Consider the following 136,766-nt stretch of genomic DNA (forward strand, 5'->3'; position numbering starts at 1 on the left):
TCTTAGTGCCAAGAGGAAGGCATCCAGCGAGGCAAGGCTAGAGGGAAAAAGAAAAAAGGGAGGGAAAACAAAATGGAAAAGAGAAAAAGGAAAAAGAAGGGAGAGAGGGAGAGAAAGAGAGAGATGGGGCGGGATTCGCGGCGCCGACCGCGGCCGGTCGCGCACGCGCGACGTGCGGGACGAGGGCTAAAAGGGAGATGGGACAGCGGAAGATTTAGATAACAGGCTCAGTTCCTCGGGGTATCGGGAGATCAGGCGAGAAATAATTTAGGAAGGGATCGAGCTCAACGATGAAAGGTTTCGACAAAACAAAGATTAGCGCGTGTTTTACTTTTGGTGTATTTTTCGGGATGTCTTGCAATGCTTTTCACGAGTGACAGTAAATTTTAGTAGGCACACTACTCAATTATAGTGTGCTTTTCACAATGCTTGGCACTTCCGAATTTTGGCAAACTTTCGAATTTATGTTCTGGTGGACTGTCTCTGGTCGCATTGGTCCCCAACCGAAGGACTGTCTCTTTGGTGAAAACTTGGAGGAAAGTATGAAAAGGTTTAATTCACTGGTTATGCTGGGAGCTTGGATCCTGTGGAAACACCACAATGCTTGTATCTTTGATGGATCAGCTCCTTGCCTGCAAGTTGCCTTGCAGGCTTACAGGGATGAACTTCACCTCTGGCAAGCTGTAGGTGCTAAGGGGCTAAGGGCCCTCAGCGTAGGCCGGGTGGATTAGCTGTGCCATTAGGGTGTTGAGGTCAGGTCCTACCTTCTACTTTTTTTCTGTAAGTCTTTTTTTTTGTGTTTTGTTCTACCGTCACCCATTATCGCCCAAGGTGGGTGATTGGTTATTGTAATCGGCCAATCCTCTCTTCTTAATACAAAAATACGCAACTCTCCTGCGTGTTTAAGAAAAAAAATGTTTTGGTGGAGCAATTCTTGCCACACTTTTGAACTGTTGGGGTGGCATCATGTAGGAGGCTTACTCTGACTAAATGGATGTTATGATCTCTTCTTCCCCAGGTGAACATAAAAGCAACACTGACTCAATGGATGCTAGAGATGACTGGAGCACATACAATTTACAAGGACCAAGAATGCCCTCGATGAGATAGGTTGCCCTGGTCCTGTTTGTATGAGCATATTTTTGAAAATGATATTATCAGCACTTGCCAAACTTAATATTCCTTTTTTTTATGTGCTATATCTAACCAACTTGTGCTTTGTGGCCTAAACTCTGCTATCTTCAGTAGCATAAACTACAAGTTATTTATGAAGTAATTAGCTCCTGTGTTTGGCATTTTGTTTTCACTAACATCTTAATGGGAAGTTGAGAATCTCTCCTGTAATACTTGACATGGTTCTCAACTCTAGATATTAATCCAAAAAAGCTTTTCTATAACAGGTGAATTAGGTGAAGATGAGCCACTGACAATGTTTGTGAACAGACACAAAAGGCAAAAACAGATGACCAAAGTAACAAGCCAGAACAACCGCCTAACCGCCCACGACGTGGTGAGAGAAAGAACTACATCAACATTCAAAAAGGTGTTTGTGTATATTGTTTTAGGTGATGCTAGTCTGGTGATACATCAAAATGCAATCACGATCAAGAATAAAAACTGTGTTGCTTTTAGTTATAATACACAACTCCCAATATACATTCAGCACAAAATTTGTGTCTGTCCATCAGATCATTTTTTTTATTGTAGATGAAAGCCTCTGTTTGGTCGAGGGGCAAAAAAAAAAAAGACTTGAATCAGGACAAAGGGAACGTGGGAAAAAGTAACCCATCCAAGTAGCTAGAGGGTGGTGTAATAACAGGAAAAGAGAAACTAAGAGTTCTGCCGAAGCTGTCCTAAAGTAAAAGCATCAGAATACCTAGAAACTTTTTGCTCAAACATGCAAGAAAGCTATGTATCCTTATATTAAAGAAGGAATACCTAGTAACTCAAGTTCGTATCAAGGGAGTACGCTGTTACATGCTTAACCCTTGAGTTCCGCACAGAAATTAAATTCACATCATGGTTCTACATAGTCGCATTCTGTAAGATGAAAAATACAGGGTGACATATGAAAAGGTACTTTGGCCGATGTATCAGCGCTCAAGATGCAAATGATAAGGCAAACACTGAGTACCTATCCCCATTCTATGTTATCATACGTGAAGATTCTGAAGCAATCAATTATTTTAAAAATTCTACTGGTTCGAGGTGAATTAAACAAAATGTGAAATTGAAGTGTGGTGGGTGCGATACAAGACCACCTGTATCCTTTTTAACTTGTTTTCTCATGCTCTTTAGTGACTAAGTATACAAAGCCAGCGGCTTGCTGGAAGTAACAACTTTATAATATGATGACTATACTATATAAAAGAGGTTCAAACAGGATGTCAAAAGAGGAAAATAGATAGCAAACTGGGACAAAAGAGCTTTAGTTCGTGAATCGCTATGCAGAGCAACCATTCAAAAAACTGAAAATTAACATACTTAAGACATACATATCTCATATCTGCCCTCATGTTTGTTATAACTTATAACATGTTTCGGGTGTTAATGCAGACACAATGTACCAATGAACAGTTGCAAGGGACTACACATCATGAAATTACGTTCTTTGCATTTTTAACAAAATTCTATAATTTTTAAATTTATTTATGCTTAGGAAGAGAACTTTTCTTAGCTTAAACCTTAAAAGGACGGCACAACATCAATTGCAATTGCTAATCAGAGATTTAGAAGCCAGTCGGCAGTCAGTAGTCAATATATTAAGCTTGTTGGAATTGTTTTTTCCCCTCCATGACATGTCAACCTTTGAATTCAATGTGTGACGTACGGAAATAATGTTTCCCCACAAGGGTAATGAAAGCCAATGTTCATACTAGGGATACCTGTAAGAGTATATGGGGATTATCCTACGGTCTCTGTCTTATCAACCATATCCATGAACTGAGGCAACACGAGCACATGAATAGCATCCTAAACAGAGACCCCAAACCAAGTCATTTAAAGTACTGAATCGTGAATACACAAAAAATCTGAACTAACAGATTATAAGGCAATCCAATGTAAGGAGGAAATGCACCCCCTGCTACAGGCCAAGCATCATAAAACATAACATGAAAATATTATTGAAAAACATACATCACAGATCTGTAGTATCCTAGCTTACCAATATTAGGTGGAACAACCAGTGACAGAAAAATTGACATCATAAGCCAAGAAAGTATTGCAGTCAATGGACATGAGAAATTAGCAAACATTGACTAAACCTTGAGTTTCCAAATTTTATCTGGTTAGGCGAAGTGTCGTGGTGCTGCAAACCACAGCCGGGTGGCGGAAGGCACCCGCCCTAGCCCAGAGGGTGTGTACTCGGGGGTTAGCTAGTCTTAGATCGATCTCACTCAAGAACACGATGAACACAACAAGATTTAGAGTGGTTCGGGCCGCTGGAGCGTAATACCCTACGTCCACTGTGTGTTGTATTGCCTTCCCACGAGAGTGAGAAGGTGCGAGAGCTTGAGTCTGTCTGGATCTGTCCTGTGCATAGCGAGCGCCTCCCTTTTATATCTCAAGGGGGGGGGGGGGGCGTACACAGCCGTTGGATTCCCGACAGGTGGGTCCAACGATGCAGTATAAACTAACGTACTGTTCATACATTATGGCGTCGCAGGCAAAGGAGATCTCTCTCTTGGATTCCCTTGCCTGCTCCCGGAGCCCTTCATCCATCATGTCCTAGCGTCGTCTTGTCAGGTCGGGCCTGTCGTAGCTAGTGGCACCGCCCGTCACATTGCTTAAGCGGGTGGTGTAGCTTGCGGCGTAGGCGGCATGATGGAAAAGTGCCGTGCTGTCGTATCCATTTAACGCGGCAGACGGGCTCTGCGCGGGCGCGGCTCAGGCGGCTGCACTGTGCTCCTTGGTAATACGCGGCGCGCAGCGGGGCCTGACAAAAGGCTGTCTTGTGTACCGCGGCGGCAGAGCACGCCTTGTCCATCGCATTAAATGCGGTAGGTGGGCGAGTCTTCCTGCGGAAGACTCGCGCACGATCCCACGTCTCCGGGACACGTGGCGGCTCCGGACCCCTACACGGTGAGGGGAGTCCGGACGGGTGCAGGAGGTCCCGGACCCCTCTGGGGGTCCGAGGCCTCGGCGGTCAGCTCGGAGCTTCCCTTCCGTGGAGACACGTGGCGTCACCGGACCCATCCTCAGGCGGGGAACGGTCCGGGGCCGTTGGCCTGGTGAGGGAAAAGCCTGGCCTGTGGGGCCTGGCTACTCCGTCTTTCCCGCGCAGCTACGGATAACTACGCGGGTCCTGCCTTGCTGCAGTAAGAGTGGGTATCCCTGTTACAGGGTACCGACAGTGGCCCCCGGGCCCACCTTGGGGGAGGTACGAACCCACAGGTGGGGCCACTTCTGCGATTTGGCTCTATATAGCTTGAAGCTCCTTTCCGCAGGGGTCTTGACCGGCTTTGACCACCCGTCGGGTTGGTTGCTGCCTCATCACGTTGCAACGGATTACTGACTATGGGCCCCATGACCAGTGGTTCACCTAGTCACACGCGCGACGTTCGGCATTGTTGCGACCGGAGTAAACGGATCATTTACCACCGGCGCAGCTCCCGAAAAGCTCGGCCACGCCTGCGATTAATGCGCGCACGTCAGCTCAGCTTCCGCCTTGCTTCACGCGCGCGGGCGACGGTTCGGATCCCGCCTTTTCGCCCCCTCGTTGATTACCCACCCTCCCTGACTGGTGGGCCTGGGCCCCCACGTCATGGACTGGGCGGCTAACTCCGGGTGCGGGCGTCGCTTGAGTTCCGGCGACGATTCCGGGGCGCGCCGGTTGAGTCAGGCTTTATAACGGGGCATACCGCATTCCACGGTTGCTTTCCCGCATTCGTCTTCTTCCTCCAGCCTTTGCGCCCCTTTGCCTTCGAGCCTCCTTTGCCCTTTGTTCCCTCGCGCCGGCTGCCTCTCATCTCCACTGAGCAATGGCATCCCTTGTTCACCCCCGCCGATATCAGACCGAGGGAGAGTTGAACACAGTGCGCCGTCTGCTGGGATGGAGCGCTCAGGAGACCGGCTGGGGGGTGCGAGCAGGCTCGGTTCCCCTTGGCAACCTCCGCGCCGGGGAGTTTGTGCTATTCATCTCGCACATCTCCACTAGCGTGGGACTGCCGATTTCTTCGTTCCTACTGCTGCTGCTGGAAGACTTCGGCCTCCAACTTCAGCATCTGACGCCGCACTCCCTCCTCCTGACGTCCATCTTCGTGCACCTATGCGAGATGTTCGTGGGAGTTCGGCCCTGCTTCTTCATTCTGGTGAGATCCGGAAGGAGCAAGGACGAGGTGGGAGGGTACTACTTCCAGGTGAGGAGTGACCTGGCGACTCCTTACATTCCGGGCCTGGCTGGCGGGAAGTGGGAGGAGTGGCGCAGGGATTGGGTGATCGCCACCACCGAAGCCAATGAGCGCCTCACCCTGCCGACCGAGGGGCCCGCCTCCGACAAGGCATCCTGGAGGGCCAAGCCGTCGCTGCAGCCGGAGTTCGACTCCGTGCTGGACAAGATCAGGTCGCTGGCAGAGAGCGGCCTCACCTCGTGGCACGTGCTCGGAGACTTCGTGAAGCGCCGGATCGCTCCCCTGAAGCAGCGGCCACGTGTAGCGTGGAACTTCACCGGTCTCAACGACTGCAGCAGGACCCAACGCGGAGAGGGGAGCGACCTGACACAGGAGGCCTTGGAGGTCCTGGTGCGGAACGTGACGGGGGACGCCTTCCTCCCGGAGAACCTGATCCTCCCGCAGGGCATAGTCCCCCTCTGCGAGGACTCCGCGAGGGTGGCGGTGCTGGCAACCCTGCCGACTCTGGACGACGGGGGACTGGCCCCACGCCAGACCGGAGGCGACGCGAACCGCAGGCTCCGGATCCCGGGTGCATCCGGGGATCAGGCCACGCTGAGCGCTGCGGGATCCGGCGCCACCACGAAGGGGAAGCAGGCCGCGGCTAGCAGCGCGGCCACAGCCGGCTCCAGCCGGGCACAAGGCAGCTCCGGTGCATCGTCGGGCGACGGAGGCCGGCGCAGGCTACTCCGGGGCGACGGGACCCTGGTCTCGGAGCCCGCCGCGAAGCGCCAGAGGTCTTCTGAGGGCGCGGGCCAGGGTAGCTCCCGGGCTGCCGGCCCCCACGCATCCTCTGGGGCGACTGCACCACCACCATCGCCGCCGCGAAATTCCTCCCGCCGGCAGCAACAGCAGCAGCAGCAGCAGCTGCAGCCGCAAGAGCAGCGGCAGCAGACGCGAGGGTGGCAGCAGCAGCAACAGGTGCGACCCCGGGTTGCGCCCGTGCCGCAGCCACGGGGACAGCAGCAGCAAGAGCAAGCCCAGGTTGCGCCTACATTGCAGCTGCAGGGGCAGCAGCAGCAACAGCAGCAACCGCAAGAGAAGAGGCCGGTGATCCGGGGACGCTGGGTACCCGGTACTTTTGGGTTAGTGTCATCCTGCTCTCTTCCCTTGCGCCGGTGCTCTGTTTGTTTTTTCTTTTAAAAGGCTTCCCTGCTTTGTTGCCAGGACTCCCCGCCCCAGCGGCTCTTCTACCATCGCTGGCACATCGGCAGGTGCCCAGGCGGCGGCGGCCTTGGCGTCGACAGCGACGGCGACAGCAGGTACGGGACCCTCAGGTACGGCGACCTATGCTAGCCCCGTGGAGCATGACGTGATGCTAACTGGCGTGTCATTTTTAGACTCTGCTGCGTTCAACGCGGCGGCGGTGACGGTGGCGCCGGTGCTGGGTGCGGCCGCGCCCGACGCGGCGTCGGTGGAAACGCCGACACTGAACGCAGCCGCACCCGACACAACGGCGGTGGAAACGCCGGCGCTGGGTGCTGCCGCGCCCGATGCCGCGGCGGCTGAAATGCAGGCTCAGGGCGCAGCCGCACCTGGCGCGGCAGCAGCAGGGCGCCGGAGCTGGGCACAGCCGCGCCCGACACGGCAGCTGCAGGGGCGCCGGAACTGGGCACGGCCGCGTCCACCACGGCGGCAGCGGGGGCGCCGGAGCTGGGCCCGGCCGCGCCCGACACGGCAGCTGCAGGGGCGCCGGAGCTGGGCACGGCCGCGTCCACCACGGCGGCAGCGGGGGCGCCGGAGCTGGGCCCGGCCGCGCCCGACACGGCAGCTGCAGGGGCGCCGGAGCTGGGCACGGCCGCGTCCACCACGGCGGCAGCGGGGGCGCCGGAGCTGGGCCCGGCCGCGCCCGACACGGCAGCTGCAGGGGCGCCGGAGCTGGGCACGGCCGCGTCCACCACGGCGGCAGCGGGGGCGCCGGAGCTGGGCCCGGCCGCGCCCGACACGGCAGCTGCAGGGGCGCCAGAGCTGGGCACGGCCGCGTCCACCACGGCGGCAGCGGGGGCGCCGGAGACAGTTGCCGCAGCGGAAGCCCCCACCTCTAGCTCCGGTCCTGTTGCAGAGGAGGAGTTGGAGGTGGTCTTTGGCAGGCGGCTCCTGCAGCTCCAACCCCCGGAGGAGGATGCGGCTCCCCTTCCTCAGGTGCTGTTGCAGGTTCGGCGGTCGATCGAGGAGGCAACCTCCTCCGCCGAGGCGGCCTTCCGGCGGGAGTGGTCTGCACTGGAGAGCGAGCGCCGGCGTCTCTCCGACTGGCACACCCGCCTGGAAGCGCACACGAAGGCAGAAGCCTCCCGCGCTGCGGAAGCTCGGTCGAAGCTCAAGTCGGACCAAGAGGCCTACCGAGCCAGCCTTAAGAAGGTGTTTGACCGAGAGCTCGCAGTGTCGAACCGGGAGAAATCCTTGGCGCAGCGGGAGCAGGACTTCACCCTGGAGGTTGTTGGCTTCGCTGCTCAGCGGTCCGACCTCGAGGCTCACCTCGCAGTTCAACAGTCCGAGCTGGAGACTCGCAGCGAGGACCTCGAGTTCCGGAGGCAGGAGCTCGACGTCTTTTCTGCGACTCTGCAGGGATGGCGCGAGCAACTGCAGGAGAGAGCCAGCCAGCTGGCTGCCGACGAGGCGGATCTGGAGGAGGGCCGGAAGTCCCTCGCCAAGCGGGAGGCCCACGCCACCGGCATAGAGAAGGAGCTCGGGCGCCAGCGAGAGTCGCTCAAGAAGCTGAAGGCATGGGCTGAGCAGAGGGAGACCAAGCTGGAGGAGAGGTCCCGCGAACTCGAGGAGAGGTCCCGTGAGCTCGAGGAGAGGTCCCGCGAGGTGGAGGTGGCCAAGGCGGCCCTGGACACCCGGGTGCAAGAGGCGGTCCAGGAGGCGGTCCAGAAGCACCAGGAAGACCAGCGCGCTGGAGCCCAGCGGATCGCTGACTGGGCGGCCGAAGCGAGCCTCGCACTGGTGCCATTTGGAATGAGCCCAATCCAGGTGGCGGAGCCGCCAGCTTCGATAGCTGACGCCCTCCCAGTGTTGAGCTCTGCTTCGGATAGGCTCCAGCGCCTGGGGCCGGTCCTTACTGGACAGCTCGAAACCGAGGGCCGCGAGCTGATCCGGATGGTGGCGGAGCACATCCTGACCTGCCTCCGGAGCCACGACCCGGCCATCTCGCTGGCGCCCGTGGTCGATGGCCCTGTAGCAGAGACGGAGGTCGCCGCTCGGGACAGCGTGCGGGAGGTCGTTGACTTCGTCGCCGCCTACTTCAAGCGAGAGCCTGCGGACCCTTAGGCTGGGGATTGTATCTTTTTTCCTTTTGCATTATGTAACAAACATTGTATTAGTTGAAAGTTTTTGAAATAGAAGAAACTTCAACTTAGCTGTTTGTCGGTTGTTGATTTGCGGTATGCGGCATCCCGGCGCCCTGGCCCCCTGGCGGATAGGTTCAGTTGTTTGGACCTGTCTGCCACGTGAGCCGTAGAAGATACTCCGGACCTCCTTGGGCATAGGTGTCACATAGTTTGTAAGACGAGCAAGCGTCTTGTTCCCTGCGTAGCATACAGAACTACAGAGAGAAGAATCAAATTTGCTTATATGGTAGCAATGATACTGCAACTTAGCTGTTTGGCGCATGCAGAATCCATTCATGGTGTCTGGGACAAAGTGGATGCTCGGGCCCCCTGGGAGATAGACTCAGTTGTTTTGAGTCTGTCTACCATTGAAACTGGACCTTGGTCTGCATGAAGGCTTTGAAGCGGATGCTAGGACCCCCTGGTAGGTAGGCTCAATGGTTTGAGGCTGGCTACCACCCTAGAGGAGGCTTAACCTGTATACCACTTCAAATTCACAGCTTAGTAGCAGGCCCGCGGGACTCATCCCTGACCAGTGCCAGGCTGGTACAGGGTCCGGGGCTCAAGATGCGCAGGTCCAGGTTGGTCAGTGCTTGTTACAGAGTGGTGGAGTGCGTAGGCTTAGGGTCGGAACCAGGCTAAGGCGCTACGCAGGGCTCCGGACCATTCCAGGAAACAGCACGATCTTTCCGGACCTGGCTTCACCGTCCCAGACCCTTCGCAGCAGTGGGTGAGGTCACTTTGCTGTGCTCGATCCTTTGAGATATAGTGCTGGACATGCCGTGTTGGACTTAGGAAGCCAGCTCTTGAGCTGGGACGAGGTCCGGGCCCCCAATTACCCGGCTCCAGGTACTAGAGCACTCGTTACAGGGTGGTGGAGAGTGCAGGCTTTTGGGTACGGAACCAGCTAAGCGGCTACACTGGGCTCCGAACCACCCCAGGAAACAAGTACCTGCTCCCCAGAGTAGGTCTCTAGGGGTCCGGACCCCTCTCCAGCAGCAAGAGGGTCCGGACCTGTACGGTAGTCCAGCAGCTCAATGCAGATCTTAGTTGCAGCAACAAGAGTAGAGGTCCCGCGGGGGTTAGAAAAAAGCGAAAATTCCGAGAATCGAAATGCGTAATTTAACTTTGACACAAAGATAGAACTAGGAGAAAATCTTTCCTTTGCAATCTCGATGTACATGGCTTGCGCGATGGATGCCAGAGGCCGGGTTTATGAGGTCGGACCTCTACCGCTCTGAGCCGCGCGTTAGCCGTTAGTGCGATGGATGCCAGAGGTCGGGTTTACGAGGGTGGCCCTCAACCGCTCCGGGCCGCACGCTAACTCTATCTTATTACAAAGGAAAAGTTATTTCCCTGCTCTGCCTAGGTGTAAAACTTACGCAGATGCTCTATGTTCCACGGGTTGGGCAGCGGCACTCCGTCTTCTGTGGCGAGGCGAACGCATCCGGGCCGGCATACCTCTGTAACCTTGAAAGGCCCCTCCCAGCTGGGGGAGAGTTTGTGGAGCCCCGCTCGGTTCAGGATCCGCCTGAGGACGAGGTCGCCAGCCCGGAGCTCCCTACTGTGCACGAACCGTTGATGATAGCGCCGGAGCGCCTGGTTGTAGCGTGCATTTCGGATTGTTGCTCGCCACCTTCGCTCGTCAACGAAGTCCACGTCGTCGCACCGCAGCTGCTCCTGCATGGATTCGTCAAAGGCCTGGACCTGTGGTGAGCCCAGGTGAATTTCTGGGGGAAGGCATGCTTCAGCCCCGTAGACCAGGAAGAACGGAGTCTCCCCGGTAGCTCGGCTGGGTGTGGTCCGGTTGCCCCATAGTACACACGGAAGCTCGTCAACCCATTTGGCACCATGCTTTTTCAAGCAGTTGTAGGTGCGGGTCTTGAGTCCCCTGAGGATCTCTGCATTCGCTCTCTCAACCTGTCCATTGCTACGGGGATGTGCCACGGACGCAAAGCATAGCTGGATGCCGATGTCCTCACAGTACTCTTGGAAGAGTCTGCTTTTGAATTGGGTCCCGTTGTCCGCGATGATGCGGTTTGGGACGCCAAATCTGCACACAATGGACCTGAGGAATGCGACTGCTGATTTCTTAGTAATATTCACCACAGGAGTAACTTCAGGCCACTTGGTGAACTTGTCGATGGCGACATAGAGGAACCGGTATCCGCCGACAGCCCGGGGGAAAGGCCCCAGGATATCCACACCCCACACAGCGAATGGCCATGAGGGTGGAATCATCTGCAGAGCTTGAGCTGGGGTGTGTATTTGTTTTGCATGGAACTGGCATGCTTTGCAGGACCTTACCAGCTCAGCCGCATCCTGGAGTGCTGTTGGCCAGTAGAAGCCATGCCGAAAGGCCTTGCCAACAAGCGTGCGAGAGGAGGAATGACTTCCGCACTCGCCTCCATGGATCTCCGCGAGCAGTTCGCGGCCCTCTCCCTGGGAAATGCATCGCATGAGGATTCCGTTGGCGCCACGGCGGTAGAGATCCCCTTCTACCACCGCGTAGCGTTTAGCCAAACGGACTATGCGCTCAGCGGACACATCGTCATCAGGGAGGATGTTATCCTTCAGGTAGTCCCGGATCTCGGAGATCCATGCATCGGGAGCTCCCAAAGCAGGTGGGGGTGGCTCTGTGAGGACACCAGGTTCCTCAACAGAACACACAGCCCCGGTTGGGCACCATAAGTGGAATGCTGCCGGGACCGCTAGCTTCGAGGTGCCAGCTTGATCCCCCTCACCCGGCTTGGGAGGCTGGGCGGTAGGTTTCAGCAGCCGTCTTTCAAAGACACCCTCAGGCACAGATGCCCAGGTAGATGCTCTCGCAGAGAGATCATCTGCTGCTGAGTTGTGCTCGCGGGGAACGTGTTGCAGTTCCAAGGCGTCGAAGTCCTTCTCGAGCTTCCTCACGTGTATGAGGTATGCCGCGAGCTGGGGATTGTTGCAGTTGCAATCCCCTCGGACCTGCTTGATGATTAGCTGGGAGTCCCCCTTCACCAGAAGCTGCCGGACCCCCAATGAGAGGGCTTGCGTCAGGCCGAAGATCAGAGCCTCGTATTCCGCCATGTTGTTGGTGGCCTTGAACTCAAGGTGCACCATGTACTTCAGCTGATCTCCGTTTGGGTCGATGAGGACCACACCAGCCCCGGCCCACTTCTCGCGGGCGGACCCATCAAAGAAGAGTGTCCAGTGAGGCTCGGTGAAGACTGGTGTCCTGATTTCCGGCTCCGGGGGTCCAACATTTATGACCGGACCCCCAGGGTTGCTTGGGGAAGGAGTCCACTCCGCTATGAAATCAGCCAAGATCTGGCTCTTGACCGCATGGCGTGGCTGGAAATCCAGTTGGAACTCTGCCAGCTCTGCTGCCCACTTGGCGATATTGCCTGTGGCGTTGGAGTTGTGTAGGATCGCTCTTAATGGGTAAGAGGTCACTACAACAACTCGGTGTGCTTGAAAGTAGTGGCGCAGTTTCCTGGACGCAATAAGTATTGCATAAATAAGCTTATGCGTCTCAAGATACCTGGCCTTTGCCTCGTGGAGGACTTCACTGACGTAGTAGACTGGCTTTTGGACGGTCCGGACCCTAGTTCCTGGGTCCGGCTCGCCCTTGTCCACCACATCTGTCCCTGGGGCCCCTAGTGGTTCTGGGTTCCCACTGGGATGAGGCTCCTCCGGACCTGCCTGTGTAGGATCCGGACCTTCAAGCCGGGGTGAGGCTGACGGGCCCCCGTGTCCGGGGTCCGGCTCACCATCCTTGGCCAAGAGGACCTTGGTGCTCCCCTGGCAAGTTTGCTCCATCCTTTCGGCGACCAGCACCATGCTGACCGCCTCCGCAGATGCAGCAAGATACAGAAACAACGGCTCACCGGGTTCTGGAGCCACCAATACTGGCAGCGAGGTGAGGTGCTGCTTCAGCTCCTGGAAGGCCTGTTCAGCCTCTTCGGTCCATGAAAATGGACCGGACCTCCTCAACAGCTTGAAGAAGGGAAGGGCCCTCTCAGCCAGCCTCGATATGAAGCGGCTAAGAGCAGCGAGAGATCCAGTAAGCTTCTGGACGTCCTTGATGCGGCCAGGAGGCCTCATTGCTTCGATCGCCTTGATCTTGGCTGGGTTTGCCTCGATGCGAGACCAGGAAACCCAGCAGCTTCCCTGCTGAGACGCCGAAGATGCACTTCTCTGGGTTCAGCTTCGTGCGCGTGGCGCGAAGACGGTCGAAGACGAGGGACAGGTCCTCCACTAGTGTTGACCCTACCTTAGTCTTGACCACAATGTCATCGACATAAACCTCAACAATATCTCTAATTAGATTACAGAAGGTTTTGTTCATAGCTCGTACAAACGTGGGTAAGGCATTCCTTAGACCATACGGCATGACAATGTAGCAATAAAGCCCATCTACTGTTACAAAGGCAGTATGCTTCCTATCCTCTCTAGACATCTGAATCTGGTGGAAACCAGAGTATGCATCTAGGAAAGACAAAAGATCACACCCGGAGGTGGAGTCCACGATCTGATCGATACGCGGAAGAGGATAGGGGTCTCTTGGACATGCCTTGTTGAGGCTGGTGTAGTCGATGCACATCCGGAGCTTCCCGTTGGCCTTTGGGACGACGACCGGATTGGCCAACCACTCGGGATGGTGGACCTCCTCGATGAAGCCGGCGTGTAGGAGCTTGTGGACTTCTTCGCGGATGAAGTTCTGCCGCTCCACGGACTGCTTCCGAGGCTTCTGGCGCACCGGCGTGGCGTCGGGGTAGATCCTCAGATTGTGCTCGATCACTTCCCTGGGGATCCCGGGCATCTGTGACGGTTCCCAGGCGAACACGTCGACATTTGCCCGGAGGAAAGCGATGAGCGCGTCTTCCTATTTCTCCTCCAGGTTCCCCGCGATGCGGGTGGTCCTGGTGGAGTCTGTTCCAATTTGTACCGACTTCACGGGAACTTGGTCCGGGTCAGATGGTTGGACCTTGGGAGCCTTCGCAGGCGCCCTGGGTTGCGAGGTGGACGGATCCTCCTCGGAGCGTGCAGCCTTTGCCGCCAGAGTATGCAGTCTCTCAACTGCAGCGACGGCAGCGGTGCGGTCGCCCTGCACGGTGAGGACTCCGGCAGGGGAAGGCATCTTCAGGACCAAATACCCATAGTGGGCAATGGCCATGAAGCGGTAGAGTGCCGGTCGGCCAATGATGGCGTTCTCCGCAACATCGAACATGACGCTCTCTGTGCGGAAGTTCTCCTCGGTCCCGAACGTGACCGGCAATGTGATGCTCCCCAGGGGGAACACCGGGTGTGGGCCCACTCCGGAGAATGGGCGAGAGGGAGTCAGCTTGGACTCTGGGATCTGCAGCTGCTTAAATGCTGCATAACTGATGACGTTGAGGCCAGCCCCACCGTCAATCAGCACGTGGTAGAGCCTCACGTTGGATATGACAGGGGCGGTGACTAAAGGTAGCACACCAGCTCCGGCCATATTTTCCGGGCAGTCGGATGGCCCGAAAGAGATGGTGGTGTTCATCCACCTCTGGTGCGGCGCCGCCCTCGGGACCCCCGGCTTCACCGAATGGACCTCCCGGCGAAGGGTCTTCACGTCCCGCCGGGAGACAAGCTCCCAGCTCCCGCCATACATTACGTACAGCTTCTTGCGGCGGTCGCCGTTGTCGGAATCGGAGTCGTCGCCGTGATAGACGCCCTTCAGCTCTCGAGCGAGGGATTGGTACCCCAGCTCCTTCTCCCCGGTCGCGGCCCCACTGTCAGAGGCTTTCTCCTTGCCGGCCCGCTGGCGAGGAGGGGGTGAGCCATCCTTAGAGGACTGCTCACGCCGCCCACTGACCCGTTTCGCGAGCTTTTGGATCTCGCGGCAGTCAGCGGCGCTGTGGCGAGCGGTGGGATGCACTGGGCATGAACCTCCGCTTCCACCTTGCGGGCGAGGGCGTTTGCCGTGTGTATTCTGGCCCCCAGCCGCTGCCGCCGCAGCCGGCGCCGCTACTGGCGCTGCTGCTGCAACGACTGGCCCGCCAGATTGCGGCTCCCCGCGACCCCGGTTCTTCTTCTTCTTCTTGCCACCGCCCTGAGCGGTAGCACTGGAGCCACCAGCTTTGGTGTCTCCATCTTGGGGGGCTGAGTGCCATGCACGGCCCTCAGCGGCCCTGGCACACTTGTCTGCCAGGGAGAAAAGCGTAGTGACGCTTTCCACCTCGTGCGTCGCCAGCTTCTCGAGCATCTTCTCATCACGCACCCCCTGGCGGAAAGCAGTAATAATAGATGCATCTGAGATACGAGGAATGGTACCCCGTACCTTGGTGAAGCGCGAGATGAAAGCCCGAAGCGTTTCCCCGGGTTTTTGCCTCACGGCGTGAAGGTGTGCCTCCACACCATGCTGCTGGTAGGCGCTGGCGAAGTTCGCTGTGAACCTCGCACAGAGCTCTTCCCAGGACTGGATTGTCCCAGGTGTGAGGTTCATGAGCCAGGTCCGGGCTGGCCCAGACAAGGCTACATAAAAGTAGCTTGCCATGACGGCGCCGTTGCCACCAGCCGCTGTGATGGCGGTAACGTACACCTGCAGGAATTCCGACGGGTTAGTAGTACCGTCGTACTTTTCCGGCAGGTGGGGGCGGAACTTGGGTGGCCACGCCACGGCGCGGAGGTGCTCCGCAAGCGCAGCACAGCCCACCCCGGCCACCGGTGCACCTGACTGAATCCGGGCGTTCACCGGAGGCCTGGGTGCCCCCGCGTCCAGATCGACATTGAGGTTGCGTCCCTCAACGTTGAGACGGCGCTCTCGCGCCCTCTCGACAGCGATGCGGGCATCCTCCCCCGCGCGCCGGCGGTTGAGCTCCGCCCGCAAGTCTTCTGTTCGTGCACCCCTCACGGTAGGGGAGCGCACAGATGCCGACGCACCGCCCTGACGCTGGTGGTAAGGTACCACCGCGTTGTCAGGCGGAGGTCGTTGCCCAGTCTTTGCAGAACTGGGGGAGGCCTGAGCCAGATGGAGGAGACGATCGACGTCGTCCCGCCACTGCCTCAGGGCGTCTGGCGAGGCTGCCTCAGCCGGGGGGTTGCGAAGCAACTCCCTAGCCGCTGCCAGCGCTCCGCCGCTCGCAGCCTGTGAGGGGGCCCTTGATGGGCGCCCTGACTCTTGCCGGCGGGCGGCGCGCGCCGCCGCCAACGGTAGCTGCTCCACAGGCACAGTTGCCCCTGGAGCAGGAACGCGAGAGGCATGTGGCGTGGAGGACGCCACCCCCTCCGTCATCTCCACGTCGTCCACGCGAACCATGGGGACGAAGAAGATGATGAAATGCGACCAGCTAGCTGCCCCTACCTGGCGCGCCAAATGTCGTGGTGCTGCAAACCACAGCCGGGTGGCGGAAGCACCCGCCCTAGCCCAGAGGGTGTGTACTCGGGGGTTAGCTAGTCTTAGATCGATCTCACTCAAGAACACGATGAACACAGCAAGATTTAGAGTGGTTCGGGCCGCCGGAGCGTAATACCCTACGTCTACTGTATGTTGTATTGCCTTCCCACGAGAGTGAGAAGGTGCGAGAGCTTGAGTCTGTCTGGATCTGTCCTGTGCATAGCGAGCGCCTCCCTTTTATATCTCAAGGGGGGGCGTACACAGCCGTTGGATTCCCGACAGGTGGGTCCAACGATGCAGTATAAACTAACGTACTGTTCATACATTATGGCGTCGCAGACAAAGGAGATCTCTCTCTTGGATTCCCTTGCCTGCTCCCGGAACCCTTCATCCATCATGTCCTAGCGTCGTCTTGTCAGGTCGGGCCTGTCGTAGCTAGTGGCACCGCCCGTCACATTGCTTAAGCGGGTGGTGTAGCTTGCGGCGTAGGCGGCATGATGGAAAAGTGCCGTGCTGTCGTATCCATTTAATGCGGCAGACGGGCTCTGCGCGGGCGCGGCTCAGGCGGCTGCACTGTGCTCCTTGGTAATACGCGGCGCGCAGCGGGGCCTGACAAAAGGCTGTCTTGTGTACCGCGGCGGCAGAGCACGCCTTGTCCATCGCATTAAATGCGGTAGGTGGGCGAGTCTTCCTGCGGAAGACTCGCGCACGATCCCACGTCTCCGGGACACGTGGCGGCTCCGGACCCCTACACGGTGAGGGGAGTCCGGACGGGCGCAGGAGGTCCCGGACCCCTCTGAGGGTCCGAGGCCTCGGCGGTCAGCTCGGAGCTTCCCTTCCGTGGAGACACGTGGCGTCACCGGACCCATCCTCAGGCAGGGAACGGTCCGGGGCCGTTGGCCTGGTGAGGGAAAAGCCTGGCCTGTGGGGCCTGGCTACTCCGTCTTTCCCGCGCAGCTACGGATAACTACGCGGGTCCTGCCTTGCTGCAGTAAGAGTGGGTATCCCTGTTACAGGGTACCGACACGAAGATTAGCTATCTTTTGAATAACAAAAAGCTTCAAACTTTAAGAACCCAATAGGGTTCTTCTATCACCCCTTTTATCAAGAACTTGGCATCGAATAACAGATAAGCATGAACTAATTAAAGAAAAACATGGTACATAACATTACATAGTAAGCAATAACTTATTGAGACATAAAAGATGTGGAAACAAAAAAGGACGACAAAAAAAGGGGGGAAATGAGGTTGACCAGAAGCGAACACAAAAAATCTTGGTTATTTGAGTGTATTTTACAAGCAAATTTTTATGGAAAAAATATAGCAGTTTTGTGTAGCTTACATTGAAATTATGCGTATGCAACCTGCCAAGTCAATACCAAAATTCATGAATGCAGTTAAACTAACTTTACACTTTGCATTTGAGGCAAATAAGAATGAAAACATGACATGTGAGAGCAATTTTGAGATAGGATTGAGAAACTGATACCACTCCAACATTTCAACACAAGTAATAGTACTATAGTGTCTGAGTGAATGAATCCTTAGAATTTACCATTAAGAAATTTAAGACAATCTTTTTTTCATTAATCTTATTGGAAGTTATATGTGCCAACATCCATTGGAGAGCTGCAGCAATTATCAAAACAGAGAAAGAAATGCTCCACCTGGGTGCTGAACAAACATTTCAGTCGCACAACAGGAAGTCTTGGCCTGAGTACATCTCCTAAAACCAATGAAACCCTGAAAGAAGTTATAAATGGACAAATTCAACGCCAAGAATATCAACTTCAATTTCAGAACTTGGATAGATACATGGCAATTTAATCAGTATAACTGAATTTTTCAGATATTATTTAGGCATATATGAAAGTTACTGTGAAGGCCCAAATATATAAAAACACAACAGCCTACCATGACGTCGGAATGGGATATACTCATACACTGGCCGTTCTTCACCTTCAAGATAGCCCAGCCACCGCAAACATACAAAAGTAAATGTTATTCTCATTTGCCACAATTTGGAATATCTCTAAAGAGATAGCTTTGGATAGGAGCGCTTGGAGACTAGCTATCAATGTGCCTGAACCTTGAACTTATTTCTTTCGGGTTTCATCTCTAGCCTACCCCAACTTGCTTGGGGAAAAAGGCTATGTTGTTGTTGTTGTAGTATTTGCCACAATTTGACTTTTAAACAGAGTATATGGGTATAAATCGGCAGAAAAACAAGCTGGCTGACACTGCTCAGCACACTTGGTTGGGCTCTTGAAAAGGTGCATGAATCCTTCATTTTGTGGCTTAAACATTTCAGAATGACTATCGTTTCCAGATTTATAATCAGAATTACAAAGATATTTTCCCTTCTCCATTTAGCCCTCGTTATCCATCTATTTTACATTTCAAGGCGAACAAACGAGTATAATAAAGCAGGGAGGTGTGCCTGACATACCACCTAATGGAAAACTTGATGTCATCCTGACTAATTTGAAACTAGAGCACATAGTCGATTAAGAAGCCAGCCCCAACAGCATGAGACACGAACCACGTCACAATTGGCAGACAAACATACCGGCGAAGACGTCACGGTAAGGCGGCGGAGGCGTCGCGCGTCGGCGTCGTCGTGGGTCCTCCAGCCGCGCCGCGGCCACGCGGAGAGGCGTAACGCGTAGCCTCCGCGGTCCTATTGTTGTGCCTCCACCACGCAGCATCCCTCCGCGGAGAGGCCGCCGCCGCCGCCTTCCTTCCCCCATCTGTCGAGCCCCTTCGTTAGGGTTTGGATACTCGAGGAGGGAAGACCGGGGAGGCGAAGGTGGCGACTGGCAACGCCCTGTCGTACGGGGCCCGTCTGCGACGACGGAGGCATCGCCGCGGCGCGGAACCCTTGGCGACGGCTCACTCCAATCGAATTTGGGAGAATAGGGACAGAGGCGGTGGCCGGAAGATGGGGAGGGAGGCGGCCCAGCGGCTGCGTACGAAGCAAGCTTAGATTCGATTTTGAGGTGTGGGCGTGTGGCGGCGTGGGGCTAATGGGCCCATCGTCTCGGCTTCGTTTGGCCCGCTAATAGAATGGGCCTTAGCCTTCTCAGATAGATGCTTGCTCAATGGGCCGGGAAACAGAGCAACGGTGAAAGAAAGCCCACCTGCCACAGGTAGAGGGGATAGAGCCGGGGCCTTATCCATCTTCCTCATCCACGGCCTAAAGCCGCGCCCGCCACGCTCGGCTCCGCCTCCGCGCACCCGCTCCAATGGCCGCTACGGCTGTGACCGTGCCCTCCTCGGGCGTCCCCTTCCCCGTCTCCAACACCGCCGCACGGCGCTGCCTGCTTCTCCCTTCCCCGATTCCCCGCCGAGCTCTCCGCGTCGTCGCCTCCGCGGCCGCCGAGGCGCCGCCCAAGCCGACGCAGCCGCCGACCTCGCCCTCCGGCATCGTGCTCGTAGACCCCGCCGAGGCCCAGAGGGTGCACCGTCTCAAGGCCGTCTACGACCAGAAGGTCGTCCCGCTCATCACCGAGGAGTTCGGCTACACCAATGTCCACCAGGTGCTCGACCCTACTCCTCACAGCAGAAAGGGCATCCATTTCTCACTTATGGTGGCCAATTCGTTGGCGTGGTTAAGTTTTGAGGCGTTGGGTGGGTGTTTGGTTCGGCTAGGTGCCCAAGGTTGAGAAGATTGTGGTGAACTGCGGCCTGGGCGCCGAGGCGGGGAACTCCAAGGGGCTGGAGGCCGCCATGAAGGACCTCGCCAATATCACCGGCCAATGGCCCGTCAAGACCAAGGCCAAGAAGTCAGTGGCCAGCTTCAAGATCCGTGAGGGAAACACCATCGGTATCGCAGTTACCCTCCGCGGCAAGGTGTGAGCCCCATTATTATTCCTTTGACATCCTTGAAATTCATACGTTCACAGTTGACAGGTTTGCATATGAAATTAGAAACTCGTGGTAATTACAAACCTTGCATCTCAGTATACTATAATCTGCTGTGTTAGTGCAAATTGATAAGCATAGGCTTAATTTGGTGTCCTTGGCTGTAGATAATGTACAACTTCCTGGATAGGCTCCTCAACCTTGGGCTTCCTAGGACCATGGACTTTCTCGGCGTCAACCCCAACAGCTTCGACGGGCACGGCAACTACAGTCTTGGCCTCCGTGATCAGGGCGTGTTCCCTGAGATCCCCTACGAGGTGGGTGGGAAGAAGAACGGCATGGACGTGTGCATTGTCACCACCGCCAAGACGGACAACGAGGCCTTCAGGCTGCTCGCCCTCCTTGGCATGCCGTTCTCGGAGAACATCAAGCCTGACGTGGTGATCCGGAAGAAGAGGTTGAAGCGCCACCACTTCTTGAGCAAGGGCAAGGGCAAGGGAGGAAGAAAGTGAGGAGAGGAACCCATGGTATGGAACAGTGAGCTAGCTGCTCAGCTTGTTGATTGTGATCTTTTTTTTTTTGCAGGGTTTGGTTTAGAAATATGATGTTGTTGTTGTTGTTGTCCCTCAATTCTGTAACTGTTGTACTTAAAAAAGGTCAGAATTTGGAATGCAAATGCTTTGCTTTGGTCATGTACGTTCCAGAAATTTCTGATACCATGATTTCGAGTCACTGGTGGCATAAGAAATGGAAACGTTGTGTAAATGGATATTATTTTGGGGATAGAATAGAACTATATTATTTCAGCTGCATTTCTCACACTTGTTTGTCTAGACTATCGCTGAGCTTGTATATGACCTCATTCGGCAAACTACCATTAGTTAGTAGGTACACTTGGGCAATTTGTGCGGGCCGATGATGAGCTCTTCCTCCGGGAAGGCGCAGGGCTTGCCCTCCGCCCCGAGCTCCGGGCACGGCTTGGGCGTCACGGCGGAGGTGACCCCCTTGATGTTGGTGCAGTTCCATTGCAGCTCCTTGGCGTCCGGGGCGAGCTGCGCGGTGACGTTGGATATGCAGATGCCGGTGTAGGGGTCGTTGGGGATGCCCTCCATCCTGCCGGCCATGGTCACGTTCTCGGCGAACACGTCGCTGTAGTTGATGCCGGTGACCTCGGGCATGGCGTTGGGGTCGGACGAGTTGTCCGGGTGCTGGCCGTAGTTGCCCGTCATCCAGAACACCCACTTCATGGTGTGGAGGCTGAGGCGGCGCACGAAGATGTCCTTGACGAAGCCGCCCCTCCCCACGCCGGACTTGACCCTGACGGCGGACTCCGTGCTGATGGCGACGTTGTCCTCGGCGCGCACGTCGCGGATGCCGCCGGACATCTCGCTGCCCAGCGCGATCATGGCGCTCGTGGGGGAGATGCAGGTGAGCCTCCTGATCACGATGTGCTGGCTCGGCATGTTGAACTTGATGCCGTACTGGTCCCAGCCGCTCTTCACGGCGATGCAGTCGTCGCCGGAGACGATGTAGCAGTCCTCGATCTTGACATGCGAGGAAGAATCTGCACAGGCACCGCCGCAAGATCACATGCAACATGTCATGTTTACAGGCCGGATGTATCATGCTCTCCTCTCAGAGCAACATTATATTATATTCAAGAGAATGCAAACTGACGGATAGATCTACTACCAGGGTCAATGCCATCGGTGTTTGGTGAATGCACCGGCGCGAGAATGGTGACGCCACTGATGGTCACATTGCTGTGCACAGAAAAGACAGATAAGGAAATTAACCAACGAATTACCATGTCAGAGCTAGGTTTTGGGGTGCGACTTCAGAGTTTAGATCCATACGTGCAGTAGGTAGGGTGGAGGTTCCATGACGGCGAGTCGACGAAGGTGACATTGGAGATGATGATGTTGTCAGAGTAGAGGAGCTCGAGGAGGTAGCCACGGGTGAACTGGAGCTCCTTGGCATGGTACTTGTCCCACCAGACTTGCCCCTGCCCGTTGATAGTCCCATTTTTACCTGAAATGTCGTGCGTGTCATCAGAGATCTCATCTCTGAAGCTACTACCTAATCCTGACATGGCGTAGCAGATAGTATGTACCAGTGATTATGACGTCAGTAAGATTGGATCCTGCAATGAAATTGCTGTATCTTGGGCCAGGCTCGTCCCTTCCTCTCCCGTAAGACGGCAGGGGAGCTATGAGGGGCCAATCTTTCATGTCCTGAAGAATATAGATGAACATCTTCAATAAGAGGAGTGAAAATGGTAGAAGCAAGATACAACTGACAATAGCGGAAACAAATTGAACCATCATTTCTACGACTAATAACTATTGAAAACATCCAAGTGAACGAATAACTTTCAGTAAACTACCATTATATCTTTTTTATAGAAAAAAAACTGGAAACATTGTACTAGCTACATAAAGCGTAGAAAACTGTGTGCTCTTGCTTTCAGTTTCACCGAGTCAAAATTGTCCGGCCACGAAAACAGATCAATACCAAAACAGCTCGACCTTTTTCTATCAACGGTCAACAAACTGCTTGATCAAAAGCTGCATTACTAGTATTCAATAGCTGCCTACTTTTCCTCTCGGTACAGCAACCACTGCCAAGTACATGGTGGGGTTACAATCAAAGCCCAACCGAGTCCGTGGTACATATTTACGCGCTACCTTGAGAGAGAGAGAGAGAGAGAGTACTGCCCCCCTTCTTTTCTGATATTTACTGTATTATTGATCAATAATACTCATCCATTGCCCTTCTTAAGTTCCATTGCCCTTCTTGAGCAGACTGCAGTATGACAGCACTAGATCTTTCATAGGTCTTGTTCGGAAAAGAGAGGATGCACGTACGTTCAGACCGCCTTCTTCTCTGAAACGTCTTGGATACACTACAAACAATTCGCAAGCGTTCTATGGCTGTGTTTAGTTTCAAAATTTCTCTCTCCAAACTTCACTATTCATCCATCACATCAAATCTTTTGTTTCATGTATGGAGTATTAAATATAGGTAAATAAAAAAACTAATTGCATAGTTTTGATGTACACGACGAGATGAATCTTTTGAGCCTAGTTAGGTTATGATAGGACAACAATTATCACAAACAAACAAAAAGTGCTACAATATGCTACAGTGTCTGATATGACCTTTTTTACCACCATTTTACAGATCTAAACAAAGGCTATGCAGATTTGAAGCCCATCACATGGAACCATGGCAGTGATAAAAGGAAATTACACTCGAATCTATCCGAAGATTCATCAAGAGCATAACGACACTAGGCATTGCACAGATGTTGGCAGTGGCTTGCTTAGAAAAGAAGGGATCAGGGCCCCCAAGCCAAAAGGCCATTGTCCCTAGCGCCAAGGGACCCGACGGACCGACCCAATGGACTTGGCTCGTGAATCCACGTGAGTGGTGTTTCGGGGCCCCACATGTCATTCTATTAATTGCTGCGCGATCACGAGCCCTAACGCGCCATTACACGGGCGGTTCCTCGTCTAAGCACGGCGTAACCACGGTAGGGGAAGGGAAGCCGAGAAAATGGCGGCCGAGCAGGAGGATGGATTCTCACCTGGGACGCGAGGATCTCGGCGCCCTCGTCGAGGTAGAGGGTGAAGTGGCTGGTGAGGTTGAAGGGCCCCGTGAGCCATTTCCCCGGGGGCACCACCAGCGCCGCGCCGCCGCGCCGCGCGCGCGCCGACAGGTCCGCCACCGCCTTGGCGAACGCCGCCGTGTTGAGCGTCTTCCCGTCCCCGACGGCGCCGTAATCCGTGATCTTCGCCACGTGCTTCCGGCACCCCGCCCGGGACGCGCCGGCGCACGCCGCCAGCAGCGCCGCCGCGCACAGCGCCACCGCCACGGCCGCCTGCGTATAAGAATGCCGCCGCATGGATCAGCGACGACCAACCGGACGAACGAACCCCCAAAACATCACAATGATCAATCGAATCGAATTGAATTGAAGGAAACAAAAGGGGGGAGAGGATTACAGGACGCGGAATTCTTCTCGTCGCCATTGTGGGCTCGCGAGCGTAGGATGCGTTTCTCCTCCGGAGTGAATTAGGTGGCCACTGCGGAAATGGTGGAGTTTATATCGAGCAAGGAGGAAAACGACCGGCGGGCTAGAATTACGGATGTGCCCTTGCTCCTCCTGCCTTTAACGCTCCCGCGGCGCCGAGAACTCGCACAGCCGCTAGACGTGGCGAGTGTTGATGAACGCGAGCGCCGGCGCAGCAGTGGGTGCGCGCGTGGGCCTGGTTCATGCCGTGGGCGCTTCCGCGTGGCCCCCGCCGCTGCATGGTGGCTCTCAACAAGGCAGTGGACCCGTTCCACCCAAGATTTTTTTTCCTTTTCTTTTTTTATGGATAACATCCAACCAAGATTTTTTTTTTTTGTAGAAAATGAATTCCATTCCATCCGAAGATTCTTGGGCATGTTGGGATTTGGGAAGGGAAGAAGGAGATCGCGGTGGATTGGGGCCAGGTGATGAGTTGCCTTGCAAGGCGAAGCGAGGAGAGCATCGACGGGCGCCGCAGGGTGGCGCCGTGGGGAAGGTGAGGAGTGCAAGCCATCTACCGTCTTAACTTGCGAAATGTTTCTGGCTGCTTTCGATATGATGATGATGATATCTTGCCATTCTTTTTGCCTGAGCAATAAGTGAGAATTCAAGCACTTGTCATCTATAGCAAATGGACCAGGATTCGTTCCACGCAGCTATCGTGTGTGTGTGTGTGTGTTTGAGTGAATCTTATCTTATTATTAGGATACGAAAAAGGGATTAATTTGGTAGTCTTAATTCGATCCCTTTTTCTGTGTTTGTTGATGAGCTAATACTAAACCTAAAAGTAAATACTCGATATAAATAAAACTCCTAAAAATGAACATTAAATTAAGCATGCATACCACTTCTCCAAGCTGATTTATTTGCGTCCTAATTTGGAAGAAACGGTCGAGACTTGTAAGTTGTGACGGATCATAAAAGCACTGATCCTGCATGAGGTACGTGACGGCCATCATTAGTGTTTCTCCTTGACGTTTCTTTTAGACGTTATGACACAGTTCCAGAAGTGTGCAAAATGCGCCCAGATCTTGGGCCAAATGGGCTTTCTCCTGAGTCGCACGTACTCTGTCGAAGGCCCAAGCCGGCTGCGACCGAGCGCGTGACGCCTTGACTGCCCTTGAAGAGATCATCGGGGAAGAAGAAACCTTACCAGACCGCAGCAGCAGGAGTGACGGGATCGGGCGAGCGGGAGGACGCCGGCGAGATGAGCTCCGGCTCCACCTGCAGGGAGGTGGTGCTCCACGTGTACGACGTGACCAAAACCGTCCGCAAGATCAACCGCTTCTTCAAGGACGGCGTCGGCGTCGGCGGCATCTTCCACAGCGCCGTCCAGGTGAGTCCAGAGGCTGCTGCTCCGCCTTCCCTGCTAGATCGAGAAAGCCCTGATCGATCGCCATTAGATGCAATGCGAGGAGCGGTCTGCTTCGAATCGATTAGCTGGTGGTTACACTGTTAGATTGATTTGGTACTAATAAGGGGGTTTACTAATTTAGGATTGCACTTCCCTGCTAAACTTTGGCCGTAAATTTATTTTTATTACTATATACAAACTAAACTTTGGCCCTGAGTTCCTTTCTTTTATCACAAACTATCCATTTGGATTAATCTTTGATAAAAGTTTTTCATAAATACCTGAATATTGAAAGTAGTGCAATAGCAATCAAGGTCCCTGAAGTTTCATCAGGGGCTCAATGTGGTTCCACTACTCAGTACCAACAATATGAAAAATGCCCTTATACCATTGTGAATTCTACTTGTCATGATGTGGGACTAGCTAGAGAGTTTAAGGGCCAAGATGGACAGACTTTTCTTTTAGGACAATAGCAAGTGTTCTGCCTTTTCATTATAGGACATAATAGTGGCGTAGCTGAGGGGGGGGCTGGCAGGGACCATGGCCCCCCTAACAATATAATTTTTGTTAAGTACTCCTTAATCTCAACCTAATTATAGCTCAAGTTTTTAAGTATTTTTTAATCTCAATGTAATTTTAGCTTAAGTTTTTAAGTACCTCTTAATCTTAACTCATTTCAGTCTACAATAAAAACCCACAATGACATTTGGTTCCTCGGAAATCCACAATCCACCCTGAGCTCTAGCTCCGAGAGTTCTGTCCGTTCTCAGTGTACGGTGGCTCGCTAGTCACAGCTCATCAGCGCCTCAGTGGAGGGTGCCAGACAGACTCACATCTTATGATCGCCATCACGTGAATACACGACAAAGCACCGATGGCAAGCAGGCAGTGAGGCAGGCGGCCACAGCCGAGATGGACGGCAGCAACAAACCCGGCAACAACAAAGCCACCTGCTCCACTAATGCGATCGCATTAGCCATCACAACCATGGCTTCTGTCTATACTTCTCCAATTTAAAAAGTATATAAATATATTATTGTTGATACAGTATGCTCATTTGTTGCTTTCGTACCATATATAATAGAATATATTTTTTAAAACTAGCCCTAATTTTTGTAGAAAACTAAGGTAAAACTAAAATGAACAAGATATATAAACTCCCGCTTCTATTGTCCTTTGTGAATTGTCATTGCATGATTAAATAATACATACCATGACTAGCTAGTGCATACTTGTGCGGTCAATAAAAAATTAGTGTAAATTGCAAAAAATTTGTACCTACAAATATTATCAGAGTTTGTTCGGTACCGGCCCCCCTTTAAATTTCTTTTCAGTTCCGCCACTGGGACATAACAGCAAGGATGAATTACAAGAAAAACATAGTGCCAAGTTGCTAGGGAAAAAGAAAGAAAACTGACAGCCCAAAACCACAGCGTCGCGTGAGTTTCTGAGTGAGCTCGCCGGCGTTTGGAACTCCGGCCGAGTGGCAGCAGCCGTCCAATAAATAAACGCCCGAAGGCCGAACGCCACACCCCGCCGAGCGCGTCGCACGGGCTGTTTCAAAATGCTGGCCGCGATAATGATAACCGCGATTAGGGCATCGGAGGAAGCGGGCCGTGGGCCCAAGGCCTGGCCAGCTTGATGGGCCGCGCTTCCTCCGATCATGCCAAATTCACTCAAAACATATTTGAATAGAAATTGAAAGATACTTGAATTAGTTAGTATTTAGTGACCTATTCCCTTGATAGTCGGCGTGGTTCATATTAGTACGTTCAGGTTCACGGAATAGCACATTCTACATACAAGAATAGGACGCAGTGGGGCACGATTTGCCTACAATATTTTTCCCTGTTCGAGTTAATATTGAGCCCGAAGGAAGACATTGGTTTCTATTGGTTGCAAACCCCAGAGATGAAGTGTTTCAGGTCTTCAATTCTCAGGTCATAGTGTTCAGGTCTTCAATTCTCAGGTCATAGTGTTCACTTACTTCCTCCAAGTCATCTTGATTTTGGATGTGGTCATTTGGAGTTTTGGACAAGGAAACCTTACGGCCTCGCCTGCTGGTCTTGTTATACTTCCTACGACGACGAATCTGCTTCTTAGAGTAAGTCAACCTCTTGAGGGGGCGAACCACTCTGCGGGGTCTGACCGGAGCGACGGGTGTCTCCAGATCCTCCTCCTGAATCTGCTGCGTCGGATGGAGTGAGGCATCCTCCTGAGTCGTCTCCGGTGGATGGAGCAGATCATTCGACACATCAGGTGTGTCGACCGAGGCCCTGGGAGATGTTGGTGTACCTGATCCATATATGTGCAGGGATTACTCCAAAGGTAAGTGGATTTGTAAATAAGCGAATGAAATTTGCAATAGATGATTACCAGCAGCAGCAGCCTTCTCGCTGCCAGCAGCAGCAGCCTTCTCACTGCCGCGATCTATGTTATAAGGACTGCTGAAATCTGAGTTGTCATCCAAATCTTTGGCTTCATCATTGTCAAGAGCAGCTTCAAAAGCATAAGTGCTGAAATCTGAGGCATCCTCCTGAGTCGTCTCCGGTGGATGGAGCAGATCATTCGACACATCAGGTGTGTCGACCGAGGCCCTGGGAGATGTTGGTGTACCTGATCCATATATGTGCAGGGATTACTCAAAAGGTAAGTGGATTTGTAAATAAGCGAATGAAATTTGCAATAGATGATTACCAGCAGCAGCAGCCTTCTCACTGCCGCGATCTATGTTATAAGGACTGCTGAAATCTGAGTTGTCATCCAAATCTTTGGCTTCATCGTTGTCAAGAGCAGCTTCAAAAGCATTCTTGTTATATGAGAAACCACCTTCCAAGCAAATGACCACATCATCTTCAATAGATTGAGTTATGATTGTTTGTCTTTTGTTGAGAGGGTTCAGGATGAGATCCGTGGACATTTTGATGCGATATTCATCCACCATTTCCTGCAATTTTAATTCATAATGAATTCTATGGGTTACGCAATTAGGAATATTACTGTTAAAGTTGTTGAATTACCTTGTTTATGTTACATATTTGGTATCTCCTCTCAAAGTTTTCTATGAAGAGCAACACGTGGAAACCACAGTCATACCTGAAAAAATCAACCATAAAAATGAGGAGGAAGAAGCAGCAGCAGCAGCAGCAAAGAAAATTTTAGTAAAGCTGAAAAATACGTGTTGCTTTGTTTCTGAACTGGCACTACGTCGATCTTGTACTTAGATCCAGCATTTGATTGTGGCAAATGCTCCTTTAGTGTTTTTATAATTTGACAAATCAGTGACTCTCTGGATTCGCCAGGCAATGAATCAAGAACATGGATGATCCTGTCCTTGACAGAGATCGCGATCAAGAACCAATGATAATCATGAACAATTGGGATAAATATCTGCAGGGGGAAATATCCTATTGTAAAACTCAGCAATATAAAAGAACTATGTAATAAAAAGAAAATAGAAGAAAATCAGTAACATACCAGAGCTTCCTCACCATAATGCAATCCAAGCTCCTGATCTAACCTTTTTGTTCCATGTCGCGGTCGCAACAACTCGCCCTAGAAGAAAATAAAAGAGATGTAAATCATGGATAAGAAAAAAAACAAAATAAGAGTACTTACAGATGCCTGTTCAGATAAAATATATTTGCCCTTCCACACTCTATTCCACAATAGAGATTGTAAGAAGAAAATGTTTGAGTGCATATATCCGCCGGGCTTGAAGCATTCTACAAAAACTTCTTCTACCACTACATGGTCCAGTATATCTAATTTTACTGTGTCCCTGGTTCTATCCAAAACATGCTCTTGGTAGAGTTGAGCTCGATCCCTGGAGGTTAGATCAGCAAGCAAGCGATCATGATGGCAGTCTCTCGAATCCTGATCATCATACCAATATAGAGGGAATCACAACATTGCACAAAATCCCCCTGGTCTCAAATTGAAAAGGGGCATGCCATCTTACCTTGGACCCTCTAGCCACATCTACCTTGGACTTTTTGTCCGCTTTTTTCATGTGTGCTGCCTTTTCCTGTCCTTGTCCTATTGCCGGGGGTGCTTCTTTCCTCTTTTTGCCTGCTTTCTTTGCCTGAACAATTGCATATATTTGCTTGAATTGAGTGAGCGAAAAACATAGGTATAAGAGAAATCAAACACAAGGCGTGGTCTTAAATTGAAAAGGGGCATGCCAACTTACCGTGGGCTCTGTGTACTCTTCTACACTTCCTCTGTTTGCATAGCAGGTGTCTTCCCAACTCTTAAACTGAAATGGGACAAGGATCAATCCCAATGCTTAAACTGAAATTTTACAAATTTACAAAGTTCATATGTTACAGTTGATCTTACTTACATTTATTTTTTCATAATCATCTCCTAGCAGATCAGTTATTCGTTTAAACGTGTATCGACTGAGTCTTGGGATCAGAAAGGGCTTGGGATCCTGGTGCAATTCATTCTTGATGTTGTCCAAAAAAAACACCTGTGCATGATTCTACAGTTAGATAACTTGCTGTCTACACAAAAAGAGAAGAGAAACTAAGATACTTACTATCAGTAGGTAAATACAACCCGTGAGATTCCTACTGCCCGTTTTCCAGTCAACAATGCTTTCCTTCAGTTTGTTGAAGACTAAAGTGGACCAGTCCACTTTCTTCAACTCATCAAGATTTAGGACGGCATCTAAAAGGGATTTAGGTACAGTACTGAAGCCCGGTGAAATCAGCAACTTGTCTAACACTACAAAGCAAAATAACTTGGCAGCCATTTCATCGTCAAAGTGTTTTTTGATTTCATCGTCGCCTGCATTCTGAAGCACCTCCTTAATACACTGTTTGGTGAATAAAACTCTTGATTTGTTGGCGGCCTTTCTTGATTTCTTGGCGCCCTTCTCTGCCAGCTTCCTACTAGCATAACTCAAAATCTCATGCAGTTTTTTTAGTACAGCTGGGTATTCTTGATTCCCTGATGGAAGATCAGTTCTTTCACCAGGCGTCTTGCCAATTCCAAGAATAAGATATACATCTTCCTTTGTTAGGGTTCGTGTCATTCCCTCTTTTAGGGTCAGTGCAATGTTACCACTCTCATCAAATTGGACTCTGTCCATAAGCCACATAACAAATGTTAATTTTGGAATCTTCGATGGAAATTCCCTCAGCATATTATGAAACCCAGCACTTTTGACAAATTCCCTTGCAGTTTCTGACAGAAGTATGCCTAATTCAGAGATTGCATGTGGTGCGCAACGCGGTGGCCTTCCCAGATTGTCTTGCTGATTCTATGAATTCATGGTTCCTTCTTGCAAATTCACGCTTTCTTTGTCTTGCAGATTCTGTGAATTCATGGTTTCTTCATGCGAATCTATGCTTTCTTCCGGTTCCAAAGTCTCCATGGTTTCTTGCTGCAAATCGAATACGCTTGACGTGAGCAAAATTGAATTGAATTAGTAGCTATACTAACAGAGGAAGAAAAAAGTTTGCCCACACAATTCATGACAGAATAGACTCTTTCAAACTTGCAGTTGCTACTAGAAGCACAAGCACCGCAAATCAGTGAACTCTATGTCTCTAAACCAATATTTGCAACCAAGATCCAAGAACTGGAGTATCAACAAAGATGCACTAAATGATCAACATAGCACTACTACCCTTCTTCCTCTTCATGATTTGAACCTAAAAATTGCATTAAAAAATATTATCCTCACTGTATTGCTCTACAGATTATAATTAACAAATTAACAAGCAATCCCCTTTGACAATATTCATTATTCATGAATTGATCACAACAATTGGAGAAATGGAGAGTCAGCTCACTACTCACTGTTTTAGAAACAGTCTGTGCATTTGCTCTAGCCTCTAGGCTCTAGAATTCACAAATTAATAAGAAATTGCTAACCAAAATTGCATTTGCGCACTGCACATTGCTCAAAATCATGCTCATCAAGTCACAAATTAATAAGAATTCATCAGTGTTCAGTCTTCAGCGGTGCTCACGTAGCCTGATGTCTGCCGGACTGCCGTCTGCCGGTGCCTGATGCAGTGATGCCCTGATAGCCGGAGTGCCGGCCGCCGGGTCGCGCGGCCCGCACACAGGCAGCCGCCGCTCCGCCGGAGAGCTTGCCGCCGCCTGGTCGCCGCCTGGAGACGCGAGACGTTGAGATGGCGTGTCCTTTTGCCCTAGCAAATGGCGTGCTCCTTTTACTAGAAGACCGTTCGTTTCTCGGCCCATTCAACCAATTTAGGCCCATTCAACCAATTCAGACCTGTCAAATGGACACCTGTGCTCCATTTGGGACCTGTACTCCATTTGGCACGTGTGCTCCATTTGACACCTGTGCTCCATTTGGAACCTGTGCTCCATTTCACATGTGCGCTCCATTTGGGACCTGTACTCCATTTGGCACGTGTGCTCCATTTGACACCTGTGCTCCATTTGGAACCTGTGCTCCATTTCACATGTGCGCTCCATTTGACCGGTCTGCTCCATTTGCCCGCTATGCTCCATTTAACAGGTCTGCTCCATTTGACACATGTGCTCCATTTGGCACCTATGCTCCATTTCACATGTGCGCTCCATTTGACCGGTCTGCTCCATTTGCCCGCTATGCTCCATTTGACAGGTCTGCTCCATTTACCATGTATGCTCCATTTGGCACCTGTGCTCCATTTGACACGTGTGCTTCATTTGACACCTGTGCTCCATTGGGCAGCTGCGCTCCATTTGACATCTGTGCTCCATTTGAGAAGGGGCACCTCTGCTCCATTTGACACGTGTGCTCCATTTGACAGATGTGCTCCATTTCGCACATGTGCTCCATTTGACCGGTCTGCTCCATTTGACCTCTGCTGCAGTTGACACGTGTCCTCCATTTGCCACCTGTGCTCCATTTGGAACACGTTTGCTCCACTTGACACGTGTGCTCCATTTGGAACACGTTTGCTCCATTTGGCACATCTGCTCCATTTGCAACTTATGCTCCATTTGACACCTGTGCTCCAGTTGCCTCGTGTGCTCCATTTGGCACATGTGCTCCATTTGCAGCATCTGCTCCAGTTGCCTCGTGTGCTCCATTTGGCACATGTGCTCCATTTGCAACATCTGCTCCATTTGGCACCTGTGCTCCAGTTATGCTCCATTTGGCACATCTGCTCCATTTGCAACGTGTGCTCCATTTGCCTCGTGTGCTCCATTTGCCTCGTGTGCTCCATTTGCAATGTGTGCTCCATTTGACACCAGTGCTCCATTTGGCACCTATGCTCCATTTCCCATGTGCGCTCCATTTGACCGGTCTGCTCCATTTGCCCGCTATGCTCCATTTGACAAGTCTGCTCCATTTGGCACCTGTGCTCCATTTGCCACATGTGCTCCATTTGACACGTGTGCTTCATTTGACACCTGTGCTCCATTGGGCAGCTGCGCTCCATTTGACATCTGTGCTCCATTTGAGAAGGGGCACCTCTGCTCCATTTGACACGTGTGCTCCATTTCGCACCTGTGCTCCATTTGGCACCTCTGCTCCATTTGCCACCTGTGCTCCAGTTGCCTCGTGTGCTCCATTTGGCACATGTGCTCCATTTGCAACATCTGCTCCATTTGGCACCTATGCTCCAGTTGCCTCGTGTGCTCCATTTGCCACCTGTGCTCCATTTGCAACATATGCTCCATTTGGCACATGTGCTCCAGTTGCCTCGTTTGCTCCATTTGGCACGTGTGCTCCATTTGCAATAGCGGGCAAATGGAGCAGACCGGTCAAATGGAGCGCACATGTGAAATGGAGCACAGGTTCCAAATGGAGCACAGGTGTCAAATGGAGCACACGTGCCAAATGGAGTACAGGTCCCAAATGGAGCGCACATGTGAAATGGAGCACAGGTTCCAAATGGAGCACAGGTGTCAAATGGAGCACACGTGCCAAATGGAGTACAGGTCCCAAATGGAGCACAGGTGTCCATTTGACAGGTCTGAATTGGTTGAATGGGCCTAAATTGGTTGAATGGGCCGAGAAACGAACGGTCTTCTAGTAAAAGGAGCACGCCATTTGCTAGGGCAAAAGGAGCATGCCATCTCAACGTCTCGCGTCTCCAGGCGGCGACCAGGCGGCGGCAAGCTCTCCGGCGGAGCGGCGGCTGCCTGCGTGCGGGCCGCGCGACCCGGCGGCCGGCACTCCGGCTATCAGGGCATCACTGCATCAGGCACCGGCAGACGGCAGCCCGGCAGACATCAGGCTACGTGAGCACCGCTGAAGACTGAACACTGATGAATTCTTATTAATTTGTGACTTGATGAGCATGATTTTGAGCAATGTGCAGTGCGCAAATGCAATTTTGGTTAGCAATTTCTTATTAATTTGTGAATTCTAGAGCCTAGAGGCTAGAGCAAATGCACAGACTGTTTCTAAAACAGTGAGTAGTGAGCTGACTCTCCATTTCTCCAATTGTTGTGATCAATTCATGAATAATGAATATTGTCAAAGGGGATTGCTTGTTAATTTGTTAATTATAATCTGTAGAGCAATGCAGTGAGGATAATATTTTTTAATGCAATTTTTAGGTTCAAATCATGAAGAGGAAGAAGGGTAGTAGTGCTATGTTGATCATTTAGTGCATCTTTGTTGATACTCCAGTTCTTGGATCTTGGTTGCAAATATTGGTTTAGAGACATAGAGTTCACTGATTTGCGGTGCTTGTGCTTCTAGTAGCAACTGCAAGTTTGAAAGAGTCTATTCTGTCATGAATTGTGTGGGCAAACTTTTTTCTTCCTCTGTTAGTATAGCTACTAATTCAATTCAATTTTGCTCACGTCAAGCGTATTCGATTTGCAGCAAGAAACCATGGAGACTTTGGAACCGGAAGAAAGCATAGATTCGCATGAAGAAACCATGAATTCACAGAATCTGCAAGACAAAGAAAGTGTGAATTTGCAAGAAGGAACCATGAATTCACAGAATCAGCAAGACAATATGGGAAGGCCACCGCGTTGCGCACCACATGCAATCTCTGAATTAGGCATACTTCTGTCAGAAACTGCAAGGGAATTTGTCAAAAGTGCTGGGTTTCATAATATGCTGAGGGAATTTCCATCGAAGATTCCAAAATTAACATTTGTTATGTGGCTTATGGACAGAGTCCAATTTGATGAGAGTGGTAACATTGCACTGACCCTAAAAGAGGGAATGACACGAACCCTAACAAAGGAAGATGTATATCTTATTCTTGGAATTGGCAAGACGCCTGGTGAAAGAACTGATCTTCCATCAGGGAATCAAGAATACCCAGCTGTACTAAAAAAACTGCATGAGATTTTGAGTTATGCTAGTAGGAAGCTGGCAGAGAAGGGCGCCAAGAAATCAAGAAAGGCCGCCAACAAATCAAGAGTTTTATTCACCAAACAGTGTATTAAGGAGGTGCTTCAGAATGCAGGCGACGATGAAATCAAAAAACACTTTGACGATGAAATGGCTGCCAAGTTATTTTGCTTTGTAGTGTTAGACAAGTTGCTGATTTCACCGGGCTTCAGTACTGTACCTAAATCCCTTTTAGATGCCGTCCTAAATCTTGATGAGTTGAAGAAAGTGGACTGGTCCACTTTAGTCTTCAACAAACTGAAGGAAAGCATTGTTGACTGGAAAACGGGCAGTAGGAATCTCACGGGTTGTATTTACCTACTGATAGTAAGTATCTTAGTTTCTCTTCTCTTTTTGTGTAGACAGCAAGTTATCTAACTGTAGAATCATGCACAGGTGTTTTTTTTGGACAACATCAAGAATGAATTGCACCAGGATCCCAAGCCCTTTCTGATCCCAAGACTCAGTCGATACACGTTTAAACGAATAACTGATCTGCTAGGAGATGATTATGAAAAAATAAATGTAAGTAAGATCAACTGTAACATATGAACTTTGTAAATTTGTAAAATTTCAGTTTAAGCATTGGGATTGATCCTTGTCCCATTTCAGTTTAAGAGTTGGGAAGACACCTGCTATGCAAACAGAGGAAGTGTAGAAGAGTACACAGAGCCCACGGTAAGTTGGCATGCCCCTTTTCAATTTAAGACCACGCCTTGTGTTTGATTTCTCTTATACCTATGTTTTTCGCTCACTCAATTCAAGCAAATATATGCAATTGTTCAGGCAAAGAAAGCAGGCAAAAAGAGGAAAGAAGCACCCCCGGCAATAGGACAAGGACAGGAAAAGGCAGCACACATGAAAAAAGCGGACAAAAAGTCCAAGGTAGATGTGGCTAGAGGGTCCAAGGTAAGATGGCATGCCCCTTTTCAATTTGAGACCAGGGGGATTTTGTGCAATGTTGTGATTCCCTCTATATTGGTATGATGATCAGGATTCGAGAGACTGCCATCATGATCGCTTGCTTGCTGATCTAACCTCCAGGGATCGAGCTCAACTCTACCAAGAGCATGTTTTGGATAGAACCAGGGACACAGTAAAATTAGATATACTGGACCATGTAGTGGTAGAAGAAGTTTTTGTAGAATGCTTCAAGCCCGGCGGATATATGCACTCAAACATTTTCTTCTTACAATCTCTATTGTGGAATAGAGTGTGGAAGGGCAAATATATTTTATCTGAACAGGCATCTGTAAGTACTCTTATTTTGTTTTTTTTCTTATCCATGATTTACATCTCTTTTATTTTCTTCTAGGGCGAGTTGTTGCGACCGCGACATGGAACAAAAAGGTTAGATCAGGAGCTTGGATTGCATTATGGTGAGGAAGCTCTGGTATGTTACTGATTTTCTTCTATTTTCTTTTTATTACATAGTTCTTTTATATTGCTGAGTTTTACAATAGGATATTTCCCCCTGCAGATATTTATCCCAATTGTTCATGATTATCATTGGTTCTTGATCGCGATCTCTGTCAAGGACAGGATCATCCATGTTCTTGATTCATTGCCTGGCGAATCCAGAGAGTCACTGATTTGTCAAATTATAAAAACACTAAAGGAGCATTTGCCACAATCAAATGCTGGATCTAAGTACAAGATCGACGTAGTGCCAGTTCAGAAACAAAGCAACACGTATTTTTCAGCTTTACTAAAATTTTCTTTGCTGCTGCTGCTGCTTCTTCCTCCTCATTTTTATGGTTGATTTTTTCAGGTATGACTGTGGTTTCCACGTGTTGCTCTTCATAGAAAACTTTGAGAGGAGATACCAAATATGTAACATAAACAAGGTAATTCAACAACTTTAACAGTAATATTCCTAATTGCGTAACCCATAGAATTCATTATGAATTAAAATTGCAGGAAATGGTGGATGAATATCGCATCAAAATGTCCACGGATCTCATCCTGAACCCTCTCAACAAAAGACAAACAATCATAACTCAATCTATTGAAGATGATGTGGTCATTTGCTTGGAAGGTGGTTTCTCATATAACAAGAATGCTTTTGAAGCTGCTCTTGACAACGATGAAGCCAAAGATTTGGATGACAACTCAGATTTCAGCAGTCCTTATAACATAGATCGCGGCAGTGAGAAGGCTGCTGCTGCTGGCAGCGAGAAGGCTGCTGCTGCTGGTAATCATCTATTGCAAATTTCATTCGCTTATTTACAAATCCACTTACCTTTTGAGTAATCCCTGCACATATATGGATCAGGTACACCAACATCTCCCAGGGCCTCGGTCGACACACCTGATGTGTCGAATGATCTGCTCCATCCACCGGAGACGACTCAGGAGGATGCCTCAGATTTCAGCACTTATGCTTTTGAAGCTGCTCTTGACAACGATGAAGCCAAAGATTTGGATGACAACTCAGATTTCAGCAGTCCTTATAACATAGATCGCGGCAGTGAGAAGGCTGCTGCTGCTGGCAGCGAGAAGGCTGCTGCTGCTGGTAATCATCTATTGCAAATTTCATTCGCTTATTTACAAATCCACTTACCTTTGGAGTAATCCCTGCACATATATGGATCAGGTACACCAACATCTCCCAGGGCCTCGGTCGACACACCTGATGTGTCGAATGATCTGCTCCATCCACCGGAGACGACTCAGGAGGATGCCTCACTCCATCCGACGCAGCAGATTCAGGAGGAGGATCTGGAGACACCCGTCGCTCCGGTCAGACCCCGCAGAGTGGTTCGCCCCCTCAAGAGGTTGACTTACTCTAAGAAGCAGATTCGTCGTCGTAGGAAGTATAACAAGACCAGCAGGCGAGGCCGTAAGGTTTCCTTGTCCAAAACTCCAAATGACCACATCCAAAATCAAGATGACTTGGAGGAAGTAAGTGAACACTATGACCTGAGAATTGAAGACCTGAACACTATGACCTGAGAATTGAAGACCTGAAACACTTCATCTCTGGGGTTTGCAACCAATAGAAACCAATGTCTTCCTTCGGGCTCAATATTAACTCGAACAGGGAAAAATATTGTAGGCAAATCGTGCCCCACTGCGTCCTATTCTTGTATGTAGAATGTGCTATTCCGTGAACCTGAACGTACTAATATGAACCACGCCGACTATCAAGGGAATAGGTCACTAAATACTAACTAATTCAAGTATCTTTCAATTTCTATTCAAATATGTTTTGAGTGAATTTGGCATGATCGGAGGAAGCGCGGCCCATCAAGCTGGCCAGGCCTTGGGCCCACGGCTCGCTTCCTCCGATGCCCTAATCGCGGTTATCATTATCGCGGCCAGCATTTTGAAACAGCCCGTGCGACGCGCTCGGCGGGGTGTGGCGTTCGGCCTTCGGGCGTTTATTTATTGGACGGCTGCTGCCACTCGGCCGGAGTTCCAAACGCCGGCGAGCTCACTCAGAAACTCACGCGACGCTGTGGTTTTTGTTGAGGATCAAAATATCCAATTAGCAAACTATCCATGACATTAATCTAACTAATGACTTTATTAGTGGATAATCACAGATCCATGTCCACGAGGACTCTGCCCTCTAATTGGACGATTTCACACAGATGTGGATCGTACCCGCTCGGGAGACAAACATTCTCCCCGAGCGGACGCCACGACCCTTCAATCCCTATATATGTAGAACTCTCGGTGCACGTGAGGATTAGGGTTGTACACAGGAAGATAAACATCAATACAGATTGCCGGCGAGAGATCTCGCCGGACTTCTAGTTCGATTGTCTACTCTGTGTTCTAATACGTTATCAGCCACGTTTGTTCTCCAAAGGGCTAATTGGCCACAAGGACTTGCCTTGGAAGAACAGTTCTAAGGCCATTTCAAACGGGGCCAGCCAAACTCAACACCAGGCCAAACAGCAAGGCCAAAACAACAACAATGAAGCCATGCACTAATCTTCCTTGGCATTGCTTGCTGAATGGCATCCGCATCCCTCTCCAGAAGAGAACATCACTACATCGGGCAGCATACTAGTAAGTAGTTCATAGTTACATCCATAGAACATTGCCACAAAGAAAATAAATGCCAAGTAGCTTGTTTGAGAAACCACATCGCTCCAGGGTAAACCTTTCAGAAAGCAATAACAGGCTGTTCAGAAAGCAATATACAGTCATCAGTACTTTCAGAAGGTAGAAAGAAAGCAATATACAGTCATCAGTACTTTCAGAAGGTAGAAAAACATGTAAACAGAAAGAAACCAAGGCTGAACGCAGTCTCCATGACATGTTATTACTAGATGGTAGGCAAATCGTGCCCCCACCGCGTGCTATTCCTTCAGACAGAATGTGATATTCGGTAAACCTGGACGTGCTAGCCGTATAAACAAGATGGTATTACTGGCCAGACTAGACTAGCAAAAAAACACAGGAACAGGATATATTTGCAGGCTTACCAGCAGGCGGGCACTCAGGAGTTCAGGCTCCTCTCATCACACTAGACTAGCAAAAAGGTGAGTGCAATAAGTATAAATAACTGACATGACTACAGAAGACCTAAACAAACTGGCTTACCTTTAAGGAAGAGGGATCAGATTCTAATTTCCAGGTTACTGCCAGGAAACTGATCCATCAGATTCTAATTTCCAGGTTCCTTCCAGGAAACTGATCCTTTCCTCAAGGGATTCCAGACGGGAGAACGTACTCAGATTTTGATAGTCTTTAAGTAACTTATTGGCTATACAAAATTTTAAAGTACCACCTAAGATGCCATGGTCTTTAAGATATTGCATTGCATCCTCGTGGGTCATGCCATTTTGTAATGACTGAGCCACATGAACTTTCGAGCTCTTCTGCCGAACATGGCTGGAAGAGGTCTCATCAATGCTGCGCTTCCTAGTACTTGCACTACTTAAGTTCCCACATCTAATATTGGCACGATACGCATGTAGAATGTGCTATTCCGTGAACCTGAACGTACTAATATGAACCACGCCGACTATCAAGGGAATAGGTCACTAAATACTAACTAATTCAAGTATCTTTCAATTTCTATTCAAATATGTTTTGAGTGAATTTGGCATCCTGGTACATATAATGAGTAGAAAGTAGCTGTGCGTATATAGTTGCATTGAGTAAATAGAATTTATCGCCCAGACATGATTCTTCAAAGTTTTCTAATATTAGTACAAGCTTGCAATTTTGAACCCCCCATAGTTTAGGATTTTGGCTCCGAGGTAGACGCCGGACTCTCACTCCGCCGGCCGCCGGCCAGCTCATCCACACCTGCATGTCGCATTCACCGACTTCGAGAGGCTCATCGGCGATGCCGCCAAGAACTAGGTTGCCATGAACCCATCAACACCTATCGCCTAGACATGATTCTTCAAAGTTTTCTAATATTAGTACAAGCTTGCAATTTTGAACCCCCCATAGTTTAGGATTTTGGCTCCGAGGTAGACGCCGGACTCTCACTCCGCCGGCCGCCGCCCAGCTCATCCACACCTGCATGTCGCATTCACCGACTTCGAGAGGCTCATCGGCGATGCCGCCAAGAACTAGGTTGCCATGAACCCATCAACACCGTCTTCGCTAAGACCACGATACGCTATTCCAAGATACTGGATGTGCTATTCCAGGATACAGGATGTTCTATTCCACGATACAGGATGTGCTATTACAAGATACAGGATATGCTTTTCCAAGATACAGGATGTGCTATTCCAGGACAGAATCAAAACAAAAAATATATAAAGGGGAAACCAGCTGCAAGCTAGGTATTCTTGTTGTGTATCATCAGCTGGCATGATGATACAAGAGTCAGCTGGCATTGTTGGATGCTCCAAGAGTAACAATACATTACATCTCACATCTCACAATACAAATCATCTCACAATACATTACAATCGCCTTGGATGCCTACAGATCAGTTCATCCCATCTCACAATACATTACGATGTCTACGATTACCGGTCCTTTCTAGCTAAATCCAGCAATTATTATTACATCGATATTAATTACATTTTTAGACCTTTTTCTTACGCTTCATCCTCTTTTTGATAGGGGGTGGTGAGTACATCTTTACTGGTTTTGTAGCACGCAAACTCCGGCGAGGTCCACCTAAAATAAGCAATTAATAGAAAATCATTTCAGATAGCAATGTGAAAGTAGAAGCAATCAGAATTGACAAAAACAATAGCTTCAAACTCCTCCCTCAGACCTTTAGGATCACCTTCATGTACATCATCCAGTATTGCCTTTGCTATTCGCCTCCTATAAAGATGTGTATCCTGTAAATTGAATATGCCTTTGTCAAATTTAGAATGTGCAAATAGAGTCGTGTGAAAAATCAATATGGAATCAAGCACTCACGTGACAAAAAGTTGGTTCGACGCCTCTGCTGAGGAAATCAATGTACATTAGCACATACACACCACAGTCACTATGGTTTTGCTGCAATGAAGCTCTTTTTATTTCTGTATTCCAGGTGCTGGCATCCTCCATTGTAGGTTTGAGAATCTTGTACTGCTTAAAGAAAAAGAAAATAATCTAATCAAGAACAGTACTAGTTTCAGAAATCTCAGTTATTTACCAGGCCTACCATCAATTTCAATGCATGGTTGTACTCATGACCCAGGGAATCATATCCTTGAATAACTTTATCCTTAACGTCTATCACTATTAGGGTCCAATGTTTATTGTTTTGATTCACTGGAATGAATACCTGTAACATAAATTGAATGTGAAAATTTTACTTGTAGGAACATAAGTCATATGACAAGAACATAAGTGAGATGACAATAAAAAAAGGACCTTACTTTATCAAAATTGGCAAGTTCTTTCACTAAAACTTTGTAGAACAGATATCTTTTAATTCTGTCATTATCTTGCTCAACCTGCACAGGAGAGAAAACTAGCAGTTAGCTTTGACCATTTGAACTTGATACCTACAAGCATAGTCATCCAAATCAACTAACCATGGGGAAAAAATGTATCAGCAAAGAGGCATTTTAAAAACTTATCCGGATGTCTTGTTTGCCTCTCCTCAAACAAGATAAGGTACAGATTGATTATTTCGCCATTTAACCACTTTTCATCATTCAACGACGCTGCAATCTCTTTTGTAATGATTATGCCCGATGGATGAAATATTGGAAGCTTTTTACTGCAAAAGGGAAGGGGATTTTGGTGCTTAATTGTGATAATAAGTTAAAGAAAAAAGTAGCACTTAGCTTTGACCATTTGAACTTGATACCTTTGACCATTTAAAAATTCATCTACTTCTTCTTCTTCCTCCGGCGTGAGAGAAGCATAGATCTCTTGTAATGTGTAGTCACCTTTTGGCTTCTCTTGCCTTTTCCTTCCCTCAAATGTGGCGCCATCACCATCTTCATCAGTAGGAGGAGGAGGAACAGAGCTACCGTCTTCAGCACTGCTCGGTTCCTTGCTCTTCGGCACCCTAGAATACACGAATCTAATCACCCGCTTGGCATCAGGCTGAGTCATACTACTTGGTTCCTTGCTCTTCGGCACCCTAGAATACACGAATCTAATCACCCGCTTGGCATCAGGCTGAGTCATACTACTTGGTTCCTTCCTCTTCTGCTCCCTAGAATACACGAATCGTACATGTTATCATGATTTTAAGAAAAACTAAAGTTTTAAGAAACCTTACCTGGTAGACATAGCTTCTGCTAGCTCGGCATACCTGGGATTAGTGTCATCAGAAGGAAGAGCATCATCAGCAGCAGGAGAAGGATAAGCTTCAGAATGCTCGTTCCGGGGATCATCTTGGATCCCTGAGTCACCGCCCTGAGGCTCAGCTGCTCTGCTGCTGTTCTGGGCATCTTGCGCGCCCATGGAGATCATAAACTGATTCCTCTCCTTCAAAATTTGTTCCATCAAAATGTCAACTGTGTTGACATATGATGTGGCAATTTCCCTCTTTCGTGGGCTTAAATCTTGAAAAAAATTGGAATGCAACGGTTCAATTCTGATGTTCGGAACAAGTTGCCTACTACCCATTGAATAGCATGTACCCACCATGCTCCTGAACTGAAAAGGAACAGTTTTGATAAGCTTCAAAATGCAGATAATGTAAAAAATAAAATAAAATTGGAGACGGAAGCTCTTAGGGTTTATTACATCTAGGAGGCCATAAATGTGACCACTGCGACTCCTCTTGTCTGCTTTTATGATTTTTTTGATAATATCCGTGGTGTAGACGGAAGTCCTCGGGGTGATAATGCAAGGTATACTGTGAGGACTCCGTAGATGGTCTAGATAGTACAACTGTGGGGAAACAAAATACAACTGTGGTAAACAAATAATTGTAGAAGAACAATAGATATGCCTAAACAAAAAGCACAAACCACATACCAGTAAGAATGTCACAGAACCAGAGAGTGTCCTTTTCTTCTTTGAAACCGCCAACTTATCAGAGTGCCACTTGCGGGCTGCCGAACGGAGGTTATCGACAACAGCCTTTGCCCAGTTCACCTCCGCAATGTCCTTGGGTGAATGGGTCAGGGCAACCTCCCGCTCGGTAACATGGTTTTGTGAACCAGGGAACAGAAGTTTGTAGCACAACAGAATAAAAAAGCAACGGATGGTCAAATAGTCTATGCCACCACCATTGATCTTGGCTATGAGGTCAGAGCTTTTAATTTTGTCAGTTTTGACACCAAGCTCTGTTCTCAGATTGTTAAGTTCAGATTCCATGTAGGGGGAATCTGGTGTGTCTCTTCCCTTTCCAGTTGGCACGCCAAGAACGCATTGTACTACGTGTTCATTGATGGGCAGGTTCTTATCTCCTCCCCCCACTCGAATTTCCATATTTTCTGGGTCTGTGTGGTCCATGAGGAATTCTAGCATGTAGCGGTCTCCAAAGCCATCTAAACTAAACTTTAGAAGCTCCCCAAAGCCCAACTCTTTGATCTTATTCTTTTGGTCCTGTGAGAGGGCCGCTATTGCATCTACTACACACTTTGGTGATGATATCATATTTATTTCAGATCTCTGCTTTAGAAAAAAAAGGTTAATGTAACATGTTAAAAGAAAGAATCACATCTCTGCTTTACAAAAAAAACAAGGTTAATGTAACATGTTAAATGAAACAATAGAAAGTGCTATTCCTAGATACAGGATGTGCTATTCCTAGATAAAGGATGTGCTTTTCCAAGATACAGGATGTGCTATTCCAAGGTAATGGATGTCCTTTACTGTCAAGGATGTGCTATTCCAAGATACAGCATGTGCTACTTCTAGATAAAGGATATGCTATTCCTAGATACAGGATGTGCTTTTCCAAGATACAGGACGTGCTATTGCAAGATACAGGATGTGCTATTCCAAGATACTGGATGTGCTATTCCAATATACTGGATCTACTATTCCAAGATACAGGATGTGCTATTCCAAGATAGTGGATGTGCTATTGCAAGATACAGGATGTGCTATTCCAAAAGGTTAATGTAACATGTTAAAAGAAAGAATCACATCTCTGCTTTAGAAAAAAAACAAGGTTAATGTAACATGTTAAATGAAACAATAGAAAGTGGTTATCACCTTCTGGGAACGCTTTTTTCCTTGCTCTTCATGTGACTCTTGAGAATGATCAAGATCTGCAGTGCTGATCGTAGCAGGAGGAGCCATCTACAGTTGAATTTGATTCGCACAGAATCCAATTACATGTTAGCACAGTGTGGAACCCATAAATCTAGAAATCCAAAGGGGACGGGGAGGGGGAGGGGGAGGGGAACCACATCTCCCAAAATAATAGAAACCAAACATGTATATCAGTATCACGGGAAGAAAACATGCTAACCACATTCTGCTAAGGACGAATCAGGGAGAAAACCCTAAGAGGAGGAAAAATTAGGGATATGCACTCATACATGCCTGCATGGATGGCTGCGGCTGCCGCGCGACGGCTGCGTAGGACTCGCGTCACCGGCCGACGAGCTTCGCTCCCGCGCCGCGGACTGGTACTGAAGGTACCGCGCCGCCGCGTGCTAATTCGCGAGACAGAATGTGCTCTAGATTTCGTTTTGGGTGAGTTCGAATGGGTTGGGTAGGGGGCTCTCAGTTTTGAGATAAAAACGGTTTGGGCCTCAACGGCTCCGCCTCCGCCTCCGCGCGTCCCCAATCAACGAACGGCCCACGGCCCATTTGCCAACCAGTTCAGATCGGACCGGTCGGAACTTCTCCTCGGCAAGATCGGACCAGAACGAAGATCCCTCTCACGCGTCGTATGACTAGCACCTCCAGCGCTATTACTTAGATACATATGTGCTATTTCATAAACCCGGACGTGCTACTGCATACTTTACTGTCAAGGATGTGCTATTCCAAGATACAGGATGTGCTATTTCTAGATAAAGGATGTGCTTTTCCAAGATACAGGATGTGCTATTCCAAGATAAGATACAGGATGTGCTATTCCTAGATACAGGATGTGCTTTTCCAAGATACAGGATGTACTATTCCATGGTACTGGATGTGCTATTACAAGAAAATAGATTGGTTGTTTTTTTTCAAATTAAATAAGGTTGTTCTTTTGGGAATGCCTAAAATAATCTTTTCTCCAGAATCCCACAGAGCTGGTCCGTTTTGGCTGGTGAGGAGCTGGTCCGTTTTGAAACAGTGAGCCCGTGGTGGCCCTTTTCTATTTTCCTTTTGTGATATATACATATATTTTCCTTTACTGAACGCCTCGTCGCTGCACCAAGTAATTTTGTTATTACATACATACACAAAAGGAACGGAAACGCGATGGATATTATGTCTAGCTTTTTCACTGGAAGATGACGTCTGGGCAAAATCTCATGGCTCCATCAAAATCTCATGCGTTTTAACAAAACGAAACAAGACACATACACAATCGCGAAATTAAGACAGCAGACCTATATAGCCAGTTCATTAGAATGAATTACGAAATTCGGATACATAGGATTCGAAATTACATATCACATAAAAAAACTAGATAAATAAAAATAAAGAGGAGCTGTCCATTTCCACCATATTTGCAGATTAAATTTTCACATCTTCTCTAGCTTCGCCCTCGAAGTTATAACCGTGCTTGATCTGAAGTTGATTCGCTATCTCATATGACAAAAAAGCATCTATGGTGGCATACCTTATTTGCTCGTCTGTCAAGAACTGTGAATGCCACCAATTGTGGTCCATCTTGTGCTTCCGGATTTTTATTTCTAGCACCTCTGATGCAATGTGCTCCAGTGATGATCTCCACTGCTTGCCAGAACGCTTGAGATGTCTATATTTTTCATTAACTTGTGGTACGATGACCTGATGGTCATCCCACTTTTGTAATAGTGATGCCACAGTCCTCCTCTAGGCGGACAACATCATTCTTGATATGTGCTCCGACGAAAATATGGCCCTCCTTTGTAAGAAAACTCTTCAGGACATCAGGAAGTTTGCCCCCGGCGTTATGTACCTGGAACACAAGGCAGCGCGGGCCAACGCACAGTTGCAACAGGGCGAGTTTGTAGGCCTCGGTTCCGATCTTGTGCCACTCGGTGTCCAGTCCAACTACCATAGGACATGGAGGTCTGTTACCTTTGATATCTTGGATGAACTGCTCTACGACGACCGTATCAACTGTGATCGTTGTCTTGATTGTCGTGTTGTAGAAGGCAACGTCGTGCTTCGACGTCGGCGGCCACGGACTGATGAGGTTCATCTTGTCGTGGTTCGACGTCCCCTCACCCCACAGCGGCTCGTCGGTGGGAGACCACTCACTCCACAGCGGCTTCGGTTCAGCGTTGGCGATGTCGCTCTCCGTGTCGTATTGGGCTTGCGTCGGGCTCGGAGGGAAGCCGCCGGTGTCGCCGATCGTGGCGCCACCGTCGTGCATGGGGCCGTGGCACCCCCGCCGTCGTGCATGGGGCGTGGCGCCGCCGACCGTGGCGCCGCCGCTGTGCATGGGACGGTGGCGCCGCCGCCGTCGTGCATGGGGCGTGGCGCCGCCGTCGTGCATGGGGCGGGAGCGGAAGCGAGATGAACTGTCCATGGGGCGGGAGATGAACTGGTGCGAATGGATTCCCGGCGAATGGAGACTCCTGTTTGTAAGGGCGGGATATGAACTGTTCATGGGGCGGGAGATGAATCGAAAGGATGGCGCTGAAGGCAAAGAGCCGGCCGGTTGCCATAACTTCCCATCAGCACTCATGCGGCCAATTGAATATAAATAGAATTCAGAATCAATGAAGTTTAGATAAATTATCAGATGTGAATTAGTTCTCTTTGTGTGTGAAACTGCGTATTCCGATTTGGCGTAATCTAATGTGAATTAGTTTTATAACCTTATTAATATTTACAAGATTTATTTTTAAACTGAAAATGACAAAACTACCTGTAGGGAGGTAATTGAATGGTTTTAAAAGCTAAAGGAGGCAGTTCACCCGGTTTCGAGTGATAGGGAGGAAACATGGACACCCTTTGTGTCCAGGGAGGTAAAACAGACTTTTTCCTTTATGGAACAAAATGCGCCGCAGCCAGTTCGGACCAGGAGGTTCTGGACCCGATCAGTTCGGACCAGGAGGAAATGGACGAGATTTTACCACCCCTAACTTGACATTTATCTGCCTCGAACACAAGATTTTACCACCTACGATTTTACCACCAAGTGCCTAGATTTTACCACATCGAGCCCAGATTTTACCACCGACTGCCTACGATTTTACCACCGAGTGCCCAGCAACAAACAACTTGAAATACCACATCAGTTCATAACTTCTGACCACCACTACTACAGACCGACCAGTTCAAACATTTTGCTAACACCAATTCATTCATGGAGTACATTCTTTCCAAGTTAAGGCTAGATACAGATGTGCTATTTCATAAACCCGGACGTGCTACTGCATACTTTAGTGTCAAGGATGTGCTATTCCAAGATACAGGATGTGCTATTGCAATACTTTAGTGTCAAGGATGTGCTATTCCTAGATACAGGATGTGCTTTTCCAAGATACAGGATGTGCTATTGCAATACTTTAGTGTCAAGGATGTGCTTTTCCAAGATACAGGATGTGCTATTTCTAGATAAAGGATATGCTATTCCTAGATACAGGATGTGCTTTTCCAAGATACAGGACGTGCTATTGCAAGATACAGGATGTGCTATTCCTAGATACAGGATGTGCTTTTCCAAGATACAGGATGTGCTATTCCTAGATACAGGATGTGCTATTCCTAGCTTCGCCCCCGAAGTTATATTTGCAGATTAAATTTTCACATCTTCTCTAGCTTCGCCCCCGAAGTTATAACCGTGCTTGATCTGAAGTTGATTCGCTATCTCATATGACAAAAAAGCATCTATGGTGGCATACCTTATTTGCTCGTCTGTCAAGAACTGTGAATGCCACCAATTGTGGTCCATCTTGTGCTTCCGGATTTTTATTTCTAGCACCTCTGATGCAATGTGCTCCAGTGATGATCTCCACTGCTTGCCAGAACGCTTGAGATGTCTATATTTTTCATTAACTTGTGGTACGATGACCTGATGGTCATCCCACTTTTGTAATAGTGATGCCACAGTCCTCCTCTAGGCGGACAACATCATTCTTGATATGTGCTCCGACGAAAATATGGCCCTCCTTTGTAAGAAAACTCTTCAGGACATCAGGAAGTTTGCCCCCGGCGTTATGTACCTGGAACACAAGGCAGCGCGGGCCAACGCACAGTTGCAACAGGGCGAGTTTGTAGGCCTCGGTTCCGATCTTGTGCCACTCGGTGTCCAGTCCAACTACCATAGGACATGGAGGTCTGTTACCTTTGATATCTTGGATGAACTGCTCTACGACGACCGTATCAACTGTGATCGTTGTCTTGATTGTCGTGTTGTAGAAGGCAACGTCGTGCTTCGACGTCGGCGGCCACGGACTGATGAGGTTCATCTTGTCGTGGTTCGACGTCCCCTCACCCCACAGCGGCTCGTCGGTGGGAGACCACTCACTCCACAGCGGCTTCGGTTCAGCGTTGGCGATGTCGCTCTCCGTGTCGTATTGGGCTTGCGTCGGGCTCGGAGGGAAGCCGCCGGTGTCGCCGATCGTGGCGCCGCCGTCGTGCATGGGGCCGTGGCACCCCCGCCGTCGTGCATGGGGCGTGGCGCCGCCGACCGTGGCGCCGCCGCCGTGCATGGGACGGTGGCGCCGCCGCCGTCGTGCATGGGGCGTGGCGCCGCCGTCGTGCATGGGGCGGGAGCGGAAGCGAGATGAACTGTCCATGGGGCGGGAGATGAACTGGTGCGAATGGATTCCCGGCGAATGGAGACTCCTGTTTGTAAGGGCGGGATATGAACTGTTCATGGGGCGGGAGATGAATCGAAAGGACGGCGCTGAAGGCAAAGAGCCGGCCGGTTGCCATAACTTCCCATCAGCACTCATGCGGCCAGTTGAATATAAATAGAATTCAGAACCAATGAAGTTTAGATAAATTATCAGATGTGAATTAGTTCTCTTTGTGTGTGAAACTGCGTATTCCGATTTGGCGTAATCTAATGTGAATTAGTTTTATAACCTTATTAATATTTACAAGATTTATTTTTAAACTGAAAATGACAAAACTACCTGTAGGGAGGTAATTGAATGGTTTTAAAAGCTAAAGGAGGCAGTTCACCCGGTTTCGAGTGATAGGGAGGAAACATGGACACCCTTTGTGTCCAGGGAGGTAAAACAGACTTTTTCCTTTATGGAACAAAATGCGCCGCAGCCAGTTCGGACCAGGAGGTTCTGGACCCGATCAGTTCGGACCAGGAGGAAATGGACGAGATTTTACCACCCCTAACTTGACATTTATCTGCCTCGAACACAAGATTTTACCACCTACGATTTTACCACCAAGTGCCTAGATTTTACCACATCGAGCCCAGATTTTACCACCGACTGCCTACGATTTTACCACCGAGTGCCCAGCAACAAACAACTTGAAATACCACATCAGTTCATAACTTCTGACCACCACTACTACAGACCGACCAGTTCAAACATTTTGCTAACACCAATTCATTCATGGAGTACATTCTTTCCAAGTTAAGGCTAGATACAGATGTGCTATTTCATAAACCCGGACGTGCTACTGCATACTTTAGTGTCAAGGATGTGCTATTCCAAGATACAGGATGTGCTATTGCAATACTTTAGTGTCAAGGATGTGCTATTCCTAGATACAGGATGTGCTTTTCCAAGATACAGGATGTGCTATTGCAATACTTTAGTGTCAAGGATGTGCTTTTCCAAGATACAGGATGTGCTATTTCTAGATAAAGGATATGCTATTCCTAGATACAGGATGTGCTTTTCCAAGATACAGGACGTGCTATTGCAAGATACAGGATGTGCTATTCCTAGATACAGGATGTGCTTTTCCAAGATACAGGATGTGCTATTCCTAGATACAGGATGTGCTATTCCTAGCTTCGCCCCCGAAGTTATATTTGCAGATTAAATTTTCACATCTTCTCTAGCTTCGCCCCCGAAGTTATAACCGTGCTTGATCTGAAGTTGATTCGCTATCTCATATGACAAAAAAGCATCTATGGTGGCATACCTTATTTGCTCGTCTGTCAAGAACTGTGAATGCCACCAATTGTGGTCCATCTTGTGCTTCCGGATTTTTATTTCTAGCACCTCTGATGCAATGTGCTCCAGTGATGATCTCCACTGCTTGCCAGAACGCTTGAGATGTCTATATTTTTCATTAACTTGTGGTACGATGACCTGATGGTCATCCCACTTTTGTAATAGTGATGCCACAGTCCTCCTCTAGGCGGACAACATCATTCTTGATATGTGCTCCGACGAAAATATGGCCCTCCTTTGTAAGAAAACTCTTCAGGACATCAGGAAGTTTGCCCCCGGCGTTATGTACCTGGAACACAAGGCAGCGCGGGCCAACGCACAGTTGCAACAGGGCGAGTTTGTAGGCCTCGGTTCCGATCTTGTGCCACTCGGTGTCCAGTCCAACTACCATAGGACATGGAGGTCTGTTACCTTTGATATCTTGGATGAACTGCTCTACGACGACCGTATCAACTGTGATCGTTGTCTTGATTGTCGTGTTGTAGAAGGCAACGTCGTGCTTCGACGTCGGCGGCCACGGACTGATGAGGTTCATCTTGTCGTGGTTCGACGTCCCCTCACCCCACAGCGGCTCGTCGGTGGGAGACCACTCACTCCACAGCGGCTTCGGTTCAGCGTTGGCGATGTCGCTCTCCGTGTCGTATTGGGCTTGCGTCGGGCTCGGAGGGAAGCCGCCGGTGTCGCCGATCGTGGCGCCGCCGTCGTGCATGGGGCCGTGGCACCCCCGCCGTCGTGCATGGGGCGTGGCGCCGCCGACCGTGGCGCCGCCGCCGTGCATGGGACGGTGGCGCCGCCGCCGTCGTGCATGGGGCGTGGCGCCGCCGTCGTGCATGGGGCGGGAGCGGAAGCGAGATGAACTGTCCATGGGGCGGGAGATGAACTGGTGCGAATGGATTCCCGGCGAATGGAGACTCCTGTTTGTAAGGGCGGGATATGAACTGTTCATGGGGCGGGAGATGAATCGAAAGGACGGCGCTGAAGGCAAAGAGCCGGCCGGTTGCCATAACTTCCCATCAGCACTCATGCGGCCAGTTGAATATAAATAGAATTCAGAACCAATGAAGTTTAGATAAATTATCAGATGTGAATTAGTTCTCTTTGTGTGTGAAACTGCGTATTCCGATTTGGCGTAATCTAATGTGAATTAGTTTTATAACCTTATTAATATTTACAAGATTTATTTTTAAACTGAAAATGACAAAACTACCTGTAGGGAGGTAATTGAATGGTTTTAAAAGCTAAAGGAGGCAGTTCACCCGGTTTCGAGTGATAGGGAGGAAACATGGACACCCTTTGTGTCCAGGGAGGTAAAACAGACTTTTTCCTTTATGGAACAAAATGCGCCGCAGCCAGTTCGGACCAGGAGGTTCTGGACCCGATCAGTTCGGACCAGGAGGAAATGGACGAGATTTTACCACCCCTAACTTGACATTTATCTGCCTCGAACACAAGATTTTACCACCTACGATTTTACCACCAAGTGCCTAGATTTTACCACATCGAGCCCAGATTTTACCACCGACTGCCTACGATTTTACCACCGAGTGCCCAGCAACAAACAACTTGAAATACCACATCAGTTCATAACTTCTGACCACCACTACTACAGACCGACCAGTTCAAACATTTTGCTAACACCAATTCATTCATGGAGTACATTCTTTCCAAGTTAAGGCTAGATACAGATGTGCTATTTCATAAACCCGGACGTGCTACTGCATACTTTAGTGTCAAGGATGTGCTATTCCAAGATACAGGATGTGCTATTGCAATACTTTAGTGTCAAGGATGTGCTATTCCTAGATACAGGATGTGCTTTTCCAAGATACAGGATGTGCTATTGCAATACTTTAGTGTCAAGGATGTGCTTTTCCAAGATACAGGATGTGCTATTTCTAGATAAAGGATATGCTATTCCTAGATACAGGATGTGCTTTTCCAAGATACAGGACGTGCTATTGCAAGATACAGGATGTGCTATTCCTAGATACAGGATGTGCTTTTCCAAGATACAGGATGTGCTATTCCTAGATACAGGATGTGCTATTCCTAGACACAGGATGTGCTTTTCCAAGATACAGGATGTGCTATTCCAAGGTAATGGATGTCCTTTAGTGTCAAGGATGTGCTATTCCAAGATACAGGATGTGCTATTTCTAGATAAAGGATATGCTATTCCTAGATACAGGATGTGCTTTTCCAAGATACAGGACGTGCTATTGCAAGATACAGGATGTGTTATTCCTAGATACAGGATGTGCTTTTCCAAGATACTAGATGTGCTATTCCAAGGTACTGGATGTCCTATTCCAAGGCACAGGATGTGCTATTCCTAGATACAGGATGTGCTATTCCTAGGTACAGGATGTGCTTTTCCAAGATACAGGATGTGCTATTCCAAGGTAGTGGATGTCCTTTACTGTCAAGGATGTGCTATTCCAAGATACAGCATGTGCTACTTCTAGATAAAGGATATGCTATTCCTAGATACAGAGTTCAGGAGCATGGTGGGTACATGCTATTCAATGGGTAGTAGGCAACTTGTTCCGAACATCAGAATTGAATCGTTGCATTCCAATTTTTTTCAAGATTTAAGCCCACGAAAGAGGGAAATTGCCACATCATATTTCAACACAGTTGACAATTTGATGGGACAAATTTTGAAGGAGAGGAATCAGTTTATGATCTCCATGGGCGTGCAAGATGCCCAGAACAGCAGCAGAGCAGCTGATCCTCAGGGCGGTGACCCAGGAATCCAAGATGATCCCCGGAACGAGCATTTTGAAGCTTATCATGAGGTTGCTGCTGATCAACAGATTAGAATTGTTGATGGTTCTCCTACTGCTCCTCCTCCTGCTCCTGCTGCTGAAGATGGTAGCTCTGTTCCTCCTCCTCCTGCTGCTGATGGTTCTCTTACTGCTCTTGCTGCTGCTGCTGCTGTTGAAGTGTTTGTTGCCTATTGGGAGAGGCTCATACCTTGAAAGGGTCATATTTCCGCTTCAAAATATCGTCAACTGAAAATGATAGCACCTCTTTGTACAAAGCTTGTGCAGTTGCCATTTCAAGATTAAGCTGTTCACAATTCCCTGTGATTAATTAATCAAAACATGATTCCATTTCTACAGATAATTTGCTCTACAGATAATTTGCTCTAGTGCTCTCTAGTGAGATGATGTAAATGTTGCCATGTAGACAATCTAGATGCCTAAAAATGGCTAATCTTCAGTTGCTTGATTCCAGCCATGGATCATTTCCACAGTTCAAGAATCATATTCAACCTACAGCAGGCCTGAGATATGGAGAAAAAAAGAGAGGAAGGGTTCACAGGGGAGAAATTGACCGAGAACCCTCCGGAGAGGAGAGGCTAGGGCGCGGTGGAGCTTCAACCCGCCGGAGAGGAGATGCCTGGGCGGCTCACACGACGGCGGCGCTGGCCGCTGGTCTCGATGGCGACGGCGGCGACGGCGGCCGGCTTGACAGATCGGAGGAAGCAGGCTTGACAGATCGGAGGAAGCAGGCTTGACAGATCGGAGGAAGCGCGGCCCATCAAGCTGGCCAGGCCTTGGGCCCACGGCCCGCTTCCTCCGATGCCCTAATCGCGGTTATCATTATCGCGGCCAGCATTTTGAAACAGCCCGTGCGACGCGCTCGGCGGGGTGTGGCGTTCGGCCTTCGGGCGTTTATTTATTGGACGGCTGCTGCCACTCGGCCGGAGTTCCAAACGCCGGCGAGTTCACTCAGAAACTCACGCGACGCTGTGGTTTTTGTTGAGGATCAAAATATCCAATTAGCAAACTATCCATGACAGCAAAGGCCGCATGGACACCGTACGCGGAATTAAGTTACCACATGGGCAGCTGAAGAGATGGACAGACTGAAACTTCATGTACTAAGTTGTGCCTGGTTAAACTTGAGGGACTTTAAGGTTGTTCCTCCGTTGAAATTCATGAATTTTACCAAAGAAGAGGTAAGGAGGAGCATTGTACAAAACTAGACCCGGGGAGTGGAATAGTTTACATAGCATGACATATGTACCCTTTTAAGATGTATATATACAGAAAGTGTGGAGTCGAGTCGAGTTGCATGCGCAACCGTGTTGAATTATTGATGTCCCTAGAGGAGTTCAAAAGTTGTGCGGTTGTGTTGGCTAGTGGTGGTGTCATTGTTGGTTGTTGTGGTGCCCAGTCTGGGCGTTGTTTCTTCCTTTTAATATAATCAGCAGCTCTCCTGCCTGGTTCATTTGAAAAAAAAAATATGCTGATCTAATAAGATTGAAGAAAAGTAGACGTGACCTATGAGTTCTTTGCTATGCAACGTTTTTTAATTTCAGTTGAAACCCAATGCAATAGCCCCTCCACCAACGAGGAACAGTTGTCTTGCTGGTTACATTGATAATTTAGTGGGAATTTTTGCCTGCAGGTCTATGGAGAAGAAGAGTGGTCATTTGGGTTGACCTATGGTGGTACTGGAGTGTCCTGTTGCCCAGTCCGCCAAAATCCTGAGTACACATTCCGTGAGAGCATTGTTCTGGGAGTAACAAGCTTCTCAAACTCGGAAGTAAACCAAATCTTGATCCAGTTAAGTCATGAATGGCCTGGATCCTCGTATGATCCCCTGTCAAGAAACTGCAATCACTTCACTAACGCATTCTGTCAAAAGCTTGGCGCTCTAAAAATTCCAGGTACAACTTCTTTACAGGAGTAGTTTATTTGAAACAACAATCTCCTCAACTTCCATTCGTATATTAAACTAAGATAGATTATTACTTGCATAACCTTCATACATCCTTGTAATTTGATTTAATAAATAAATAAGCCCATATCATGGTATTTCCCCTGGGGCACTATGCAGTGGCGTTACTGGAGCTTTGCTAATTTCAAAGTGTCAATTTCCATTTGTAAACATGTATCTTTTTCACTTGGGTTAACTTTTAGTTTTCCAAAAAAAAATTATGGGAAGTTTTGCAATTTTGAAGGTTGGGTCAATCGTTTTGCAAATGCTGGTTATACAGTTAAGGCTGTTGCTGAGACTAGGGCACTGCAGGTAAATTAGATATATCGTTGCTGCTTGGCATTCATTTTCTGTTCAACCAATAGAAAAAACTGAATCCATAGTGTTATCTTTTTTCTTATCGAACTTTAAATTAGCCCTTAAGTCAGGATTGAACTCCTGACATCATTTGTACCGGTACAAAAATCATAATCACTTTAACTAGTCAAGACAAGGAGTGATTCTGCTAACCGATTTCACTCATGCAATTTCTGGATGATCAGTTATGATGTGATGTTCTACCTGATTCACATGTTTCTCCTATATTATTTGTTTTGCAGTTCAGACAGGTTAAATCAGATATTGCCAAAGCCAGCAGAGCAGCATGCGAATATATGACAGGCTTGGGTAAAAATAATAAGCTAAAGCGGAATCCTCAGCTGTTAATCAGAACAGAAGCAGCCCTAGGTGGCAGGGCAATTGGTTCAAGAACATTATCTCAGCAAGTGCGAATATTCCATCGACGAACTTTTCACGAGAGGCAGGGGATGATTCCCCGCTGCATGGCCAAGATGACAGAGAAGTGTCAGAACGGGTGTAGACTGTAGTGAAGCCACCACTAGCCGTCTTAGGAACCCAGTAACCGCTGAATGTAATAATTGGGTGGTGACGCATGTGGACGATATTGATATGTTTACAAACACGAATGTTATGCCTGAATTTTTTTTTCTTGTCATATACAGAAAATAAGGAGAGTTACATCTTGATTGACTAGTATTCTCTGAATGACTCTCACAGTGTGATCAAAAGGTGGTCATGCTGGAAAACTGTTACTAGCATGGCATGTTTCCTAGTAGGCCATATATAGATAGCTCCATCAGAAAGGGTTCCTGACCAGGATGTGGCTGCTGTGGATGGCTTTCAGAAGCACCGATGCGACGGAATGCACAGCAGCTGACGCTATCCTCGCCTTGATCTGGCCACGCCTCGGCATGTGCCTTGCGCTTCCTCCACCGCTTCTCCATGGAACTGCAGAGGCGGCGGCGGCGGCGGCTTGGTTGGTCATCTTCCTTGTGTCAGGGGAGGAGGAGAAGGGTAACCCAACTCTGCAGACTGCAGCTTTCGGTTTGTGTGTGTGTGTGTGTGTGTGCGCTTGTTCGTGGCGTAGAAGACGCTGGCTAGTATAGTGCCACTTTTATAGCGGTGACATACACTGCAAAGTGGTGGTGGTGTTAGTTGCTCACATAGTTTAGTTGGGGTGTTTGATTAGGCATCCTTTTCGTTTTTGAACTCTGACCATGTTATTCATTGGATCGAGGAGAACATCTTTTGGAGGTCCTGCGCTGTGTGTGGCTGTGGTAGGAGGGGGTCACAACGCTTTATGAATTGATTGATGCTACTGGATTAGTGTCAGATTATGTTCACTCTTTGCTGAGCTGTGAGCATCCCTCCCTCCCTCCATGCAGCTTCGTCCCCGGGAAGGTTTCGCTGTGCCGTGGTTTCTGTTGGGAGGGGGATCGAGGAGCATGCTGCCGTTTTTAGTTTTTAAAAATGTCAGTGGCGATCACATGCTCCCGTGCCTTTTGGCGGCGCTCTCATACTTGGGATTTGATTTGATAGTTCCCTTCTAGAAGCCATCCGAGTGGATAAATGTTCATGTTGAGGAGCCCCTGATTTTGAGCCCTCTTTGGGTCTTGCATCATCCAGCGGTAGCGCGGTTGGATGCCTGGACTGAATCAGATCAAACGTTGCCTGGTTTGCGGCTCGCAGCCTTGATTTCTTGTAGGGAGGGAGCTGGAGCTGGCATCCACCGAGGGGCAGCGAATCAGCGGTGCCGGCTGCCGGCATGTGCACAGTACACGCTTTGACTCGTGCGTGGTTGGAGTGGGCATTGACGGACGGGCTGCGTCTGCGTGCGTGGGCTGGCATATGTAAAAATGCTCAGCTGCGTGATTTCAGTCCAGCCCAACGAGATTGAGTTCTGGCCCGTTAGCTAGAGCCTCTTGGCCCATTACTTCAACCACCCACTTTGAACTTATTCTGCAGAACATTTAAATTATGTTTTATGTAATATCCACTACGCAATGTAAAGAAACAATAATTATAACATCGATACTTGTCTCTTGCAATATGCGTCTAGGTGGAGAACATCATTAAGCCGTAGTATCCGGAAACACCTTTACATGCTAAAGCTGATGAATAAACTAGTCTGTAATAGCTGTTTGGCTTTCAAAAAACCCATCAATGAAAATTCAGGTGGGGGATGCTCTCCCCCCGTGACCCTCAAAAAAAAGCTGATGAACAAACTGCCTCTCGTTTGAAGGATCTATCGTTGCTGGCGCCTGGCGGGGCGGATCCGGGATGGCGAGATGGACGTGGGCGGGCGACGCCAAGGCGGCATTTAAAGCCCGGCTTGTCGGCGCGCAGCTATCAAACGGCGGCCGCGCGCGCATGCAGCTGCAGCGACGGCGGCCGCGCGCGCCCTCCGCCGCACGAAGAAATCTCGCCTCTGTCCTGTGACAGGCCCGTATCTAGGCACGTGCGGGCCGTGCGACCGCACAGGGCCCTCGAATTTGAAGGGCCCCCAAAATATTAGATATATATTAGATATAGTCATGTAAATATTTTAATTTAGTTGATTGTTGATCCAATTTGTGGTAAAATATGGCCCAAATTGCTCCTAAAATATAAATCATTGTAGGCATATCACTTATCACTTTCTTTTACATGGGTGCTACTCGGGGTCACGTGTGTGATCTCGAGTGGACCTATCACAGCACCACAACCTCTCCAGGATTCCATATTTTGAACCTAAAATCGGCCTAATAAACCAGGCCCCTCAATGCTTTGTTGCTAGAACAAACTTTTTTTTAGAAAAAAATTTTGTTGCTCAAACAATAACAATTGTTCCAGCAATAAAAGAAATTATTCTGGAACAAAAAATAGTTATTAGACCTTTTGTGATGATTTAACTACCAGTCACACGTGTGACTTCTAACATTTGTGCTTTTACACAGCATATCGCGCTTGCCGGCTGCTATCGCTTGGTATTCGCGATCCTGCACTAGGCCACTAGAGCCCAGTCCATTGTTTCGCACAGGGCCCTCGAATTTGCCGGTACAGGCCTGTCCTGTGATCCCCTACCCCTTGCATGCGCCGTCAACGTAACGTCTCTGAGGACGGCGTCGCCCTTCCTGCCAATGTGGGCTTCACGTGGGACTGACGGCGACCACCGCGCGCCGTGTCCAGCGACAGCGAGCGGAGGCCATGATGCATGGGATGGGATATGAGCTCGAACGCGGGCGGAGCGCGCGGTAGAGGAGAGGAGGATACGAGAGAGAGAGGTAGGACGTCTAGCTCAGCTCGTTTATTTTAGCCCGACAGCTGTGTGGCTTGGCTGCAAATGTGAGCTAGCTCAAGGTCTCCGCGTCCGTCGCACAACAGGGCACGCGCCGCGCCATCTCAGATCATGTGTAGTAAGTAAATCTTCGCACTGCTTGCCAGCATGGCATGGACCGACGACGATTGCCCGTAAGAGCTAGCACCTGTCGCTCTGCCAGTGACAACTGAAAATAGAGGGAGTGCCAGGCTGCCAGCCAGCAGCTAGCTATTAGCTAGAAGCACTTGCGTGGGCTCCTCCTCTGCTACAACTACTACTCCTACGTACGGCTTGAGAGAGAGATGTTCTTGATGAGTTTCTAGGAAACCGCATGCAGCAGGTAGCCATGACACTTAGCTTACCACCGGCAGGTGCCTTGAGGACGTCCACGGTCCATCAGAGTCGGCGGTTTGGTTCCGGCAGGGCATCGCTGCCTGCCCGCCCGCCCGGTGGTGGCTGCTGCCTTGCGACACGAGCAAGGCACGACGCGACGGGCGGGGCCGCGCAGGGGTGGGCCGGGCGTCCCCGTACATGTCGGCGCCAGCGACGACACGGCCTGGTCCCGGCGCTGCCCCGACGCCCGCACATGTAGGCCCCCGCGCGCGCACGCGGCAGATTTCCTCCCGTCCAAGCCCCCGCCGCGCCGGTCAGATTCGCTGATGAGCCGCGGCCGCTGCCCGGCCGGCCTGCACGATCGCCAAGCATGCACGCATTATTGGCTGCTGGTCCCGACCGATCGCATGAGTCCAGGAACAGGCGTACCGACCCAGCCGACGATCGCAATTCGCATGCATCTCATTTCGAATTCGAACGAGAGAGAGAGAGAGAGAGAGAGAGAGAGAGAGAGAGAGAGAGAGAGAGAGAGAGAGAGAGAGAGAGAGAGAGAGAGAGAGAGAGAGAGAGAGAGAGAGAGAGACTGTAGGGCCGGCATGTGCTACAGGATGCAGGTCAGCTGGTGGATCATCGGATCACAGCACAATGATTTGGCACGCATGGCATGCGATCGATAGTCCACGATCTGACCTGCGGTGTTCATTCATAATCCTGAATCAGAGTCCCTTTCGTCGACTCATCTTCTCTGCTTAATTAAGGGGGAGATTACATGCGATGCGAGCCAGCCGATTGTTTATGCCGTCATTCCATTTGACAGGGTACATCGGTCGAGGAGGTGATGGTGGGATGGAGATGGCGTCCGTGCCGTTGCTTTCGTGTGCTGCTGCCGCGGCTCCCGTGCGTAGATCCTAGTCTCCTCCTCTCCCCCCTTTGAGACATTCTCGTGTAATTCGACAGGGACAAGACCTAAATAACTGTATTCATCGCTTCTGTTTTCCTCTCCGGTACGGTTGGTGGGAAAATGAGCAACCCCCAACACCGTACCGGCTTGCAGCTAGAGGCAATAGCAAGCAAATCGCCCGTATCCCAATGGCGCCCCCTAGGCGATCGAATTTGAAGACCTCAATGCCTGCTGTGCTATAGTTTGCGTTGCGTACGGAAGCTCAATTGATTTGATTTCTTTTTTCTTTTTATATTTATAAAAAAATGCCTTCCTTCAGACCAAGTCTCTCGAGGATTTGGTTAAGCGGCGTATTATTTGTGTTTCCCTGGTCAAATTTGAGCTTAATTGATATATAGTACTAATACTAGCCACGATGGATCGAGACGCATTTCAGCACTATTTTACTGTCCAGATCTGTACGTGTTTCCGGATCATGCATGTTCAGACGGACCCGTGCAGTCTTTGTTCAACACGATTTTTTTTTGACCGACAAATTAATTTGAGCTTAATTGATCGATTTTGTTTCCGGACTGATCACTGGCGACAAACACAACGGGCTAAACGAGTGCTAGGTCAACTGATGATTTCTTCGCCGGGAGATGCTTCAACGTATTAGGTTACAAGAATAGGATACTAGCGATTATGCCCCCCTCCCCACACACACCCAATCCTTAAAAAAACGCATGCATAGTTTGAGGCAGCAAAATGAGATGCTTTCAGTCGCCGTAATCTGTGTTACAAATTAATCAATGGCCCCACCAGCAGTACGTACGAGGCAACAAAAAGTTCAACTCACATGGACGAACCAATAGCCGATCAAAGACCTTAAAAGGGTGGAGTCGTGAAAGGGGTCGAGCGAACGTCTATTGATTATACTGTACACACGATCAAGCCATTCGCACAACGGTTAAATACATCCCTGTAGTAATACTGTCTGGGTATAGGTGCCAAAACATCATGTCAGGGGATACAAACAAAGAACTTGAGCTGAGATGACACAGCGCAGCAGACACTCTCGTGGATTCACATCAAGTTCGTCATGGATACCATGTGTCCCTGCGGTGCTATGCTATGCATCTTGTCCCTGAAAATTTGTGCAGAAATGGCATCAGTCCGAGAGCGCAGTGGCTGTGTCTGTGCAGTGTCAGATTAGTGCGTGCGGATCTGGTTCGATCAGTGGAGTCTACTAGGACGTACGCTGGACTTCTTGCAGTAGAGGATGGCGTCGCGGACGGCCGTGTCGGCATTGCCGTGGCACCACTCCATGCTCGACGTGGACGCGCGCGCGGGGCTCGCCGGCGCGACCCTGGGCCTCGGCGCCGAGAACCGCCGGAGCGCCCTGACCTTCCGGTACAGCGGCATCAGGAACCGGAGGTCCTGCACCAGTATCTTCCACGACGACGACGCCCGGCCGCGCCTTCCGGCGGCGAAGAGCGGGGGCGGCCTGGCGGCGGCGTTCTTGCTGCCGGCGACGCCGCTCCTCCCGCTGGAGGCCGGCGTGCTCTGGGCCGAGCGGTACAGCGGCGACGAGGGCGGCGACGACCGCGGCGCGCCGGGCAGGTCGGCGACGCGGTCCCCGTGTTGTTCTTGGGCCCCCTGGCGGCAGACGGGCTCGCTGGGGAGGAGGCGGCTGTTGCGGATGACCTGGCTGGCGCTGACCAGCACCGGGGACGGCGGGTCACTGCCCCCGCCGCCGCCGGGCAAGCCGAACTCGAAGTCGCTCTCCGTCGCGGTGGTCTTCGTGGTCCACCGCATGGAGAAGAGCTCGGCGGGGTCCATGTCGATGAAGGACCTGGAGCTGCCGAAGGAATTGCCGAGGTCGGCGTCAGCGAGGCGCTCGAACGACGGCGCCGGCGCGCCGCTCTTGAGCCACCCGCGGGAGAAGCTGTCGCCGAGGTGCTGCAGCGAGGCGACCTCCATGAGCGCCGGGCGGCGAGATACCAGAGCACGGGCGGGGGTGATGTGGTGAGCAGTGGGCGCGCGCTGAGGACAAGCACGGCTTCTCGGCACGCACAGATATAGGCGCCTCGCCGTCCCTTTGGCGGCGTCTGGCGCAATGTCCATGTTGCCCCCAGTGGCGCCTTTCGGTATGATTTTATTTTTATCTTAATTTTATCCCGTTTTGGCTCATCGCTGTCATAGCAACATGGATTCAAAGTCTTGTTCCGTGAGGAACGTATCGGGTTTTGATGTTCAGGTCGCTGTGCACGGACGAAATTTCGACAAATACAAGCTTACAAAGTACAGTGTGTATTAATATTCATTCAGGATTATCCCCATTCATGTCATTGGATCATAGAGTACTCCTATTAACCTGGATGCGGTTCAGACGGGCACAAATGAAAAAGGAAGAATGAACGATAGAAAAAAAAAAGTTGAGAAGGCTCAGCTATCTGCATTCGTGATGGCAAATCCTGCAAGCAGGCATCAGACGTACAAGGCCCCAACGCTGGCAAGTCATTTCGTAGCAGATTAGGCAAAACGACAAACATCGCAACACCTAATCCAATCTGGGCACCCTAAATTACTTGTCAAGGACAAACTTATGTTGCCAAGGGAAGAAGATCAAACAAAGAGGAAACCCAAAAAAAAATTCATGAGGCCAGGGTTCAGTCCGGTTGTTGAGATAATCCTGACAAAAACGCTCGACAACGTTGCCGCAGCACGGGCACCTCCGCAGCCCAGCCCCGACGACGTCGTGTCCCCCTGCTGCGTGCTCCGGCCGGATCGACGGCTCAACGCGTCCTATGATGCCCAATCCTCACCTGCTACGGTTCATCTTGGATTCGGCTCCGCTGCGAGGAGAGATCAGAGGACAGGACACGAGCAGCTTTGCCTGCTACGCGTGAACAGGAGCGCTGGATCCTCTCCTCACGTTGCACATCCGCACAAGTTGCTGGCAAAGTTTGGGCATCTATCCATGAACAGTGCTCTCTCATACTGAAAAAAAAGATGCTCTCTCATCATGTCGCCTTGCCCAATCTCGGATTGGGGCCGAGCATGCGGCATCAAGCAGGGGACGTGTGTCCACAGTCACAAAGATTCGGGGTCGATGGGGTCGAGGGACGAGATACGGTTCTCGTGAGAGGTTTTTACAAGGTGAGAACGAAAACGACCCCGTGTTTCCGAGACGAGATCTGTGTTTCCGGATCGAGGAACGGTACCCTCGACCCAGAATCCTGTGACTATGCATGTGTCAGGCGATGAGGGAGGGAACCAGCCTTGGGATTATGAAATGATGGGTTATGGGTAATAGAATACGGTTCAAGGATCAAGATCACGCATCGCATGGGCATGGTCCAGGCAAAAAAGGTTTTGAGACCCTTGAACAAGGGAGACTGTCTGTGTAACCATCTCACGGTAACGACACCCAGACACACGAGCTCTCTGTTTGAGGCTCAGGTTCCACTCGTGCGGTTGTCTCAGCTTGGGTTCTGCTGCCAGCGACAGGCTCAGCATCGATGATGCTTCTTAGACAGCATTAGTATTTCACCAATGTTAAGCGTTGAGGTTTAGTTTAGATCCATGTGGAGGAAGAACTGTGGGAGTAGGAGAGCTGCTGCAACCGTCCAAAGTACAGTTTTGTAGAAATGAACATGAATACTGAAAGATTACAGTACTAAAAAAACTTACTAGAATGAACTATGTTCATGAATTCATAACTGACCAAATGAATTCATAACTGACCATGATGGGAAAACTTAAATAGATGAAAATTAGACGGAAAATTGTGTCTGGTGTATATTACACCCAAAAGCCGTAGATGACCCACTTGACGCTTCAAGTTTGGCAATTAAAACTGCCATGGTGGTAGTATACATGGCTCAGATTCTTGACAGCACCATCACTGATCATGGGCACAAACGAGGTCAAGCAGCAATTTAGTTGCATACGGGGCTATGGGAGGGGGTGTGGATGCAGCTGGGAGTGAGGGTTGGAGAACTGCTGCCATCCAATTATGAGGAAAAGAACTTCCAGGAGGTCAGGATATAAAGAGTATACACAATAATGTCCACAAGACATCAGCAGATGGGAGGAGAAAGAGAAAAAAATAAAGCAGACGAAAGGCATTCAAAATGTCAAAAAGACATAAAAGTATACATGATGTAGTTCGGTCATGTACGTTACCTCTTGAAGCTATTGACGTACACGCCTGACTTTTCATGCTTGGGAAAGAAAATTGCCGTGTTGATTTTATTCTGCCTGATCACGGAATTGGCAGCTCAGCTGTTACAAAGGAAGGGTAACAATTCTATGGGCCACAGCCACTTGGAAAAGAACCTCAACTGTGGCGCGCAAGTGAAAAAGAACCGTTCAGAACTTTTTGGGTGCCACACTTTCTCTTTTTACAAATGGTCGGGGCATAGTGACCACAAATAGAAAAAGGTATAATGAAAGTGTATTCTTCTTCTGATTTTCAGAACAAAGAGATATCCTCTGAAATTTTTCTGGAGCACTTTCTGTTGCAAAAAGCATCTAACAAGGCCAAAGTGTACCATGATTCAACAATGATGCCATTTTGTGCTCCAACATAATAGAGCCTTTTGTATAAGAACATGAACACTGGAAAACATTGAGAGGCTCAGAACATAGGTAGAGCCATTACGTTAAAAAGAAAAGACCCAAAAAAAGGAGGAACAGCTGTGCCAGTATTGTGGGAGCACAAGTGGTAAAATAGTGGAGCAAGGTGGCCAAGAAATGTGCTCACTGCCCTACACTGGATTTTACCACAGATCTTGTTCCCAGCACTTGATATCAACATTAGGCAGCAGCTGCACATAAGAGCCGACCATACCTTTGAAAGTTGCTCATTCCGGTAATCCTTTTGTGGAACACTGGGGTACAGGTTGCCCCCACAAGGTTATAGCTTTCTAGGAGTTGTGATATTCCCGTCTCTTTACTCAAAGCACTTTTCATCATAATATCAACAAGTATATATGGCCCCAAGAATGCACATACAATGAACTGATGCTGGCATCTCTTTTTTATATAAAGCCTAAATCATTACAGACATATCATCTCCAATTAAGAAACTAATTATTACTTATTTATCTAGGCAGGAAAAGGAGTATTTTAGTATGGTTCTCGACATGTAAAGTAGGAATTGCATTGTTTTGACAAATAGTTGCAAACCCAAACATCTTGTGTGCTAGAAAAATCACGAGTTGAATAGGAAATAAAAATCAGGTCAACTTAACTTTCACCAAATAAATGTCTATGTATAAAACCAGACTGGCCAAGTCAAAGCCAGAACAAAAACCAGTTCTGTCTCTAGCAGGTTACCAGAAGGTAACTGAAAGGTCTTGACCGTTTCTGGATTTCTAGTTAAAAATAATTAGGTGTTTGAAAATGTTATGGCATGGTTCCTGCTCCATTTCCATATCTTCTCCAAATACAAAGGCTAGAAGTTGACATTAGTAATCAGCGTGCTTTGTCATCTACTGGTTGTTAACTGGTACAACTACACACTCCTAAGGATGATGCAAGTTTAGCATGCTGTAAGTGTTCCTTTGAACGTCGGTCATATGCTGGCTGACCTAGTTGCTTGTAAAATCAACAGGATAGCAATTAAACTATTAAGATTTGCATGTCTAAGCAAAACTGCAATCCTACCATTCAATATCATCTTGCACGATGGATGAGAATAAAATAAACTCTTCCAAAAGCCTTTGCCTTTTTAAAAAGGTATGATCAGAATTCAAATTAGAATAAATTTCAGGCTGGGTATATTAGTACCCATACAGAGAGAGATTTCATGTTCATGCAAGAAACTAATATTCCAGTTCGGTTTAACCTTGGTCTGTAGAACCCTCCAAATAAACATGTTACATGAGCTCAGCTCAGATGTGACATAGACAGTATATTCTCAACAATGTTCTCGTAGCATATGCCATAAAAAATCTCTTCCCCAAAGCAGGTTAGGTTCCTTACAACATTAAAACTGCAACATGTACACCACTATCACACGATCATGACAATGGGTCATGGCTAAGGGGTCAGGCTAGTTGAGCATGATAGGCCCAGTCATGTTTGCTTGGGCTGATTCGATTTGTATTTGGGCTTGCTACTATATGGATTAGGTATGAGGGATGAGGGCAACAGGCAAAAACAGGCAACACATAGTACCCAGCATATATTTCAAAGATGTATTGCCTATCAAATGGAGGGAAGAACAACAACAATCAACAAGAGAATGCTCCAATTAATCAGATATATGATTTTTTGGATTTAACAAATATGTTAACAACTGTGTGAACAAGACAATAATACAAATTCATAATCAAGAGAATCAGTAAAAAAAGATGAAACTGAATGATTAAGAACTCTATAACTGTTGGTTAATGAGAGTTTTGATTTTCTAGAATTTCAAAAATGCAAATAATATACATGCTGTCTAGTTTAACGTTAAAGAAATGCTATAAGAGCCAAAACAAAACAAAACAAAACAATTGAGCAGCACAGAACCACAGACATATTTCTGACGGAAAACTAATAACCAACTGATCCACATGGGTAATAGGAACAGAAAGCTCTACTAACACAGTTTCACTATATCAATGGACGCTGAAACGATTAAGATTCTTATTGGCCAGCCAGTTAAACATTACATCACCAACCCAAAAAAGAATTAAATCTTCAGGGGCATATTGGAAAGCATTCCAGAACTTCAAAGAAAAGGGCATGCAATGTAAATGTTAAACTCAGGAAAAAAAAGCAATGATAAGGCTGCCTAAAAATTCCCTTCCCTACACCCCACAATGCATGTGTCCTACAATCATATCAAGTATCTTCCATACAGTCATGTGATTATTTCCATGGTTATTAAAACGTCGTGAAAACGTCGTTTAAACGACGTTTAAACGAAAAAACGTCCCTAAGTCTTGAAACGCTTGAACGTTTTGCCGAAATCGCGTAAAACGTTCGTTTTACACGTTTAAACGTTCGTTTTCCACGTTTTCTCGTGAAAACCTTTGAAACGAGGAAGGGTTGGCGTTTTAGGGGGCTTCCCATTCATAGAACAAGGACCCCTAGTCGCCCCCATGGCCCACCCCTGTCCAGATCGAGATCGAAGCCGCCTCCCTGCCGCGTCCTCCCTGGCTCCCTGTCCGCCGGCCGCCTTCTCCCTCTTTGCTGGCCGCGGCCTCCCTCTCCGCCAGGCGCGTCCTGCCATCCTCCCTCTCCGCCGGGCGCCTCTTCCCTGACCGTCGCCCGCCGCCTCCCTGTCCGCTGGCGCTGGAAGGCGAAGGTCGCCGTCGCCCGGGGCGCCACTGTCCGCCCGCCGTCGCTCGGGGCGCCACTGTTCGCCCGCCACTGTCCAGATCGAGATCGAGATGAGCTCCTACCTGTCCGCCCTCCGCCGGCCGCCTCCTCCCTGTCCGCCGGCCGCCTCGTCCCTGTCTGCCGCCGCCGGCGGGAACGAGGGGCGGAGGGGTGCGTCGGCGGCGCGAGCGACGAGCGGAGAGGAGCGGCGGCAGCTTGAGTGAGGGGCGGAGGGGAGAGTCGGCGGCGGGGTGGGTTCGATCTGAGAGAAGGAGCATCCGTCGTCCGCGGCAGCGTCGGCGCGAGCGAGCGGCGGCAGCGCGACTCGCGGGCGACCTGAGGGGCGGAGCGGAGGGGAGAGAGTCAGAGGGGTGAGTGCCTGAGTGGGCTGGGGCCTGGGTGGGACTATGGGAGCGGGCTGGGGAGCAGCGAGGGGCTTAGTGGGCTGGGCCGTTCCCCTCTTCTACCTTTCCTCCTTCTCTTTCTTCCTTTTTGCCTTTTCTCCCTTCATCGATTCATACTTCTGCCATTTTCAAATATGTTTAAAACGACGTTTAAACGTTCGTTTAAACGCCAAAATTTTCCCTCCATCGTTTCAACGTTTCTATTAGAGTATACATATGGCAGTTTACGATACGTATATCTACAACTACCAAATATACTCTAATAGTTTCATCGTGTTAATAACCTTGATTATTTCACATCGTGTTGATGATCTTCAGTCAAGTGTGTGTTCAAAACTAGTTGCAAACCAAGAGAGTAGCATGACAAATGACACACATCTACAATACATATAGTAAAGCTGGCAGGATCAAATCCATGAAGCAGCCAGATATACAAGTCATCAGATGAATTTTGCAAGAGAAGATTGTACAAGTGCATCCAGAATTCAGGGTTTGTTAGAGTCGATCATGATCCATGGAGTACCAAACCAATCAAAAGAGAATATCCTTAAGGGCCTCAGAGTAAAGTGATTCGCAACCCATAGAAGCAGAAAACGGTAACAGCTAAATCATGCTATAATGGTATGGTGGCTTTTGCTTTTGCAGTTATTTGGCTTATTTTTATTGACCTATGTCCTCACTGAAAGCCAGAAACTAATTATATCCCTGAGTAATTCTCCTAAGAGCATAACAGGTATGGTATTAGACTACACCATCGTGAATCCACCACAGCAAATTTGCTATGGATATCACAAGCATTCATTCAAGTGTATTTCAGAAAATGAACTGAATAAGTGAAGTAGTAGCAATACAGACACATCTGGGGTAAAATACTTTACTTTCACAATATAATGAGCATGTCCCTCCATTATCAGAGCTTAGACAACCCAAAGTTCAAGCATGAAAGGAGTAAAAAGAAGTAAAACTACAACTATAATACTTACAACTGAATACAAATATTACGAGATTAGATACATACAACAGCTGTAGTTTGCCGCTCCTCAAAGATGCTAAGCTCATATCATTCAATAGTCTGCCTTACTGGGTACAAGCTGATATGCTTTAGCCAATTTCCCTTCACCAGAGTCCATTGGTTTCCAAGACCAAGCTGTACCATTGTTCCTCAGCTCAGTCCTCAACCTCAGCACCAGCATGACCAAAGCCACAAACAACCCAGCAAAGATGAAACCACACAGCAGGGAGCGAGCGAATTCCCCGATCCCCTTACTCACCCCATACTCCATGTCTAGCGCAATTGGGAAGTTCCCATCCATACCGCCACTCGTCTTGTTCATCCTCATAATCTCCAGCGCATTAAGGATACCGCTTACTTCATCAGATCGGCTCTGCTTCAAGCCACCAATGGCCAATTTCAGCATCCCCTCACCCTCCACGTCAACAATAAAGTCAATGTAATAAGGATAGGCCAAGAATCCGGTGCTGCTAGAGAGATCGAAATCCTTGACTGCAAGATTGCCATTGATGTAGATATTGAAGTAGAGCTCATACAACGCCTTGCTAACAATGTCACAGAAGTGCATACGCACGAGGTACCGGCTGCCAGCAGGCACGGGGAAACCCCAAGTCACATTGGCCCCTGGCTTCACTGATCTCGCAGAGCTGTAGACATTGTCAGGAGCCACCTCCCGGGTCATCTGCCTGCTGCCCTTGGGATAAGCGATCCGGCCACTGAACGACCATACCTTGTAGTTGGCCGAGTCCGTGCCAACGAGGAAGTCCGCATCGTTAACCCATGTCCGCCACAGCGTGTCATTGAACGGTGTGACCTTACGACCGGCGATGGTGATCCTGTAGAGAGTCTCAAACACCTGGGATGAAAGCCCGTCGATCTGAGCGGCGCCGCCGGATGTGACGAGGGTGCCAATGTCGCCAACGATCTCCTCGGGTGCAGAGAGGAGCTCGATGGCGTTGATGAAGGCGGTGGAGCCCGAGTCAGGGACGAAGGTGAGGACGACGACGTCGGAATCCACGGGGAGGATGAACTCCTTGACGACGGGGGACGAGGCGGTGAAGTTGTGGAGGAGGAGCAAACCCCCGGCGCCCACGTGGAAGCGGGAGGCGGAGAGGGCGGGGCCGAAGGGGTAGAAGTGGAGGCGGAGGATGTGGTGCCCGCGGCGGCGGACGGCGAGGTCGTAGGACGCGCGGCAGGAGAAGACCCGCGCGGAGGCGTGGAGAGGGGAAGGCGGCGGCGTGGAGCCCGGGGGCGCGGCGGAGGAGAGGGTCGGGGCGGGGGAGCGGAGGCGGGTGGAGGCGCAGCCGGAGTCCGGGACGAAGCGGCGGCCGTCGGGGAGGACGGCCGGGGCCTCCGCGCCGCACGCGAGGAGGTGGTTGTCCGCCGGGGCGTACCGCGCGGCGGCGACGGCGGTGGCGGAGCAGAGGACGCCGAGGAGGAGGACGGCGAGGCGGCAAGCGGTTGGTGGGGAAGCCATGGCGGTGGGGAACGGGGAGGTGGTGGATTTGGGTGGCGATTTGTTGTGTCGTAGGAGGGGGGAAATGGAGTTTGATTAATTAATTCAGCGCGTCGAGCTGGGGGAGACGAGACGACTCGGGTGGCGTGGCGGGGCCCGACGCGTCGTGGCGGTGCAGGTGGTTTTTGCCTCTCTCTTTTTTGAGAAAACGGTGGTTTTTGCCTTTTGGTTTGGTCTGGTCTTCGACACTCGACGCGCTAGTTCTTGGGCCCTAGGATTTTCTCATGGGTGTCCAGGTTTGTGAATTGTGATGGGTCAGATGGGAAGATCTATGTTTGTACACGGTCAGCCCAAACAGCTCATTTCCATCTTTATACTCGATCTCGCTTTTGTACACTAAAAAAATTATCTACTTTTCTTTTTCTTTTTAGACGAAAACAGGGGGCAAGCTCACTTTTTTTTTGCGAAACACTGCTCGCATTGCTTTTCAGTGTTAACTTTTTCTTTTGTGGAATGTGGCATTGGCCACTATTGGCCCTAGCATGTACCTATATCATAAACTTAGGTTGAGTTACTTCGGAAATAATTTCATCCTCACTCGGTTCTTGAATATATGTGGTTTAGAACGGATGTAGTAACATGCTTTTTGTGTTTTGCGAGCTCAAAAAGAAAGTAGTTCCTCTATAGTAACTGGAGAGGGACTACCCTCATAGGTCCCATGCCCGCTGGACCAGCACGTAAGTGGAAGAGTTCCCTGCAGTTACCGCAGAGAAGACTCGCCCGCTCAAAACAAGCACCGGAAAATGCCCCGTGCCATCGGATTTTTTTTTTTGAAAAGATCATCGGAAAAATAAAGACCATCGGATATTAATTAGCCAAGAGCACAGCGAGCCAAGACGATTCTCAAGTCTGAAGATATTATTGCTCTGATTAGTCCATCGTGCTTGTCATGATCACACGAAGTTTCTTTTTTCCCAACCCTGAACCGTGTTCTTATTTCCCCCCTCTTTTTCCCCGGTCTCCACGGCACCATTAATCCGGTTGAGAGAGTGACAATTGTTTATGAGCCAGCTGTGTAGTATGTCCCCCTTTAGCTAGTCTTACGACCCAGCTGACCAATGTTCAGCTCAATAAACGATATCTAAATGAGGCCCTGTTTAGTTCCCAAAAAATTTCATACAGTACTCGTTACATCGAATTTTTGGACACATGCATGGAGTATTAAATACAGTTAAAAAAATATCTAGTTACACAATCTAACTGATTAGCAACAGATGAATCTTTTAAGTCTAATTAATCCATGATTAGATATTATTTGTCAAGTAACAACGAAATGTGCTACAGTACCAAAACCCAAACATTTTCGCGAACTAAACACAACCTGAATGAACCTGGCAAGTGGCAATGGCCCTGTTTGTTTCAATCTAGAGATCCTAGATCACGCAATCCGAAAAAAGAATTTTGCATATATGGAGTGCTAAATGAAGTCTATTTGCAAAACCTTTTTAGGGATGGGTATAACTTTTTCGCGATGAATCTAATGACGGTAATTAACCGATGATTGACTACAGTGATGCTACAGTAACTTGATGCTACAGTAACTGCCCTCTAATCACGCGATCAAAGGTCTCATTAGATTCTTCAGGGTTCCTAGGGCGGGGTTCTGGAGTTGGTTTTGTAAACTGGCTTTGTTTAACATCGTAATTAGCAGTCGAAATTTTCTAGTACACTCTAATAGAACAAATCAAACAGGGCCAATGCATAACAGGGAACCGTCGGCGAATACTAGAATCCGGCGAGCATCAGGCTGACGTTGAGCACACGTTGACAGGCACTGAGCGACATTTCCCCACTGAGAATTGTTCAGGCCAAACTTCTTTGGCTCGGTATTGCAGTTGGCCCTACCATACTAGTATCTGGTTGTGCCGCTGCGGTTGCGTGTGGTGTGTGTGACCGCTTCCACTTGAGAGCTGAGGAGAAGAAAATGGCCGCAAAGTTTTGTTTGTTCCTATGCGAACGGTCTTACAGACCGACGATCATCTAATAAATTATACAAAATAAATTATATAAACAGCTCAATCAATCAATGACTAGTCAATTTGTTTTGGCCGCATGCATGCATTACAAATTACAATTAGTACAACGAGCATATTTAGATGATATGATGATATACAACCTTGTAAAATATTTTGTCCAAACTTGACTTCCTTTGTGGGATATGAAAATATCAAATTTCAAGTCAGAAAGCTGTCCAGATGATTTGTTAGAAATTTGTTATTTTCATATCTCACTAACGAAGTCGAGTTTGGAGATATTTTACAATGTTGTGTATCATCATATCATCTATATGAGTGATTTTTTTGGTGAATTTAAACGATTTTTTTGCCATGGTTTACACGGGTTTTCATGAAGATTGCCCTTTAATTTTGTACAGATTAGCGAATTCTGCAGCAGCTTAATTAGCTTCTGAATTTCTTGCATTGGCTGTGTCCTATACTATCTGAAGTCTGAATGTGACTCGGATTGCACGACCGGCGGCACAGGATCATCAGTCATCAAATCATCGCCCCTCGCCGCTGCTCAGCTGGGAGAACACCTTGCTGTTGACGCCGCCCACGTCGGTGACGCTGACGGCCGTCTCGTCGGTGTCGCCGGTGGTGAGGAAGCTGGTCGACGACGACGGCACCCAGCGCGGCACCACGACGTCGTCGGGGAACTGCGCGCCGACGGCGCCGCTGTCCTCGAAGGCGTCCCGGCGCACGTGCGTCTCCTGCAGCTGCAGGCAGTACTCGAGGTTCCAGAGCACGTCGCCCATGGACGGCCGCTCCTGCCCGTAGTCCGCCAGGCACCTCACCGCCGTCTCCGCGAACTTGCGCAGCGAGTTGTCGTTCACCTGGGCGAGGACGATGCGCGGGTCGGCGGCCTTGGCCAGCTGCCCCCGCCGGTGGCACGCCACGGCCCACTCCGCCAGGTTGATCTGGTCGCGGTCCGGCGCCTGCTGGTCGATCACCGGGCGCGCGCACAGCACCTCGAGCAGCACCACCCCGAAGGAGTAGACGTCGGAGCGGTCCGTGAGCTGCTGCGTCCTGAAGTACTCCGGGTCCAGGTACCCGAAGCTGCCCTTCACCGCCGTGCTCACGTGCGTCTCCCCGAAGGACGGGCCCACGCGGGAGAGCCCGAAGTCGGCCACCTTGGCGATGAAGCCGTCGCCGAGGAGGATGTTGGTGGACTTGACGTCGCGGTGGATGATGTTGTCGGAGTAGCCCGTGTGCAGGTAGTGCAGGCCCCTCGCCGCGCCGATGCAGATCTCCAGCCGCTGCTTCCACGACAGCGCCGGCGGCGGCGAGGAGGAGTCGGAGTCGCCGGAGCCGGACCCCCCGTAGTACAGGTGGCTCCGCAGCGTGCCCATCTCCATGTACTCGTACACCAGGATCATCTCCGCCTGCTCGTTGCAGTAGCCGATCAGGGACACCAGGTGGCGGTGCCGGATGCGGGACAGCACCACGATCTCCGTCTGGAACTCGGGGAGGCCCTGCTTGGAGGCGCGCGTCGCGCGCTTCACCGCCACGCGGGTGCCGTCGCGGAGCACGCCGCGGTACACGTTGCCGAACCCGCCCACGCCGATCAGGTTGCGCTCGTGGAAGTTGTCCGTGGCCGCCTTGAGCTCCTCCAGCGGGATGTGGAGCTGCTGCGTGCCCACCCTCTGCTGCACCGCGCCCGTCGTACCCTCGCCGACAGACCGGCTCGACGGCTCCACGGGCCACCCGCCCGAGGAGCTGTCCTGTGTGTACGGCGACCAGGGCAGGGTGCTGGTGGCCTCCTTCTCCACCTCCGGCGCATGGGCATGGCTTCTCCTCCGCCGCCGCAGCACCATCAAGCACAGCGCGGCGCACGCGAGGACAGATGCGCCCAGCAGGGCCGAGAGGGTGATGATCAAGACCGTCTTCTTACTGCTGGCACCACGCGACCCTGTCTTCAACAAGCTCGAGTCCGAAGGTCTCAGCCGCATGATCTCCACCCCATTCAGAAAGCCACCTTCGTCGGCGCTGCTCTTGACCGACTTGCCGATGCTGACGGTGAGGTTCCCGCCGGTAATCGGCGCCGTGGCCGCGTAGTCTAGGTAGAAGGCACGGTTCGCCAGCGTCGCAATTGTTTTCGTCGGCATCAGGTCCGGGGTACCCATGTCTGGCCCGATGAAGACGTTGAACATGATGCCCACTCCGACGACGCTGCTCACCAGCTCGTAGTCGCAGAAGTGGAGACGGACGAGGTAGCCGGACCCCGGTTCCGCCGGGAAGCTCCACGTCACGTTGAAAAGCGGCGGCTGCAGCCATAGCCTCCCCGCCGACGCGTTCGTCGCGCGCTGCGTCTTGTAGATGATGTCCGGCGCCACCTCGCGGGTGTAGGGGGCGTCGTACACGATTGGGGTGTTGGTCGTGTTCACCATCGAGATCCCCGAGGGGCCGAAGAGGAAGGGGTCGTCGGGGAGCCAAGTCCGCCAGAGCGTGCCGTTCTCCTTGCTCACCAGGGGGCCGCCCACGTTGAGGCGGTACACCGTCTCCAGCGCCTGCTGCTGCCACTGGGCCATGTCGGCGTGCACCGCCGCGCCCACCGGCGTCACCGAGCTGTTCCACAGCAGCTCCGGTGGAGCCGGGAACATCTCGACAGCGTTGACGAACGCTGCCGAGCCGGTGTCCGGCGTGAACGTGATGCGGAAGTCGCCGGAGCCGCCTGCCGGGATGAAGAACTCCTTGACGACGCGGGCGCTCGGCGGCGAGAAGGAGGACAGTAGGGTGTACGCGTCCCGAACGGAGACCGAGAAGCTCGCGGAGTCGATGCTGACGCCGGATTGCAAGGCGGCGAAAGGGAAGAAGTGGAGGCGGAGGACGAGGAACACGGCGGCCTGCCCGGCGGAGTCGTCGGGGATGTGGAGCTTGTAGGAGAAGGCCGAACTTGAGGCGCGCGCGGCGGCATAGAGCGGAGAGGCGGCGCTGTTGGCGTTGGCGTTCGTCAGCGCCTGGGCGCGCGAGGAGGTCAGGAACGGGTCGTCCTTGGTGAAGGTGCGGGCAGGGCTGTCCCGCGGGAAGGAGACGCTCGAGTCCGCGCCGCAGGCGAGGAAGAAGGTGAAGGCCGGGGAGAAGGCGGCGAGGGCGGTGTACGGGAGGAAGGTGACCAGGAGGAGGATGACGAGGACAGCCATGGACGGAGGTGGTGGCCTGCAGGGCCTGGTAGTGGAGGCTGCGGGGGTGGCGGGAGATCGACGAAGGGGATAAGCAAGCAAGTGCGGCGAGGACGACCGAGCTGAGTGGTGTGTGGAGTCGGGCACGGGGAAGGTGGACTTGGAATTTGGATGGTGGGACTGGGACGTGGGAAATGGACGTACAGCACGGTGGAAACAGCGCGTGCTGGTCGAGTGTCGAATGGAGTGGACCGACGGAGAGCTAGCAGGAGACTTGGCTGGTTGCGTGTTGGGGGGTCAGCAATCCAAATTCCTTTGTGCGTCCACTGGTCACCCATGTGTTCCGTTCGGCTCAAAAGGCGGCTTGTATAGTCTTGTTTTCTTCTTCTTTGGAGAGAGAGAAGAGGATGGTCTCCATGATTGCTTGTATGTGACAAGACATGATTGCTTAACTGAGATTTGTACGGGTGTCTTTGTGTGTGTGTGTGCGCGCAGCAAAGTGAACAGGAGCTTGACGGACGCCCAAGATAACATCAAGCATCTGCGTAGGTATTCATACTCATGTACATCAATAAATTTTGTGTGTGTTGCAGCTTCCAAACAACAAAATCCGTACAGCACCAAGATAGAAAACTTGAAAATTTCCTGAATAATGACTCCATTTGGTTGGAGACAGTCCATGCAAGTCATTGTGCATTCAGTTTAGTCACTAGTCTAACCTTGGTTAGACTCCACATTCCATTTTTGCGTGGTTGGTGTGCCAAGTTTTCAATATTTGGCCACTCCCCCCACCAGGCAGTTCGTTCAATTTCCCTTCCCAGAGTAGCGAACTTTACGGCAACCCAACCTCGTACAGTCGTACTACTGTACTAGTAGCCCTTAATAGGCCTAAATCTGCAAAGGCCCAAATTAAATCTTGTTTGTGACAAAACGGACAAGCAGGTCTCGGCCTGGTTGGCCCCACACGATCGATGCGGAAATTTTAGCAAGAACGTTGTCACATTGCTGTCCGTCTATGGAAGAAACCAATATGGGCTAGAAAGGCCCATAATTTCACCTTACGTACCTCTTTTTTTTGAACGAAACACCTTATACATACCTCTAATTCTAAAGTTGACATCTACGTTACGTACACTTGATGATCATCAGTAAAAGTGACAGCCACGTTGCTGGCCGAACGCACCGAGCAAGCGATCAGTCCCTCTACAGATAAAACCCCGCCTCAACGAGTCGCTGCTGCTCCCTCCTCATGCCCTGATCCCAAAAGGTTTCGGTTCCGCGCCATGGTCCCTGGATCTCAAACCGGCCATTCCTTCCTTGCGCCACTAGCTACTTGCTCTCGCCGTCCATTCTGGCTCCTACTTCCCCTGCGCAAACTGCGGACGCGGAGAATACGAGCTCCATCAGGAGTTCAATGCTACAAGCACTTCTCTAGTTTTGAAAAAGAAATTGATGAAAAGAGAGAAGAGACCTCGACGATCGATCTGGCTGCCTGCCTCCAATTCGATCTAATTAAACCCTGGCGAACTCGCCCTCTCTGCAGACACCGACGTCGATGGTCATCCTCCGGTCCTTCCCCTTGGTCGGCGACGACACCACCCTGCAGCAGTTCCTCCTCGGAGCCTGCCATCAGCAAGTTTATTCAGAATTCAGATCGATGGATCGCTTTAATTTCCGAACTAAGCGAAGAATCGAAGCCACAACTGCATGCGAACTCCGTTAGTTACCCGTTTCCAGAGCCCCGGGTCGAGCTTCTTGAGCACGACGACGCGGTCCAGCAGCGCGGCGGGGTCCGGGATGCGCCAGCGGCAGGGCGTGGGCGGCACGCGGTGGCGCTCGTACTCGGTGACGGTGGTGTTGCTGCGGCGGCGGTCGAGGCGCGCCTGGCGCATGTAGTAGACCTGCGGGCGCTGGCACGGCTGGCGCGCCACGGGGCGCGTGTTGAAGGCGTAGGCCGTGTAGTCGGCGCGGCGGTACCAGTTGAGGAAGGTCCGCATGGGCGTCTCCATCTCCCGCGGCGACAGCACCCCGCGCACCACCACCACCGCGAACCCCCACGCCACCGACACCGTCCACTCGTTAGCGGCGTCGTAGCACACGGCCTGCTGCGCCACGGCTGCCGGGTCCAGAGCCACGGGGCCCTCGAACAGCCGCCGCAGCGCCCGCGTCCGCGACCGCACCGTCGGGAACACCGGCTGCAGGAAGTCGAGGTGGTGCAGCGTCACCAGCGGCGTCACCGGGTGCGCGCCAAGGAGCCCCAGCACGTCGCCCCACAGGTCGCACTGGTGGAACCCGAGGTGGCGCGTCAGGGGCACCCCCAGCTCCGACATGCACGCGTGCACGCGGTCGTCGCTGCCGTACAGCGCGGGGTACCGCTGGATGCACCCGTCCTGCATGCGCGCCAGCTGCTCCGCCGCCGCGCGGCTGATGGCGAACCCGCCGCCGCCGAACGCCATGCCGTACGAGAAGATGAGGTTCTGGATGTGGCTCTCCGACGGGTTCCCCACGTAGTAGGGCTGCCTGTGGTCCAGCCGCGACAGCACCTCCGCCAGGTTGTCCGGGAAGAAGACCGTGTCGTCGTCGCCCATCACGAACCACCGGGCGCCGGGGAGCCCCAGCCGGAAGCTCTCCGACACGATGCGCGTGATGCGCAGCGCCGACCGGCTGCCGGCGCCGTGCGTGTAGGGGAACCCGGACGTGTTGGCGCTAATCTTGATGCCGGGAAGCCCCCCCGTGGCCGTGGAGGAGGAGGCGTTCCGGCTGCTGGAGTCGTAGTCCGCCACCGGCTTGTCCAGCCACACGAAGCCGCGCATCTCCCCCGGCCGCCACCACACCCTGATGTACTCCCGCCGGCTCGCCCACAGCGACGACGACGCGCCGATGCCGAACACAATGTGGCGCAGCCCGGTGGGCTCGGCGTCGTCCGAGTCCGAGGCCTTGCTTCTGGGCGGCGGAAGCGCCGCAGACTGCGGCGGCGTGCCATCATCGTCATTCTGCCGCCTGCTATTCGTCGGCCTCTTGCCATCCGCAGCAGCCGCGGCCGCGAGACGAGCCACGACGGTGCTGTCGTCCGGCGGGCACGGGTGGGAGTAGTACAACGGGGAGACGGCGAGCGCGACGACGTAGAGCACCAGCACCGGCAGGAGGATGTAGAGGAGGAGGATGTAGAGGAAGAGGGAGGAGGCCTTGGGCTTGGGCGCCTGCTGCTGCTTGCCGGCGGCGGGCTGCATATTGACAAGCAGGGCGCCTCCTCCGCCTCCTCCTTTCATGCCAGAGCAAGGGCGCCTGCGGGCGATGATGGGTGATGGCCAGGATCATCAGTGGCAAAAGGATCGGAGGAGCAGCGATAGCTAGATCGCCAATCATGGCATGGTATGCAGTACGGTTTAATATAGCGCGCATGCAGTTTTGGCAGTCTTGTGGCCAAGCAGAAGGAAGAAGCAGGTCGGAGGACAGGTGTTGCGCGGCGACGGCAGCCGCCGTAGATCCCCAATTCTGGCCCTTACCATGCATGCAAGCATAACCTACCTGAATTTCTTCTAGTCTACTATAAATAGCCTGCCTGGTCAATGGCCAAATCGCCTTTGTAGGAGGAAAAAGCTATCCATTGTTCCTTCTTCACTCTCCATGCCCTGCTTTAATTTATTCAAGTCAACCTCGCTATATATCAGGGTCAGGTTCGAGATGCATATCTAGTACCAATCTATATATATATATATATATATATATATATATATATATATATATATATCGACCTTTGGGTTAATTTACTACTAAATTTTGCTGAATGCTGATGGTCGGGTCGCCCTGCTGTTTATTACTACTGCAGACTGCAGCAAGGCTTCTTCAACAAGGTGATTTGCACTACTTCCAGTACAAGCTGATTTGCACTACTTCCAGTACAAGATCAATTACCACGGCCTTCTCAATTGTCACCATCACGTTGTGTTTGTTGATTAACCTGCCCTGCCTCTTGTTGGAGTTAATGTGCGAACAACTTCAAATTGGGACCGGGTTGAACCAGAGCAAACTCTTCAAAGATCCAGGAATACTTGTTAGAGTTGCCATTATAAATCCCACAAAAGTTTGGGCCCTGTTTGGCTGGGATGAAAAAGGCTGGGCTGATAAGCCCAGCCGTTCGGCTCCCCAACACCAGCCAAACGGCTGGGAATAAGCCCAGCATCTATCGCCACCCCCCTTGCACAGCCTTCCCTCGGCGCCGCCCCTCCCCCGCCGCAGTCCCCACCCGCGGACTGTCGCCGCGCCTCCCCTCGCCGACCTCCACGCCCCTCCACCCACCGCAGCCTCCCCTCGCCGACCTCCACGCCCCTCCAACCACCGCAGCCTCCCCTCGCCGACCGCGCGTCGCCTCCCGCCGTCCGCCGCGCCTCCCCTCCCCAACAGCCGCTGCACCTCCCCGACGTCAGGAACCCTCGACGCCGTGCCTCCCCTCCCCGACCCCACCGCACCGGCGCTCCCCTCGCCTGCGAGCCGAGGTGCGACGGCGGCGCCTGCGAGCCGAGGTGCGACGGCGGCGGCCGCGTCGTCTCCCTCCCTCCATCCATCCATCCACTGCAGGTGAGTCCCGACGCCGCAGCTCTCCCCTTGCTGTGATTGCAGCTTCGATCTATGGGTACAACTTCAGATGTAGAAAAAAAATTGGTGTAAATGAGGGATAATCAGGTGTTCTTAGACTAGCTGTGCAACAGATGGCATTGCGGGATCTAGTATTTGGTTGAACACATAAGCAATTCGTTTCCTTTATTACTGATTAATAAGGAACCAGATATCAAATAAGTGGAAAAAGGGATCAAATTGTTAAGTTTCATGGGGAAATAATCATCTGACGTACACAAGCACCGTGTTCAACATTGTTGCATTGCCGAGTAGTATCAGCTAGAGTGCTATAGATGGCACTCACATACCGGTTGAGGTGAATCAAGAAGCCAGAGTGGACTTCATTAATAGGGATGGAGAAGTTTCGATAAATGTTTGCGCCATAGTGGACATGCATGGCAGATTCACCTATGTGGGAGCCGGGAAGACGGATGCATGTCATGACATGGCGGTTCTACAAGATTGTCAGGCGGATCAAAGGTTTCCCGCATCCACCACCAGGTTTGTGCTTATTTTTGAAACTTATGATGCAGCAATTGCCGCCCCAGTTTGTTGCAACAATTGTTTTGGTACTAAGGTTGGAAATTGTTACATTGTTGTAGGACGGTACTACATGGCGGACTCGGGATACATGGAGCAACAAGGATACATGACTCCTTTCCGGGATACTAGGTATCATAAGACACATTTTAGGGGCATTGATGTTCGCACATTAGATCGTCAGGAGAAAATAAACTACATTCACTCGAAGCTACGCAATGTCATTGAGCGGAGGTTTGGGCATCTGAAAGAGTGGTGGCATATCTTGGAAGGGGTTCTATTTTTCAGGAGGGAAAAGCAAGCATGGGTTATCATATCCTGTTTTGCAATGGCCAATTATTTGTGGCTGCGTAAGTATGGAGATGGTTCGACATACGATCCATCAGATTGGGTGGCGATGAATACTGCAACGAATATCTCAGTTCTGAGGGAGTTGGTATCTATTGCTGTGTGGCCTTCATCATGAGTATTAATTCGTTTCTAGTTTGCAAGTTTGAAACCATTTGTAATGTAATGAACTACTATTACATTAAGTGATGGGGATAACTGATGCGGGTCATGGACATGGATACATTCCCTCGAAGCTACGCAATATCATTGAAGTGGCTGCTATTTTCTAGCTTTCATGTGATGTATTGGCGCCAAAATTTGATTTTGAAGGGAGGTGTTAATGGGGGATTTCAATTTAAAAGGAGCTTTGGCGAGCCGAATGTTGCAGCTAGCTGCCTCCAGCAGTCCGGACGATTTTCCAGCCAGCCAGCCATTTTTCCAGCATGCCCAGCGGCTCCCAGCACGCCCAGCCAGCAGTCCAGTATGTACTCTGCGCCCAGCCCGCAGCCCAGCCCAGCCAGCACTTTTAAGTGCAACCGAACAGGGCCTTGATCAATATGTTTCCTACAATAGTCAAGGCGCTAGAAATTATGAAAATAATTAAAAGGAATGAAAAAAGATGACCAAACATCAAATATTTTAAAGTACTTTGGATCTTTTGACTTTAACATATATTTGCATCTCATGTTGACAATATTAGGAATCACAAACAGCTTGTCTTTAGCATTGCAAGGGAAGGATGCTATTAAATGTGTGAAAGCAAGTAGATGCCACTAGGATGAGCTTTGAAGAGAAAAATAGGGAAAAAATATTAGATGATGTGCATGAGTTTTGTGACAAGAATGATATTTGCAAATTGGAAATGGAAGATAATTACATTGATTCCAAGAAGCGGAGACATAAATATGAAATGACAAAAAGGCATTACTATCAAGTAGGTTGTTTTACTAATGTTATTGATTTCCTACTTCAAGAGCGCGATAGCCGTTTCAATGAAACAATATCTGGACCGTTTCTTTGCTCGGCTGCTTTTAGTCCAAGAGACTCATTTCAGGGTTTTAATATACAAAAAATGATGAGCTTAGCAAATCTTTATCGGCATGATTTTGATTATGGGGATTTGAGGGACCTTAGCCATGAGCTTGGTCTCTACGTATCTGACGTGAGAGATGACGTGATAGGTTCAATTACAAACTATTGCTGAGCTTTCTAAAAAATGGTAGATACTAAAAAACATGATCGTTATCCAATCATCAGTACAATACATGTTATCCTCTCGTTCCGGTATGAATGGTAGCTACTTGCTCTTCCACTGGGATAGAGTTTGATTGGACTTTTATAACGTTCCATTTATATCATTGAAAGTGATATTTTTATTATATTTTATAATATATGACACTTGAGTGACAAAAATTTCTAGATTTCACTTTAAATTCTACTATAAGGTAATTAACTCGTAGAACCGAAAAGTTGCTGATCATATTTATTGATATTTTCAATTGTGGACCTGATTGATTAAGTATTGTATAATAGGATGGTCTATCTAGCTAGTTAATTAACCGTAGGAAAAACTAATTAACTGAAATATACCCAAGAGAAGCAAGTGCAAAAGTGAAATAAATGGTGAAACTAGTTTCTTGAGTTGGGCATATTGTGGAGGCATTGATGCAAAAGAACCACTAGGTCCAAATAAATCTCAAATCCAACCTATTATATATTGTTTTCTTTTTTTTCGATGCAGCGGTGATTGAATAGGACAAATTCAGTTCAAATTTTGAACTAAGTGGTGAAAATCCCTAGAGCTATCTTTTGGGATTCATAGTTGTTTTTTTTAAAAAAAAAGAAAAAGAGGATGGCACAAATTTATTACTACTGCAGTAATGTTTCTTCGAAAAAGGTGATTTGCACTACTACTTCCTGTATATATATACAAGGACGAATCTTGAATATGTAAAGCACGCGATGCTACTGACGAAGTGTTGTGAGATATATAACAGCATTTGTGATTGACAACTTTTGTTCTTGTGCCTGGTGTGATGACGACGCCCAAATAAGTTGGCAGATCACGAAAGTGACATCCTACCTGACCAAATCTCCGGAGCTTTACACAAATCCGTCATTGTGGTCTCGACAGACATAATTTAAGTTTCTGCTTAAGCATGCCTAATGATTGCCGGTTGCAGTGTCGCGGCAAGCAAGCAACCGGAGATTAACTATTGGACATGCACGGCTGGGCTACGACGACTGCGATCGGCCTCTTTAATTTATATATGTATTTGCTATATAGCTTGACAGAAACTCCTCGTGTTCGATCATGTTTGATATGTATTTGACACCTGCAGTTTGTTTTCTAAAAAAACTGTTGATATTTATTCACTCGATCATTGCACATACTCCGTATTTGATTCTTCAAGCGGTTGCATGCATATACTTGTTTATACATTTTTTTTTGTTATTACCGATTCTAGCTAGTGTACATATATCAGTATATAGTCAGTATGATCACTCATTATGTGCTTGAGAGTGTCATAAAGGTTACTGAGCATGCATCTTGCATGTTTTTTTTTTGTAAACTGCAGGAGTACTATTGTACTAAACTCCTGGGTGCATGAAGGAGCCAACAGCAGCTAGTAACCGTACGTGTGGAACGAAGACTTTTCTGCAGAGCCAATGTGGCAATACTAGCAATTATTAATCACAAGATGCATATACAGTATAGGTTAATATATAAACAATTCATGGTCATGCATGCATCAACTGATGTGATCGAGCAACATGTATCGCCTGGCATAAATTGAGTTTTTGAATGCCTTCAGCCCTTCACCAATTTGATCGACAAACAATTAAACTAGCTGCATGCATGCGTGTGTCGTCCACTAGCTACCTCCGGCCGGCCGGTTAGCTGCGCCTGCGCGCGTCCAAACTGCTACTGCTCCATCATTCTCCCATGCTACTACATAATAACACAGCACAGCAGGCGGCAGTAGGCCAACTCGGCGCGCGCGCGCGGTGGCGATCGATCGATGGAGACCTCGATCATCACCTGCCGCGCGCCGGCCGGCCGGGGGATCGATCGGAGTCGGAGCCCAACAATTGCGGCACTGGACCGGACGCACGCTAGGCGCCGGTACGACATCCCCATCGGTCACAACTCATCATCCGCCCGCAGCGAGCTCGCTCGCTCTCGATCTCTATCACCCGGCCAGGTCACGCAGAAGGTGGAACCCGGCGCCGAGGCTCCGGTAGTGCTCCTGCGCCTCGCCGCTTTCGATGCCGGCCGCCGCGCCGAACTGGGCGTGGTGGCCGTGCGGCCCCGGGTGCACGCCGCTGTCCATCTGCTGCTGACCGCCCACCGTCGCGAACAGATACCCCGCGGCGCCGCCGTGGTGGTGCGCGGACGGCGGCGTCGGCGCGCCGAACGCGATGTTCACGCCGCCGTCGTGAGAGTCGTGCTGCTGCAGGCCCAGCGTCAGGGACACGCCGCCGAAGCCGCCCGCGGCCTGCTGCTGCTGCTGCTGGTCCCCGCCGTACGAGTCGAAGTCCAGGTGGTCCACCATGATGCCCAAGTTGTCCAGCCTCGAGACGCCGGCGCCGCCCGCGCCGCCGATGTTCACGACCGAGGCGAGCGAGCCCGCGTCGTGCATCATGAGCTGCTCCCGCGTCGGCTTCCGGTCCACACCTCCTCTGTCCGCGGCATCAGCCGCCTCGCTGCTGCTAGGGTTATAATTAGGGTTTGTGCTCTGCTGCCCCCCGCAGCTGGCACCGCCGCCGTCATCGTCCTGCTGCTGGGCGTCCGCCTTCATCTCCTCCGCGTACATCTCCTCCACCATGGGCTTCCACAGCCTCACCCGCGCATTGATGAACCAGTTGGACACCTGCGGCACATGCAGTGTCGATCATATCGCGTCGTTGTTGTAGTGAGTGAGAGGTGCACGGATCATGTCATGGATGTTGCCTATGTAATAAAAGAAGGAATCTTTTCTGGGAACGTTTGCAGGCACAAGAGGACATGGCGGCACGACCATGACATGGCAACCAATCATGAATTGATGTGCCATCTACGCGACGCGGATCGAATCAGCGGGCCGGGGCGCAACACGCAATTGCATACAGATCATTTATATTATTCTGATCAGACGCCTGCCCGGTCGATGCAAACAACACGTAGGCCAATGTTGACAATTCAACCTTCCTTTTTTTTTCTTAATTTTGTATGAAATGCATGCATGCATGTGTGGATCTAAAATTTAGTTCAGCTGATGGAGAGCTAGAGTTTATTTATTTATATGCAAAAATAATAGTACCTGGCTCCGTGAGAGGCCCGTTTGGCGAGCCAGAATGTGCTTATCCACGTCGCTTGGATACCTGGTGATCGAGATGATTTGAACATGCATGACAATAATATATAGGAACGAAAATAAAGTTAGTTTGGGCATGCATTGTTATGAAATGGTACATACATATATAAACCCATTATTTAGTTTATGCGAAAAGATGTTCCTGACTGGCCAAACGCATATGCATTTAATTGAATTGAATTTTTAGTAATAAAACAAACTTAAGCATGACATAGAAGGATCGGAGAGTATATTCGTGACACGTATGTACAGTAGCTATATGTAGCTGGCATCACTTAATTAGTAAGTACTCCCTCCATTCTCAAATATATGACGTTTAGGACAACAAAATTAGTTCGTTTTGAACTAAACAACTTGTCCTAAGCGTCATATATTTGAGAATGGAGGGAGTATATATATTGCAAATTAAATGGCGGTCATCATATATATATATATATATACCAAGCATTATATATATTTGATGCGTGTGAAATTAAAGCAGCAAGCTAATATAATGCAAGCTTACGGGTGCAGGAAGTGTTCGAATAGCCAGGCCCGGAGGATGGTGACGGCGCGCTCGGGTAGGCCGCGCTGCGGTCGCCACGGGTGGGTCTCCGGCATGCCGAGCGCCTTGTGCTGGCGGATGCACTGGTCGAGCACCCGCAGGCGTGGCGTGTCCCCGCGCGTCATCCCGGGCACGGACACGTCCGCCTTCTCCCCGAGCGCCTTGCGCGCCGCCTGCAGCTGCGCCACCATCCCGTCCCGCAGGCTCCGGAAGTGCCGCGAGATGGTGCGCGACGCCAGCGCCGTGTACGCCGCCGCCGCGCGCTCCCCGGCCACCGCCTCGAACCCGCCAGCCAGCGAACGCATCTGCTCGCAGTACCTCCTGTATCTCCGGTCCACCTGCATTGGAGTACAAAGTTATACTCTTAAATAAATAAATAATAATGCACGTACACGCACGCATCGCATCGCATATATTTCCCATTATATTTTGGGTCAGAAAATAGATAGACGACGCGTCGTAGAAATTAAAATTAATACATGCATGCATCTATACTAGTATATATACCCAACAGTAGTAATAACTAACGAAACAAACTCGAATACATACATATATAATTGACATTTTTTACATTTTGACAGACAGCGCAGACTTTTCCACTCCTATATATGCATGGTTCTACGGAGTACATACTAGTTTAGCTGCTAGCTGCTCCTAACCACTAGCAAGATTATATTCGTACGCAATGCAAGTTCAACTAGGGCCCCGTTTGGGAGGGTTTCGGGAGCAGCTTCACGAGTGGCTCCAGGCGAAGCCCTCCCAAACGTTTGTTTTTGTAACCGGCTTCACGTGTGAAGCCACTTCTGAAGCCATCGGCGGCTTACACAGGCAAGGTGAAGCCATGAAATCGTGGCTTCACACGGTTTACACATCAATCTAACAAGTGAAGCTGTTTTGCCAAACATTTTCTAAAACGGCTCCAGCTCTACCAGAAAAGCCGCTCCATCTGAGGAGCCGGAGCCGAAACTGTTTTTGGAGGAACCGGAGCCCTGCCAAACAGACCCTAGAGTGTGCAGAGCACGGATACGTACGTAGACGGACGCAGTAACAAGTGATGGCCAATAATTGAAACGGTAACAACTGCTAGTGCAGTAACTTGTATAGAAGACTTGGGCAGTCCTCTCTGCCCCTGGTGGCCAGCCACCCTAGAACTCTGCAAGGTCCAATTCACATGCACGAGCTCAAGAGTTGCAGCTGCAGCTCCTCAGCCTGCTTGCAACTTCTCAGCAGCAGCACTACAGTAGTACCAGCAGTAGTAAAAATTTTCCTGTACGTGTGACTGCCTGTGCGAGCTAGCCGAGCCGGGGCATTGAATGGCAAGGGATGGGCACGCACAAGAGAGATAGAGGCCGTGGAGCTGCTAGTACTTCTTGCACTCGCAGAGTCATGGCGCTGTGCAGAGACTACTGTGTGTGAGAGTCCGCTGCAGCCTGCTGCACCAGCACAGCCGCATGTATGACCGGCCGGCCGGCTAGGGAGGGGACCTGGCCAGTAGATAGACCGTGGAAGATACCTAAGCGAAAGGAATAGAGGTTTCCAAAAGCCAAGGGTGAGGCCCCGGAATAGTGCCCCTTCCCTGCCCTAGTCGCAGGTGCACCCTTCCGGCAACCATAATTGATGAACTCCAAGTACTTTCCTGCTGTTACCTTTTCCTCCCCCGGCCCCTCAGATTCGTCGTGCGTCTTGGACCAGGGCCCGCCCGGCATAGATAGCTAGCTAATCAGGATTATATTAGCTACCCTACACTACAGATATGATATGATCGAGCTGCCATGCCCTGCCTGCCTGCCTCTCATCTATCGCTCCATGATCGATCGATCGCTCACCGTACCTCTTCCAGCATGATGTAGAGCTTGTCCTTGAGCCGCTGCAGCTCCAGCGCCTCCATGGCCTGGATCTGCGGCGACGGGGCCCAGCAGGCCGACGACGACGAACCCTCGCCGCCGTCTTCTTGCTGCTGCGGCGGCGGCGGCGGCTTTGCCGTTGATGATGCCTGCTTGGCGCGCTGCTTGTTTTTCGCGGCGCTGTCGACGGGGAGGCTGCAGAACTCGTGCAGGAGCTGCTGCGCCGGGAGGAGGAACCTCGAGCTGCGCAGGTGCCACGCCGCCGCCGCGTGCTGCGTCCCCTGCGTGGCCGCCGAGTAGTCGTGCTCCATCCACGCCGCGGGGGGCGGCTGCTGCTGATGGTGCCGGGAGGAGCCGCCGAGGTGCTCGTGCAAAGTCACGCCCACGCCGCCGGCGCCATCGGGCCGGCACAGCGACAGCGACAGCGGCGCCTGGCTCGGCTGCTGCTGCTGGTGGCCGCCGGAGCTCAGGAACTGCATGGTGGCCGCGTCCGTGGCGGAGCCGCCGTCTGGCCCCGCGTCGTCGTCGAGCACGGCCTTGTTGTGACCGTGACCGTGGCCGTGCGTCGCGGCCGGCATGGCGGCCAGGCCTCCTCGCATGGCCAGGAACTCCATGTCGGCGTGCAAGCCGTACAGCTCGGGCGCCCCCTCCTCCATCGCCGTGGCGTCCGCCGCCGCCGAGAAGTAATCCGCGAAGCCCAGGCTGGGATCGTGCGCCATCTCCGTCAGGCTCGATCGGCGGCACACCGAAAGCAAGGCTTCCTCCCTTAAAAAGCACAGGCGCACACAATTAAGGCGGCAATCAGCAAAGCACGGGTAGCTAGCTGAGGGCCGCCAAAGCACGACATACAGGAAAACAAAGAGTAGGAACAACGAAAGGCAGAACTCACTTTTGTCGTGCAAATTAAAGTGGCTAGCGTCTCAGTCCTTCAGAGGGAGAGCCTGGCCGACCAAATCTTTCCCGACATAACTAGAAGATAGAGAAGCAGAAGAAGAGGAGGAGGAGGGAGGCAGTTAGTACTGAGCTCAAGTACCAGCAGCAGCAGAGAGCAGCTAGCAGTGATCCATGGCGCTACTAGCCTGCTACTGGTAATAAGGCTACTCATCGATCAGCACCGGCGATACGATGGATCGAGAGTAACAGACACAGAAAACATATGCAATAATCAAGTCAAAATAAGATGCGTTGCAAGTAGCTAGCGTGCAAATATATGCAAATCCGGGCAAGAGCGGCTAGGCAATAGTAGGAGCTATAGGGAGGCCCTTTACCTCGCACAAGCAAGAATCTTGCTTTGTGTTGGGAGGGCAGGGAAAAGGAGGAAATTGGGATCAAAAGGCAGGGTGATTTGGACGCCTGGGTCTCAAAGAAACCAACCAAACCAAAGATCTCATCGCCGCAAAAAGCAAGCGAGCGAGCAGGAAACGGGAAAAAGGTGGGGGCGACGGCTCGGCAGGCAGGAAAAGCAGCATACATACATGGCGAGCTGCTCGCTCATCGGCCCATGACTGATGAGATGAGCTCCCTGAGTCCCTCGCCCTGGTGGTCAGCTCGCCGGCCGGGGCGTGTTGGTGTTGGTGGTGGTGGTTGCCGCGTCAAGCTCTCGCCACGCCCTGCCGCTGCCTGCCTGCCTGCACTGCGTGTGCTCTACTTCCTCTATGCACTCTGCCCGTGCCACTGCTAGCACTCGTCCGCTGCATACATCCCATCCAAATATCTTCTGGTCTCGATCGACTCACGAGTGGTAGCGCCAGTATTTGTATGTATCTGGAGAGGGTAATTGCGTCACCCCAGCAGATTAATTCATAATTGGACTACTGATCACTTTATTTGAGTCCCTCTTTCCTTTTTGCTAAATAATATACTACCCCCCATCTAGGGCTTATTAATTTGCTACATGTACCTCTTGGCGCAAAGGCTGGAACATTATTTTGTTCATCTAAGGTCCCGCTTGGGAGGGCTCCTCCAAGGGCTGGAGCTGGTGAAACCACGTTTTGTGGCTCAGCCGGCTCCACTGGAGCACCCCAAAAAGTGCTTCAGCTCTCTCAATTTGGTGCTGGTGGAGCTGCTGATGGAGCATCTTGTTTGACAGGGCTCTAGCTAGAGCTGGTTTTGGAGCCGGAACTGGAGCCCTACCAAGGAGGCCATAAAGAAAAGAACTGGACGGCCCAACTGCTAGTAATGTTTCTTACTGGCTAGCTTCATTTGAGCGAGTCAAAATATTTTTGGGGGTTACCATTTTGAGTGCTGCAAGAGGAAATTATATAAATCACAAACTTAAATTGTAATTCTTCCTATATAGGCTATTGTTGCAATTGAATGAACAGATGTAGCTTACGTATATGTGAACATAAAAAGCATGCATTGACCTTTCAAAAAATGGGTATTACTATGAGAAGTAATCTATCCTCCTGTTAACAATTGAAGAGACACTACTGTGTTGACGGTAGGACACAAATCAAGATGATGCAAGTGCACACTTGCACAATGTCTACCTCAGTTTTTTCGTTGGTTACCGAGGTCCATTTGTATTATTATATATTTGCTGATGCTGATAAACACTACTCATGCTTGAGAAAGCATACATATTAAATTGGCTTAATGGGATAAATGTCGGCTATCGTTGAGGATCGGACATGATATTGACCTTGGACAAGAAACCAAATAACTTATTATGTCAGCGGTCCATGTACAACGTCAATAAATATAGCATACCCATGGCTAAACTATTTAGGGCAGTCTCAATGCAGACTCCACTCGTAGAGTCTTAAGTCTCAAAGACTCCATCACAAGAAATTATACTTCCCAATGCAAAATGTGTAATAGTAGTTTCTATACATAAAATCATTTATTATTTTTCTTCCATCACAAGATCCATGGACTCCACGCCCCTTCCACAACGCGAGTCTCCCTGACTTCTTGGGCATCGAAGGACGCGTAGACTTGAGGTCTTATCTAGAAATCAAGTTTTTTTTCCCCTTCTTTCTTCAATAATTAGGGTGTCACATTAGCAAAAAAAAACTATAAATAGAGGACTATAAATATACTTAGACTCCATGGTAGAGTCTGGGTTGGGACTGCCCTTATGCAACCATTACAACATTAAAAAGCTACAGTTAATTTCAGTTTCTACCGCGGGTCTAGTGAGTTGTTTATTCTGTTTTGTCTCATGGGATATGTTCTGTGTAGGTTTGCTATTCAAAATTTCATGAGATGTGTTTATTTTCCAATGTACGACGATCGAACTCAGCCATTAATTCAGAACACGGATTAGATTCACAAAGGACAAACAAAATAACACTGATTCAGTCATATAACTTATATGAAAAGTCTGGTCGCATGTATAGCTATTTCCATACTAGAAATTGGCGAATCTTTTCTTAAAAAAAATAAACCAGCACGGAAAAAGAATTTGGTTAAAAAGAAAACGGACTTTAGAAGGCATATATGTGTGCACCAATAGCTTGCTCTCCCCACAAAATATTACGGAAGTAGGGCCTGGCACCAACTGGGGCAAGAGTGGTCCACCGTTTCCAACTAATTGCAATTAAAACAGTAGATGAAAAAGACCGGTGGGGCCATGCATATTTGTGGGCCGGGGCCATCAACATCTCTATTGCTTTTCCTTATTTTGTTACCATTCTTCAGTTACATGTTTTTTTTTTGCTGAATTATTCATGGGAGTCAACATTACCATTTTTTTAGAGGAGAGAACAGCATTGTCACATTAAAGCTTACATTAGTCTTGCAGCTAACGACCTTACTAGTTACATTAAAATTGTTTGTATGAAGAGAATAAAAAGACATCTGAAAATAAGCTATAATCTTTACGCACGTATATATGTTCATCGGTGAGATGATATATGTCCCGATTATTATTGATCGTAGCACTAACTAATATAATAAGTAAATAAAGAATGATCACAAAGATCGGACCTTTGTTCTTTCCTCAATTTGGCATCTAGTTTGTAAATTAATCGATCGACCAGTGTTCATCCCGGCCTACTCCCAAGTCTTTTCAATCCATCAGTTGAATCCCTCATCCCTGCTTCCCCCGCATCACTTTCTTCAAAGCTTTTCGCCTGTTTTCGTGTCATCAAATCCTATCACTCGCATAATCCAAACGACTCAGCATTCCTTTGTAGAAAACAAGAGAGAGGCTGGGCTCACACGTGAGCTAGCTACCTATCTACTAGCTCCTGTGGCTAGTTCTTCCATCCGATGCACGTCATGGTTGCGTCGCCCATGACAGCATACATCCACACATGCAAAGGAAGAAAGAACGAACAGTAAGCAGGCGACGAAACCAGTTTGCTACGACAAGCAGGTTCATGAGGCAAATAGGCCAAGAGAATAATCCGTCAAGATAATAGTAGCCAGAATATCGATCTATCTTTGCTTGCTTTGAACTGGATGCATATTGCATGGCGGTGTTTAATTATTTGGTCTGAGGAATCGCATGCATCTGCATGCTTGGTGTATGCACAGTTTGAAGAGAACTGCAAATGAGCTCCGCATTACCAAACTTGCATCGCTTTCACATTTTCAAACTCAACCGAAGAAATTTTATTTATAATCAAAATTTAAAATATTTGACTTAAGACATTCAAAACGACTTCCTGCTTTACCAACACGGCCGAGGGAGTACAAGGATCGCCATTAGTCCAGCTGACGGTAAAAATCTGCAGCAGCAGCAGCAGCAGCAGCTTGAAATTAAAGCTTAATCCCCCAGCCGGCCCTTAATCCCTGATCGTTTCAACTTTGTGTCCTGCCAGCCTGGAAGAATTACTGACGCCGCTGGATTTAATTTTTCACGCGGCCGCGGCCCCAGATTACAAGACGCGAGCGAGGATCTATCGGAGGCAGCAAAGCAAAGGCATCCATCTCCGCTTCGATGGATCGGATGACGGAGGCTGGCCTGCCGCTGCCGGTTAAGTCGATCGGGGCGGGGCCCGCGACGGACACCGCAGCGCGCGCCGGAGTCGCGCGTTTCGCCGACGACGAAGACGCCCTCTCGATCGCTCACGCCAACTGGCCTGATGGATGGCCTGGCGTGGTTGGTGAAGAATCCGCAACGGATTACAATTCGCGCGCGGACCTTGACTCCCTGGTCCGGCCGGGAGTTGATCTGCCACTGCCGCCAGTTTCGGCTGAAATGTCTGCGCGAATGAATGAGGTCATGTTTATTTTCCACCCCATAAACTCCGTAAACGTAAAAAAAATGTCACGTCGACATATGTATGGAGTACTAAATGAAGTCTATTTACAAAACTTTTTGCATGGATGGACTGTAAATCGCGAGACGAATCTAATGAGCCTACTTAATTCATGATTTGCAACAGTGATGCTACAGTAACCATCCGCTAATTATTAATTAATTATGAATTAATTAGCATCATTAGATTCGTCTCGCGATTTACAACCCATCAATGCAAAAAGCTTTGTAAATAGATTTCATTTAGTACTTCAAATTAATAAGATTTTATCGCAAACTTTTTTTTACGAAACATCTAAACGCGGCCTGAATATAATCCTCCTCACAGACGGAGGCGGAGTGCGCGGACCGCCGGCCGCTGCTTGACGCGACGACCTCCGATCCGATCCGCTCACCTGCGCCGGCCGCGCAAGTCAGCAATCAGCTCATCACACGTACCGTCGTCTACCGAGGCTACACACACACCCCACCCTAATATCTAGCTAGTAGCTAGTAGCTAGTAGCAGTAGGCAGTAGCCCATGCTGTACTAGTGCACGTACGCGCGCATGCACTCGCTCGAGTATCATTATCCAGCTACAGAACCTATAGCTCTCCTACTCCCTCCCTCCGTCCCAATATGTAAGCATTTGGGACATTCAAATCCAAAAAATAGTGGAGAGATAAAATTACGCATGTGCCCCCAAATTGTTCTGACATATCCAGAGCTCCAGACAGCGGCGCATGCAAGGAGGACTAAAATATTGCTACATTCCCGCACCTTCCAAAAGAAAAGTACAACAGCACTATTTTCCTACTGGCGCCAAAAATGCAGGTGCCAACTTCAAACAACCAAAAAGTGTCAGCAGTACATAAAGCTGTGGACCACCAGCATTCCACCACCAACACTCCAGAATCCCACAGCCACACCACGCCCCCCCCATGGCCCTGGACCTCAACGTTCCACCAGAAGAAGCAGAGGAAGAAGATGATCCTCTAGGAGATTTAGCTCATGGCCATGACCTCCCACCACCTGTTGGAGCCCACCCCCTGGGAGATAGACATGGAGCACCTTCTTTTGACCTCAACATGGCAGCATACGAATTAGGTTAGAGAATTTGTTGGACAAAAGCACGCAGTTTTCATGCATGCATACACTTGATTTGCTTTGGTTATGGGTTTCACCTGAGTCTTCTCACTCTTCCATGTAGATGTGCTGGATGGGTTCAATGCACCTGCAGTAGCAACTAACTTGTCGTGCCGCAACATGGCTGTCGTGCCGCTTGTCAACGCCGCAGGTGCCGGTGCCGCAAGTGCAAGTGCCGGTGCCGCCGTGGCCGCCGCAGCTTCTTTTGACCTCCACATGGCTGTGTATGACCCAGGTTAGTGAATTTGTTGGACCACAACACACAGCATTGATGCTACTAAACACTTGGTTTGCTTTGGTTCTGGGTTTTACCTCAGACTTTATTTGAGCATCTAAACACTTGGACAAGCTTTGGTTATGGGTTTCACTTCATACTTTTCTTACTCTGCTGTGTAGATGAAGTGGATGGCTTCAATGCCCCTGCAGCACCAGCAACCTTGGTTTCAAACATGGATTTCGAGCAAGAGGAGGCAGGTACAGTACATGTAAAGTTAAAAGCAGTCGGCAACTAATTGATGCCTTTCATTTTATTGTCTTACCGTTCTTCTTACTGCCACCGTGTAGATGAGGACGCCGATGTGTATGCGGTCGATTTTCATGTCAGCTTCGCCGAAGACGAGCTCCAATGGTCCACTGAACATGGCAATCAAGGTATTTTCAATTACTCAAATTTTTTACATCCATCAACTTCACGATTCAAGGCTTCGTGTAAAGGTTGTACATCTGATTTTTCTTTGATTTGTACATCTAGCTTCTGCGTTCAATGACGCCGATGAAACAACCACCTTTGATCTCAACTTTGCCTTGGACGAAGAGGCGCTCGACGGGTCCAGTGATGCAGAAAATGTTGATCAAGGTTAAAACAACATTAAAAAATATATTAGTTTCATAATAATCACATAATGACTTTGGAATGATAATGATGTCATAGGCAGCCAAACTGAACATGCCGCCATGGTGAACAAAAGGAAGAATTTGTCAGACAACAAAAGACAAGCAATTTATGAAGCTTTACTTCTCCGAAGCGTGAATGGCAAATTGAAAAGGACCACCACGATAGTAGCCCATTTGTTCAATATTAATAGGTGCTATGTGCAAGCTATATGGAGGACAGCGAAGCAGTGCCTTGCTGCAGGTGTACCAGTCTATGTATCATGCAAAAGGAAAAAGAATTGTGGTCGCAAGAAGGTTGCCATTGATATGTCTAGAATTGCAACAATACCTTTGAATAAAAGGACCACTCTTAGGGCTTTAGCTCATGAACTAGGTGTGAACAGGTCAACGCTGCACTGCTTGTTCAAACAAGGCAAGATACGTCGACACTCTAACACTCTCAAGCCATATTTGCGAGACGACAACAAGAAGACACGGCTGCAATATTGTCTAGGTATGCTAGATGCAGGTACATTGCAGTTTATTGATATGAGAAATATTATTCACACAGATGAGAAATGGTTCAACACCACCAAAAAAGCAAAGAGATTCTACATGCTGCCTGAGGAAGAGGATCCATTAAGAACAATTCATAACAAGAATTCTATTCCTAAATGTATGCTCCTATGTGCTGTATGTCCACCATGATATAATGCTGAAGGGTAATGCTACTTTGATGGCAAACTAGGCATATGGCCCTTTGTGAGACAGGTGTATTTCTAATGACCAATGCAGATGTTTTTTTGTTTGTGTTTGACCAAGGTAGTCAATTTAATTCTGTTGTCCCATATTTCAGGAACCAACGCAAAGAGGAGGCAAATATAGAGACAAGGGTACTCCAATCACAAAACCAATCAATGCGACAAGGGATGTTAGTAGAAGCTACCTTATCACAAAGGTTCTTCCAGCTATTGTTGCAAAGTAGCCCCGCGAAGCTAGAGGAGAGACAATCTGGATCCAACAAGATAACGCACGCACACATATAGAACCAAATGATGAGGCATTTTGTCACGCAGTTCGCCAAACAGGGATAAACATTCGTATCTTCAACCAGCCAGCTAACTCACCGGATTTGAATGTTCTAGACCTGGGTTTCTTCGCATCCCTACAATCCAAGACCTTTTTTACAAGCTCCAAGAACATGAATGATTTAATTCAGAATGTACAAAAAGAGTTCAGTAATTATGATGAATCCAAAATTAGAAATGTCTTCTTGACTCTACAAGGCTGCATGATAGAAGTCATGAAAAAAGGAGGAGGAAACGGTTATAAGATCGCCCATATGAACAAGGAAGCGCTCGAGGCTGCAGGAATGCTTCCCAACAGCCTTAGCATTGATCGTGAGCTTTATCATGCTGTCCTACAATAATTGTATGCTGCATAATGGGGGAAGAAAGAAGGATATGTCTTTTGGTGTACATATTGCTGGTTCATGAGAGGGGACGAGAGGAGGTTATGTCTTTTGGTGTAGATATCGCTGGTTCATGAGAGGGGAAGAGAGAAGGATATGTCTTTTGCTGTAGATATCACTTGGACAAGGTGGACTAGGACTAGGACTTTTGCTGGATATATTTTGTATATTGCAGCCTAGGCATTTGGAAGTGGCTGCACAACTCGTTTGCATGTATATACAATCATATTTTGTAAATGATTAAACTGTCCCGGCACAATGACCATGAATTATGTTAGACCTGTTACAACATCCAGTTTATTTCTTTGGACTTTGGAACAATAGTAGTATTAGTATATGGCCATTCCATCACGCATTTGCAAGGATTGAAATAAGTCACAGTTGTTTGCATTAAAATACACACAGTATTTTGTAAATGACCGGTTCTAGCAGCACAATATTTCTTTGGACTTTGGAAACATAACACTAGTAGTATCTGGCTGTGGCTTATGACCAAACAAAGAACATTATTCATAAGGATATGGCATCCATAAGTCACAAAAGCATGTCAACATAACGCCCAAAAGCATCATCCAATCGACAACCCAGTCAACACTTCTAATCTACTGGTACTACCATCATCCTTTCTATATGTAGTAGCTTGACACAAAAGATGCCACATTACTTTGCAAGCTATGTTCATGAAGGAGAGATGTAGTCCATTACCCATTTGATGACGGGCCACAGGCAGAACCATCATTGCTGCTTGGCTGGTTGGACACCAAGTCAGTGGAGGTCCTATTCGTAGGCACAAGGTCCAGCCAGTGGCGTCCTCCAAGATGGAACTCCATGGCCTCATGCTCAGCGACTCGGTCCTCATCAGGAATGACCCTGAGGCCGCCATCTGAGGCCAGAGACGGCAGAGCTCCACCACGCCCTGCGAAGGATGCCGCCGCTGCTGCCGGCCACGGCATAGCCACCGCATGGCCTGCGCACGCCGCTGCCGTGCCGCCCGTCAATGCCGCAGGAGCCGGTGCCGCAAGTGCAGGTGCCGGTGCCGCCGTGGCCGCCGCAGCCGCGGCACGGCCCACCAACGCCGTCGCAGCGCTTCCAGCAAACGCGGCCGTGCCTCCCGCCCTTGTCGCAGCAGCCGCGAACGCCGCAGCTCTTCCCGCCCCCGTCCCAGTTGCCGCCGACGCCGCAGCATCCGCGCGTGCCGCGAACGCGGCCGCCGCGTCTCCCGCCGCCGCCGCTTCTCCCGCCTGCAACGCGTGAGGAAGTCCCACCTGTGCCTCCGCACTAGATCCAGCGAGCGTCCTCCTCAGGGAGCCACGCCAACGCCGCAATAGCACGACGCATTGCCACCTCGTGACCTCCCCTCCGTCGCGCCATAGCTCTATTTTGCCACGCCAAGGCCTGGTTCTGCAGCCGCCGCCGCCGCTCGTGGATCTGACGCCAGTGACGCTGTGTTCGCCAGCGCCGACGCTCCCAGTCACTGGTCTCGTCCGTGGGGGAAGGAGGGTCGTCCATAGGGGAGGGAGGAGGCTGAGGATGGGGCGACGAAGGGTGTAGAGGTGGTGGCGACTGGGCCGATTTGGGACTGGTGGAGCAGGGGTCGGAGAGTTCTAGGAGGAGCCGTGTGCAGCTGGGGAAGAGGATAGAGTTTGGGGATTTTTTCCTTCTTGTTTTCTCTGTGCACGACAGTGGGAGGCAGAGGAATCCAAGGAATGGTGGGTTCCATGAATCTCCACAAATGCTTATATTTTGGTAAAAAAATTGAATGTTACGAATGCTTACATATAGAGGGAGTAGCTAGTAGTAGAATCCAACAAACCAATCATCAATTGGCTCACGCTGTGTGTTCTCCCGACACACACGTATGGCCGACGTTTCGCACGTGTGTGCGGTCTTCTTGTTGCTACAGTAACAGTGCCGTGTCGCCGGCTGCAGCATGATGCAATGCAGCAGATCCTTGTCCTTCGGATCGAGTGTTTCTCTGTCAGCTTCTGTGGTTCAGTTCCATTTCCAGGTCGACCTCACGAGGGACAAATACGTACATCCCCTTTTGTAAAGTTGAAGGCTTCAAGCTATTGTATCCACGTCGGCACCGACGGGAGGGACGATCCCCACGGCTTTACTGCTTGCTAGTTTACTGCATGCTGACACTTGGTTTGCTTTGCAAGCTGCTGCATGCATGCCAACTATAATTGTAAACTACTTGAAGGTGGTGGATTGCGTCAAGTCCAAGGTTCAACTTTGGATTCCAGCCGGCATGGTACAATTAGGTTGTCTAAAATCTATATGTAATTTCCCTAAACTGTAATTTCGTTGGCCGTTGTTTGTCGGAACCAAGGGTTCCGGTGTTGGCTTATGCCAGGATGGACGTTTTTGTAAGATTTCTTGTACACTTCTTCTTCTTAATATAAAGATGTGCAGTTTTTCTGCGCATTTGAGAAATAAAACTACTCTAAGCTGTTTTTTTTTTGTCTCGACGTGCCGGTGTGTGCATGCTAATCTCAGGTTTATATACAGCGTCACGTACAGTACGTACGATGACACGAACGGCTAGCTGCATCGTGCATATGCAATGCAAGAACCCATAAGTACTCTCCACGAGAGTATATATAGTAATAATTAAATTGATCGAGTCGGCACCGCACAACTATAGGCAGAGGCTAGGCACGCTGCGTGCGGACCACCACGCCCACGCCGGCGTCGCCATCTATGGGATGGTGATGGAGAGGCGAGTGAGCCGGGGCCGAGAGAGAGACGACGCACGCACAGTGCGGCAGCTCGATGGACAGCGGCCTCTCACATGCCCCCGCCCCGGCGTATGTGATCGATGCGCCATCCCCGGGGGCTCGCCGGCACCGCCCCTTTCGCGCTACACTACATACTCCGACCTACACCCCTAGCTAGCTAGCCTATCTGCAGGGCTGGAGCTGGAGACGAGACGACACCGCACGCGCGCCTGGTCTGTCCATCAACTCCTCCTCGTTCTCCTACCTCCAACCATTCCGCAGGCCGCCTCGCCCCTCCCTGCTGATCGATAGACGGTACGGTCAGCCAGTGCAGCTTCATTGTTGTCTAGCGGCTGTTGGAGCTAGCGCCGCGCTTGACGACCCGACGACCCATCATCCTCGGCTACATGGTCGATCACGCATTCCCGCCGCTCGCCATGGCTACAGGGCTGCCGACGGATAGATGCTCTCCAGCGCGCTACTGCTCATCAGAACGGTACGAAGGGGACATTTTTGGAGCCATCGGGCCTCGTCAATTCAAACCATGATTGCGACTAAAGCCACTTTAATCTGTTGCATTGACAGATTGGCATACGCATGCGTTGCGACCTCATGGATTCTATTCATTCATCCAACACAGCTTGCTTATTAATCATATCGTAAGTCAACCACCACTAGCTCGATCGACCGCATGCAGCACCTAATGCCGATTCAGACTGTCAATATAATGCTCCCTACTACTAGTCCCTATTACAGTACCTGCGGTTCTACTGTAGATCGATCAGAACCAGAATGTGAGCTCTGATGTCCTCCGAGCTATAGACAACGACGACGATACGGGACGTGTGAGATGACTGCGTAGGAATCGGAGAAGAGACGAAATTGGTCGCGTGGTTTTAGACAAGCCATCAAACCGGTGTATCTTTCAAAGACGATAGATACAACTTTTGATGTGTATGACGTTAAGTTGGTGATTTCACAAGGTTCCTGTGTATATCCAGATCCACTTATTCATTTTCCTTCTGAAGGTACTCTGATTGTTTTTTTTTTCAGAGGAGTTAGCCACTATGATTTTTTTGGCCCAGGGCCGCACTGGTCTTGTTGGGCTGAGTAGGATAACTGGTATTGAGCCGGAAGTTATGGGCTTACTATTTTGGGGACCTGGGCCGGCCACTTGGTCTTTTCTCAAGTGCTGACGCAAAACGACGTCACTGGCAGGCGCCTGAACTCTGACTTTTGACCACGTCACGAAAGCCCGCAATTCCAGTCTTCTAGAAGAAACGCGTCAAAAGTCATCCTTTCTCTTTGGTCAACAATCTGGATCATAAGATTATTGGGCTGCTGGAAAACTTACTCCTTTCTGTTGACCCTTCCGAAAACTTGCTTTCACTCTGTTCTGCTGGCTGCGGTTGGTGGCTGGTGCTGGTTTGTTGTGAGAGAAAATTACTGCTGGCTGGTGCTGGTGCTGGTGCTGGTTTGGTGTGAGAGAAAAATACTGTTAGTTGGCTGGAAAAACAGCCAGCAGAACAGAGTAAAATTTTTATGTTTACTCATCAGGGAAATCTACGAGGAGTTCACAAATCACAGTATGGATCTCTAACACTAGGCCACATGGGCGTTCAAAAGCTATTCCTCGTACATACATCCCAGTGATGAACTATTGAATAGCCTTGCCTTTGATTTTTTTTCTGAGATTTGTTTTCAAAATTTTAGAAATATGATTTTTTTAGTTTTCTTAATTTAGTGAACAGAATTATTGTTCACGCGCCGCTTTCAGGAACTGGCGACACGACTACGATAACATCTTTTTTTTTTAGAATCATAACATCTAAATATTTTGACGACAGCTGAAAACCGATTGAGGTTTACATCCTTCTTTCTGAAACAGAAACCAATAAATATTCAGGCGTGTTCGATCAGGAGATGCCCCCACCGTACGGAGAACTGCCGAAGCGTTTCAAAATCTGATCTGAAGTTCCAACCAACCATGAAACCAAATTTAAATTCGCCCATTGTCACATCTGCCTGCACGTGACAGGTAGTATTCACAATTCCAGGCCAACAAGCATCTGCTGCACGGCTCATCCTGTGTTTGCATTAGCTGCAGGAGGCCGAAGCACAAATGTTCCAGACGTACTGTATCTACAGATTTATACTACTAGTACTAAGTTTTCACTTTGGCGCCGTGAGGGATTACATGGACGTGGCGATCGGATCGGGCTATACACAGCTTCTCGAACCAAAATTTGGGACCGCACGGAACAGCCCTGTACCTGAATCTGAATGCAGGGCCCGCTCCGTGTGTTGTCTGAACTGAAGCCTGCCGGTTGCTGCCGCGCCGTGCGTTCAGATTCCACCCAGCTGCGAGGAGCAGACGTCGTCAGACCAGGCATTGCTTCAGGGCCTTGGGTGTCTGGCCTCCCTTTAGTCTTACCTGCATAGATCAAATCAAATCAGGGTTTAGCAAACCAGTGTATTGGAGTTCCACATGCATGTGTTAAGAATTATGTGGAAACGTCCGAATTTTCAGTTCACTTTCATGACAGCTAAAAATCTGACGAAGTCTCCGTGGTTCTCCAGCCTCGACGGCCACGCCAAAACAAAACCAGCAAGGCGCTACCTCTCGACAGTGATGGATATAGGCCGGAACCGGAACGCTCAGTTGTGAACTTGTGATGTCAATTGTGCTCCCTGGTCACGGATGGATGCTGTTTTCTTGATATTTCTAGAAGGCGGCTGGGGATCTTTGCTCTAAGAGACCTGTCCTGATCGACATGCTCCTAACCTGCTGCTGTGACGTCCAACGCGTGGAAATTATTGTTTTCAGGTTAGGATAGTGGACCGTGTCTTCACGCAGTTGGCCTGCAACTTCTAAGAAGGTGGTTGGGATTTGACTGTGAATGTTCTGGCCTTCTGGGAGGAGAGGGCTACTGGCAGTGACAATAACTGTAATGCAAGGCAAATGCAACGAAATACTATCTATTAAGCTATGTGAACAATATGAACGCGCCTACAGGGTAGTTCTAGCCGTCCTGGAAACTGCACAAACTGTATTTTCAGTTGGGGCGTCCGGGCCGGCAAAAGCAGATTCCATGGCGGAATGAACTCGGTTTATCCTACAGGCCTTTTGGCCGAAAGCTGGTGGTGGTCATATACTCACTCGTAATCCCCGGCATGTTCTGGAACGGATTACACAGCAAAATCTTTTGCCTTTTTTTTGCCACTCACACAACAATTGCAAAAATCTTTTTTTGAACGAATTGCAAAGCTCGATCGTTGGTGATGTTAAGATTTTATTTCTTTTTATGTTGTGAAGTTTTTTTTTTGAGCAATTAATGTTGTGATGAAGTTTAAGGCGAGACGAATTGGAAGTATGAACGAAGGAAGGAAGGAGGGCACTCACAGCTTCGACGTCGATTCTGTAGACGAGCAGGCGGCGGCGCTCCCGGCAGCTGGCGCGGTACGCCATGGCAAGGTGCGCTACGGCGAGCGCGAGAGACATGAGGAACATGGCCTCGACGGCAACGAGCTGTCCCTTCCCCTGCAGGCCGAGCCCGGGGGCGGCGGCGACGCCGAACACGGCGACGGCCTTGGCGAGGACGTAGCAGAGAGATCCGACGCTGCAGGTGACGGCCACCCACATGTAGGCCGCGCCGCCGCCGCACGCGGTGTAGGCGCAGAGGATGAGGAGGGAGCGCGCGGCGGAGACGGCGGGGAGGTCGACGAGCGAGGAGGCGAAGCGGAAGGCCCTGGCCTGGTCGGCGAGCGAGGCGGCGAAGGAGACGGTGGCGGCGGGTGAGTGTGCCTGCGCGCGGAGGAAGTTGGAGAGGAGCGCGGGCGGGAGGAGGAGGTCGAGCAGCACGACGAGGAGCGGCGGCGCGCAGACGAGGAGCAGCGAGGCGAGCATGGCGACGATGAAGAAGGCGGTCTTGGCCCAGCGCCACGGGCGCGCCCAGAGGCGGTCGCTGTGCACCAGCGGGAGCGGGAGCTTGGTCTTCTCCATGGCCAGCCGATCAACGCCGCCTCGTCAGTGCGCCGCTGAACGAAGACCAGTGTGGAGGAAGGAATCCGGCCGGGCGGAGCGGGCGGTATGATGATACGGGCACGCAGTGGTCTGGTTTGGTGGCGGCGGCCGCGGGTTGGGGAGGAGAGTGGATTCGGTCGGGTCGGGGGGCGGAGCTTTTAAGCGAAGAAGAAGAAGGCGAGGCGGAGGGGGAGGAGGTGGGGGAGTTGGGGGCCAAGGGGAAGGGAAGAGAGGCCTGGTCAGACTGGATGGTTTGACCGGCTGGCCCCACGGCCACGGCAGCGCAACGGGCTGCGGCGCTGCGTCAGCGGCTGCGTGGGAGAGGGTGGAGAAGCTTCCGCCCCGGCTGGCGGCTACTTGCGCGGGCTCGAGGGAGGAGGGGCCAAGGGCGGGGCCGCCGGGGAACCCGGGTGGTGGGCGGGCGGTCGTGGAACTCGTGGGAAGGGGAAACGGACGGGCCGATTTGTCACGGGGTTTTGGCGCTGATCGCTCGTACTAACCACCTGCGTTTGTTTACGACTGCCTCGGCGGCGAGGCGACCATGATAAATCTGTGCGACTGGTAGTGTGCAGGTAAAACTCGTACCGGAACTCTATGCCGTAACGGGTTCAATTCTCGTGTCACAAAAAAAAAAACGGGTCCAGAGACAATCGGAGAGGCGTACGAGCGTGTCTTAAAGAGTTACGGTTGAATTGTGAGTAGGAAACGGAATAACTCTAGAAGGTCGTTTGTCCAGACACGTACGTACTCCTCCACCTGTCACTTCCGAACGTTCTACGCTGACTCTCACTCGGATAAACGTCAAAATCAGGGTCAGCAAATAATTAAACGAGCTGCAGGAAGGAGGAAGGGTCGATGCACGAGAACAAGAGCTAAAAAAACCCCGTGCTTTAATTCGGGATGGGGGAGGAAGACACAATGGAAGCCATGTTGTGGTTGCGCTCGACATCCATTCTCCCGGTCCCAGGCCCCGGACACCTCCCCGGCTAGATTCTTGGCCGGCGGGCGGCACATGCGGTCTCCCTCCCGCGCGCCTGGTCGCCATGTGGAGCCGCCGGCCGCGGCACGCGCGCGGCAACCGTTACCGGCCGCCCCACTCGTGCCTTGTGGTGTTGTGCCGGCCGGGGGGTCCCAACCCAAAGGGAATCCCACTGAAGACACGGTCCGGTCCGGTCGTCCCTGGCCGCCCGCATCGAGCGACCGGCCTTGGCCCTGGGGGCCTGACGAGACGAGCATCCCGGGCGACGAGTCGAACCGGCGTGCCAGTTCGCCAGATGCATGCTGCAAAAGCCTTGGAAGGCTGCAAAAGCCTGGAAGGCTGGAAGAAATATTCACGCGCAGCTGGATTGGTTGTTTAGTTACAGGCCGTAAAGTTTTTTAAATTTTTTTTTTTATTTTTGAAGTACTAAACATAGACTAATCATAAAAGTAATTACAAAACTCGTCTGTAAATCGCGAGACGAATTTAATGAGCCTAATTAATCCGTCATTAGAAGTTGTTTATTGTAGCATTACTGTAACAATTTAGCGTCTAGTTACGATCTAATAAACTCGCGATTTACAAATAAACTGTGCAATACGTTTTTTATTTCGTTTAGATTTAAGTCTCCATATATATGCCATAAAAAAATTTAGAATTTAGAATTACGTAACTAAACATGGGCTGGGTTCAGGGCCGGCCGGCGGCGGATCGGAGGGTGGCACTTGCTCACATGCCGATCGATGCCTGCCGCGCGCGATCTGCGGTCTCCCTCCCGCCATGTGCAGCCGCGGCAACCGTCGACAGTCGTTACCGGCCGCCGCCCCTTTCCTTAATAATTGTGCGTCTTGTGCCTGCCGGGCTCCGGTGGTACGGCGGAGGAAAGCTAGGGAATCCTTTTGAAAACCCGGCCGTCGTCCCATCCCTGGCCGGCCTTGGGTTGGTTTGGTTGGTTCTTGATTCCATCTCTGACAGGTATTCGCCTCAGGAAAAAAAAAAAGGCTTGGAAACATCACAGGTATTCGGACGCACCACGCTTGTCTATTCCTAGCAGTTTATTACACACGTGCCATTGATTAACCTGATGGGTGATCGCGTGTACTACTAGCTAGGACATGTTTTCTGAAAACAATAGTCAAGGCGGAGGTATTCTCTGCTGAAACTTCATTTTAGGTACCGTTTGATGATGGAAATGCGCGCGCGCGTACGTAATCGCGCAAGGTATTAGTATTAGGATTATATAATAATATAAGGTTCGGCTGAGTACAAAACACACACACACTCGTTGGTTTAAGTTAAGAGAATCTCGATGACGACGTCATCGCTGATCCGTTTCGTGTTTGACAAACATCATGGCGCAAGTTGGAAGCGGGAGCAGGACATTTGTTTTTTTTATTTTTGGAGATTTCCTGCTCACAAGCTGCTCGATCTAGAGCTGATCATGAGCCAAGATAGATGTTTCTGCTGATGGCACCCCGGTATTAGAATTTTCCTCGAGACTATTATTGCTGTTTTCTGACTCGAGAAACCACACAGTTGGCTAGCTGTTGCTCGTTTCTTCACGCATCAGTAGTCCTCCTTTCCATCGGTCAGAATACCATACGAGGCCTGGTTCACATACTAGTATAGCCTTTTCCATTCCCATAGATAGGTGTGTTTAGTTACCAAAAATTTTCATCCAAAATTTTTTAGCTCATCTTTGAACACATGCATGGAATATTAAATGTAGTTAAAAAACAAAACCAATTGCACAGTTTGGATGTACACGACGAGACGAATCTTTTGAGCCTAATTAGTGCATGATTAGTCATAAATACTACAGTAACCCACATGTGCTAATGATGCGGTCAAAGGTCTCAAAAGATTCGTCTCGCGGTTTCCTTATGAGTTATGAAATTAGTTTTTTAATTAGTGTCCGAAAAACCCTCCCGACATCTGGTCAAACAGTCGATTTGACATTCAAAAATTTTTATTTTGGGAACTAAACGGCCCGAAATTACCTTGCGAGTGCAACTCTTTACTTTTAGAACGCGTTTCCTTGTTGAGAAATCCGCGTCTCCCGGCAGAGCAACAAATTAACAGGTCCCGAAACAGAGGCCGGCCCTGAATCTCTGAGATGATGGACCGCCATGTTGCAAAATAAATAAATAATGCTCCAAATCTAAGGCCGCAGGCAGCGTGGGCTTCCTCCATGCTACTGCTGGAATGCTCATCCTGTCTGCAGATGGATCTGGATGGATATGCGTCGGGCCACGCCGCGACGACAGACAAATTGCATTGGACGCTCCATGTGCCGACGATGTTTGTTGCAGCTTACGCAGGCCAACACACAGCACTGCTAACTACTACTAGTAGTTCACAATCACAGCTGAAAAAAAGTAAAAGGGATAGGGAAAGAAAACTGAACTGTTGCGTATGACAGGGTAGATATTTCACGTTTGACACGGCAAATGGAGGGTGGTAAGAGGATAAGACAAGCCCACGTCAGCCCCACCTGAATTTGTAATAACCCAAAGCAAGCAAGTGCGCCTTGTGTCACATCTTTATCCGCTTCAGCTAGCTCTCTCCTTTTTCACATGCATCCCAATCAGCCAGTCAGTCGGCAGGTACCTCACGGGCAGCTGAGCTAGCTCCACCACTATCTTCATCCTCGTTTCTCTCTTTACACCATCTGCAAGAGTTAAGAAGCTTCTTTTTCAAGAAAGCGTTAGCACCCCTCGGGCTTCTAGATCGCGATTACGACTTATCCGATCCGAATCAGGTTCTTATCCCACTTCCATGTTTCTTAATTTTCTGGCAGGGAGGAGTGAAAGGAGCACCGAGCACATCCGTTCTTTTTTTCTTCTTCTCTAGGCTCTACTAGCTACTTGCTCCACCCAATCGGCCACTTCCCTCGGGGGCGCTAGCTGACGCGGCACCAACCGAATTAACGGCCCGGATTCGCTCACCGGTGTCACTCCAACGCATTGTCGTCCAGCTCCAGCGGAGATGGCATGGCAGCCAGCCTCTCTCTCAGTTCCTTATCTCGACAGCAATATGAAATGAACCCAGAAGTAGACGCCAACAATCAGGCAGAGGCACGATTGGCGGTGTGTGTGGGCAACGTCACTGTTTTCCCCTAGCTCGGTCTCGGTGGTAGCAGGCAAGGCAAGAGGGCGGGTCAACCGCGTCAGGTTAGATCACATGCCGCCGCACGGTGATCTCACGCGCGATGGAGACCTCGGGTCGCATGCAATGGATCAGAGATCTTCTCCTCGTCTCCCGACGACTTCTGACCTCCTCAAGCAAGGAAGGAGTCTCTTATTTCGCCTTGGCGAGTAAGGAATGAATTCCCCTGCCTGTCCTCCTCACTCGTTTTCTACTCCAGCTGGCGTGCCAAATGCACTCAACAAACGTGCCGCCTCAGCCTCACCATGGAAGAAGAGAAACCAGTGGCCAGACCCCATGTCCATGTGGTGCAGCAGCTGCTCGTACGATTGGTGATCGGAATCGGAGAGGACGGAGCAGGCAGCGCCGGCGGACCTCGGCTTGCGCTCATCCGGAGCTCCTGCACGGCCACACGGCTGCTGCTTCCTTGGTGTTGATTTTTTAGGTTAGGATTATCTTCCTCCTTCCTTGACCTTGCTTACTCTGGTGCATGAAGAAACGAGAACTACAAAAGGAAATGCATCTTCTCAATGCCCAACGAAAACCAGGCTCGGCCCAATCTCTCGGCGGCCAGCCCAATTCCTCACCACTGGGCCACCCTGTCATTTCCCGGTGTCGTAGGTTTAGATAGAAAAAAGGAGCTGAGCTTTGCTCTTTGGAACCGGATGATTTAACTAGCAAGCTCTCTGATGCGGCTGGGAGAATGCAAAGCTTGGGGCTATATACCTTTGGGCAGGTTCGCCTGGAGTTGAAAAAGTTCAAGGAGGAGTTGGAGAAACTGCAGGCAGATCCTCACCGCTCGGGGCCATCCCATGTCGAAATCAAGATCACGGATAGGATCGTGGAGCTGCAACATAGAGAGGAGGTCATGTGGCAGCAGCGTTCGAGAATAAGGTGGTTGACAGCAGGGGACAAAAATACCCGCTTTTTCCACCTACGAGCCAGCCAACGTAGGAAAAAGAACAAAATCACAAGCCTGAAGCGGCCTGATGATCAAGTAACTGAGGATGCCCAGGAGATGGGCAGTTTAGCGACAAACTTTTACAAAAGTTTGTTCAGTTCAGAGGGGGTTAGTGACATGGAGAGATTGCTACAAAATGTCCCAATAAAAGTCACACCCGAGATGAACGACATACTCCTTACACCTTTTGACAGTAAGGAGGTGAAAGAAGTCCTTTTTCAGATGTTTCCAACAAAAGCTCCTAGGCCCGACGGATTCCCGACGCACTTCTTCCAGCGCCATTGGGAACTGTGTGGGGAAGAACTTACTTCGGTGGTGCTACGAATTTTACAAGGTGAAGATGATGTGGCAAGCATTGACGAGATCTTGTTGGTTCTGATTCCGAAGGTGGAAAAGGCTGATGATCTGGGCCAATATAGACCAATAAGTCTATGCAATGTAATCTATAAAATTGCGTCGAAGGTGGTTGCTAATCGCCTCAAGCATATCCTTCCCCAGATCATTGCTGAAGAGCAATCTGCTTTCGTCCTTGGCCGGCTTATTACTGATAACATAATTATTGCTTACGAGTGTATGCATTCTATGAAGCAGAAAAAAGCTCGGGACTTAAGCTGTTGTGCACTGAAGCTTGACATGCGGAAGGCATATGACCGGGTTGAATGGTGCTATCTTCAGGCGATTATGCTTCGACTCGGCTTCCATCAACTTTGGGTACAGATGGTAATGCGATTGGTTTCCTCAGTCTCTTTCTCGGTTCTATTTAATGGTGAATGCCTTAACAAGTTTAGACCGTCGAGAGGAATCCGCCAGGGGATCCTATCTCTCCATATTTATTTCTATTAGCAGTAGAGGGCCTCTCGTGCCTAATAAAATCAAGAATTCAGTCATCGCACTTAAGTGGAATCATGGTGGCGCCGTCGGCTCCGGTGGTCAGTCACCTACTATTCGCAGATGATAGCCTATTGTTTTTCAGAGCTAATGTGGCGAGTGCACAGGAGATTAAGGAGATATTGCAAATATATTGTAAGGTGTCGGGCCAGCTGGTGAATATGGACAAATCATCTATTCATTGTGCCAAAGGTGTTCCTCATAGCACTAAGGGAGAAATAATGAATCTACTGGAAGTTCACAATATGTCCTTGAGCGACAAATACCTTGGCATGCCATCAGATGTGGGGGTCTCGGTAAGTGGCGCTTTCAAGTACTTGAAAGACAGAGTTTGGAAGTGGGTTCAGGGGTGGATGGAGCAGTCGCTGTTAGCAAGAGGCAAGGAAATTTTGATCAAAGCTGTGGCTCAAGCGATTCCTACATATTCCATGTCCTGCTTTAAATTACCACGGGGATTGTGTCAACATATTAACAGTGTTCTTCGTAAATTCTGGTGGGGAAGCAAAGAAGGAAAAAGAAAGACTTGTTGGGTTGCCTGGGATGATATGACAAAGCCGAAATTTTGTGGAGGATTAGACTTTCGTGACATAGAGTTATTTAATCTTGCCCTGTTGGCTAGACAAGCATGGATAATTCTGCATGGTCCTGACTCGCTTAGTGCACGTGTTCTGAGGGCTGTGTACTATTCTCATGGGGATTTCTTGGGAGCAGGTCTGGGAGTGCATCCTTCGCGAATGTGGAGGGTAATTATGGAGGGCAAAGAAGTTTTGTCACAGGGAATCATACGGAGGATAGGCACTGGTGACTCAACTAAAATCTGGTCCATGAATTGGCTACCCAGGGATGGCCTTCTCCGGCCTGTGCCGACAGATAAGCCGGATCCTCCGATCATGGTAAGCAAGCTAATTGACCAATCTGAAGCACGATGGGATCAGCACAAGTTGGAGCACTACTTCAACCCAATGGATGTCGAGGTGATCAGTGGAATTCCTCTCAGCATGAGACACCAGAATGATTTCTGGACATAGCATTATGAAAGAAAAGGGGTGTTCTCGGTGAGATCAGCCTATCGTATGCTGGTGATGAATAGAGAAAAGATGACGGCATGGTTAGATGGCCGGCCAGGAAAGTCTGACTATAAGTCTGAAGAAAGAGAGTGGAAGTCGCTATGACAAGTTCAGGTTCCTTCCAAAATTAGATTATTTCTGTGGCGCTTGGCGCGACAGTCTATTCCTTTTGGCGATGTTCTTCATCATCGAAATATGGCTGCAAGCAGCTCCTGTGCTATCTGTGGGCTAGAGGATTCTTGGAAGCACTCACTTGTGGAGTGCAACATGGCGAAATGCATGTGGGCTCTAGAGAAGGATGAGATCACCGACCTCATTGGAGAATTGCAGGAGCAGGGCGCGAGGGCGTGGCTGGCGCATGTATTCTCCGAACTGGCCAGTGATGATCTAGTACGGGTAGTAGTCACGATGTGGGCTATTTGGTATGCAAGGAGAAAAGCAATCCATGAAGCTATTTTTCAATCCGCGCTATCAACGCACAACTTCATCAGCCATTATATTGCTGACTTGGAGCTGACGAAACCCACGCCAAGGGAAGATAAGCAAGTGCAGTACCAGGGCGCCAGATGGATTCCCCCTCCACTAGACTTTGTTAAGATTAACGTGGATGCTGCAACATCAAAGAATTCCAACCAAGCATCTGTTGCAGCTGTTGCCCGTGATAGCTCAGACTCCTTTCTTGGTGCATCAACACTTGTGTTTCCTGGTGTATTTGATCCAAAAACTTTGAAGGTATTGGCGTGCAGGGAAGACTTGGCTTTGGCGAGCGACCTCCTTTTTCAAAAGGTCAGAGTTGCTAGCGACTACTTGAACACAGTAAGAAGTCTTCAGGAAGATGGGATGGGTCGGTATGGCCACATCACCCGAGAAATCAAGGAGTCAATGACAAGTTTCCTGAAGATTGATTTTATCAACGAGCGGAAAGAATTCAATCAAGAAGCATACAAGCTGACAAGGAGTGCCATCTACAATTCGGTTGGCCGCCATGTGTGGTTTTGTTATCGACTGAGGGGTGTTTGTATCCGGACTATTTCTGTTCATCGTTGAGTTGTTTTCTACCCCCTTAAAAAATCTAAATAAATAAAAAATAAAAATATCTCTGAGAAATAAAAAAAGGGAGAGGCGAATAGGCGACTCCGGGCACTCCGCGACATTGACCTGATCACCTGACCCCACTGCCAGTCAGGTCCTTTCAAAGCCGTCGCCCCCAACCCCGTCCCGTCGCCCCCAACCCTACGCCCCCTTCCCCAGTTGAAGCAAAGCAGAGCCCTACCGGGTCTCCTCTCCCACCTCCCCAGATCGGCGATCCCCGGAGGCAGCGGCGATGGCGTCGTCGCAGGCCAACCTCGAGAAGATGCATCTCCGCCAGAGCTACCGCAACCTCTGGCACACCGACATCATGGGCACCATGAAGGCCGACTTCCCCTGTATGCAATCGCCCCTGCTCTTAGCCCTCTTCATTTCCTCCTTTTTGTTCCCCATCTCTCCCGGTGCGTGATCTGGCCTCCCGCAGGGGAATTCGTGTCCTGATGTATTTTCCGCTCCTTTTGGTGTTGCAGACTGCTGCCTCGCGCTGTGGTGGTGAGCGATCGACCCTCCCCGATCCCCGTTTCTGCGGTCTTTGGGTATCGAAGACCCTTTGCTTTTCGTAGATCTGAGGAAATTTGCCTGCTCTGTTTCCCAGTGTAGTTAGGGTTTTAGGGGATTTTAGTTTTGAGGGTTCTGTGTGGATTCTGCGTTGTGCATTGGCAGATTGGCACTTCCCTCTTCTGGGGATTTGGCATATTCGCATCAATTATTCCTTGCGCATTTAAGTTTGGCCTGCAGCTGCACGACATTGGGACAGCTAGCGTGTCTCTATAAATTCCTATCATTGTGACAGGTTCCCATAGCCTATTTTTATCTGCTGCAAACCCAGAAGAGGATAGCTGCCTGCTTTTATCTAACCCTGAAGCCTGTTACTGTAGAAATGATCAACAGGAATTGGGGAAATGATCCTTTACTAGCTTCACCAGATGAACTGGGCCAAAGGGCATTGAAAGCGTCTATTACCTTTTGTTTCTGATGGGTCTTGGACCAATAATGCTTGTTCTCTGCCTTCAGCTTCGTTCCGGAATATGCACTCACTCTCAATCAACCATGAAAGGGCTTTATTTTGTTTGGCACTCAGCATTTCCAAACCATTGCTAAGGTCTAGTATGTCTACCATTTTGTACTGTGCTGTTATGGCATGTTGTGCTCATCTAGCATGTCAAGGCTGTATACATTTGCATTTGGTAGCCACGGTTATAGCACTTGGAAATGTGAAGATTTCTACCCATCTGTTAATCCGCTGCATTTTCCTGTTTCTGTTCAGTGGACCATGCGTGTCATACATGCTTCGCAAAAGGGCTCTCTATAATGACATGTCAAGGTAGCATACACTCGATTTTGTTTTGTTAGGATTGTCACATGAACTTTTTGTTTAGAGTCTCCCTCATCACTTATTCCCATTGCGCTTTTGTGATGCAGATATGTCTGTTGTGCTGGATATATGCCATGCAGTGGAAGGTGTGGTGAAAGTCGGTGCCCAGAGTTTTGTCTTGCAACTGAGGTACAACAATGCTCATTCAATTTTCTTTTTACCTTACTGTTTCTTCTCAGTGTAGTGCTTAGTTTATGAGTTGCACATGCTTGAATTCCATATGGGATATGTCTAATGCTTGAATTCCATATGGGATATGTCTAATAGCTATTATGCGGATGTTTTAAACTGATGGCTCCTATTACATGGCAGTAGTTCGAACTTATTCAAATTTCATATTTCATGTCCCTTCCTTGTCTGTGTCTCTTCGGTTTATAGAAACATTAATCCGATAGAATATCAAGAGATAGGAAGGGAGGCCAGCGGGTGTTACCATGATGGAATGGTAACGTACGCATGTAGTCTAACAGCTAACCTCAGTGTACATTATGTATTCATGGTATCCGGGGAACACAGTGTATTTAGCTTGAATGATCACAAAGGATCAGTTATACTTGAGACAGGCTTCTGCGGCTAGCTTTTTCTTTTTGGTATTTAATCAATATACTAGCTACCATTGTACAATTGAAGGCTTGTGGGGCGGTGCTGATGTAAAGCCCCATTTGTCACATTAAAACCTCTGATGCCGTCTTCTCGATAACTTGAAGTCTAGGTAAAACTTGATCTAACTTGAACCTGCTCTTTGCCGCTTTCTTTTCAGGTGTTTCTTTGCTTTGGCAATTCAGTTGCGTCAACCCGTTTCTTGCTGCAAGATGAATTCAACATACAGACAACTCAGTGCGATAACTGCATCATTGTAACCCCACTTCCCTCTTATATCTCTTCTGTCTAAAGCTGCTTAAATTTAAGGTCCTATGCCGGGCTTCCTGCAATGTCAGCTCAACTGAATATCACATTATACTGTAGGGCTTCATGGTCTGCCTTCAACAAGTTGCTTGCATCTTCTCTATAGTTGCAGCTATTGTTGGGAGTGAGGAGCTTTCAGAGGCTTCCCAGATCCTTAACTGCATGTCTGATTTGGTCTACTGGACGTAAGGCTCCCTTAACCCTCCTTACTCATCTCCATAGTAGTGTTCCCAGTTCTGATAATTGTATTCCCCTTCTTTGCAGGGTATGCGCATGTATGCAGGTAAATAACATCCTTTTTTGCTTGTAACCTTACTGGTCATCACTCTCCAAACCCTTGCATCTCCATCTTATGCCATTGAAATGCAAATGCAGACACAACACAAAATCGAAATGGACAAGAGGGATGGGAAGTTCGGCCCACAGCCCATGGCAGTGCCTCCAGTGCAACAAATGTCACGCATCGATCAGCCTACCCCGCCTCCTGCCGGATACGCACCACAACCAGCCTACGGTCAGCCTTATGGTAGCTATCCACCTCCAGGTCAAGGTTATCCGCCAGCTGGTTACCCCCAGGGTGGTGCATACCCTCCTGCTCAAGGTTACCCCCAGGGTGGTGCATACCCTCCGCCTGCCCAAGGTTATCCCCAGGGTGGTGCCTACCCACCGCCTGGTTACCCGCAGCAAGGTTCCTACCCCCCGGCGCAAGGTTCCTACCCCCCAGAGGGTTACCCGGCCAAGTAAAGAACACACGTCAATTGGAGAGACGCCTTTGCCAGGCACCTGAAATATTGTGGACATGTAAACAGTAGGACTGCCGTAGCATTATAGGTGATGTCGAGACACCATGTGCGATTGCTCTGCGTGGTAAACAATGAACGGTATTTTGATCCTCTGGTGAACTCATCACTGACATGTGTCGAGTATATTCTTCAAATAAGGAGGGGCGGTGAATTGTGCAAGTCAGTCAGAAAGTTAATCTGTAACTGAATTTGGTGATAACATTACGTTGTTCCTGGAGATTGTTGGTCGTGTTTGTGTCATGTTATATGCCTGAATGAATGCTGTGGTTGCGAGTTCACTTTACTCTGTATTATAATCACAACTTCATGGCAGTTGGTAATGGAGTGAAGGAATGAAATGCTTATAACCACGAGCATGGAGCGGTGCCTTTCAGATATATTATCATAGGACGAGATGAATAGACAAAGAGGGACAGCAACCCTCAAGCTGTGCTAGCTTATTGTTGTTTTTCTTCTTTTTCCTGATGATGAAACAATTATCAGGTTGATTCCATGATAGTGAGGTCTCCACGGAGTTGTCCTTGGTTGAGACGTAGCTAGCTCCAGCATCAATTGCTTGGAATATTTGACAAGTTGCATGACAAATCATCTCTTGGAGGCATTAATCATATATATATATATATAATCATGTAACAGTAGACACTAATCAGAATCGTTGTCCTTGCATGCGAGAAGACTTGTTCATTATACGCCGGAAAATTTTAGTATTATCATGAGAGGCTTGCTGCTTGCTCCAGCTCTCTTAATTTGTCTTGTGGTGTTGGTTAGGCCTAATGGTCCAATTAATTTCCACCGATAGTCGGATTTTGATCAATCTGGTACACCTAATTGATACAAGGCCCACAGCGATAAGAGATCCCGATCCATCCATGAAGCAGCCGTTTTTCCCTCAAAAAAAAAAAAATGAAGCAGCCGTTTGAATGGTTTTGCACCGTACCAACTGTATATGATTAACAACCACCATATTTTCTGAATGCAGCAGATTGTTGTTGCCAGGTAACAGCAGCTTAATTAGTACAATTACAAACATGAATGCAGTATCTTTCTCTTTTTTCCCCCCCTTCTGCCAGCTGATGATGGTATTTTCACAGGGAATGAATTAATCCTCAGATCAGATTATATACGTACAGTGGGGACAAACTATATCTATACAGTAACAAGAATAATATGCATGGTTTGAGCATACGAGCTCAAATAAAAATCACAGCAAACAAATATGCCAGTGGTCAGACTAGTGTGTGTGTGTGTCATGAAACTGTCACCTCTGACTAATGACTAGATATACAGTTGAATCGGTCGATCCTCTTTTATTTTTTGAGAGTCACCATGGTCCAGCTCCGTTTGATTAGCGTTGTTGGTATATGTATCAGGTATACATTATGCAGCTCGATCTCCATCACCTGCACACACATATACGTGTGTATCAGAAATAATCATTGGAGAGATGTATCAAATCATTATTGGAGGTAGTATGTATCTATCATTATATTGGTCACCTTTTACGCTTTGATTTGAGGGTTGACGTCTGGGAGTTGTTGTGCCAATTCCTCTTCCTCTGGTTGATGAACCAGTTGTTGATTTGTTTCAGCTGCAGGCCAGTCTCTTCAACAAGCTTCGCCTTATCGTCTTCCTGTACCAGCCACTCAAATGATATCATCTTTAGGGTGTGAAGCGTGCATGATACATTAAAAACCACACAATTTTTAATTTCTTTCCTGAGAGAACTCATTAGCAACCATGCATATAATTAAATGCCACGAGGAATATTTGCCAAGCTTATTAGTCATCAGCAAGCTGGACGATGATGGAGAACAGCTAATGATATGAGGGCGACCACACCATGATCAGTAGCAGCAGATGGCTGGTTGCATTCTTGCATGCATGCATGATAGCTACAATGCACTCACCGTGGGGTATGGCCACTTGGAGTGCTGCTGCCACCATTGCTTGAGGATGCTGGTGGTGTCCCCAGGCAGCTTCCCGGCCCTCCTTTTCCGAAGGATTTCTTCCCTCACATCCTCTATTCTTGACTTGAAACCCTGCAACGAATTCGACATGGACCTCACATCAGCTTAAAGCCTTAAAGCTCAGTTTATTTATTTGCTACAAGTTAATTAAACCAGCTTCAATTCAGCTCAGAGAATGCCTTCTTCTTCTTCTCTCTCTCTCTCTCTCTCTCTCTCTCTCTCTCTCTCTCTCTCTCTCACCTGTTTGAGCTCGATCTTGAGCTCCTGCCTGACCCTCTCCATAAGGGAGCGCTCGGAATCGGTGGGCAGGAGCGGGCCGAAGCCCATCATGTCCTGCCCGTCGGAGCCCATGTCCAGTGCCCCCTCCAGCATCGGCGGCTCGTCCTCGTCCTCCGACATGGTCGCCCCTGTGCCTTCCTCCAGTGTCGCGCCTGCATCCATCGATCAGTAAATGATTTTTATTTAGCGTCAGCAATAATTATGATTTCCCCCTCGAATCGAAATGATCGAACAGAGTTAATATAATGACTTCAAATAAAACAAGAAATTTTCCTCGAGGACAACCTCGTTTGCAGTAACGGCTGTGAGACACCACACAGACATGTACGGGGCATGCATGAATGACGAAGGTTATGTGGACGTGGACGAGACATGCAGGAATCCGATCGAGCGTGCATGAGAGAAAAGGCTGCTAGCAGCTTGCCTAGCCAGACAACTGTACCAGCTCAGCATGGCCACTTGGAAGGTACCCAATTAAACACATGTATGCAGTATGCTAGCTAGATCTAGAAGTTTTTGGAATTAATTTTGCAGCTAGAGAACTAACCATCGAGTCCAACATCTAATAAAACACAGTTATATATATAGACAATGGAATTTTTCTAGCTAGCGCTCTTTAACCAATGAATCACCGCTCTCATTGCTTGCACCAAAGTTAAGCTAGAGATAAAATTGGTAGAGTGTGGAAAATTAAGAAGAAATAAATCTTGAAGAAGTATATAGAGATGACGATGCAGCAAAATGGTGATCCTGAACCTTTATAGAACGGCATAATTGTTTACTTGTTGTAAACATTGTGATTAGCTGCTGTGACCAAACTTAAGAGTCATAGTTGAAGTTTGTACACACGCCAATAACTTGGAGGAGAGGTGCAATATACCCTTATAAAAGGGAGTGCAAGAAGTATGTTCTCATCATACGAGGCCGAGCATGGTCGTGTTCAGGTAACATAGGGTATGTGGTGGTGGCGAAATAATGAGAATAAAGGAGATGATGATATGCTTTTTAAGGAAAATTTATGATTTTGTTGATCTTAGATGAATCCTTGAACCGGCTTGAATGCTCACTTCTGTCCTTGGTGTATGTGATGTGTGTATGCCAAAACTATATGGATATATAATAACTTCTTTGAATTTTTTTTGGAAGAAGTTATTATATACATGAAAGACTCATATACATACAAACATATACCATACACTTATCGATGATTCTTTTTTCTACCAACTAATGGGTGCGTGGTCCAACTATATAAGCACCATATCTCTTCTGGCTAGGAACCATCATACATGCTTTTGATCTCGCTAACTACATAGGAGAATTGGGTAGCAGGTTTAATTTGTTGTCAAAATTTTGAAATTTGTCCTTTATTAAGACTTCAAAATAATAACCATTGGAAACCTTAAAAAACACGCTCTTTAAAATTAAAAGTGAAAATTATGCTCAAAACAAGAACCTTTTTGTAGTGTGGCTTCAGTCATTTTTTTTTCACTAACATAGATGGTATTAGGGTTTATTTCTTCTTCTATCCTTACCATGTACGATTTGGGCTGTTAGGCTTTGTTTACGTGGGCCTTAACACCATCATCGGACTGATGATCAGTTTGGAACATATTTCAGTCTTCAATAGCCAATAAATATACTACGTATGCTCTACTTGATTTGATTTTTGCATTCTTATTATTCCATTATTGCTCATCAGCGAATACTAAAGGGGTACGGTGTTTGCATCCAAGCAAGTGCTAATGCTCCATAGTGCTAAAGTTTAACATTATCGTGTCCAAACGGAGTGCTAATGGGGTGGGCTAAACTTTAGCCACACTTAAAATTTTTAGCGAAAATATAAGTGTTAATAGGTTTAGCACATCCAACAGACCCTAAATCACCTGCTGCTTGTTTAGTGTTTTGAACCATGCATCAATCTCAACAGATAAAAAACCTACATGGAGAGGAGGATTGAGAGGAAGCCTTAAAACGCAAGGCACTCACACACATACACACCATGAGAGGTAGAGAGGCCATGGAAGACGACGCTACAACTAATTTTACCTTTGTACGCTTGCAGGCGTCAAACGAAACTTAAGAAACAGTGAACGTGTGTACCATTCAGACTAACTACCACAGGGACGAGAAAAGTGCGCCTGATAGGCAAAATCTTGAGAAAAAGAAAATAACTAATAACACCAGAAAGAATATGCATGGAAAGAGAAATTAATTAGAAGGAGACTACTGGTACTGAAGAAGAAGCAAGAAGGGGAGGCAGCAGCACCAATAATAAATCTTACCGGTTAGGTCCTGCAGTGACTGCTCGATCTCGCGGCACGCCATGACGGCCTCGACGGCGTGCACCCGGACGTGCTGCTGCAGCTGCTCGCGGAACGAGCACAACAGCATCAGGTACTGCGCCTGCATCGATCGCCACGCATCAAGACATATATGATGCATATATAGGATGGAAGAAGAAGCTAGCAATCATCAGCTCGATTCAATGGAGGCCTAGCTAGCTACTAGCTAGATGCATGCCATGTCTAAGCTAGAGGGCATGCAATTGCAGTGTGGCCGGCAAGCAGAGCAGAGGAGGGATTACTGATACACGTACGAGGAAGGAGTCGAGGTCGTGCTTGTCGTGCGGGGAGAGGAAGGGGCGGTGGTGGGCGGCGTAGGAGTGGAGGAGGCCGCTGGACTGCGCCAGCTGCGCGTCGATGAGGGGGAGGTGGTCGATGGGCGTCGCCACGCGCAGGCACCCCACGTGAGCCGTCACCAGCTGCTCGCACAGCGGGTGCACCGCGATCTCCCCCTTGAGCAGCCGCCGCTCCTCCGCCTCCGCCGCGGCTGCCGCGGCCGCCGCCGCCGTGGCCGAAGACGACGAGCACTCGGCGCCGCCGGCGAAGCCCACGTCCATGCCCAGGCTCCCTCCTTGATCACCACCGCCCTGCATATATGTGTCGATCGACGGCGACGACCTTCTCCTCCCTTGCAGCCTCTCCTCCGATCCTTTAATTGCGCGGCGGCGGGCACCTAATAGCTCGAGCAGCTAGCTTGCTCGGTCGTGGCGCTAGCTAGCTTTCCTGCTGCTGGCCCGGTTGGTGCTCCCGCCGGCCGGGCGGTTCGCGTGCACAGCGTTGGGTACGTGTGGGCAGCAGGCTGGTGACCAGCTAGCTAGCTAGCTAGCATATGAAGCAACTGGGGGGAGGGGCGGGCGGGCGGGCAGCGCCCAGCGGGAGGAAGAAGGATTTAATGGGGAGTTAGTTAGCAAGGACACAAAGGAGGATGGTGAGGCGTCTTTTCGAGGGTTCCTAAGCCGGGGGGAAACGGCAACGCAAAAAGGCGGCCGCCCGCGACGGGACCTGCAGGCGGCTGAACGATCGAGCTGATGACGCCGGACCGGATCGGAGAAGAATACAACACGCGCTCTGGCCAGGTGAAAAGAAAAGGAAGGTTGAATGAATTGCAAGGCCGGCGGGCGGTAAGAAAGATGAGAGAGAGACAGAGAAGTGGTGATGGATGATCGAGGTGGGGGACAAGAGCTTTGGAATCTAAGCATGCCCAAAGAGGAACAACTAAATTAAGGAAGGTGCCTAGCTACATGTAGTAGCTAGCTTGCTACCAAGAGTTGCACCAATGTGTTTGTTTTTCTTCCAATATAATAAATGAAGGGGGGGTGGGGAGTGTATATACTAGCTTCTTCACATGGATCATGTGTGCCTAGCTACAGGTAAGGTGCATGCATAAAGTACTCCCTCCATCCTCGAAATAATTGACGTTTAGGACAGTGCCAGGGTCTCCAAAATACAACTTTGACTTCTTATTTCTCTAAAAATATTTTTCAAAAAGTGATATATGTATACTTTCATAAAAGTATTTTTCAAGACAAACCAATTCATATAATTTTTACATTTTCAATCTCAACAACTTGAGAGTTATTCATAATTTATATTCTCAAGGTTTGACTCAAACCTTGTCCAAAACGTCAATTATTTTGGATATGGAGGGAGTATCTGAGTAATCACTGCTTACATACTACAACTCTTTCATGCTGTGTAATTTCTGTTATCATGCAGATTCAGTAGTGTTGCAATTAGGCACACCTTTGTTTGTCGGGTGAAAAATGGATTATTTGTTTTTTTTAGTGCGCTATATCGAAGTTTGACATGAAATTGTGGCACCTATTTTAATTAAGGTCAAATAAACGATATGTGCTGTGCGTACGGTTTCTAAAGTACAATTGTGGTGTCAATCACGCACAGAATCCGTCTATTATAAATAAATTAAACTAAACAACCCAATCCAATCTCTTTCCTTCTCATTTGGTAATTTGAATAATTAGGAGTTGGTTTCAAGAAATACTCTTGGTGGCGTTTGGGAGCTGGTTGCCTCTACCAACCTTGCGGTTGGCGCCGGGAATTGGCGGCTGCTGTTGCCTCGGTCAGTCGGTCGTCGTCTGCATTATTGGCTTTAGACAGACGAGTCGGGAGGCATGCCCTCCGGCAGCTGCTATGGTACTCTACTGGCCTGCCCGGCTCATTAGCTACTTAAGCAAGCATTAGTAGATGGATCAACGGCGTTAATTAATCGCATCTCTTCTAGTGTTTAAAGAATTAGCAGGCGTATTACTATATTGGTATTGGTTGGGACAGCTGCTGGCCGTGTGGTCGTCCGTGGTGGGCCCCACCTGCTAATGCAGCTGCTGCTGCTTTGTCTGATCATATCGTAACAGACGGATAATGACGTACACGCTGCCTGCTGGTTGGTTAGGGTTTGAAACTCTAGTATGTATATATTGAGCTCCTGCTACCTTTTGATTTCCCGGTCCTTACGCGTGCTCTCTCTCTCTCTCTCTCTCTCTCTCTCTCTCTCTCTCTCTCTCTCTCTCTCTCTCTCTCTCTCTCTCTCTCTCTCTCACACACACACACACACACACACACACACACACACAAGAGAATTTGTTTCTTATTATTTCTGAATGAATCCGGCCGGCATGTTTATTATTATTGGTCAATCATACATGCATGCTTCTGATCATGTTGGGAAAATCAAGCGCACACATATATTTTTTGATGTCCACAAGCAGCTAGCCTTAGGATGACTGTCAGGGCACCTAATTAATTAAATGAAACGGCACCTAGCTAATATATATACATGTAGTCTATACTGCAGCCGTAAGATTAACTCACAGTGCAAATTAATTAATCATCAGGTGTAAAAGAGATGCAACGGACAGTAATGGAACGAACGGCACTAGCTCAAATAAGGAGCAACTAACAACCAATATGTCCTACTAGTGCGTGCACTCGATCTGCCAAAGTGCCAAACACCACAAAAAAAAAACTTGCAGAAAAGCACTGAGAAACTTAATAAAGGACGTGAGAAGCCGTATACGCACTGCACACCAATATGTCCAGGGCGCGGAGACGGGGGTAGGGGCCTGACCCCCACCCTAATGCCCCCGTAGCACCATTAGCAAAGATGGAATTCACCTCAGCGGCAGTCTGCGGCAAGACTGTTGGCCCCCCATAATCAAATCCTGGCTCCGCCCCTGAATATGTCCTGCTCACAAACCTTACAAACCATAGCCACCATGCCTTTTGTTAGTTGTTCTTTTTTGTGCAACAGCTAGCAGGTTCAATGCAATGCAAGCCCCTACTGAATACTTTTAGAAAACTCTTTTCAAAAATACTTATAGAAAAAAAATATAAGAGAGAGTTTTTACAGGATGATGAGAAAAGGAGAGGGAAAAAAAGGAGGAAAAGAAACAGGAAGCAGTGGCTTGTTATTAGTTGTTGGCAGCCAGGCTTGGTGAGGCCAGCAACGCAGTGTCCGGACTTTGTCGGTGCCTGTTCACGATTCCATGGACGGGCCGGGGCCCAGTCGAGCTTGTTCGTTGCTTGCCTTGTATAGCTAGTAGCTAATACGACATGCCAGCGAGCAGAGTCCATCTGAATTTTGATAATGACCGTGCTCCGCCATTATCTCGTCTTACCTGCAGCCGGATTACTGAACTGAACTCAAGGGCCTTCTTTCTCGGCACCTGCAACGAGCGAGCGAGGGTGTAACAATCCAATTTTCGAATTCAAATCAAAATTACGAATTCCCCAAAGATTAAGGGAGTTTAGCCAAATTGGAGCTTACATGTGGACCCCACATGTCATGCTCTCATCTCCCTTCTCCCTGTTTCTCCCGGTGACGCACGGTTCGCAGTAATGGCACCGACGCTCCCGAAGCCGTGCGTGGCCGTCGAGGGCATCGCCGCGTTGCTTGGCCGTCGGTGACGCCGCCAAGTCGACCACGACGCCTTCCCGAGCCACCACCTGCCTCACTTTCCGTCTACGCCTCGCCCTCCTCTCCTTCTCCTCCCTGAGTTCGCCATGGACGGCGTTTGAAGCAACTCGTGCTCGTCGGCCCGATTCGCGAGCTCCGCTCCACGAATTCCAAATCCACTTCACCCGAAGCTCCTCCACCTCTCTAGCGACCTTCCCAACCCCTCCAATCCTAGCCACGACCCCTGCTTCGCCGGAAATCGGAGGTTCCCCGGCCGCCAGCCATTAAAGCCGCTCGGAGCTCTGGTCACCGTCGAACTCCCTCGTCCGATCATCGTTTTCTTCGCTTGACAGCTCAAATCGACCCTAGGTGATGCACTGAAGCTCATGCTCCCCTTACTTTTCCACGTTCACCAAGTTTCCGCGCCCGTTCCACACCGTGCCGCCGCCGTTTCACTGCGTCGCCGCCGCCGCACGGCGCGAGCTGCGCTCACGCCGCCCCACGCCACCCGTGCGCGCGCACCGGAGTCGCCTAGCCGCGCTAGTGCTCACCCCGCGCCGCTCCGCCGCCGCCTGGCTCCGCCGCCGCCGGCACAAGCCACGCCGCCGCCTCTTTTGCCCCGCGCCGCCGCTAGGGCACCGCCGCCGCTAGCCATCCCGCTGCCTAGGGCTGCGCGCGTGGGCCACACAGCGCCGCCGCTGTTGCGCTACTGCTCCGGCCGCCGTCGGCCGCCGCCGCCGCGGGCTTCGCCCCCTGCGCCGGCGAGCCACGCCATGGCGTGCGCGCCTGGCCTGGCCGCCCCCCTCTCTGTTTTGTTTCAATGACCGCTGGGGCCCACGGGTCAGGGGTTAGGGGGGATTTTTATTTTATTTATCTTGTGTTTATTTCGGCTATAATTTGTAAAATCCATATAAATTCAAGGAAAAATGCGAAAAATATGAAATAAAATTTGTTGGATTTGTTAGAGTAAGATCTATAGAGGAAAAATATCCACAGTGGCAAAATGACCTTTTTACTCCTGCAAGAATTTAGATTGTGTTTAGTCTTGCTTAATTAGTTTCTATAGATTTGTTAATCTAAAAATTATGAAATTTTTGCAGTAATTTACTTTAAACATGAGTGATCCACCATAAAATTTTCATACTCATAGGACCTAGTTTAGTATATGAATATAATATGTAACCAAACTTAATTATGTGTATAGGTATAATAATATTTATTTTACATGTAGATTTTTATACAAATTATAAGAGGCAAATAATAATGTCCTTGCTAGTCATATTTTGTTTTGTAGTAAATCATGCTCTAATTGATAATTTGGGCTTTAATTGTTTCTAGCACTTAGGGTTAAAGTTAATTGTCACCATACCTGCATCATTTTGAGTAAAGTGTTAATTTGTTTAATGCTTATCATCTAATGGCAAAGTCATGTTGGCATTTACTCGTTGTATCATATGCATGACAGTTACTCATTGTTTCATATGCATACATATAGAATCCGCGACCGAGGAAGTCGTATACGAGGTGATCGCGGAGCCGCAGGAGCAGACGGAGCCAGCCCCGCAGGCGTTTCGTGACGACCCGGCCCAAGGCCCCGTGGACCCTAGCTCTGAGCAGCGGCCCGCAGGCAAGCCCCGGTGCATGTCCTAGTATTTTAAAATTATGACATCCATATATGTTGCTATTACTTATGCATTACGTTTTAGGAGTTGATTTAAAACCTAGTTGCATGATCCATAGTTCCTTGAGTTGTACTAGTATGTATAGGGCGATAGAAACGCTATGCTTAATAAGTATCGATAGAAGTCGAGTGACTGCTTCTCACTCGCGAGATATAGGATGTTTAGAAGACGAGTAATTTCCAGTTACTCGCGAGGTATAAGTTATATGTATAGTTATGTTACCGTATCTGAGTTATTGAAAGTGATATGGAATTGTGAGACCGGGCGGGGAGTGATGATGTTTAGGTATGGCAGCAGGACAGGGTTCCTGGTTGTCTTAGCCCCGTCTGTGTCGATCAAGGACCGGTCGTTGTGGCAGTGCTGATCGGGGATTGAACTGTACTAACCGCATGCCGGGAGTAGGAGGTAGTCGAAACCGGTAAGCCTAGTACTGCCTTGTTTCGAAAGTACAGGACTCCAACTCACCTCCTGGGGTAGTCGAGTAGTCGCGGAGAAATGGGGTTGCATATGTTTATTTTTGGTGGTCTCACGTTGAGCTCGGCTGACCATATGATGGTGGGGCGGTCCTGTAGTTCGAGACGGGGAGGGGAATGGTTGGTTTGTATTGTCCGACGGGGCAAATACGTGCCGTGTTGGTTAGGTCCACCTTGCAAGGTTAAATCGGATCGATTCGCCGTGTCTCGCGGTTATGAGGGCCTTGATCTCTTTGTCGCCACGTAGAAATGTATTAGAAATATTAGTGATACATGATGGAACTATTTCGAATTGTTATTGTAATGCTCCAACATGATTGTTTTAGTTAGGCCAACATTAGATGAGAGTCTTTCTACATAGAATATGAGGCTAAAACATTGAAAGTAAGGATTTAATTATAGATGCTTTTTCTGCAAAACAACTATGGGCCAGAAAGCCGTGCATGTCTAGATAGAGGGGCTATGTATACCCCTGGTCGGGTAAGCCTTGCTGAGTATTAGAATATTCAGGGTTTGTTGCCACCATTATTATTTCAGGACCCCAAGACGTAGACTTCTGCCCGTGTTGTGCTAAATTTATACAGCTGGGCGCGGATGGTTGGGAGGTGGCCGGACCAGATGCTTAGTCATTGCTAGTTTCCAAATCACACACCCGTGGGCTGAGTGTGTGATTCGATACGGCACTTCGCGTATTATAGACGTCAGGTTTCTATATTGGACTTGTTTTAAAATAAAGTTGCTCTTGTATATTACATATGTAATTAAACCAGGTCTGTAGAACTTAGTGTACTCTACTCAGTATTGTAATCGTATTTATATGTACTCGTCATATTTGTACTGCCTGTGCTCACCTTCGCGTGGGACTACTGGTGTTTGTTTCGATCGGAATGTCGGTTTCGAAAGGACTGTCAAGTTAAACCGTTAAGCCAAATGTGCCTGATGTGTTCAAATGATGGCCATTTAGCTTAATTTGAGTTTTAATTTGGCGGTTCTGTCACAGCTGGTATCAGAGCCGAAATACACCAGGGGTGGTACGGATGTGACTATTTTCTAGACTTTCAAAATTAAAAACGAATTTCTGGGGTATAAGGAAAATCGTTTCAGTCGCGCTTTACAATTAAATCCGTATTAAGCCCTACATAGTACTTGGTTATTTATAAATTGGTGGCAATATTTATATTCACTGACTTCCAGCACATTTCTTTCGGTTAAACCTTAATTTCTTGCACAACCCTTACTTAATATTGTAACGACACACCTACGCTGAGGTAAGCAAGGTGAGCATTCTTGGTAGTCCTTAGAATAGCCCACGTGTTTCATACGTGCGCGAGTCCCGTATGATGAGCATACGAGGAGGTGATAAGGCTCCATTCAAATGAGCCTGTCGCTATCTGCCGCCTGATATGGAGTGCGGACTTCCTGCCGTGTGATTGCAATCACGGCCATCTCGTAAGGCAATGTTACGAGATGTAAATCTGTCATGCGATTAGTCGTGACCGTGTACCTTGGGGCACGTTTACCCTTGGGTGTCCCGTAAGGCGATTTGTACGGGAAGTGAATACATTGCCTCGGTAACATATGCAGCGCTGTCCATGCAGCGTTGAACGCATGGGCGCCATCTCTATAGTGGATGGTGATGTATGTGTGAATATGTGGGCAACTGCATATGCGTTACCCATGTGGCGTAGGACACATGGGGACCGTTCGTGTGTGCTGGCACGAAGGGTCCAGTCGTGGATATATGCATATATCTGTATATCATGTGCTTTCTGCAGGTACACTAACAAACGAACTTGTAAGTTAAGGCGTGTAGAAATCGATTATATAATTGAGAGCGTATGTTGCCACCGAAAGACCACGTATATTGCCCTATATTTGTCGGCAATTTTTGTTGGAAGGGTGACGTAGGACGATCATGCATAATATCATTCATTGCATTGTAAGAGTGGGTTAGCGAGTTATACAAAAGTTGCAGAGTATTTTGATAGCCACTCGCTTGCAAAAGTTGTGAATTTTTGGATGTATAGTTTGGGAGTTATTGTCAAAGCTATACCGCGAAGATTTGTGATATTGAGATTTAGTGGGGCCTAGTTTGTATTCACTAGTTGGTGCAAAAATAGTTGTACCTCTCATGCATGATCCAGTTATTCTTGTTACAATTGTGGGCCATAAAAGTGGTGATACAAATATTGAGTTATTTAATCGGTGTTCTAAATTCAGCATTTTTCATGAATTGAATATTAGTTGCTATCATGATTATTTAATTTAATCAGATATTGGAACTAATCGATTCATGATTAATTGCAGAATGCCGAACACCGATAATGATTCCTCTGCGCCCAATGGTGCTAATGCGCTGCCACCGCCTCCCAATTTGGTTGAGGCAATCGCGGCCATGTTGACTGGGCGCGATGAACAGACGGAATTGCTCCGTCAGCTCGTTCATCAGGGTGCTGCACCACGGCATGGAAATCATAATCATCACCAGCCGCTTGTCCCTGGGTATCCGGAGTTCTTGGGTACTCAGCCACCGCTTTTCCATAAGGCGGATGAGCCATTGGAGGCTGACAGTTGGCTCCGGACGATTGAGTCCAAGTTCACTCTGTATCAATATAATGACAATGACAAGGCATCATTTGCAGCTCAGCAACTCAGAGGTCCTGCACGTACGTGGTGGGATAATCACGTAGCTATGTTCCCTGCTAGCACTCGGTTTTCTTGGGATGAGTTCAAGGAAGCTTTCAGGGCACATCATATCCCTGCAGGGGTGATTCGCAGGAAGCTCAATGAGTTCTTGGCTTTGAAACAGGGCAATAATACTGTGACACAATATGCTCAAGCTTTTAACACCTTGTCTCAATATGCTGGATATCATGTGGAAACAGATGAAAAGAAACAAGCGTGTTTCAGGCAGGGGCTTAGCAGCAAGCTCCAGGAACGCTTGGTTATGTTCAAATTCAACACTTTTAGTGAGCTGGTCAATGGGGCTATCACTCAAGAGGACGCCCGTATAGCTCACCAAGCAGAGAAAAAGAGGAAGGCACCAATGGGTGGATCTTCTAGTCAGGCTAATCAGAGGTTTCATCTGATTCAAGCCGGACCCCCTCGTGCACCTTATCAGCATCGGCCGGTGTACCGACCAGTGCAGTATCAGAACACATATCGGCCTCCGCAACAGCAGTCAGGTTATAGGCCAACACAGTACCAGTCGGGATATAGACCACCTCAGTACTCACAACCTCAAGGGGTAGCCAGATCTCCGGTGCCTCAGCAGATTGTGCAGAAGACGGGGTGGCAGTCACAAGGTGTACGCCCTAATTTTCCTCCTTGCTTCAACTGTGGTCAAGTTGGTCATTTTGCACGCGAATGCCCTATGCCACCTAAACAAGTTCAGGGTCCTAATCAGCACAATCAGAAGCCGAAAGTGGCTCATTTCAAGCCAGGACGTGTGCATTATACCACGCTAGAGGATGTTCCTGAGGGAGCTCAAGTGATGGCGGGTACGTTTTCAGTTCATACTCACCCTGTTACCCTATTATTTGATTCTGGTGCATCACACACATTTATTAGTAAAGAGTGTGCTATGAGACTTGGGTTGGAGATAGAAAGCATGGCAATATCATACAATATTCAATCACCTGGGGGGCAAATAATTACCAATCAAGTTGCCAGACGAGTGCCTCTACAGTTGCAAGGAAATTTTTTTATCACATCTCTTATAGTTATTCCAACCCAAAAGGTTGATATTATACTGGGTATGAACTGGATGGGAGGTCAAAGGGTTCTTTTAGACACTACTTCACAATATGTGCATATTGATTCTCCTCTGTATGGTTCTATGACTTTGAATCTGATGGACCATATATCTTCAACACCTACGGTAAATCAGGTTGAGGCCAAAAATCTGGCCGAAATACCAGTGGTGTGTGAATATCCAGATGTTTTTCCGGATGACTTACCAGGCATGCCACCTGACCGTAAGATAGAGTTTGCCATTGAATTGCAACCGGGAACGGCACCAATTGCCAGAAGACCTTATCGTATGCCACCCAATGAATTAGCAGAACTAAAGAAGCAATTGCAGGAGTTGCTTGATAAAGGTTATATCCGTCCTAGCACTTCACCTTGGGGCTGTCCAGCGCTCTTTGTTAAGAAGAAAGATCAAAGCCTCAGGTTGTGTGTGGACTATCGGCCTTTGAATGCCGTCACTATCAAAAACAAATATCCACTCCCCCGAATTGATATTTTGTTTGATCAGTTAGTCGGGGCCAAGGTATTCTCCAAAATTGATCTTCGATCGGGCTATCATCAGATAAAAATTAGGATCGAAGATATCCCAAAGACAGCTTTCTCCACACGATATGGGCTTTATGAATATCTTGTTATGTCATTTGGATTGACGAATGCCCCGGCTCATTTCATGTATCTCATGAACTCGGTGTTTATGCCCGAGTTGGATAAGTTTGTCGTGGTTTTCATTGACGACATTCTTATATATTCCAAGAATGAAGAAGAACATGCTGAGCATCTACGCATTGTTCTCCAGCGTCTTCGGGAACACAAGTTGTATGCCAAATTCACCAAGTGTGAGTTTTGGCTAAAGGAGGTTCCATTTCTGGGTCATGTCATATCAGAGAATGGAATTTCTGTTGACCCCAGTAAAATCCAAGATGTTTTGAATTGGGAAGCACCTACATCTGTTCCGGAAATTCGGAGTTTTCTTGGGCTAGCAGGATATTACCGGCGGTTTGTTCCGGATTTTTCAAAAATTGCTAAGCCCATGACTGAGTTGCTCAAGAAAGGGGTGAAATTTAATTGGAGTGATAAATGTGATCAGGCTTTTCTGACCCTGAGGAAACTTTTGACATCTGCCCCTGTTTTAGCTCAACCTGATATTACTCGACCCTTTGATGTATATTGTGATGCATCGGGTACGGGTTTAGGTTGTGTCCTCATGCAAGAACGTCGAGTAATTGCTTATGCTTCCAGGGCACTCCGACGACATGAGGAAAATTATGCCACTCATGATTTAGAACTAGCAGCAGTGGTTCATGCTTTGAAAATTTGGCGTCATTATCTTCTGGGCAATCCTGTTCACATATATACGGACCATAAAAGTCTCAAGTATATTTTCACCCAGAATGAGCTAAATCTACGCCAAAGGCGATGGTTGGAATTGATTAAAGATTATGATTTGGAGATTCACTATCACCCGGGTAAGGCCAATGTGGTTGCAGATGCTTTAAGCCGCAAGGCTCAGTGCAACTGCCTGTCTATTGTGCCTTTCAATGAGACCCTTTGTTATGAACTGGAAAAATTAAACTTGGGGATCATCACGCAAGGCAGTCTTGATAATTTGGTCCTTTCATCTACTCTTCGAGATCGGATTATTTCTGCTCAACAACATAATGACGGGATGAAAAAGATTCGCCAAAGACTTGCGGAAAATGACCCGGGGGTGAATTGTTTTCATTTAGATGAGGCTGGAATTCTATGGTTCAAGGATCGTTTGGTGGTACCTAAAGATTTAGAGCTCCGAAAGCAAATCTTTGATGAAGCTCATCTCTCTAGGTATTCTATCCACCCAGGCAGCAATAAAATGTATCAAGATTTGAAGCAACGATTCTGGTGGACAAGAATGAAGCGGGAGATTGCTAAATTTGTGTCTGAATGTGACACCTGCAGAAGGGTCAAAGCGAGCCATTTGAAAGCAGCAGGTCCTCTTCAGCCTTTGAGTATTCCATCTTGGAAGTGGGAGGACATCAGTATGGATTTCATAGTCGGCTTACCAAAAACTTCCAAGGGGTATGACTCGATATGGGTTATTGTGGATCGCCTCACCAAGTCGGCCCATTTTCTACCGGTAAAGACCACACATACGGCGAAGCAATACGCTCAACTGTATATGGACCGTATCGTGAGTCTTCATGGGATTCCAAAGACAATTATTTCGGACCGGGGCACTCAGTTCATTGCCCGGTTCTGGGAGCACTTTCACGCCGCTCTGGGCACTCAACTGATCCGTAGTTCGGCCTATCATCCTCAGACAGATGGTCAGACAGAGAGAATTAACCAGATTCTGGAGGATATGCTTAGAGCATGTGCACTCACCTACAGTCAGAAGTGGGATGAATCTCTACCCTTAGCTGAGTTCGCTTATAATAATAGCTATCAAGAGAGCATCAGGATGGCTCCTTTTGAGGCGTTATATGGGCGAAGGTGTAGAACTCCATTGAATTGGTCAGAAGCCGGTGAAAGAAATGTATTCGGACCTGATATGGTCAGTGAGGCGGAAGAACAAGTCCGGGTTATACAGGAGAACTTGAAAATAGCTCAATCCCGGCAGAAAAGCTATGCGGACAAGAAACGTCAAGCGATCTCGTTCCAAGTGGGAGATCATGTTTATTTACGGGTATCTCCGATGAGAGGAGTCCAACGGTTCGGTGTGAAGGGAAAGCTCGCCCCTCGCTATGTTGGGCCTTTTCCTATCATCGAACAATGTGGGCCAGTAGCATATCGCCTGGAACTTCCTGCCCAATTATCCGCAGTTCATAATATATTCCATGTCTCCCAGCTCAGGAAATGCCTCCGTGTTCCGAACAAGATAATGGACATAGAAAAGTTACAAGTGGAGCCCGATCTTGTCTATCCAGAGCATCCAGTAAAAATTATTGATCGCAAGACTCGGGTCACTCGAAATCAAACTAGCAATTTCTATAAGGTACAGTGGAGTAATCACTCAGAGCGAGAAGCTACCTGGGAAACGGAGGAATTTGTTCAATCCAAATGTCCTGAGTTGCTCCAATTATACCAAGGTATATGATTTTCCGACTTCCTTTCAATTCGCCACTTTTCTCCTAAATCTCGGGACGAGATTTCTTTTAGGGGGAAGGATTGTAACAATCCAATTTTCGAATTCAAATCAAAATTACGAATTCCCCAAAGATTAAGGGAGTTTAGCCAAATTGGAGCTTACATGTGGACCCCACATGTCATGCTCTCATCTCCCTTCTCCCTGTTTCTCCCGGTGACGCACGGTTCGCAGTAATGGCACCGACGCTCCCGAAGCCGTGCGTGGCCGTCGAGGGCATCGCCGCGTTGCTTGGCCGTCGGTGACGCCGCCAAGTCGACCACGACGCCTTCCCGAGCCACCACCTGCCTCACTTTCCGTCTACGCCTCGCCCTCCTCTCCTTCTCCTCCCTGAGTTCGCCATGGACGGCGTTTGAAGCAACTCGTGCTCGTCGGCCCGATTCGCGAGCTCCGCTCCACGAATTCCAAATCCACTTCACCCGAAGCTCCTCCACCTCTCTAGCGACCTTCCCAACCCCTCCAATCCTAGCCACGACCCCTGCTTCGCCGGAAATCGGAGGTTCCCCGGCCGCCAGCCATTAAAGCCGCTCGGAGCTCTGGTCACCGTCGAACTCCCTCGTCCGATCATCGTTTTCTTCGCTTGACAGCTCAAATCGACCCTAGGTGATGCACTGAAGCTCATGCTCCCCTTACTTTTCCACGTTCACCAAGTTTCCGCGCCCGTTCCACACCGTGCCGCCGCCGTTTCACTGCGTCGCCGCCGCCGCACGGCGCGAGCTGCGCTCACGCCGCCCCACGCCACCCGTGCGCGCGCACCGGAGTCGCCTAGCCGCGCTAGTGCTCACCCCGCGCCGCTCCGCCGCCGCCTGGCTCCGCCGCCGCCGGCACAAGCCACGCCGCCGCCTCTTTTGCCCCGCGCCGCCGCTAGGGCACCGCCGCCGCTAGCCATCCCGCTGCCTAGGGCTGCGCGCGTGGGCCACACAGCGCCGCCGCTGTTGCGCTACTGCTCCGGCCGCCGTCGGCCGCCGCCGCCGCGGGCTTCGCCCCCTGCGCCGGCGAGCCACGCCATGGCGTGCGCGCCTGGCCTGGCCGCCCCCCCCTCTCTGTTTTGTTTCAATGACCGCTGGGGCCCACGGGTCAGGGGTTAGGGGGATTTTTATTTTATTTATCTTGTGTTTATTTCGGCTATAATTTGTAAAATCCATATAAATTCAAGGAAAAATGCGAAAAATATGAAATAAAATTTGTTGGATTTGTTAGAGTAAGATCTATAGAGGAAAAATATCCACAGTGGCAAAATGACCTTTTTACTCCTGCAAGAATTTAGATTGTGTTTAGTCTTGCTTAATTAGTTTCTATAGATTTGTTAATCTAAAAATTATGAAATTTTTGCAGTAATTTACTTTAAACATGAGTGATCCACCATAAAATTTTCATACTCATAGGACCTAGTTTAGTATATGAATATAATATGTAACCAAACTTAATTATGTGTATAGGTATAATAATATTTATTTTACATGTAGATTTTTATACAAATTATAAGAGGCAAATAATAATGTCCTTGCTAGTCATATTTTGTTTTGTAGTAAATCATGCTCTAATTGATAATTTGGCCTTTAATTGTTTCTAGCACTTAGGGTTAAAGTTAATTGTCACCATACTTGCATCATTTTGAGTAAAGTGTTAATTTGTTTAATGCTTATCATCTAATGGCAAAGTCATGTTGGCATTTACTCGTTGTATCATATGCATGACAGTTACTCATTGTTTCATATGCATACATATAGAATCCGCGACCGAGGAAGTCGTATACGAGGTGATCGCGGAGCCGCAGGAGCAGACGGAGCCAGCCCCGCAGGCGTTTCGTGACGACCCGGCCCAAGGCCCCATGGACCCTAGCTCTGAGCAGCGGCCCGCAGGCAAGCCCCGGTGCATGTCCTAGTATTTTAAAATTATGACATCCATATATGTTGCTATTACTTATGCATTACGTTTTAGGAGTTGATTTAAAACCTAGTTGCATGATCCATAGTTCCTTGAGTTGTACTAGTATGTATAGGGCGATAGAAACGCTATGCTTAATAAGTATCGATAGAAGTCGAGTGACTGCTTCTCACTCGCGAGATATAGGATGTTTAGAAGACGAGTAATTTCCAGTTACTCGCGAGGTATAAGTTATATGTATAGTTATGTTACCGTATCTGAGTTATTGAAAGTGATATGGAATTGTGAGACCGGGCGGGGAGTGATGATGTTTAGGTATGGCAGCAGGACAGGGTTCCTGGTTGTCTTAGCCCCGCCTGTGTCGATCAAGGACCGGTCGTTGTGGCAGTGCTGATCGGGGATTGAACTGTACTAACCGCATGCCGGGAGTAGGAGGTAGTCGAAACCGGTAAGCCTAGTACTGCCTTGTTTCGAAAGTACAGGACTCCAACTCACCTCCTGGGGTAGTCGAGTAGTCGCGGAGAAATGGGGTTGCATATGTTTATTTTTGGTGGTCTCACGTTGAGCTCGGCTGACCATATGATGGTGGGGCGGTCCTGTAGTTCGAGACGGGGAGGGGAATGGTTGGTTTGTATTGTCCGACGGGGCAAATACGTGCCGTGTTGGTTAGGTCCACCTTGCAAGGTTAAATCGGATCGATTCGCCGTGTCTCGCGGTTATGAGGGCCTTGATCTCTTTGTCGCCACGTAGAAATGTATTAGAAATATTAGTGATACATGATGGAACTATTTCGAATTGTTATTGTAATGCTCCAACATGATTGTTTTAGTTAGGCCAACATTAGATGAGAGTCTTTCTACATAGAATATGAGGCTAAAACATTGAAAGTAAGGATTTAATTATAGATGCTTTTTCTGCAAAACAACTATGGGCCAGAAAGCCGTGCATGTCTAGATAGAGGGGCTATGTATACCCCTGGTCGGGTAAGCCTTGCTGAGTATTAGAATATTCAGGGTTTGTTGCCACCATTATTATTTCAGGACCCCAAGACGTAGACTTCTGCCCGTGTTGTGCTAAATTTATACAGCTGGGCGCGGATGGTTGGGAGGTGGCCGGACCAGATGCTTAGTCATTGCTAGTTTCCAAATCACACACCCGTGGGCTGAGTGTGTGATTCGATACGGCACTTCGCGTATTATAGACGTCAGGTTTCTATATTGGACTTGTTTTAAAATAAAGTTGCTCTTGTATATTACATATGTAATTAAACCAGGTCTGTAGAACTTAGTGTACTCTACTCAGTATTGTAATCGTATTTATATGTACTCGTCATATTTGTACTGCCTGTGCTCACCTTCGCGTGGGACTACTGGTGTTTGTTTCGATCGGAATGTCGGTTTCGAAAGGACTGTCAAGTTAAACCGTTAAGCCAAATGTGCCTGATGTGTTCAAATGATGGCCATTTAGCTTAATTTGAGTTTTAATTTGGCGGTTCTGTCACAGAGGGCGGCCTCCATCGGGCCACCATGCACAGAACTAATCCAATCATCAGTATTGGGCGGAGGCGTCGTGTCAGTGGGCAGTCAAGCCGTGGCAGCCGGCCGGAGGAGCGCAGTACGTGTACTTGCACTGCGGCGGTCACCCTTGACGAGCGAGGACGGACTACGGAGGACCACACCACGGGCGGGCACAGGGCCGGAGGAGGAGGAGGAGGGAATCGCCGCTAGCTGGACCGTACCCGGGCGCCGGCGGCTGGCCGATGACGGACTGGTGCCATGCCAACTGACGGTGGTGGTGGAGAATTAGCCCCACACGTTTCGCACACGGGATTATTCCGCTGGTTGTTGTTGCAAGGGTGCTGGCGATTTGGGGTAGGGTAGGGTAGGGCGGAGCCTCTGATGCTGGTGACGATGCATAGCCATGGACCAATGGTCCCCCGGCCGGGCTTCCGATGTTCACCTGCTGTGCTGGCGGCGAGTTGCAACGGCTACCTCAGCTATCCTCTCCCTCGTTTTCCTTAGCTTCTTCCCGGCTGGGTTTCCTTTCTGTATTATTGCTGAGGAAACCTGGAAAAGAATTGGCAGCTGCTGCCTCTGCACGGCCTGAACCTGAACCAGCTAGCCGTGCCATCCCATATTTTCTCGGCCAATTCATTGCTGCATGCTGCTCTGCAGGTGCTTTATTTTCTCCCTTTGTTTTGAAAAATAGCGGTGGCATATGATCCACTCTTCCTCAGCAGTACGGATGATATGATGCCAACAACAGTGCACCTGATGAAATTAGAGTTTTTTCTTTCTTTCTTTTCTGATGAGATTCTTGAGCGTAATGGAGACTGTGCAGCAGAATTTGTGAGACAGGAGGGCAGGCCTGCTTAAATGTGGTCACGCACGGGGCCGTCGAGCTGAAACCCGCGTGTGGTCAGGTTTTAGTTGTGGACTTGCATGCGGTTGGGAGCGGCGGCGCGCGGAGGTTCTACGGAGATCTGTCAAACACTCAAACATTAATGCCGACCGTTTGCAGCTCCAAAGTTTGTTAGGGATTTTGGTCAGCGTTTCAACAGAGACGAGGAACGACGTCGCGTTCGATCTGCGCCAAGAACAGAGGGATATTATTACATACTACAGAGGAGCATTCTTTCTCTGTATCTTAGGATTGAACCAATGCAATCGTGAGAGTGAGACGGCTAGTAGTAGTAGTGTGAAGCAGTATAGGGAAAAGCAGTACGATGTGCTAGTAGCTCGCGTGCAACTGCCGCCGATCTAGGGTAGAGTAGAGTATCCCCTCCCCCGAATCTGCAAGTACAAGGCTATATCCCCCCTTCCCCGGGCAGCAGGCGGGGGCGCGCGACACGCGGCTCGCCCGGCGGGTCATCACGGTGGTTGGGGCGACCGCGCCGCCGCTGCCGCCGCCGCGGATAGTAGTTGCATTGGGCGCAGTGGGGCAATCGCGTTCGACGCCGCGCGGTGGTTAAGCCTAGCCGACGATAACAAGTCGGAGGAGGGAGGGAGCTGGATGGAGTTCCGCGACAGCGCCGCGCCGCGCTGCCGCTGGTAGTGGACGTGCGTGCTAGGGGCCTGTCGCCTGTCGGTGCCGCCGCACGCGCCCCTCCCTCTGGATGTGGCATCGTTAGTTAAACCTGTCGGTTCAGATGCTTCTTCACCTCTTCTGCCGGCCCTGCTTCTGCATGCTTCAGAGTAATGGTACGGAGTACTAGTAAGTACTAGCACACGGTTGCATTGC

General features: G+C 49.3%; 14 protein-coding genes and 5 long non-coding RNA genes across 26 annotated transcripts; 7 read left to right on the forward strand and 12 right to left on the reverse strand.

Annotated features, from left to right (window-relative positions):
• Positions 1-17,600: 17,600 nt before the first annotated feature.
• LOC120647489 lies at positions 17,601-19,038 on the reverse strand. The gene is made up of 3 exons (XR_005664820.1): positions 18,641-19,038; positions 17,986-18,030; positions 17,601-17,814 (listed from the first exon to the last, which is right to left on the reverse strand). It is a non-coding gene; the product is annotated as an uncharacterized LOC120647489 (long non-coding RNA).
• A 195-nt stretch (positions 19,039-19,233) lies between these two features.
• LOC120647488 (50S ribosomal protein L5, chloroplastic-like) lies at positions 19,234-20,709 on the forward strand. The gene is made up of 3 exons (XM_039924301.1): positions 19,234-19,610; positions 19,723-19,923; positions 20,103-20,709. The coding sequence occupies exons 1-3, from the start codon at positions 19,317-19,319 to the stop codon at positions 20,445-20,447; spliced, it is 840 nt and encodes a 279-aa protein (XP_039780235.1). The 5' UTR covers positions 19,234-19,316; the 3' UTR covers positions 20,448-20,709.
• On the reverse strand, positions 20,506-24,077 carry LOC120647487 (probable polygalacturonase). Its single transcript, XM_039924300.1, has 6 exons — positions 23,943-24,077; positions 23,525-23,818; positions 22,049-22,169; positions 21,792-21,966; positions 21,628-21,698; positions 20,506-21,499 (listed from the first exon to the last, which is right to left on the reverse strand). Exons 1-6 carry the CDS (start codon positions 23,967-23,969, stop codon positions 20,817-20,819), a joined length of 1,371 nt encoding a protein of 456 aa, XP_039780234.1. The 5' UTR covers positions 23,970-24,077; the 3' UTR covers positions 20,506-20,816.
• Positions 24,078-27,050: 2,973 nt separating this feature from the next.
• LOC120647491 lies at positions 27,051-29,880 on the reverse strand. The gene is made up of 10 exons (XM_039924304.1): positions 29,710-29,880; positions 29,557-29,622; positions 29,326-29,448; positions 28,983-29,240; positions 28,842-28,919; positions 28,543-28,754; positions 28,385-28,460; positions 28,062-28,311; positions 27,741-27,980; positions 27,051-27,659 (listed from the first exon to the last, which is right to left on the reverse strand). Exons 3-10 carry the CDS (start codon positions 29,374-29,376, stop codon positions 27,301-27,303), a joined length of 1,524 nt encoding a protein of 507 aa, XP_039780238.1. The 5' UTR covers positions 29,377-29,448; positions 29,557-29,622; positions 29,710-29,880; the 3' UTR covers positions 27,051-27,300.
• Positions 29,881-35,060: 5,180 nt separating this feature from the next.
• On the forward strand, positions 35,061-37,903 carry LOC120647490. Its single transcript, XM_039924303.1, has 10 exons — positions 35,061-35,223; positions 35,311-35,376; positions 35,485-35,607; positions 35,693-35,950; positions 36,014-36,091; positions 36,179-36,390; positions 36,470-36,545; positions 36,619-36,892; positions 36,974-37,213; positions 37,295-37,903. The coding sequence occupies exons 3-10, from the start codon at positions 35,557-35,559 to the stop codon at positions 37,651-37,653; spliced, it is 1,548 nt and encodes a 515-aa protein (XP_039780237.1). The 5' UTR covers positions 35,061-35,223; positions 35,311-35,376; positions 35,485-35,556; the 3' UTR covers positions 37,654-37,903.
• Positions 37,904-38,387: 484 nt separating this feature from the next.
• On the forward strand, positions 38,388-39,098 carry LOC120647493. Its single transcript, XR_005664822.1, has 2 exons — positions 38,388-38,874; positions 38,916-39,098. It is a non-coding gene; the product is annotated as an uncharacterized LOC120647493 (long non-coding RNA).
• A 1,731-nt stretch (positions 39,099-40,829) lies between these two features.
• Positions 40,830-43,721, reverse strand: LOC120648283. Its single transcript, XM_039925005.1, has 6 exons — positions 42,826-43,721; positions 42,356-42,735; positions 41,962-42,289; positions 41,499-41,576; positions 41,273-41,404; positions 40,830-40,970 (listed from the first exon to the last, which is right to left on the reverse strand). Exons 1-6 carry the CDS (start codon positions 43,681-43,683, stop codon positions 40,830-40,832), a joined length of 1,917 nt encoding a protein of 638 aa, XP_039780939.1. The 5' UTR covers positions 43,684-43,721.
• Positions 43,722-54,621: 10,900 nt separating this feature from the next.
• On the forward strand, positions 54,622-56,589 carry LOC120647492. The gene is made up of 3 exons (XR_005664821.1): positions 54,622-54,966; positions 55,261-55,328; positions 55,616-56,589. It is a non-coding gene; the product is annotated as an uncharacterized LOC120647492 (long non-coding RNA).
• Positions 56,590-60,620: 4,031 nt separating this feature from the next.
• Positions 60,621-61,931, reverse strand: LOC120647494. Its single transcript, XM_039924305.1, has 2 exons — positions 61,127-61,931; positions 60,621-61,013 (listed from the first exon to the last, which is right to left on the reverse strand). Exons 1-2 carry the CDS (start codon positions 61,847-61,849, stop codon positions 60,999-61,001), a joined length of 738 nt encoding a protein of 245 aa, XP_039780239.1. The 5' UTR covers positions 61,850-61,931; the 3' UTR covers positions 60,621-60,998.
• A 6,469-nt stretch (positions 61,932-68,400) lies between these two features.
• Positions 68,401-70,154, reverse strand: LOC120647495 (probable receptor-like protein kinase At5g24010). The gene has a single exon (XM_039924306.1). It carries the CDS (start codon positions 70,080-70,082, stop codon positions 68,658-68,660), a length of 1,425 nt encoding a protein of 474 aa, XP_039780240.1. The 5' UTR covers positions 70,083-70,154; the 3' UTR covers positions 68,401-68,657.
• A 1,986-nt stretch (positions 70,155-72,140) lies between these two features.
• LOC120647496 (probable receptor-like protein kinase At5g24010) lies at positions 72,141-75,541 on the reverse strand. Its single transcript, XM_039924307.1, has one exon. The coding sequence runs from the start codon at positions 75,259-75,261 to the stop codon at positions 72,622-72,624; it is 2,640 nt and encodes an 879-aa protein (XP_039780241.1). The 5' UTR covers positions 75,262-75,541; the 3' UTR covers positions 72,141-72,621.
• A 723-nt stretch (positions 75,542-76,264) lies between these two features.
• LOC120648915 lies at positions 76,265-78,572 on the reverse strand. Its single transcript, XM_039925543.1, has 3 exons — positions 76,968-78,572; positions 76,712-76,863; positions 76,265-76,616 (listed from the first exon to the last, which is right to left on the reverse strand). Exons 1-2 carry the CDS (start codon positions 78,507-78,509, stop codon positions 76,753-76,755), a joined length of 1,653 nt encoding a protein of 550 aa, XP_039781477.1. The 5' UTR covers positions 78,510-78,572; the 3' UTR covers positions 76,265-76,616; positions 76,712-76,752.
• Positions 78,573-79,732: 1,160 nt separating this feature from the next.
• Positions 79,733-81,021, forward strand: LOC120647499. Its single transcript, XR_005664823.1, has 2 exons — positions 79,733-80,358; positions 80,460-81,021. It is a non-coding gene; the product is annotated as an uncharacterized LOC120647499 (long non-coding RNA).
• A 2,377-nt stretch (positions 81,022-83,398) lies between these two features.
• On the reverse strand, positions 83,399-89,210 carry LOC120647498 (homeobox protein BEL1 homolog). 6 transcript variants are annotated; one of them, XM_039924309.1, is made up of 6 exons: positions 88,949-89,209; positions 88,363-88,442; positions 87,461-88,238; positions 85,591-85,967; positions 85,032-85,092; positions 83,399-84,602 (listed from the first exon to the last, which is right to left on the reverse strand). In XM_039924309.1, the coding sequence occupies exons 3-6, from the start codon at positions 88,190-88,192 to the stop codon at positions 83,922-83,924; spliced, it is 1,851 nt and encodes a 616-aa protein (XP_039780243.1). In that variant the 5' UTR covers positions 88,193-88,238; positions 88,363-88,442; positions 88,949-89,209; the 3' UTR covers positions 83,399-83,921. The 6 variants fall into 6 exon arrangements, with proteins under 6 accessions (XP_039780243.1, XP_039780245.1, XP_039780244.1 ...); XM_039924311.1 differs by having other exon boundaries at positions 88,945-89,207; XM_039924310.1 differs by having other exon boundaries at positions 88,742-89,207.
• A 4,211-nt stretch (positions 89,211-93,421) lies between these two features.
• LOC120647500 lies at positions 93,422-96,444 on the forward strand. 2 transcript variants are annotated; one of them, XR_005664824.1, is made up of 7 exons: positions 93,422-93,770; positions 93,874-94,044; positions 94,206-94,283; positions 94,374-94,460; positions 94,561-94,665; positions 94,741-95,453; positions 95,539-96,444. XR_005664824.1 is itself a non-coding variant. In XM_039924314.1 (6 exons), exons 1-6 carry the CDS (start codon positions 93,605-93,607, stop codon positions 95,388-95,390), a joined length of 1,257 nt encoding a protein of 418 aa, XP_039780248.1. In that variant the 5' UTR covers positions 93,422-93,604; the 3' UTR covers positions 95,391-96,444. The 2 variants fall into 2 exon arrangements, 1 of the variants encoding a protein (XP_039780248.1); XM_039924314.1 differs by having other exon boundaries at positions 94,741-96,444.
• On the reverse strand, positions 94,176-94,859 carry LOC120647501. Its single transcript, XR_005664825.1, has 3 exons — positions 94,531-94,859; positions 94,349-94,442; positions 94,176-94,229 (listed from the first exon to the last, which is right to left on the reverse strand). It is a non-coding gene; the product is annotated as an uncharacterized LOC120647501 (long non-coding RNA).
• A 4,399-nt stretch (positions 96,445-100,843) lies between the features above and the next one.
• LOC120647502 lies at positions 100,844-103,091 on the reverse strand. The gene is made up of 2 exons (XM_039924315.1): positions 102,277-103,091; positions 100,844-101,307 (listed from the first exon to the last, which is right to left on the reverse strand). The coding sequence occupies exons 1-2, from the start codon at positions 102,874-102,876 to the stop codon at positions 101,254-101,256; spliced, it is 654 nt and encodes a 217-aa protein (XP_039780249.1). The 5' UTR covers positions 102,877-103,091; the 3' UTR covers positions 100,844-101,253.
• An 8,056-nt stretch (positions 103,092-111,147) lies between these two features.
• LOC120647503 lies at positions 111,148-114,395 on the forward strand. Of its 2 annotated transcripts, XM_039924317.1 has the most exons (8): positions 111,148-111,366; positions 111,499-111,520; positions 112,296-112,352; positions 112,451-112,532; positions 113,164-113,259; positions 113,370-113,494; positions 113,574-113,592; positions 113,685-114,395. In XM_039924317.1, the coding sequence occupies exons 1-8, from the start codon at positions 111,264-111,266 to the stop codon at positions 114,051-114,053; spliced, it is 873 nt and encodes a 290-aa protein (XP_039780251.1). In that variant the 5' UTR covers positions 111,148-111,263; the 3' UTR covers positions 114,054-114,395. The 2 variants fall into 2 exon arrangements, with proteins under 2 accessions (XP_039780251.1, XP_039780250.1); XM_039924316.1 differs by having other exon boundaries at positions 111,175-111,366; positions 111,499-112,352.
• Positions 114,396-115,059: 664 nt separating this feature from the next.
• On the reverse strand, positions 115,060-119,695 carry LOC120647504 (homeobox protein knotted-1-like 3). The gene is made up of 6 exons (XM_039924318.1): positions 118,955-119,695; positions 118,641-118,761; positions 116,320-116,510; positions 116,020-116,151; positions 115,609-115,742; positions 115,060-115,512 (listed from the first exon to the last, which is right to left on the reverse strand). Exons 1-6 carry the CDS (start codon positions 119,291-119,293, stop codon positions 115,509-115,511), a joined length of 921 nt encoding a protein of 306 aa, XP_039780252.1. The 5' UTR covers positions 119,294-119,695; the 3' UTR covers positions 115,060-115,508.
• Positions 119,696-136,766: the final 17,071 nt, after the last annotated feature.

Source organism: Panicum virgatum, chromosome 9K, assembly GCF_016808335.1.
Source record: "Panicum virgatum strain AP13 chromosome 9K, P.virgatum_v5, whole genome shotgun sequence".
Lineage (NCBI taxonomy): Eukaryota > Viridiplantae > Streptophyta > Magnoliopsida > Poales > Poaceae > Panicum > Panicum virgatum.

Excerpts from the sequence above, each read along its gene's own strand:
- LOC120648915 (XM_039925543.1), bottom strand. The coding sequence starts at position 78,509 with ATGAAAGGAGGAGGCGGAGGAGGCGCCCTGCTTGTCAATATGCAGCCC. Across the intron at positions 76,864-76,967 it reads ACCCGGGGCTCTGGAAACGG|GCTCCGAGGAGGAACTGCTG; the intron begins GTAACTAACGGA and ends TGCTGATGGCAG.
- LOC120647500 (XM_039924314.1), top strand. The coding sequence starts at position 93,605 with ATGGCCCTGGACCTCAACGTTCCACCAGAAGAAGCAGAGGAAGAAGAT. Across the intron at positions 93,771-93,873 it reads CATGGCAGCATACGAATTAG|ATGTGCTGGATGGGTTCAAT; the intron begins GTTAGAGAATTT and ends TCTTCCATGTAG. Across the intron at positions 94,666-94,740 it reads TGCAGAAAATGTTGATCAAG|GCAGCCAAACTGAACATGCC; the intron begins GTTAAAACAACA and ends ATGATGTCATAG.
- LOC120647502 (XM_039924315.1), bottom strand. The coding sequence starts at position 102,876 with ATGGAGAAGACCAAGCTCCCGCTCCCGCTGGTGCACAGCGACCGCCTC. Across the intron at positions 101,308-102,276 it reads ACAGAATCGACGTCGAAGCT|GTAAGACTAAAGGGAGGCCA; the intron begins GTGAGTGCCCTC and ends TGATCTATGCAG.
- LOC120647494 (XM_039924305.1), bottom strand. The coding sequence starts at position 61,849 with ATGGAGGTCGCCTCGCTGCAGCACCTCGGCGACAGCTTCTCCCGCGGG.
- LOC120647495 (XM_039924306.1), bottom strand. The coding sequence starts at position 70,082 with ATGGCTTCCCCACCAACCGCTTGCCGCCTCGCCGTCCTCCTCCTCGGC.
- LOC120647503 (XM_039924316.1), top strand. The coding sequence starts at position 112,057 with ATGCACTCACTCTCAATCAACCATGAAAGGGCTTTATTTTGTTTGGCA. Across the intron at positions 112,533-113,163 it reads AGTTTTGTCTTGCAACTGAG|GTGTTTCTTTGCTTTGGCAA; the intron begins GTACAACAATGC and ends CTTTCTTTTCAG. Across the intron at positions 113,260-113,369 it reads AGTGCGATAACTGCATCATT|GGCTTCATGGTCTGCCTTCA; the intron begins GTAACCCCACTT and ends ATTATACTGTAG.
- LOC120647487 (XM_039924300.1), bottom strand. The coding sequence starts at position 23,969 with ATGGCGACGAGAAGAATTCCGCGTCCT. Across the intron at positions 23,819-23,942 it reads CGAGAAGAATTCCGCGTCCT|GCGGCCGTGGCGGTGGCGCT; the intron begins GTAATCCTCTCC and ends TCTTATACGCAG. Across the intron at positions 21,699-21,791 it reads CTCCACCCTACCTACTGCAC|CAATGTGACCATCAGTGGCG; the intron begins GTATGGATCTAA and ends TTCTGTGCACAG.
- LOC120647490 (XM_039924303.1), top strand. The coding sequence starts at position 35,557 with ATGAAAAAAGCGGACAAAAAGTCCAAGGTAGATGTGGCTAGAGGGTCC. Across the intron at positions 35,951-36,013 it reads TTTTATCTGAACAGGCATCT|GGCGAGTTGTTGCGACCGCG; the intron begins GTAAGTACTCTT and ends ATTTTCTTCTAG. Across the intron at positions 36,092-36,178 it reads ATTATGGTGAGGAAGCTCTG|ATATTTATCCCAATTGTTCA; the intron begins GTATGTTACTGA and ends TTCCCCCTGCAG.
- LOC120647496 (XM_039924307.1), bottom strand. The coding sequence starts at position 75,261 with ATGGCTGTCCTCGTCATCCTCCTCCTGGTCACCTTCCTCCCGTACACC.
- LOC120648283 (XM_039925005.1), bottom strand. The coding sequence starts at position 43,683 with ATGATATCATCACCAAAGTGTGTAGTAGATGCAATAGCGGCCCTCTCA. Across the intron at positions 42,290-42,355 it reads GCAGAAGCTATGTCTACCAG|GGAGCAGAAGAGGAAGGAAC; the intron begins GTAAGGTTTCTT and ends CGTGTATTCTAG. Across the intron at positions 41,577-41,961 it reads CGCCGGAGGAAGAAGAAGAA|GTTGAGCAAGATAATGACAG; the intron begins GTAGATGAATTT and ends TCTCCTGTGCAG.
- LOC120647504 (XM_039924318.1), bottom strand. The coding sequence starts at position 119,293 with ATGCAGGGCGGTGGTGATCAAGGAGGGAGCCTGGGCATGGACGTGGGC. Across the intron at positions 118,762-118,954 it reads ACGACCTCGACTCCTTCCTC|GCGCAGTACCTGATGCTGTT; the intron begins GTACGTGTATCA and ends CGATCGATGCAG. Across the intron at positions 115,743-116,019 it reads CCAAGTGGCCATACCCCACG|GAAGACGATAAGGCGAAGCT; the intron begins GTGAGTGCATTG and ends TGGCTGGTACAG.
- LOC120647498 (XM_039924308.1), bottom strand. The coding sequence starts at position 88,192 with ATGGCGCACGATCCCAGCCTGGGCTTCGCGGATTACTTCTCGGCGGCG. Across the intron at positions 85,968-87,460 it reads TCTACATCATGCTGGAAGAG|GTGGACCGGAGATACAGGAG; the intron begins GTACGGTGAGCG and ends ACTCCAATGCAG. Across the intron at positions 84,603-85,031 it reads CGGGCCTCTCACGGAGCCAG|GTGTCCAACTGGTTCATCAA; the intron begins GTACTATTATTT and ends CATGTGCCGCAG.
- LOC120647491 (XM_039924304.1), bottom strand. The coding sequence starts at position 29,376 with ATGAAAAAAGCGGACAAAAAGTCCAAGGTAGATGTGGCTAGAGGGTCC. Across the intron at positions 27,981-28,061 it reads TGAGAAGGCTGCTGCTGCTG|GTACACCAACATCTCCCAGG; the intron begins GTAATCATCTAT and ends TATATGGATCAG. Across the intron at positions 27,660-27,740 it reads CGAGAAGGCTGCTGCTGCTG|GTACACCAACATCTCCCAGG; the intron begins GTAATCATCTAT and ends TATATGGATCAG.
- LOC120647488 (XM_039924301.1), top strand. The coding sequence starts at position 19,317 with ATGGCCGCTACGGCTGTGACCGTGCCCTCCTCGGGCGTCCCCTTCCCC. Across the intron at positions 19,611-19,722 it reads GCTACACCAATGTCCACCAG|GTGCCCAAGGTTGAGAAGAT; the intron begins GTGCTCGACCCT and ends TGGTTCGGCTAG. Across the intron at positions 19,924-20,102 it reads CAGTTACCCTCCGCGGCAAG|ATAATGTACAACTTCCTGGA; the intron begins GTGTGAGCCCCA and ends CCTTGGCTGTAG.